The 144,179-nt window shown below is 40.3% G+C and overlaps 3 protein-coding genes across 9 annotated transcripts in view; 1 reads left to right on the top strand and 2 right to left on the bottom strand.

Moving 5' to 3' along the window:
* The window catches only part of LRBA (LPS responsive beige-like anchor protein), a 392,983-nt gene extending 378,028 nt beyond the window's left edge, over positions 1 to 14,955 (bottom strand). For 4 of the 5 annotated variants that reach the window (XM_084285540.1, XM_084285542.1, XM_084285541.1 and 1 more), the window contains exons 1-2: positions 14,831 to 14,955; positions 14,239 to 14,598 (exon numbers count right to left, since the gene is read on the bottom strand). In XM_084285540.1, coding sequence (XP_084141666.1) covers positions 14,239 to 14,457 — 219 coding nt within the window. In that variant the 5' untranslated portion in view covers positions 14,458 to 14,598; positions 14,831 to 14,955. Of the gene's footprint in view, positions 1 to 11,182; positions 11,227 to 14,238; positions 14,599 to 14,830 lie in introns of those variants that run through there. The other variant, XM_084285543.1, reaches the window with a different exon arrangement.
* Positions 14,956 to 36,249: 21,294 nt separating this feature from the next.
* On the top strand, positions 36,250 to 39,910 carry RPS3A (ribosomal protein S3A). The gene is made up of 6 exons (XM_084285918.1): positions 36,250 to 36,376; positions 36,720 to 36,823; positions 37,934 to 38,121; positions 38,294 to 38,502; positions 39,079 to 39,188; positions 39,745 to 39,910. Exons 1-6 carry the CDS (start codon positions 36,315 to 36,317, stop codon positions 39,864 to 39,866), a joined length of 795 nt encoding a protein of 264 aa, XP_084142044.1. The 5' UTR covers positions 36,250 to 36,314; the 3' UTR covers positions 39,867 to 39,910.
* A 2,890-nt stretch (positions 39,911 to 42,800) lies between these two features.
* SH3D19 (SH3 domain containing 19) lies at positions 42,801 to 121,919 on the bottom strand. Of its 3 annotated transcripts, none has more exons than XM_084285618.1 (20): positions 121,802 to 121,919; positions 103,577 to 103,616; positions 85,016 to 85,056; positions 77,800 to 77,842; positions 76,430 to 76,577; positions 75,946 to 76,147; positions 74,267 to 75,262; positions 63,249 to 63,356; positions 59,878 to 59,990; positions 57,540 to 57,598; positions 55,673 to 55,937; positions 54,294 to 54,362; positions 53,269 to 53,341; positions 52,824 to 52,954; positions 50,367 to 50,425; positions 49,064 to 49,251; positions 48,758 to 48,810; positions 48,061 to 48,247; positions 47,039 to 47,136; positions 42,801 to 45,707 (listed from the first exon to the last, which is right to left on the bottom strand). In XM_084285618.1, the coding sequence occupies exons 1-20, from the start codon at positions 121,890 to 121,892 to the stop codon at positions 45,591 to 45,593; spliced, it is 3,081 nt and encodes a 1,026-aa protein (XP_084141744.1). In that variant the 5' UTR covers positions 121,893 to 121,919; the 3' UTR covers positions 42,801 to 45,590. The 3 variants fall into 3 exon arrangements, with proteins under 3 accessions (XP_084141744.1, XP_084141742.1, XP_084141743.1); XM_084285616.1 differs by lacking the exon at positions 121,802 to 121,919 and adding an exon at positions 78,740 to 78,780 and having other exon boundaries at positions 103,577 to 103,696; XM_084285617.1 differs by lacking the exon at positions 42,801 to 45,707 and having other exon boundaries at positions 47,038 to 47,132; positions 121,802 to 121,901.
* Between the last annotated feature and the right edge of the window lie 22,260 nt (positions 121,920 to 144,179).

Raw genomic sequence — 144,179 nt, 5'->3', positions numbered from 1 at the left:
TATGTTCCATTTCTCACTGTGTTTAAACAAAAACTAATTTCAGATTTTCGAATCAGCAATGTGTTTGGAACCCAAAAATATCTGAATGAAGTCATTCAGAAAAAAACACAATGCTTCACAAGACTATCATAAATAAACTGGGATATGCACCCATTTAAGGGAGAATTTTGAAGAGTGTGGTAGGGAGACAGAAGTAACTTTCTGTGCTCATGCTTCCTGTTACTGCAAAAACTAAAACAGTTTTCATTCACACACTGCGTAAGAATGTTGCAGTTATGAAATCATCCAATTTACATATTTCAACATTTAACATACATTTAGTCCATGAATTGTCATGCTAGCATTAATTCTTTACATCAAATCCGCAAATTTTCATAAATTTAAGATCATCATACTATGGGGCAAGAGTTTTTGCTTTTTTTTCCCCCCCTCAAATATACAAGGACTAGTCTGGAGAACAGTTAAAGGAGATTTACAAATTTGGAGTAGATAGCACATAAGCTCTTGTTTCTAGCCTCAGATGGCTGCTGGCAGTAGCCATGGCTTATCACCATCTGCAGTGATAGCAGTGACAACAGCTGCACCACAGCAAAGCAAGCCAGACACTTCAAATTATAACACATCTGTTCTTCCTCGGAAATCATCTTTCCCACTTGGAGCCTGCTACGCAAAACCAGGACCTTTATGCATTTGTCTGTGATGCACCCCTGCCTCAGGTAACATATACAAACTCCAAAAGGCTTTAGGTGAAAATAATTCTACATTTCCTACTTCAGATTTGAAAACCTGTCCTTAAAGTTTTCATTTCCATCTTGAGATCTTCCTTTATGTACTGAAGAAGCTTTGCATACTTGCACAGAATTAGCAAACAATCAGAAAAGCAACTCTCACTGCCATTTTTAGGACATTACAAATAGGACCAGCTCAGTGTTTTCATTGTGACTTTTTTAGATCTTCTTTGCACTGAGAAACGATTACTGTTACAGCTCCTGCTACATGTTATTCTTCATGCTTGTTTTCCTGAAATAAGGGAAACATTGTGTATTCATGCAACTACTACTACTTGGATTCAAGCAAGCATCACACTGAAGTTCAGTATAAACTCACTTGAAGTTTTAGGATACCAGCTTCAGAGTCTTCTGTGTAGCTGCTGCGTTGTGCAGACATCAAGATAAATGTAGCCCATTTCCTGCCTTTATAGAGAAGTCACTGACTATACAACCTCTTGGGCATTAAGAACAGCTTTTGTGTTCATTTCCTCTTTCATAACGAAGTATTATATAACATAGTGGTTGACAATTAGGTCTCAACATGTAAAGATGCTACAACTTTCTCATTATTCACTCCAATTAGCAAAAGTCAATGTTGGAGAGAAAAAAATTGTTTCAGCATAACACAGAGGTTTGTCATCTTCCCAGAGGATTTACAAAAAAAAAAAAAAAAAAAAAAAAAAAAAAAGCTTTTAGAAAGTCTTTTAAAAGACTTTTTTAGAAAAAAAAAATTTTTTTTTTTTTTTTTTTTTTTTAAGAAAAAAAGTCCTTTAGAAGGGCTTAAGTGTTCACAAACTTCCTGCAGTAAGAACTGCTGTTATGAGACAGGTCCCAACCACATCAACACAAAATCAGCCTCACATTCCACCATCATAGTTCAAGTTGTAGAACAATACCACCCATGCTAAAGCTTTAAAATTTGTAATCTCATTTCAGGTTTGAGTTCATCGCTGATTCAACACTCTCTATACTTTTCCAAAGAGCTTAAATCACAGTTGTAACAGTTTACAAATATCTAAATATATATTCACACATACATATACACACACATCCAATTAATTGCATCTCTTGAAAACTAAACACAGTATGAGTGAAAGTTCAACTACTTTAGCTAACAGCAGCAAGCATATTACTAGAACCCTGGAATATATTGATAGATTATCCCATCAACAAACAGTCAGCAAGTCATGCCATACCACAGAGCTCTGACAGTTTGACCCACATCATGCAACCCAGTAGAAGTAAAGATGTTACACGGCTTACATCTGGACCAGTTCACAAGGGAAAGAAAATGGACATCAGCTTTCCAAATGTTGCTGCTTGTTTATTCATCAAGTAGTAAAAAGTTTTAAACTCCAAGGATTTTATAATGTAGTTTCAGTATTTGTTGGCGTTACATATTATGAACAAATTATACAAAACTGTGAACAGAGGGAGAACTTGTCATTGACTTCTACTGCCATTAGAACCAAGGAGCAATTGTGAAGCATCTCTTGATGAATCCACACAGAAAGCACAGCCCAGGAAGAAGGCATCTTCCATCAGCAGCAATGGTTGCAGGCAGTTGCCTTGGGGAACTTTTAGTTTGTATCACATATGGAGTGCTGTGGAATCCAGAATTATCACTAGTTTCATTTCTACCAATTCCCTGCAGTCATCTACATGAATGCTTCCAAAGCAAACAGCTCCTGAGAAGTAGTAGCATTTTTTTCCAGTCCCTTGCTACTCTATGCATCCCTATAATCTTGTAGAAAAATCTGGACCTCCATTCCTCTTCCTGGAAAACTTAAATTTAACCAAACGTGCCTCACCAGTCACGACTGCCTACTTGGTGCAAGTAGGAATTGATTCAATCTGCAGAAACTTCATCACATCCGATGGATGAAAAGAAAAAGAACACAGCTTGACTCTTAGAGGCCCTGCTACAGGCACAGAATTAGCAAATAAAAATAGCAGTTTGCTCCTTGCTTTTGTAACACCCGTATTTGCTACAGAAATCATTCAAGCAAAAAACATGGATGTATCCCAAAGAGTATGCTACTACTTCATTGTACAAGAGGTAGTAACTGTATAAATACCTTGCTTGTTCACGGCATCAGAGCACGGAACCATACCACACAGACATCACACAAAACAAAGGACTTGCCTGAAGACAAAACCATGCTCGAGTAATTAATATTCCATTAATATAATGGCCATACATAATTTCATTCCTGTGTTTTTTTGATATCACCATTCATTCAACCAGAGATAATTAACTCCCACACTGAGCTAACAACTCCTCACAGCCAAGCCATTAACTTTTTTAAAATGAAGCTGTCTTGGCCTTCAGAACTGTTGATCAAGCTTGAGGTTTGGCCATTTAATATGGGAAGCTACATCAACTCACTGCGATTGAGAGACCCTTTACTCTGCTTTGATCCCACTGTTACAGTGATCAATAGCTGTTTCAGGGATCTATATGTGCTTTCAAGCAGTTTTTTCAGCACGAGCAGGGTGGTCACAAGCAACCAAACCCATTTAGAGGTATCCTCGATATACAAAACTCCTAGACACAGCTGAGAAACAATTCTCTAGAGATGTAGTTAGAATTCCAGGAAATGCTGAAACTGACTCTTAGAAGTTGTGAAATTGAGAAACAATTTAAATAAGCATTTAAAGCTACTCATCTCTACAAATACACCCACCTTGAACAGGAAATTGAAGCATCAAGAAATCGTCTAACACAGTGCTACTGAAGTCGAAAGCACTGCCAACAGAGGCACACCGTAAGCGTATCCCATACCCATCAATATGACGTTCTTTGCTGTGTCTTTGCAGAAGAGGTGTTAGAAACATCCTTTTACAGGTCACTTAAAGCACCGTGGCTATGCACTTTTGACACAAGAACTTGAATCTCTTCCTGCTGACAGGATGCATAGTAGCTTTCATTTCCTGCACAGGTGAGACTTTACTACACCAGCAGAATTCCCAGAGCACGATAAACATTTCACTTTCAAAGATATCCTCAGAAAGGACACAAGTTCTTACTGCCAGGTCTCAGATGAGTCACGGAGTAATTATCTCCCTCAGAGGCAACACCACCGCCAATCAGCTCATCCACAGGAACTGCTGCTCACTGGTGTCCACAGCTCCCCAGCCCAGTACAGAACCCAGTAAATGCTCGGGACTCACTTCTGTGACCCAGGATGAAAGCAGCTGATGCCAGGCCACAAAAGAGCGGCAGAAAGCACAGAAAGGACAAAGCAGTGTCTTGTTGCAAGGTTAAACTGCAGATTATCAAGTATGGCACAATGTTGGCACCCTACTCTGGATGAACAAGTGGGCAAGAAAACAAGCCAGTAATTTCCTCATGGGCTTTCACTGTTTGCATAAAGATGGGAAGCTGCTGGGACAATTTCTGTGCCTGAGCAAGTGCTGTCTGAGAAGCCCTTTCACAGCACTTGACTGTTGAGATTGCTACCTCCTTGCAGTTGAGCTTAAAGCAAGGAAATCTGAAGTGCTGAGAACAGCACAGCTTCCGAAGATGACATTCTGAAGTAGAGTACAAAGCATACAATGCAAATCAAAATACCATTCCCAGCACCTCAGTACTCTCATTCTGTAACATCAGCAATATATTAAACATAAATAGCTTCCATCTCACGTTAGCTACCTTGAAACGTGTTCTTGAAACACAGTCACAGTTGCTCAGTTTCAAACTCCGCATCAGATACCCAAAAGTCAGGTATTATAACACTTAAGTTATACACTGGAACCAAATCATAGACTTGAACTAAGACACTACTTGAAGAACAAAAAAAAAAAAAAAGCTTTCAAGTTTTTTTCAGCCAAGTTCACAACCACAACTACAGACAAATCACACGCTTAGTTTCAACAAAAACATTAGCAGGAGACAGATGCTGACTGCACTGATAGTTTCCACTTGTTTATTTAACAGTCATGCACCATTACCAATATTAGTCACTTGATTCCTATTCTCCCCGCCCCCAATGGCATTGTTTTAAGGCTTATCAACAATTCTATGTCATTGACTTGTGTTCTTTTTGAGATTACATCTATGATTCTGCACAAGGAACTTTGTGTGTGTGTGTGTGTGTGTTTGTGGGTGGGGTTTTTTTGGTTTTGACTGTGTGTTTGTTTTTTAAACCACTGCTTGCTTCTTAGGGTCCTCCTAAATCTATAATCCTATAAAACACAGTTGTTCTTACAAACACAGCTTTAATCTTAGCAAGTGCATTCTGCTTAACTTAAAGACTTCTCTAATAACAGATGACTAAAGTTTAGAAGTTACAGCAACGGAGCTCACCTTCTACCAAACAGCTCACCTCCAACCCCATACCAATCATATCTGGGAAAGCAACCAGCGCAATTCCCACCCAAACCTGTGCACTGCCTGACAAATAAACCAATTAGTGAGAGGTTTATCAAGCAAACATTCATTATCCTGGACCCTATAATTACATATTTCTCAATCAGCTGCGAAATACTATTGGTTCTCTTGCTGCTCCTCTGTAAGTGAAAGGGCTCTCAAGCTGCAGCAATCATCTTACCTGCTGCTTACTGCTGCTTCCCTTTCCAGCATTCCCAGAAGACAGAATAATTAAGTTAAAGGTCATTCTGTGCATTGTTACAGTTACTGTTCTACAGGCCTAAGTCCAGTATAAAACCAGAAAGTCAGAAGGTCTAAGTGAGGCAAATAGAACAGACTTGATTTAATCCATTTCTCTTGATTTCCATCCATCCCACAGAGAACAAGTGCTGATTGCACAGAGGAGAAATGGGGGGACAAAACACATTCCCATGGAGCAGATGAGTCCTAAGTCATGACTCTGGTTTTGATTTTCAATTGCAAAGGAAAGCTAACCCAGTAGCTCTTGAAGTGTTGTTTTCTGCAGTTGCATCAACAGAAAAGAAAAGATTTTTGCCTAAGCAACTCACTTCCAGCTTAACAGTCATGCCAAAAATAATCAGAGTGATCTGAATTTTCTGTATAACGCACATGAAATTTTCCAGCTAAATGTATGTAACAAGAACACCGCCAGAACCACTCATATGCAGGCTGTTACAAAGAGACTTGCAGTTTAAGCATGCAGAGCACTTTACAGAAGGCAACAGAGCACATCCTATTCCCACTAGCTATTCTCATTTAAGTATCATCTCAAGGCAGCTATTAATGAGAAAATCATGCCTGGGACGTAGCTGTTCCCAGCCCTCCAGTCAGCGCTAGAGGAATACAGTGCAACAGAAGGCATTACGTTTTCTGCAAATTAGTTTCTATTTAGAAACTATTGATGCCTACTTGTAAAGCCTTGGAATCTAAAGCACCATAGAAATGCAAGCTCTTCATAAGTTACATTGACCTTCCAGAGTCAGCACAAGGACTGCTGCATCTACGGAAAAGGTACAATTGCAACTGCTCATGCAGCATTGTTATTAATTTGATTACAGCAGTTGTGCAAGGATGGATCTCGATTGCTATCTCCTCTAAATATGGAGCACTGAATACTGGAAACTGCAGTCTCCACTGACCACACATGGTATTAAAAAAGCAGGTGGCAATAGTATCCTGTTTTAGGCAAATTAGAGCCCTCAGATTCCTGGCAGATGGCCAGAGCTCCCAGATGGACATAGTCTGAAGGTTCCCCCAAAAGGAAAAAAAAATAAATAAATAAATAAAAGAGAAAATAAAAGAGAAAATAAAAGAAAAAAGATGACCAAACTAGTTTTTGAACATGCTTTAGCATGACACCAAGTCTAACAGAAAAATCCAGAATTGTATAAAGCAAAAGCGTAACCTAAATTAATATGTTACTAATTAGGTCAAGCTAATACCAAAAACCCATCATGAAAATGTTATGAAGAGGCCAGCAAAGGCCTCTAGGGGCTGGAGAAGAGGTTTGAATGGCAGAAAGTTAGCTAAGTGTAATTAGTGATTATGAACAAGAACTTTCTTCCAGATTGACCCACTTAAAATAAATAGGAGTTCTTTAAAAAGATATGCATAAATTTAACACACGCGAGACTGAATTTGACAGAAAAGACATTTTAGCATTTTATACACAGAAGCGCTGAAGGTGGCAAAAAGCTATTTCACATCTAATGACTAAACCGTAGAGCTTATTTAATCTGTGCAATGAATTAAAGCTACTTCAAGGCTCACAGAGAACTTCATGACTCTGTGAAGACAGAAGTTACAAGTACTTGAAGTTACTAAGTTGTCTAGTAAAAAAAAAAAAAAAAAAAGTCAGCACACCATGTCAAGCAGGACACCGTTCAGAATGACCGCAGTTTCCCCAATAGGTGGTAAAACAAATATAGAGAGTGACTGAAACCACAGAGAATGCTGATGAAAGATAAAAACAAGCAATCTGAATGCAAAAACACACATGCTGATTTTCAGAAAACTGGATTCTCAGGAAGCTTTGGCATCTGAACACACATTTGACTAACCCAAAGCCACTCAGTACCTAACACCTCACCAAACCAGCGCAGCCTTAAAGAAGAATTGAACTACTTCCTCATCCCTGATTTTCTTCAGCCCACAACATTAGTCCAGAACAGCCACCTCATAAAACTACTCCTTACCCACTCTCCTTTTGAACCTGCACGTTTGGTTCGTTCCTCCAATCTCTTTCAACGAACATGAATAATTACCTCTTTTTATCTCTCTCTGCATTGTCCAACCTTTGTACCAACCTTGACATGCCATCCACCTATTTCCCTGATGCTTTTGACTAATTTCATTCTATTCCCTAATCCGCAAATGCTGTTCCTGAGCCAGTCCATATGGCCCCTACTTTGCCGTGCTATCTGCACTACTAGGTCACACAAGGGTCCACCCACCCTAGCTTCTCTGACAGAGGTGATACAAAACACTATTTAGGGAGAGCAAAGTAACCACAACAAATAACCAGCTTTCTCTTCTTTGTTAAAAGATATCAGCTAGAGAAAACTGCCACTGAACTGACGCATCCCCCCTGAAGACAAATTTGAAAGTATGCTATGAACTCATTTTTAACAGGCTTACTTGTGAAACAGACCGATAATTAAAAACTGTCCTCATCAAATATTGCATTATTAAGGCGTGATATATGTAAACAACTGGTTCTGCTTTGCCTTTTTAGCTTTATCTTAGGTTTGTACAGAGCCTATTGATGATAGCACAGGATGCTATGTGCTTATGCACAAGCCCGTGCAAGTAGTGCACAGGCTTTCACAGACGTGAAATTTCAGGTTGGTCACGAGAAGCGATAAGAATTAGCCAGTTGGAGGAAAAAAAAGAAAAACATTTTCCTACCTGGACTTTTGTGCTCAATATTTTGACCTCCTACAGGGTGTTTTAAACTGCAATCACAGAGTTGATACCACAGCCAAAGTACAAATCAGCTCTTCTTCAAAGTTCAGACGTAGTTTTTTTTTTTTTCTAAACTCCATAGTTTCAGCATGGAGCTATAGCATATCCAGACTGCCATTACCATCTCACTCACTACATTCCATGCATTTCTTGACTGACCACAAAAGTTCCCTAAATTCCTACCCTCATCATGCAGGGTGATTTTTCCACCAACTACAAAGTGATTTCCAAGTTGCATCAACACCTAACACACACACACAAAAGAACTGACATCACATCAGTACTAAGTATACACATAACTACTCAGAATGTATTTTAATAAAATGGAAGTCTGTAATCCTTACTCTAAGTGAAGGACAAGTGACTCCCATTGCTTAACAATCTTGAGCTAGGTAAAGCCTGGTGAAAGACATCCCTTGGCCTTATTTACTCAGGTAAAGTGACCAAAATTATCCTTTTGTTACTGGATCCCCAAATTAGGTGTGTTCAAAAGCATGAAGATGACCTGGAATTAAGTAATCTAAATTCATTTACCAAACTGGGCACTAGCCTCCCATTGTGAAAGGGAAGTAACTTTGCACTTGATGAACTTTGTAAACAGCACTTTGAGACAGATTTGGAAACTAATTACAGATCTTTGGTGGAATTCCACAGATGTATCAAAAAAACAAAATCACGTAAAACTACACGTGACTAGTGAGACAGCTGACTGTCCATTTTATTTTATTATTATTTTTTTTTTAACCTACAAGCTTGACCTAGCTAAATCCACTGACTTACCTTATCATCTATACTGTAAATGGACAGAAGTGACTGAACTAGGATAACTGTAGCCAGAGGTGCACTCCCTGGGAAGCCAAGGAACACGGCATGTATTAAGAAATGCACAATATTTAGTGCTGCTCTAGGAACTCTGGTTACTCTTGCTTGTCATCAATGTGGCTAAGTTTAGAGAGCAAATAAACCCTAACACTTATTAAAATACATGCCAAGGTAGGCAAAACAACAGGCTGTTATGGAAACATTCGTGACACATTTTTGACTACTGTAATACATTTAGTTCTATCAGCATTAGCTTTGGGGATTTTCTACAAGAGAAATACATGCAAAAAGACTCTTGCTGACCAAAGATTAATAAAGGAAATTTTTAGTTCATAAAATCCGTTATGTTAAGTGTTTCAGAAGCATTTGTATCAGATTAGAAACCTGCTGTGTCAGCATGTGATACCATTAGCTTTCAGGTAAACAGACACTATAGTGCAGAAAACAGCAATGGAGAAATGACAAAGAACAGCAGAATGCACATCAGCAGAAGGCAAATAAGAGCTAGCCCCCACATCCATCTCATTTGTTCTCTAAAGCAAGCCAACTGGGCTGCAGAAGAAAATACCTTTAAAAAGAAAAATTGAAAGTAACCAGCAAGAATTTTAAAAACCTTCAAGGTAAATTTTGTTTGTGGTTTTAGTGACGTCTGGCAGACTGAGAGAGGTGACAAAATGAAGTTTATGAAGTAATTTTAGTCTTTGCTCCACAGATTCAGTTAGTTTGAAATCACCTTTGGAGGAGGAAAAAAAATCTTATTTGTACATTCTCACTGGGAGAAACTTGGTGACGACCTCGTAACACGTGAATGTAATCAGAAGCAGCAGCACGTGCTCCTCACTGAGAAGAGGGACAAAGCAGTAAAAGCAACAACCTTTGCAACACAGACTGAGGAGGAAGAAAAACAAAAAACAACCAAATCTGTATTATAGGTAACAAAACAATTAAAAGCACTAGAGCTTATTTAAGAAAAATGCTTAGTCCAAGGTATGGCATTTCCTTAAAGAGCAGAAAGCCTGGAATAGCTGATGTCCCTAGACACTAGTCAGCTTGAGACCTGAGCAAATTCTTGCATGAACTCCCCAAACTGAATTGCACTAACACCCCAGAGAAAGACACAGCCATACAGTCATCTGCTTGAAGCAAAGCAGAATTTTGCCAGAATATCTATTTCCTCCTGCAAGCTCAGTACAGTTAACCCCTGTGCACACAGCATTCCTTACGAACAGAACACTTGTCAGTCAGTCTTTTACCTACTGAAAGACAAGCATATGCGGTGACCTAAGTTTTATATATAACTAGAAACTTGCAATAACTTGGAAACAGCATAACAGCAACACATGACACAAGACAAGCCTGCTGAGAATGGAGCCGACCAGAAGCTCCATCCAGAATTTTGACCTGAGAAAGATTCTGAAGGGCCTCCTATATTTCGAGCACAGGTTGTATAGCCTGGAGAACAGACTTAGAAAAGAGTTTTCGGAACTTGAAAACCTCAGATCCTAAAAGCCTTCACTGATACCGGCACCACAGAACATTAAGTAAATAATTATTATCATAAAGTTTTACCAATTGCTGAATTATTTCTACTATTCTTTCCGAAAATTTCTTCAATAGAAGGAGGGGTCAACTTCTCTTTCTGTTTTACTATAAAAAACACAGAGTTATTTTAAGTTTGTAATAGATCTCTGTGTAAATAATTCTTTTTTCATTCTATCATCTTCTCCTTACAGGAGCCCTTTTATTTTTAAAAGCTAAGGAGGAACAAAATAAAAAAATAATAATCATGGTCAATTAAAAACATAATGCAAAAGGAACAAGCAATATATGCCCATAGTTTAGCCTAGTGTCTATCAGATAGATAGATAAATGCTTGAACAAGAATGCATTCCCAAACTATGTCATAGAAAAATAAGCTTCCTTAAGCTCAGCATTTTTCCTCCTCAGTTTGAAGAAATGCTGAAATACACAAAGCCATATCTAAGGTGAACTGGAAAACTAGGTTCTCAGAGAACACTGACCAAAACAGAGCTAGTAAGTTTCAAGAGTTACATGTCCAAAGACAATAAAATGACGCTACTATTTTTTTGATGCATGGCAGACATAAGCTCACGAAGCACTCTGTTATACTGCTGGACAGAGAAAGCGTTATAGTTGGCTCTCAGCTCCAAGATCCAACACTGCTGGACTGAACAAGTTATTTGCTCAAGTAATTGGGACAACAGGAGCTTACATTTCTTTAACAGGCAGCAAGTCAATCATTGTGCACTTCTAATTCTCGGCCTTTTGGGTCTTCTACATATAAAACATGACAATTCTGTAAAAAAAAAAAAAATCCTTCAGATGACGAACATCAAAGCAGCAGCACCTTGAGTTTGTCTGGATTCTCCATCAAACATGAAAGAATTCACCGTAGCCTGCATGTGCTCAGCAAACTTGAAGAACAGAACCAAGAGCAGCATGTTTGTTCAAGTAGTTAAAAAAAATAGGTCAGCTAACCTTATTGTGAAAAAGAAACTCTTTGTAGCAAAACCACCCTGTAAGGTAAGAAGCAAGGATGCAGTCACACCTTTCTACAGAGATTTGCCCAGCCCTTCCTTCAGTCTGGTCTGAAGACATCTCGCTTTAGCGATCAAAAAATCCCCCAAATACTGTATATCACCTCCTTTCAAAGTACAAGAAGAAAGCTAGCTGCTAACACCGCTGAGCTAGTGCAGTTATGAGTCACTGAACTGAATGAAACTCAATAGCAGGGGATATTTTGGGCTTAACCCCATTACCAATGGCAGAACACAGCATGATTTTCGTACCCCCCTGAACCTGCATACGCAAGAGTAAATTCACTTGAAAAGCCACAGGGAAACAGGTTTTCATTAAAGCCATCACCAAGAATCACTGCTTCACAGAAGAAATGGCTCGCTTGTGCATATGCACACCAAAAAGTACACCTCTGCCAACCAACGCCCCACACGCCTCGGTTTCTGATCAGTGTGATTTTGGAGGTATTAACTGACAAAACAAAGAAGTCGCAGCTAACAACTGAACAGAGGCACAACCCAATGCCAGACAGATAAGTACTGCTTTGCAGGGAGGCGCTGATGTTTCAGATTTTCATCTTCTATGCTACACTCGTAACCAAGAAAGCCAAAAAAATCAGATTAAAAGTTTTTTCTTAAATAAATAAATAAAGAACTCCAGAAAATAAATTCTTTCCTGTAACAAAATCTGTTACAAAAAATTGTTGGCTGGTTTGATTTTTTGGCATTCCAGTTACAATGAAACCACAAAATACCAAGATATTCTCTCCCTCCAAATAAGTCACCAGCAGTTAATCTGTTTACCCGAGACTCAGAAAAATCAAGGGACCTACTTTTTCTGATACTACCCCAAAAAAAATGTATTGCATTGTTATATAATGCAGGTAAAGCACCCTTACTGCCAAATTATTAGTTGCTTTATGATAGGTATCAAATGAGTGGTTTTGCTCTAACAATAAAAAGTGGTGCAGAGGCTTGAACTTTAGCCTCCCAAATCACAGGCAGGTGTGCTGGAATGGCTGGAGAATCTTCTCAGACAGAGGTCAGGCATGTTGTACCACTTGGACATCAAGTGAAAAAGACTTCATCTCAAGAATCTCCAGGGCCGGAAACTCTCCCTAGCTTCTAAACGGGATAAGAAGTTCCAGAAGAATGAAGCCTACATGTCAAATTCTCCAGTCCTCTTAAATCTAAAATCAAGGATTCTCTAAATTTTAGTTTCTCTCTTGTCCAAAACAGAGTAGAAAACGAATCCCAAAATGAACAAGCTTTTAAATTTACCGTCTTGCTGAACCTCTTCCCACTGCTGCAAAAAGTACACTTCCAGTATACCCTCTCAAAAGAGCATGCTAGAAAAAGTAAAATTAAACACGCTCATGAAAGAGTTCACCCCGCCCCTACATGTGCCCTAAATCATCAACTATTTGCCAGAATTTCCTTTTGAACCTCTCGTTCACGTATCTGAGCACTGGGTTTTGTTAAAAACAATTGTCAAGTGCACTCTAAGCAACTTCAATCACCTGCTCCTATGCGAGGCATCCACATGTCTACCCTCCTTCATATTTGTTAGTACTACAATTCCACTGTGTTTCGACTTTCAGACAAACAAATTACAGGATTATACTTTGTTACCATGTAAATATTTTTTTAAAAACATACTTATCATAAACCAAGAAGATAACGTTAAAAAACAGAGAATGTCGTACATGTAAGTATTAAATGACCACTAAAACCTACATGTAAGTTACAGAACACTACTAAAAAAAGTATTCTTTAAAAAAGTAACAGAAAATCCAACTGCATTTAAAAAACAACGTGCCTTTTGTATCAACTTTCCTTCTACCACACTTCGCACTATTACATGGTCTCACTTCCTGGTTCGTCAGAAGCCATGCTATTTTAAAGTCAAAGGTGCTCACTAAAAACAAGGAGGAGGAACAATGATCATTTTTAAGAGATTTTTTGAGACTTCTGATAACAGCAAAGTGCCTTTGTAAACATAAAGACGGTTTCTCCTAATGTTTGGTGTCCTTCAGTAAGCAATCTTTAACAAGTAGCCGAATAGTTTTAAATGCAGCCCAAGGACTTTAACAGCATATATTACGTTTGTAGCTTAGACATAAGTAGGTAGTACCCTCAATTTTTAGTGAGATCTGAAGTATTAAAGACATTTCTACTGTATTAAAAAATAGTATCAAGCTATTTAAGTCATTAAAAAAGAGGGCACTGAAATCAAGCCCTACTCTTCCCAATAAACAAAGTCAGTAAAGCATGTAAACGAATTTCTTCCTGCCCCACTTCCCTGTGGGCAGAACATCCAAGTTCAAAGCAAACAGAAAGCAAAAAGGGGCATCAGCGTCTTCATGGGAAAAGTTGTTTTGGCTGAACACAACAACATGTGTTCTGATGACAGCTTGAGTTACTACATCAACATTTAACTTGCTTGTTGAGTATACCTGTTGAATGTTTAAACATCACAATACACTTACCAACTCTAGCTAGAGCAACAATTTCTCTGAGGCAAATTAAGCCCGATGTTAAAGTTACTTCAAGTTTAAATAGGGATATAGAGGCTCGTATGCTATTTCTTCAGTTTTTGTAGTTCTTAAGTGAGAAGAACCCAGCTGAAATGTAGTAAGGTGAAAGCATAAGCACGCAGATGGATATTTAAAGACAGAAAAATCACGTCAAAAGAGCAAGGGATTCTTCTGCATGTGTATTTCTGCCACGGTCGAAACAGCAGGCGACTCACCAGATTAAACGTCGTTTCGAGTATGTCCCTGTTGGACACCTCGCCGACTTCCACCAGCCCCGTCAGCACGGCGAATTTCATCCGGATGCCTCGGATGGGGACTCCTGGGTTGAGCGGCTGCAGCACACTTCCCCCTTCAGCGCCGTTTCCTTCTCTCCCCGCTCCTCCTCCTCCACCATCACCTGTTGGCCGCACAACTTGCTTCTCTCCGCTCGCCATGGCTCCTGAGGCGGCTCCAGACGCCGGCGGGGGCTCGGCGAGGAAGGCAGGAGGGACGGGGACCCCTGCGGGGAGGTCCGGGGGCAGGTGGCGCCTCACAGGAGGCTGCCCCTCACAGGAGGCGCCTGCGGGCGGCCGGCCCTGCGGGACGAGCCGAGTTATTCCCCACCACTCACTCTCTCCCCGCGCCGTGACAGCCGCCGAGGAGGGCTCTCCCCCTGCCTTTTGATTTTATTTTATTTAATATTTTATTTAACATTTTATTTAACATTTTATTTCCCTACGCGCACACACACCCCCCCCCCCTCCACACCCGCCCTCTCCCCTCAGCCGCCGCCCGGGGCAGGTGCAGCCGCCCCCCGCCCGCACTCACCCAGCTGGGGCTGCCCCGGCGCCCTGCTCCGGCTCCGCAGAGAAGCGCCTGAGCCTCCCCCGGGCGGCACCAGCAGCGGCGGCTGAGCTCGGGCTGCCAGCGGCCAGCCCCCGCCGCCGGCTCCTCGCCGCTCGCCGCCTCACCTCAGCCGCTCCCGCTCAGCGCCGCGGCTTCCTGCCGCCCCGCGCCGCCATGACAGCGCGCGGCCCCCGCAGCGCTGCCGGCCCACGGGGCCCTGCGCCTGCGCGGCCGGGTGCGGGCGGGGCGACACCGCTGGGGCGTGTGGGGGGGGGGGGGCGGGTGCGCGGCTCGGTCGGGGGCGCGCACAGGTGCGGGCAGGTGAGCGGCGGGAGCGCGCGCGGCGGCCGTTAGGCGGGAGGGTGGGCTGAGGGGGGAGCCCCGCGCTGAGGGGGGGGTTCTGTCAACAGGCGGCTGGGAGGATGGCCCCGTAAATAAAGGTGTTTCTGTGAGAGGCAGCACGGTGTGTGGCGGAAAGTTACTGCCAGGGGCTGCTGCAAACTGCGCCTTCAGGTGGCCCTGAGCTCAGCACGGCAACGGGACTGCTGGTCTGAGCGGGGCCACGGCTGCTGTTTCGTCATTCCCACCGAAATTACATTCAGTTATGGGTTAAAGCGTTGGGATTACGGTTTCTTAATAATTAATAACACGAGTCTGTGGTTCTGTAGTGACCTGAGAGTTAGCCACCTGTCTTTTCCCAGTGCTGGTTTTTATAGTCGTGTTTTTGCAGCAGAAAGAAGATTTGCTTCTCGCAGTAATTCTGTTAGCTCACAGGCTGTCCCTCTGATCTGCTTCAGGGATAATTCTGCTGTCCGTTCCTCTTCTATTGCAGCATCTTTTGTATAAAACTGAACAGTTTATACAGTCTTAAGTGGACTTTGTGGAATAACTATCGGCTCCTTTTTGAGTTAGTCCTGAGATGGTTGTCTTAAAGCGTTTGTACGCATTTTTTTGCTTGAGCAGCTTAAAAGGTCTTTTTGTTTTCTTCAGATACTCACTGTGTTGTATACAAAAATTGTCATTCTTCTACGTAAAGAGTAAAGTTTTGTAGGTGAACCTGGATTCACTTCATCTGACCTAGAAATAGCAATAAAATTAAAGCAAAATATTTTAGTAGAGAAAACAACAACGACAACAACAGCAAAACTTGGCAGCACACTAAAGTACAGTACATTTCCTTTTTTTTTCTTTGATTCTTCTAAGGAAAAAAAAATTCATTCAACTGTGTTAGTATTCTTATGCTTTTTATGTTACTTTGTTATTTCACATGCGTAACAATACAAGTACGATAATACACCTGTATACACTTGTAATTAACTTTGGTTGCCAAGAAGTTGCTTTATTACTCTTATTCAAGCATTGCCAGTCCCAATACTTAGGTGGAATAAAGACATACACAGCCCACAGTGATTATAGAAAACAGTAGTACTAACCTAAGCTAGTAGTCACTGATAATGTCACTCATCATATCGGATTTAAGCAACAACGGTCCCCATGTAAGGTGTTAGAAAAGTCTTACTCTAAAGTAATCTTGCAAATGCTTATTTCTAATTTTGTTTTGCTGATAAAACAAACACTGCTAGCCTATGAAAATTGCCAGATACTCATCTTCTAATTAGCATTATGTCTCTGTTAACTACTGCTTTCATTTGAAAAATACCAAGGGGAGATATATATATATATATATTCAGCTCTTTTGATAAAAGTTTTTCTTTTTTTTTCATGTGTTTGTTCATTTCTAATATGGATATGAATATTTTGGAGAAAAATCTGTGTCTTTGTGTGATTTTAATGTGATTCTTACAAAAATAATTGTAATTACTTAATTATACTTAATAAATTATTTTGGTTTTATGTGACATAGTTGGTATAATGTGTGCTTCTCAAAGTCTGTTACACTGCAACATCTTTAAGCAAGTTGCAGTTTGCACACTTCCAAGTCCTAGTGTGCTATAATCCAGTACCGGTGGTACAACATTTGGCTTTCAGTTGTGCTGACTGTAAGAATGTGTGGTATTCCTCCATGTGCCCAGCCACACTTTCTGATCAAGCCCATCTGTGTAAAGGTGGTATCTGGGCAAATATGGCAGAGACAGCATAGGAAGGAAAGCAAATGTCCAGCTATTTTAGAAGTCAAAATGCTGATAAGCAAAACACTTTAATTTGTGAAGATTTCAAAGCCATTTCTATAAATTTATTGATTTATTTTTTATTAATTTTAGGACTCAATCTTCATCTTACTGAAGTGAATTCAAGAGCTCCAGTGACTACAGTTCTTCTTGAGGTCTGTATGGAAATACATGTAATCTGAAAAATGTGAATAACGTCAGGAAAAAGCTGACAAGTTAACATTTTTTAAGTTCTTTTTAAAGCTGTCTATTTGGACAGCTGCCTGAGTGCCCCAGTAAAATGTAGCTAAACTCACTTCTAATGCACAGACATGAGTTGAGCATTTTTAAGATCATTGTAACATCTCTCTCAACTTTTTCTCTGTCTACTCAACACTGACTATGCAGCTGCTGTGTTCAGATTGCAATTTATGATACTGTTTATAATCATGTTATTATTACCTCATGCTTCCCAATATAAGTTGTTTTTTGTTGTTGTTGTTTGTTTTTTTATTATCTTTTTCTAAATTCACCTGTTGCTGTAAGCTCTTTGAGAGAAAAATGTCCCTTTGTTATGTGTGCATACGGTGGATTACACCGAGGCCTTGATAACCACTATGGCAACACTGTTGTGTAAATAATAATGCCCTTTGTCAGAAGAGCAATATATATATACAACTGCTGTTTGTTTATAAATTTGGTTTGGGTTTGTTTTGTTTTGCTTTTTTACAGTTGGCCACTAACAAAATCTTTATAGATGTATTTCTGTATTTCTCCTTGAAATTTTTTTCTTTGTTGCATGATGATTCACCTTATGGTTGCTTGGATCCTTTCTTTTCTTCTACATTACTTTGAGCTTTAGTTGTACACATTGTTTAAGTGGTATTTTGAACTTTTACTAGCTAAACAAATTACAAACCGGGCAGCCACTTTCAAGTAAGTGTATGTATGCACCTACGTGGGATATATTATTGTACAGGCTGCATATGTCAGATCTCTTCCCCCCAAAATGCAAATTTAATAGTAATTTCATGGGGGAAATGTAAAAACTACTTATAACTCACTTGCCCCTGTCCCTGTTCTCATTGGCAGTATTAAGGAAGTTATGCTGACTCTATCCTGGCAATGGACAGCCTGACAACAAACTGTCTGCAAAGATATAAGCAGGATGTGACTTGCTAAAATGCTAAATAGACAATAGCTTCTTCATCTTCCAAACAGATATGGCTAAATATACATTTCTGGTAAAATTACACTAGTTACTAGATTGCATTGTTTCCTCTCTCCATATCCGTTCTGCCCACAACAAACCCTGGATATGCCTTTGTGACATACGTTACATTCCAGCCAGAATCACATTCACTAGTACCTTTTCTAGAATGCAGTAAGCACTGATTGCAGTCCTGAACTGGGAGGGAAATAACCATCAAATGTTTATTTTCTTAGTGTGACTGCCAGCACCTTTCCTTAAGAAACTCTTTAAGCAAAGTTGAAATGTGCTTTGCATGCTAGTCCTCCCAAAGAAAAATAAATCTGTTGTAGCTCTGGCTGGTACCAGAGATACTTATAAATACTGTGTATTTTTTGCTTTCTAATTTGATTTGATTTTTATTCATGCCACAGAACATGACAGCATCAAAGGTTTCCAAAGGCAGGATCATTTCAGAGTTGTAGGCATAACTTGCAGATAGACAGATAGATATGGAAATATGTGTGTGTGTCATTTGTTTCATTCTATGGAGGGAAAAGGAGTAAATCTTCAAATTGGCAGAAATTTTTGTGTTTTGAGTTCTGACTCTAATGAAACTCCAAAGAGGCCAATACTGTTTTGTCTGGGAAATAAAAATTGCTCCTTATTCTTGATATTACACCACGTTTGGGAAAGAATAGTTTGAATATACGTCTCCCTGACTGTGCGTACACAAAAAAAAAAGTACAAAGAAAATTGACCCACAATTCTTCTGGAAAATGGCTTTCTAAAGTGATGTGCAATGTTCCTAAAACATACCAAAGAAGACTGTGATTAATAAATATTAGTTATTATTCTAACTGGGTATGTTATCGTTTAATAATATCTGGATTGGTCTGTGGCTTGATGTAGAAATGCCTTACTTTGTGTGTGTTGGTATTAAATTTCCAGTGGTTTAGTGGCAAAAAAAAAAGAAAAAAAAGATACACTGGAATTTGTTCTGTTATAATGCTTCTTCAGTTCCCTTTCTATATAATTTTATTATATGGTTACATTTATCCATATAACATATGTTAAGATGACAGTATTCCATAGCTGCTCTCCCGTTTGAAATTCCAAGTATTAACAAAGGAGCAATCTCCTTTGTTTTTCCCTTTCTTTCCCCGTCTCCCTTAGTTACATACATATATTATTAGGAAGAGATGATAATATCTAACTTGGGTTGCAAACATCTGCAGTTTCTTCCTCAGAATCTGCACAGATAAACTCAGAAGTGTTTATAATCGTAATGCCGACACTTTCAGTCCATATTAAGCTACAGTGAGCTTGTGCAGTTATACACGTGCTATATATTCTTGACATTTTAATCTTAGAATTCCTCGATGCCTCCTTTTCTGGTTTCCCAGTTGTGTAGTTTCTGAAAGTATTGCCTTGCCTTTGATAAGTAGATAAGTATGTTATAATTTTTATTTATGTTATAATTTTTATTTTTATTTTAAATTGGCTAAGGACACATTTTCACATGCTAATTTTACTTACTCATTTTTAAGTATCCTCCTATCTTTAAGCTCTTCATCAGGCCATCTATTACCAGGCAAAAGCAGAAATGAAAGAACATGTAAAATTGTTTGGAGAATCAATTCTATTTATTGCTTTTCCTGTTATCTGTGTAGAATGCAACATTTGTTGTTAATCTTTTTCTGCTTTCTTTTTCTGTTTTAAAGTCACTTTAGAAAAAAAAAAAAAAAAAGAAAAGAAAATGAATTGGTAAAATCTATCTTAATGGATTTCAGATGTTTTTGTCCAAACTGCATACACCAATAGCCAGCAAATCCAGTTTGCCAATGAGGACAACAAGTGTCATGTTGAATCCTGTCAGATCTTACTATATTTTTGTGCAGATAAATAAATACTGCTTGACTGGCCTTGATTGTTAAAGGCAGTGGGGTATGTGCATCAGTCAAGGCAGGTAAAGTTCAGCTCGTTGCCAGTTTAGGGTTCCAAATACAATTGTTTTGATTAGATTTTTTTCATCCAGATAAAACAATGATAAATCTTTAGGTGATCTGTTCTCCATTTGGGCCGGTTCAAACTACCAGGGTAGTTGTCAAAAGCCCTCCACCCAGGATTTAGAGAAATAGGCTACATTAGGTAAAACTAATTGAAAGTATATCTGAGAAATATTTAAAGAATACCTCCCAACAAAACTGGGACTAAACCCTGTCTTAATCCTTCTCCCTAGGCTTCACAAGTATGGTTACAAGTCTAAAATCTTAAAATCTTAAAATGCTTGTTCTACCTTTCACAATCAAATTTGAAGTGTCGAGCTAAGGAAATTAAAAAATGATATAAAGGTTTCTCTAACCCTGACAACCTCAAAAGAAAATCACAAAGCATGGATTAAAAATGAATTTAAACCACAGACTGGGAATGAACTCGGTAAGATTTTATGGAAAGTACCACTAAACTGTCTAAACTTAAGAAAAATATCCTTCCTGTAAAATGTTTAAATCACACCTGAAAGTACTATCACGTGTAATGGTTTCAAAGCTCTGTTCAAAGCTTCTGAACCCTCTGTTCAGCACTGATCAGACCACACCTAGGATGTCGCATCCCATCCTGGGCTCCACGGCGTGAGAGAGGCATGGACATACAGGAGTGGGGCCTGCGATGTGCTGCAAGGACGATGGCAGGACTGGAGCACCTGACGTACCAGGAGAGGCTGAGAGAGCTGGAACCATTCCACCCAGAGAAGAGAAGGCTCGTAGGGGATCTTTTCAGTGTGCAGAAATACCTAACATGGGAAATTAAACATAGCAGCTAAGAACTGGACCCGCTGCCAGCTTTGCTGCATCTGTAGCAAGAGTAACTTTTGGCAGCTAGAGTATGCTGGAATAAAATACTCTGCCTTTAAGCAAAAAGAAGGAGAAGAAAAAATGCTTCATTTTATAACTTTTTATGACAAAACGCTTCTTGATCTTAAGCATTAAGAACTGCTTTAAAAATCCTTGGCTAGAAATAAAAATCCAAATAAAAAAGCTGCTTATAAATCCCGTTGACCTTAAATGAGAGGTCCTCTCTGTTTTTACAGAGAACATAATACTTCAAGAGTGCAATGTAATCCCAAAATAAAGATTAGCCTTGCCAAAAGAGGAAGTTTTCTTTTGGTTAGGTGTGAAGTTTTTTTGCAGTATGCGTTAAGCATTTTGTTTTTATTTTAGTGTAGTTTTTATAATGTAGAATTTTACATTTTTTAGTGTAATTTTTTAAATGGTGAATTTTATTCACTTTTGTTTAGACACTTTATTAGTATATCTTCACTTTTATTGATTGGTGGATTGCTGCTATCGTTGTTTTTAAATAGCACTGAATTAATGAATGAATTCTTAATGTCTCATCTAGTAGTATTAGAAAAAAAATCTGTTTTCTCAGGAAATTATGCTGATGCTGAGCTAAAGAAGCTGCTTTAGCTTATTTCTCTTTCCTTTAGCTTGGAAAGGATCTTCAGAATGTCAGTGTAATTCCTTACAATATCCAAGCTGTGTCGGGAAATACCTCATCTCCATCAAAGGAAATGCGAACTTTTACCAGAGTAAATTCTAGAGAAACTTACAAAACAACTCATTGTATACTTGTGTATTGTACTCTTAATGAGTACTCCTTACTTTTCCTTTTGAGTTATGCACCCTTACTGTTTTTTTTTTACTCCCTACCCATTTGTGCTAAAAGATGTATTTGTTGTTGTGAAAGAACCCGATCTCTGGCAGTATTGTAGATGTTTACGTTGTCTTCTGCCGTGGTGGTAGACCCTACACGCTATTAGTTTGAGCAAAACTAATACACCCATGTAAAACAGTAGCATACAGAGAGTACTACAAGCTGTTTTTCTTTGCTAAGGCCATACACACTGAAACTTGAGTGTATATGGCACATTTATCAGAACAGATAGCTGTATGCTTGAGTGGTGTGCCAGAGGGAGACAGCCTTGAGCCTGTGCTTGTTGAGCCTGTGCTTGCTGCCTTGCTGTGCTGTTCCATGAGCCTGGGGGGCAGCTGCTCCCAGCCCAGCAGGAGCCGTGCCCACCCACCCATTTAGTTGCACCTGGCTCGCACTGCAGAGTCACCTCTCTTGGGCGTTCAAACTCTCCAGCTAAACCCAGTCTTGCTGCTTAAAAGGCAAGAGTCAAACACGGAGCCCAAATGAAACAAAAGACCTAGAAATAGCTCTATGTTACAGTTTTGAGGGGGATTATGAGAGGTTTTCTGTGTAAAACTCCAATGTGATCTCAGAGGATGTTTTGAAATCCCCTACAAATCACTTCTCACAGGAGCTGGATTAAGATTTGTGAGGTGAATGCAGTTACAGGCCTGTGACACATCACAGAAGGGGATAAAACACAAAATTAAACTTGAAACATCATGATTATTATGGAAACAGCTCACTATTGGTATGTGGTGTGATGCTTCAGTCATTTGGCTCTATTGTAGCATTACAACAACAAAGATTAGAGATGTTCCTGTGATGAACACATAAGCTATATAATCTCCCTCTGGCTTTTAGTATTTCTGTGGATAGCAACACTCTGAGGTAAAAAACAAGGGAACAGACAAGCCTGAGGATTTCTGCTAAGTCATTGTTTCTCAGAGACAGCACAACAACTGGTGGATAACAAAAAAAAAAAAAAAAAAAAAAAAAAAAAGGGGGGGGGGCTACTCTCTGAGAGTTTGTGCTCTCTTTGTTTTAATTCTTTTTAAATAATTTTAATATATTTTGGATGTTATGTTAGCTTTGGCTCATGTTGAACATTTACATTATAACTACTTTTATTTTTTTATCATCTCATTTTCTTTTTAACATAGCTCCCTCTGAAGAGATGCATGTGTAGGATTCATAAGGAGGAGGCTCTGTTGGAGGGAGAAAACTTCATAGTGGTGTATGTAGGAGGATAAGCAGGAAAACAAAGAGGAGGCAGTCTTCATGTTTTGGAAAGGAGAGGAACTGTTTCAAAATAGTGAGGCAAATTAAACAGAGGACAGCAGAAAGCAAAAGGAATGCAGACTAAGAGATTGTTGCATTAGAAGCAGGGATCAATGGCAAGGGGAAGGTGTACAGGGAGACAGTCGATACAGAGCAGTAAAGAATCAAGGGAATCAGTGAGTTTTAGGAATGGAATGCAAGCAGAAAGAAGATTTTTTTTTAAACTGTAGCATTTACCAGGCTCTCCCAAAATGCAGTCTCTTTCATTAGCATGTTGTAATAGCCATGTACTGAGGAAAATTCTTCTATGTATTTACTTAATGAAATCACTGTAAGCTAAAGTGATCGAGGATTGTCTGAATAGATTAGCCATGGTATTTTGCCTTTAAAGGCACTTAAACAGACCACCTTGCAAAGCAGCCAGGTTCTGAAAAACAGTTGCTTATTGTTAAGCATCAGGCAGTGTGGAAGTCCCTGTCTTTCCTGAAGATACAAATCTTTCACATAATCCTTTCTATATTAGTCCCATTCATTCTATCCTCGCTACATTTATGAAACCAGAGATCCACTGCTGATGCAGTTATCACCATCTACAGCCTTAAAAATTGTGTCCCTAATGCAAAATGCTGTGAGCATTGAGCTAACTCTGGGGAAAATAGGAGCTCTGGAGAAAATCTGGAATCTAGCTGCAGGGGTTGGCTATGGTATTAGTACATGGTTAAATTTTGTTTGAACTTAAGAAATTAATTGAGCGAGGGTAGATCTAAACAATCTCCACTTCATTATGTCCATTTTGGCTTGGTAACACTTGACCAGATGGTAACACATTGATAAGTGATTTTACTGACGTTATTGCAATTAGCCTGTTGGAAATGCCAATGCAGTACACAAAGCCAGTCACGGCTATTACCTAGATGAATACCGTGTGTGAAATTTGTTTTCTCTATGTTAATAAGGGGTGAGCTGTGGGACAAGTTGATTGAGTTGCATAGTGACTTAAATATGTTGTAAAATTATCACTCCAACCTGTTTATTATAATGTTACTAGTGAAAGGTAAAACAATATATCTGCAGCTGCCAGCCACCTAATCACAAACCTAAAAGATAAGCTGATCCATTTCTGTTAATGAGGATTAGCCACCAGTATGGAAACTATTGATTTGCATCCGTACAGATAAGTGAAATTAAATCTGTGATATGCTAGCACTCAGAAAACTCACAAAAATTCTGAGCCAGACTCTCTGATATGCTGCAGCCACATTGTCCTGACTATGTCAACTTGTCTTCCATTAGTGTCAGCTGCAGAATTCTGCAGAGGTTCAGAGAGAGAAACTGCAGAGTTTCACATATGTACGTATAGATAGTTTCACTGCACTAGCATTACAGTCCTGGGAAATTAAAAAAGACCCTGAAGATTCAGAGTGTTTTTCAAAATTTAGTTTAGTGCTTGTCATAAATCTTAAATTCACACAGAAATCTACAGAAAACATTTTCTACAGAAAACATTCCTCACAGACCTTGTGCTTTTTTTTTTTTTTTTCAAATTCATGTCTGGAGGCTAGAGAGATATTCAATAGGATTGTTTTAATCAAGGGTCTGCATCAGATGAAGGAGCTGCAGAACACTGACAAATGCCAAAGGAGATAGTGGTACAATCAAAGCCTGAAAGAGAAGGAAAAAAAAAAAGAAAAAAAAAGGGAAAAAAAAAAGAGTAGGGGCTTAGCAGTGCGTATCCTATTTTCTTTATTTCTGCTCCATTTAGGAATGGTCATTTCTCATGTGAGAGAAGAGGAGAAGTGGGAGAATGTTGCAGAAATAATCATGTAGCTTTGATTATCTAACAGCTGAGTAGGCACGGGAAATCTTTAGATCAGAGCTTCACGAGCTGTCACACATGCCAGCAGTGGCACAAGGACCATCACTGAGTGCCCTAACGCCCAGAAAAGAGCCAGGAGCTGCTGCTGCAATGGTGGCTTTCAAGAATTACTTCAGGCACCACAGTTCTCCTTAGACCTGGCCAGGGTCCCCACAGCACTCTACCAGAGGTCTTATAAGCCCCCCTTCAGTTAACTCTGGTATCTGGATCCACTTCCAGATACCTCATATGTCTGAAAGGAGATGAACAATGTAGGCTAGCCCAAATTCTAAAACTTAGGTAGTTCTGAGGCAAAATCATTATGTCCAAGGTGGATTTTTTTTTCCAAGTGTAGCTAATGCGGCACTGGTAATACTTTTAATTATTCTTAATTAAGACTCTTGTCTTTTTAACTTCTAATTTTTTAATTACTCTGTCAAATTCATCACTAATGGGTTTCCTTTATCATAAAAAAGTTAACTTTCTTCTTCATGTTCCCATTTCTTTCTTATGTTCTTATGAGCTTGCAAATCTGTAAGCACTTTTTGCCATTTGCAACCCAATGTGGGGAGGTCAGGATGTTTATAAGGACCTGGAATTCCATAAAATTCATTTTGTATTTTAGTTTTGATTATTGCCACTTAAGCGTGGTTACAACATCCATCCAGTTAAAAGTTCAGTTTCACTGGAAATTGCTTTTTTTTCAGTGAACCATTGCTAATCAAAAATGTATGAGCAATGCTTTCATAAGTAAAAAGAAAAAAAATAGTAAAATACTCTCATAAGTAAAATAAAATAAAAAATGGAGAGTGAACAACTTTCTGTTCTAACATGGCCATCTGTCATTTATAAAGACATCACCCCATTAACCTGTCTAATCAACTCCATTCTTTTTTCAAAGTTGGTTGAGTAAGTTTATGAGGAGACGTAGATGTTCTCTTGATTAAATCTGTTGTAAAACGGCCTCCCTGGTGTTCTGCTTTGTGTGCATTTACACATATAAAGGTAATTACAAGTACATATCACTACTGTAAATTCCATGCCTGTCATATTACAGTACATGACATTTTCATTTCCTCCTGGTGAAAATGAAATCTGATATTTTCTGTTCAAGCAATAACGACCAATTAGAATTCGTTATTATTAATGTTTGTCCTAAAATGCTCCAAGGCATGAGGTGGTTTCCTCCTAGGCAGCTGAATTTATAATGTGAAAAAAAAGGGCTTTGACATGTTGTAACACCACCTTTGACCATTCACTCTCAAGCCTGGTTATTCCTTCAAAAAAACTGGGAGATCTCCATGGAAAACCCGCAATGTAGACAAGAACATTACTCAGTTCAAGTTTAAAGTGGAGAGTTGAAATAACTGATTCTCCTCAGCAGAAATGTCTGAAACGTATCTCTGATCTTTCCTCCCTGACATTTTGCTTTTATCTCAGGGATCAGAGCTTACTTCCCTTGCAAGTGAATGTAGCTCTGCAGAAGTCAGAGTCAGTTAAGCTGCATCAGTTTCTGACACGATTTGGCCAGCTATCTTCATCAGGGTATCTTCAGTGGCTTCAGATTCTACCAGAAATGGAGAAACTCTTGGAAACTCACCCTTTGAAGAACCGCCCAGGGAATGCATGCAGATATCCGTGCTATATCGGGGAACCAGGTTAGGAAAGCTTTTCTAACATGCAGTCAATGTTTCTGTAAGTAGCTGAAATACTGAGTATGTTTTAAAAGCTTTACCAGTCACTTAGATAAGTTTCAAATAAGTGATATTTGACAAAATGCCTATTTTATCTTTGCCAATTTCAGCCAGGTACATTTGTTTATTGCCTGATTCTCCTTTTATTTAAAATAAAATGTATCCTCAAATCCAGAGATGAGTAGAGTTGTGCATACGGAGAAATTTTTGTAAGGACCCTTCAAGGGTGACACACCCTAATTTTTAGAGGAGTACTGTTGGGGATTATTATAACTCAGTGAGTGGGTCAGAGCACATCTCTTGGCAGATATCAGGGTGGTAGAAATCCATAGGCAGGTTAAAAGCATTCAGACAAAAACAAGCACCCGTAATCTTGTCTCAAGAAGAACCAAGAATTTCTTTCTGGCTCTGGAGGGCCACTTCTTTGCCAGTTCATAAGCACATGTGGCACAGTCACACATAAAAATGTCAAATGATTCATCATCTTTTTCTTTTCTTGAAACAAACCAACACTTTGAAAAATAAGGAAGAAGCTTATGCCACCTTTACAATCTGAAAGCAAATGGATGTAGTCTCATGTGGCAGCTAGGAGAAGCAGCAGAGAGAAGCAGCAGCAATGGCAGAGTAAAATCTCTGAACTCCAGCTTGTTCAGAGAGCTAGCAGGCAGCATCTCATGGGAGGGTGCCCTGCAGGGGCCACACGGAGCTCATCAGTCTTCAAGGCCAGCCTCCTGAAAGCACAGGCACAGGAAAGTGGGTGGACAAAGCAGGAGGACAGTTTGGCTGAATGGGAAACTCCAACCTGGGTTCAAATGAGAAAAAGGAAGTGTACGGAGGTCAAAGTGGGGGTGAGCTGCACAGTAGATACAGAAGTGTTGTGGGTATGCAGGGATGGAGTTAGATGGTTAGGAACTGGAAGGAACACACTGCCCAGAAGGGTCATGGAGTCGCTGTCCTGAGGTCCTTTCCAACCTAACTTACCCAGTGACTTCACAGAATCAGTCATACACGCCAGCCTCAGGGCCCTCTCCATCTGAGACCAGAAACTCTACGTGCAGTTTTTATGTACACATAGGAATTGAACATAATTTAAACTTAGTTGTTGCATTTCTGTTGGCCTCTCTTTTCAAGCAGTTGTATGAAATTTATGTACTACTGTGTGTGCGTGTTTTCTCGGAGAGGATGTCAGTTTTCAAAGCAGAACCTACACTGTCATGAGTATTTTAAAGATGGAATCGATTGAGATTTTTCTAAAGAAAAACAGACCAGAGGCTACCTTTTAGGGCTGTGGTTTTTTTTTGTTGTTGTTTTTTTCTTGTTGTTGTTGGTAGTTTTTAAACGTGTATAGGTAGTTTATAAAGGTATAATGTAATATTCCGAAATTAGGGGTATTTTAATCTGTTATTAAAAGTTTTCTCATTGTGAAAACTGGCAGATATATAAAAAAAAGAGGTTTACAAATATTTTCAGGTACCCATTCACATCATAGGAAAAAAATCCCTTTGTTTTAATGGAAAATGCATAATAAGAGAGTGGCAGGCATTTTCTACACCATTCATTGCATTCTTTGTTCAACAAGTTACATGGATGTGACTAAAAATATTTATAGTGGGGAAGTGGACTAGATGACTTCTTGATGCCACTTCCTGTACAATATTTCTGTAATTTCTTTGCCAGGATATCACATTATTACTGACCATAGTCTAGGGTTGAGAAGTCTTTCCGCATAAGCCTGTGCCTCTTGAAAAACACTGAGTTATCTTTAGTTAGAACATGCTATTTTGCTGAAAGAGATCGAAAAAAGGACTAGACTCAGAAGTAAAAGTTCACATTTGCTGGAAGCGTAGCTAGATGGATTTAGATGACAATGCCGTATTTATGTAGTTATTGAATATAGTTCCACATAAGGGTATAGAATGAGCGCTTTTGTATAAGAGTACAGAATTTCAAGTGTAATTATCCATTTCAGAACAATCTCTGTAAATTTAAGATTGTATCATAAAAAGATACAAAATTAAAATACGTGCTATTATTTAGTTGTATGTAATCTCACTATTTGAATATTACAATTTGGAGTCTTGTTTAAGGATATGAGGAAAAATGAATAAAGGACTTGGGATTCAGCTGCAGAAAATAACCATAAGAATCCACATACTCATACAGGCTTGAATCCCAGTGCTACAAGAGTGTGAACGTTGCTGGGAACTGGATATGGTATTATTCTAGTGCTAAGTCTATTTTCTGCTTTGTGAAAAAGAATTTTCCACTAAGCCTATGACTGCCAGATTTCCTACGCCGTTTTCTACCCTCAAATATTTTACAGGTTCCTCTCTCCTCAACACAAGCTGTAAAAGGGATGGTTTGGCTCTGGAAACGTGTATGCACCATGTGTATTACTCTGACACTTCAGACAGCTGCTAGTCTGAAGATCACAATTTGGAAAGCCTAATTTGAGCAAACAACCCTGTTCTCTGCTTACTGAATTCATTTAGCTAGCCACATTGTAAAGATCTTTGAGGTGAAATGTTACTCTTTAAATAATGCTTTATACTGAAATATTTATTCCTTCAAGGAAAATAAAAGTATTTATGTGATTTTTTTTTTTTAAATCTTTGTTACCTGATCTCTAATATTTTTAAAATGCCCAGCTAGCACAACTGGTGATTAGATAAGTAGACATTCAGCTTTGTGCCTTTTAGACAAAAACTTTTAATGTCACATTTTATTTTCTTAATTTGAAATGGATGATGGATAAAATGCATGAGAAAAGTCAGATTTTTCTGCCAAATACAGCATAGTAGAAACCTTCTCGTATAATGAAGTGTTAACTAAGTCATGCTTTTGCAGAGTGATTTAAAGTGTGACTCCACCACCAAGAGATTGTAAAAAAAAGCAGGGCTCCATGGTGTCTCAGTAATTTCAGCAAAGATATGCTGAGTTTGCAAGGAAAAAAGATGGCAATGTTTGGTTTGGGAATTTTTCCCTCCTAATTTCCACTCCCACAGACTCCTCCTTTGGGCTTTTTTGCATCTCATGCATCATTAGATGGAATAAATTATCATCAGACTAAATTGCATGATTAACGATAGCTGAGTTGGCAGTCAAGGGAGAAAGACTTTAACCTGCAGCATAGGCAAATTTGATAGGGAATAACTGATAAAGAAAATATTCACTCACTTCACCAGTACGCTTTGAAAAAAAAAAATACTCTTTCAGAGAAAAATCAGAGCTTTTAGAAAAGCATAATAATGAGATTAAAAAAAAAAAAAGAGAATTTGTATAAAAAAGATGCCCGATAGTACAGTTTCAGGAAAAGTCAATAAGTCAATACAGGCAGAAAATTACCAGTATTATGGGTAAATATCAAACTCTTCTAGAAAATACCCACAAAATCAGAAATTATAGAAACAAATAGATAAATCTTGATAATAAATTATTTACATATACTTGCTTAGCCAAAACTGGGAGGAAAGGAGGGATTTTTTTTCTCAATGCAAATTGCAAAGATTGTTTTTTCTCAATGCAAATACTTCACATGTAAATGTCCTCAAAGAAGTAAGCCCGAGTAGTCCACTGAAGTGGAATCTAAAAGAGCAGAAAATTATAAAGCACGGGAATTATTTGGCCCCCATCCTGCTTCATTTCCATAAGTAAAAATTAAGAGGTAGCATACAACCATTCCTTAAAGACCCAAATTAATATACGTGGTTTTAAACTGTACTTAAAAACCAATCAAAGCTAACAAATAAAATAAGTACCTGCAAGGAAACAATGTTTTGCAATTAAACCATGCAACTAATGCAGCCACACAAAAACACACCAGCTATAGCAGCAGAACAAGCAGGCAAAATAGAATACTTAAAATAATCTGAAATAATAAAACAAGTACCACTACATAGAATGCCCTTTTCAGAATCACTTACTTCATGATACAAATAATTATCACACCTTTTTTTGAGCCAAATCACAGCTCTCATGGCCTTATAAAACTGGCACAATGGTTGTATGTACCTGTCTTAGGAACTTGCTCAGCCCCCATTCCCAGCTTTATCTCTGTACATTTTGGTAACTGACAAAAGCAGGGTCAATACAAAAATACCCCCATGCTACCATCTCTTCCCCACCCTATGGTGTGGGATCACCACCCTAAAGCAGCTGCAGAAGGCCTGATTTTCAAGGGGAGAGCAGATAAGGCCTGGGTGGTGGAGCAGAGGGAGAGAAGAGCAGAAGGTTGCTGCTGCAGTGAGTACAACACTAGGGTAAGAGGGGCTGGAAGCACAGCGTGCTGCCCTGTTGTTAGTAATGCTGGAGGGGAGCTGTGCAAGCAGTAGTTTTTTTCTCAGTAATTTATGTGTTATGCCACAGTGTTTTGCTACAGTGGGATTCAAAATATTTAAAGTATTTTTAATTAATGAGGGCCTGCAAAGGAAGAAAGCTGTATTCATGCAAAGGAATTGGGAAAACACAGAGGTTCTGGTGTGACCACCACGATTCCAAGGAGCTAAGGAAAATATTGTCAAATGAGGCATACGGCTGTTTGCAACCAGACTTAGGCACTGGTATAAATACTTATAGCTAGCTAAATAAATGTAATTGAAGCAAAAACATAGGCAGAACATAAAATAAGCTATAGCAGTGCTACAAAAATATATACTTTCACCAAGAATAAACATTGATGGCAAAGCGTTCAGTACATGCTATATTCTGCCTAAATTACACCTGAACTGATAACTATTACAGCTAAGCAGATGAAATTTAGGCTTGATGAATCTATTCGTGAATAACTGCTTGTTGTAGACAAAAGTAAAAAGAGCTATACAGAGCAAACCCTAATGCTTTTCCTACACTGGAGGGTTTTATGTATATTAATCTAAGTGAATTTGCCATGGAAGCAAGACCTCAGGTTCTATCACAGCTCTGCAGAGATGCAGAGTTGTTTCTGCTTTTTTATAGTATTTTATTTTAATTAATATTATTATTGCTATGCCAGTTATGCTTATCTTGTCAATGAAACTCGCCAACCTGGAAGTGCCAGAACAATTGTATGAGTTATCTGAGAATGGGAGAGGGGAATTTAAAACAAACAGCTTGCGCTTTGTGCTGCTAGTCAGGCAGAAGCAAAGGGAAATCTGGGAACAGTGTGTATTATGTGTGCTTCACAACAACTAAAATAAAAGGGAAGATTGCCTTTTTACATCTAGTCAGAATAATCTTCCTGGTTTCGATACTAAGTAAAATGCTGGTAATTGCTTCCTCGATCATGAGTACATAAATAAGTTATGTAAGAATACTTTGTTATGCAGTATATTCATAAATATTACATCTTAGAAAAAAATCTCAGTTACAGAAAGCAACAAAATCTAGCTAGGTCTCTGGAGTTTTCCCTTTATTAAACTAAAACAGGCATTTGCTTGGATTCTTAAAAAGAATTTCTGTTCTGAAGTTGAACATGTTTAAGTAGGTTGGCTGCATAGGTCAGAAAGAAGGGCCCAACACTACAGTTAGATTTTTAGAGTAGGTCTTTGGGTTTTAACCTGGTGAGTTAAAATACGTATATTTAAAAAAAAAAAGGCATGGTTTCTGTTGATTACTTAATAACCATATGTATGGTCTATACATATATAAAGCAGGATTGTATAGAAGGGTCTGGCTTTGCTGAATTTTTTTTTGGTGGTGGTGTTTTGTTTTGTTTAAGAGGCACTGGAAGATGAAACTCCTTTGGAATATATTTCTAAAAAAATTTTTGCATCTATCAAGAAGAAAGTGTTATAAAAAGGATGATCACTTGAACAGGATTAATAGAATTCCATTATGTTCAGACTGGACACCTGGAAGGACAATAGTGAACAGGACTTGCATGTCCGTTTTTTTAAGAAAGTCATATCCTGAAGCGTTAACTGAGCTGTGTGCTATTAGCTCACTTTAAAGGTGCCCTTTATTTCATCTGCATGGTGTGACAGGGATAGCAACTTCTTTCTTCTAATCTGTGTATTTCTTCTAACCTTCTAATGCTTGGGATTGATTTAGTTTAGAGAAGCTGAGAACAGGCAAGTTTCTGATAATTAAATACCTCTAAAACTAGAAGGAAAGGGTACAACAGAATCCCTTCATGTTGAGGAATGTGATTGCAAAGGCTAGTAATAAAGGGTGGCAGATACGAAATCCCAAACCTGTTAAGCAGTTTCAAGGGAAATAGAGAAAGCTGGAGGAGAAGACAGGAAATGTTGATTCCTCTGGGTTTCCAAAGATTTATAGGGAGCAACGTAAAATGTCCCCGCTTCTGAATTATGAAAGTGCATCTACCCCTAGGTGGGGGTTGCAGTCCCTTATGCTAGGAGGCAAATGCTCCCTTTGGCCACAAAGCCCTCCTGTTACAAGTAGACCTCTGTCATTAAAGCCAGAGCTGCTCTTCACGTTACAGGCTGGCAGCAGCAAGTTTCCTGAAGAAAGCAACTTCCTCGTGGTGCTACCCATAAAATAATTTACAGTAAAAGACTGCAAACAATTTTGAATCTGACTTGCCTAGTGTTTTCTTACAGGTAATCTATACTGCTGTCTGCAATTTAGTCAAAATAAATTGTTTCCCTTTTTTGTTGCTGTTTGTTTAACCTGTAGAGTTATCAAACTGTTTCAGCAGAAAGGATGCCATTTTCTTCAGCTTATGTTTGCCTTTTTTCCCCCGTTCTTCCACTTTTATGTCTGAGCTCTTAATTGCAGCCTGATCAGAGAATAGAAATGTTACTTGATATTTCCTAGAACTTATATTTGGAGAAATAATTTTCTTGCTCTGATTTAAAAAAGAAAAAAAAAAAAGGAAAAAAAAACACCTTTGGAGCATTGCTTAACTACAAATGTACATAGGGGCTTGTGGGATGCTAGGTTGTATTTGTGTAGCCAGCTATAGCTGTAAAAAAAAAATGAGGGGAAAATGCTACTTAAAGCAAAGAGAACTCTGCAAAACAATGTGTGGGGTTATTTAAAAATAAAATAAAATAAATTCCCTAAGGACAAAGGATTTCACAAGGGGAAATCTTGTAGAGCTTGACTGATTTGTTGTTGTTGTGTCGTGTGTGGTGCTTGTTTTTTTTTTTTTCCTGTTACCTAGAGCAACACGATAGCAACAGAGTAAAGAGTGGCCCTCTGCCTTGACTACTTCAGTTGTGAAGGATGCTTAAAGGGGAAAAAAGAAGTCTCTTAACGACAAGGCTTGATTTAATGAACTGTTCTCTGATATCTATATTTAGAAATCTTTGCCCTTTTTAAGAACTAGAGCAAGCCAACCCCATTGAATTGAATTATCACAGCCAACAGGGAAGTGACTGTAAAAGAAATAAAACCAGCCGGTCCTTCATCTCAGCTACAGAACTGCAGGTGAAGTTGTACAGCTCGGTGCAAGTTAAGAAGGAAACAGAGAAAGGGAAATTCCCTTTTCATTGTGAAAGAAGGTGGGAAAGGAGGGTGAAAATGCTTCTTGATGACATAGTTTGGAGTTGATAGATAATCTGTTCCATTTTGGAACTGCCTGAAATTGTGTTGAGGCATAAAATCAAGGGCCAAAAGAAGCTTCCTGTTTGGCACAGTCTAGAGTCACAGAAGGAGTTAGGATGCAAGGGGCTTTGGAGGCCTTCTAGCCTGATCCCTGCTCAAAACAGGGCTAGTTTCCAAGTTGGATCAAGGTTAAATGGTCACTTCCTCCTAAAGAAAATGTGTAAAGAGAGAAGAAAAGAACTGTAAACATTTCAGCTGCTCTGACTGCTAGAGGCTTTTGAAGTATTTGCTTACCTTTTCAATTGTCTGTTTGAAATACTGGGCAAAAGCATCAGGCTGAAGTGCCAGGGCAATTGACCTGATCCAGTGTGACCTTCTTTCTAGTGGGCTTCCTACCCTGTTTGTTAGGCTCCACTGATTTTGCTTTTTTTGTTGTTGTTTCTGCCTCACGGATCACCTCTCCTTTACAGCTGATTCCAAACTCACTTAGGAGGGAAGTACCAAGGAATAAAATTGCTGATCTTTTTGTGTATGGGAGTCTCTGAGTGGAGAAAGCCTTCAGCTGCTGGGCAGGGCAAAACAAGGGCAAGTCAAGTACTGACAGGTGAACAGATTATCGGTGGTATCTCACTGCGAAACGTCTAGGAAAACCTCAAAAGCTGTCCTCTGGAGATGCACAATTTCCAGAACTAGAAGAGGTGTTTTATTTGTGCAGGTGAGATTTTGCAGTTAAGTCAATCTGCAGCAGGGAATCCTAATTAACAATGTGCCGACAACGCAGGAAAATAGGAAAGAGTCTCTTGCAGTCCTACAGCTTGGAGAAGGAGGCTTCATCTTCTCATGTTGGGGGTCTTTTTCCCTGACATTCAGGAGAAAAACCTGAAGTGTTCTGTTGTTGTTTTTTCATTTTTCTCTTTTATTTTTTTTTCCTTGAAGCCTGATTACAGAAGAGGTAGTAAGCAGGAGGTCTGCTTTCGTCTGATTAAGCTCTCTGTCTGATAGTGTGAGCTGCTGATGGAATCCAGTTGCTGTAGGCATGCAGATGAAATTCCAGGCTAGCGTGAAAGAAATTGATGAAGTAATCAGAACTGTGCCTGCTGCTCTGGTTTCATTTGTAAAACATAACAGATGGCTTTTGTGTGGCTGACAACTACCCCTTCGCAAGCGCAGGATTTTTATTACCCTGGACATGTTGTAACTCACGACTCCGAACAGATTCAGAAGCCCCAGCCTCAGAGCCCTGCTGCCGGCGAGCAGCTGTAGCGCTGCAGAGGGACGGAGCTGGGATCCTCCACCACAGGCAAGGCAGGGCTCCTGCTGCTGTCTGGGGGTAGCAGTTGCCTGAGAGCCGGGTGGTTTGATCCCTGATCTGCTGAGCACCTGTGCCCCATGTGCAGGCACCTGGTGTGGGACCGAGCCCACGCTGCAGCTGAAGCTACCACACGGGCACCCTGCTGGAAGGAGGGCTCCCCACCACGTAGCAGGGTGTGCTTCCCGTGTCCTCAGCGTGTGGCTCTGGTTGATGAGTGGAAGAATGTGAAAGCAGGAAGAGGGAAGTCAAGGAATTAGTGAGCTGCGCTCACAGGGCTTTAAGCTGGTCCTCAGACATCTCTCGTGTAATGCGAACTACTGAGAAACCAGCCAGAGCAGCTCGTAGTATTAATTACTGTGCTTGCAGCGTGACTGCCAGAGCCTGGGGGGCTGGGATCACACGCTGTGTGTGCTTCCTTAGCTTCTAGGTTGGGTTTTTATGGGTTTTGCTAGACTTATGAAAAGTAAGTGCCTCTGGATGGAGTGCGTGGAATACACACGGCAGTACGTGCCCTCTGTGAGGCACGGCACCGTGCCCTGCAGTGCACGAGGGGCAATGGGAGCTGACTATTCATGACGAAGCTGGGAGCTGCTGCGATTATGCGCCGTGACCTGCTAACTCACACAGCAGGCTGCTCCGAGGCAGCTGCAGCCGACCCACAGCCCGCTGAGGGGGCAGCGCCCACCGCACCCAGGGGCGCTGCGGGGCGGCCGGGAGGTCCCGCCCCGGCCCCGGCCCCGTTCTCGCGAGGGCGGGCGCGGCCGCCGCGGGTCTCGCGCGAGGCGCGCTCTCGTAAAGTCTCGCGCGAGCGGCGGGCGGCCTTTCGGCGGGCGGGCCGGCACGATGGCGGTCGGCAAGAACAAGCGGCTCACCAAGGGCGGCAAGAAGGGCGCCAAGAAGAAAGTGTAAGGGCAAGGGGGGGGGTGCAGGGGGCACGGCCGGGGCGGGACGAGGGCCGAGGGGCGGCGGGGGACCGCGGATGGCGACGGATGGCGACGGATGGTGACGGATGGGGGTGGATGGCGGCGGATGGCGGCTGCTGTCATGGCGGGCCCGGGCCTGGGCCTCACCTGTGGCGTGTGCTCGGCTGGGCCCGGGCCCGAGGCCGGGGCTGGGGCTCGGCGGCCCCTCGGGTGTCTGCGGGGTTTGTGCCTCCTCTGGCCGGCCGTAAGGGAGAGGGGAGCTTGTGCCGGCCGGGTCTGATCAAGGAAGGAGAGTGAGTGCTGCCTCTGCTCTGTCCCAACGAAGGGTGGACCCGTTCTCCAAAAAGGACTGGTACGATGTCAAGGCGCCGGCCATGTTCAACATCAGAAACATCGGGAAGACGCTTGTCACCAGGACTCAAGGAACCAGTGAGTACCGCGGCTTTGCTTGGAAGAGCACATGCATTGCGTGCTCCATGTGGGACATGCAAATGGGACTCCGTCAGAGAGCTGCTGACAAGCAGTTTTTGCTTGTTGCAATTATGAACTTGGAATTAAAAAAGAAAAAAAGGGGGGGACGGTGAGGGAGTTAGCTGTAAGTCACAGCCCTTGTTTCTGTAAGAGTACCAAACTGCGGATGTGCTACAGAAAGACAAGGCTGAAGTTTCTGATGGGCTGCTGCTGTGACCAGGTGAATTTGACAAAAGTTAAGTGATCCTTTTGAATGTCAGAAGGCGAGATGTGGAGACAGTGTTGCACGGCACCCTGCTTGTAACAGGGTCATAGGAGGGGTTGAAATTCAAAGCCTTTACTTAAGAGATCTTTGTTGAGAGCTGGAGTTTCAAACTTAACAGCAGCATATGTAGAATGGGTAAAGTTTTGTTTGTTTGTTACTTCTAATCTGGTCTACACACCTGAGGAATAGGGAGCCTCTGTTAGGAATGCAGAGAGCTCTGGATAGAAATAACAGTGTTTTTGGAAGGTTAGCTGTGTAGAATGGCAGCTAAAAAGTTATTTTATGATCTCCTGCTTGCACTGAGTTATGAAGGTAATCATTATTTCAAGATGTGTAATGTGAAATAGTAAAATTAGGGTTACTGTAAACTAAGAATGAGTCTGCTGACGTTAAAATAGCTAATTGTTAGAGGCAGGGGTGTGAAACAACCTGACTGTGCTCAATACCTGTTACTGTTTCATCTCTCATAAGTACACGTGGCTTTTTTTTCATTATTGTATTTTAAAATACTTCGTAGCCTCTCCCGCTTGAAAAAAAAAAAAAATACACACATACTGGAATTTATAGTATAGCAGTGTTTGTGCTCAGCATCTGGTGTAACTTACCTAAAGATTGCTCAGTTTAACAAGTGACAGTACTTGGTTGAGTTGATCTGGTCTTACTCAAGATGCATTTAAACTTGAAAACAACGAAGCTGGAGGCATCACCTGCTACTAGAAAAGATCAGATGGAAGTTGAGTGTCTGACTTGAGCAATACTTCTCTAATATTAATAAAAGGTGTATTGTTTTGTTCCCTAATCAGAAATTGCCTCTGATGGACTGAAGGGTCGTGTATTTGAAGTGAGTCTGGCTGATCTGCAGAACGACGAGGTTGCCTTCCGTAAATTTAAACTGATAACTGAGGACGTGCAGGGCAAGAACTGTCTGACCAACTTCCATGGAATGGACCTCACCCGGGATAAAATGTGTTCCATGGTCAAAAAGTGGCAGGTGCGTGAGGAACGAGCTCTGCGGGGTTGCTGTCCTCTTTAGGAAGAGGAGGCAGCTACCGGTGGGTTTTAAAGCAGTCATGGAAATGGTACCAGCAGGTGTAAATGAACCTGTTGGGGTGATGGTGCTTGACTCCTTTTTTTTTTTTTTTTTTTTTCCCCCTCCTCTCCAGACAATGATCGAAGCCCATGTTGACGTCAAAACTACCGATGGTTACCTGCTGCGCCTCTTTTGCGTGGGTTTCACGAAGAAGCGCAATAACCAAATCCGCAAGACCTCTTACGCCCAGCACCAGCAGGTCAGGCAGATTCGCAAGAAGATGATGGAAATCATGACCCGAGAGGTCCAAACCAACGACCTGAAAGAAGTTGTCAACAAGCTGTAAGCTCTGATGGTTTTCCTCCCTTGGCTGCAGTACCGATAGTTGTTTGGTAGTTACTGAGCGCTAACTGGGGGCCGGTGCTTCCCTGACTGACCAGCAGGGATCGGGCGAGGTGTGTCTCTGGCACCGAAGAGCTGAGGTGCCATTTGCTTTGAACACTCTCTGCATCATTTCTGTCAGCCTGCATCATTTCACGTTAGTGTAAATGTAAAATCAGGCCCTCCAGAGATCTTGGATTCATGTTTCTAAAGACCAAAGTGGTAATTCTGATCACTTCAGGTTGTGAATGTTCTGGTTTCTTCCTGTGACATCTTCCAAAATACTGTTTGCTGCCTGAAGTTAGATCGCAGGCTTGGTCTCTTCGTGGCCATGCTTGCTCTATATTCCTGCTAACATTGCAAGGAAGATAACATCTTATAATCAAAGCATGCTTACCCAAATTGCCAGAGAGTGAAGGTAGTACAGATGCAAGATCCTGTCGAATGTTATGTGTTCTAAGGAATTACTTACTGTGCATGTTGCTGATGAGGAAGCAGGCAGAGTTTTAACATTGTATCACTGCTCTGACTGTTCAGGATCCCAGACAGCATTGGCAAAGACATAGAGAAGGCCTGCCAGTCCATCTACCCGCTTCACGATGTCTATGTCCGCAAAGTCAAGATGCTGAAGAAGCCCAAGTTTGAATGTAAGTCGATTACTAATCACGTCCCAAGTTTTAAGAGGGGGGGGGTGGCAAAACACTTGAATATGCATTTGCTTTGGGAAAAATACACGAAAGCAGCATCAAAAGATTATGTAGGTGTAGTAGTGAAGGCTTGCCCTTCTAGTCAGACATCTAGCTTTCAGGCCTGGAAGCCAAGCAGTGGTTAGTTTGGAGCTTTTTAAAGTTCTTGCCTGAAACTGGGTGCTTAAAGGCTTTGGCTTGGGAATGAATGATGACAAAATGTTTCGGTCCCAGATGACACGGGATGATTTTAATTTCCCCATTTTCTGACATTCCCATGAAATGTAGTAGGTTCTTAGAACCGTAAGAACGTACGTGGCTGTACCTTACTCCACTGCTGGCTTCTGTTTTTGTCTGACTGTCAGTTAATTCAGCATCATTTCCTTGCACGCACTTGCTGGAATGGAGCTGATCCTATGTTCAGTGTTCTGGTGGTTTAATTTGTATGCAGTGAGCAGTTGGGTAACTTCAAACTGCTTTAAACAGGGGTGTATCTCACTGTTGTATCTCCTTGCAGTGGGCAAGCTGATGGAACTGCATGGTGAAGGTGGTGGTGCCGGGAAGCCTTCTGGGGATGAGGCAGGTGCTAAAGTAGAACGAGCTGATGGATATGAGCCGCCTGTGCAAGAGTCCGTCTAAAACTACAAATTGACCAAAAATAAAAGTTTTATTATACGGAATAAGTGTTTGGTTGCCTGTATTGCTGCTAGACAATATTGGTACTGGACGCGGATTGTTTTTTTAATGCAGTAAACGTCTACTGCCTTGGTTTAAAAAGGAAGAAGTGATTGTTTTGGAGATCAGTTTTTCAAGACTGGTGTTGCAAGGTAAGTGGAAGAAGGCGGTTTGTCCTTTTTGAAAGGTGCTATTTGAAAATAAAATGCTAACGTTTCTACGCATTTTTTTCCCAGTAATTTTGGTCCTCACAAAAGAAATTCTTGTGGATGTGTCTAGAAGTGTTGACTTCTGTAAGTGTAACTTTTGTTTCAGAATATCATAAGGGAGTCTTCTGGGTTTACTAGTCAACGTCAGAATTATATATGTGTTTAAACATATTGGTGATAACTTATTTGATATGATCTCTCATGAGGTAGATAACTTTTATGATACCAAAAGTGATCATCTTTTTAAATGAAAGTTGACATTTTGATTATGGAAGTAGTGTTAGAGCTGTAAGCAGTGTAGACATGAAAAATATGCTTGAGAGTAGGGTTGCGTGTAATTCACCTGCAGTCAGAACTGGGGTTACTAATCACATTTGAGAAACCTGTGGAACTTGGAGACGGGGGTGTTTCTACTGTAAAAAGGCAATGATCTGTTTTTTTTTTTTTTCTTAAATAAAGCACCTAAATTACTCAGCAGATCATTTAAGAGTACTTGCACTGATTTTTGTATTCTTGAAATGCAGGTGAGTGCTTAAGTTTGATACTCTCATAGGTCTGAGTACAAGCTTGTGACAGGAAGAATTAGGCCTTTTATTTCCCATCTTCTGTTTAAAAGTATGTGAATGGGGCACTTGGGATGTTTTATTGTGAGGTACATGGCTTTAAACAAGGCAGGGATTTTTTTTTTACTAATGGTAGAAAACCTCAGGTTGCAATTAGAAAGCTTTCAGTAAACAGAAGGCTTGCTGATTCACAGTCTTTCAAGGACTGGTGTGATTCAGTGTGGTGATGATGTGGGGCTTCCTGCTTAGGTCTAAGATGCACTTGTCAGGGATAAAGCACTCTAAATGCTGTCACAGAAAGGCTCCCAGCCCAGAATTGGGTAGGCAGTAAACATACACAGGCTCTGAGTGGATTTTTGTTTTCCTGACTGGAACTCATGTAGACTGCTGCAGAGGTGCCCAGTTTAAGCCAGTAAGTACAAGAAAACGCTTTTTAGCTTTTTACTAAAGATTATGAAAGGAAGTTAAAATAGTTTGCCTTGACTCAAAGGTAGGTGTGGGAGACACTCGGAATATGATGCGATTCTTCAAAGCTTAATGGGCGTACAGATCTTTGGTTGAAAGGGATGTGATAGGGTGCTCACTTCTGCCTCCCTTTCCTCTGTTCCTACTCCTGTGAGTTCCCAGCTGTACACCATGCCAAGTACCCGGCATTGCCACCTGTAGATTTACTAAGTGGGGAACTCAGGTCTGAGGAATTTTACTGGAAGTAGTAATGTAAATAAAGCACTAGAGCATCCGCAATATTTGCGTATTTATACACAAAATCTTAATAATGAGAGGGATTACAGTCTGTGACCTAATACTTGAGTAACTTACCTTTCTTGGTTGGCCAATACAGGCATCCTTGTTCTTTTTCCAGTTTGGTAGCAGAAGGGTAGTGAGTACGCAAAGCTGACACTGAAACAGGACTAAGGGGGAGTGCTGCTTTTGATCTTTCCTCTGTTTTGCTTTTCTGTGCTGTTGAAAATGCATCTTAAATAGTGCTTACTGGCAGCTGCTGAGTTTTGTAAGGTTTGGTGTAGTGCTTCAGGAGGCAGTTGTAGTTCTCCAAGAGTCCTAGGTAGGGACTGATACTGTGAAGCCATAGATTGGAACCAATTCCTCTTCACTTCTCCAGCAAAACTAAAAACTCACTGGAGTGAAAAACAAACCAGGGTTTGGAGTAGATGTTGCAAGGCTGAAAAACTGAACCTTGAACCTACAATTGTTTTAGTGCAGATGTGTACATGTATATGCGTATAGTCAAGTCCTGCATTAGGGCAAAGATCTGTCAGAGCTTTCCAATAAAAAAAATTGTTAGTATTTCCTCTGCTTAGCAGTAATTCCACCAAACAAATCCTCTGTGACTGAACTGGCCTGTACTCATCTATAATAGGAGACTTAGAAAGCCTGGATACTGTTTCTGCTTGTGAAAAACGCCTTTTATCATGTTACATTGTCCTTTAGCTGTTGCAGGAGGGCTACTGCAAGAGCATCTTAGGAAAGAACAAAAACTTGCTTTTCCAGTTTTTCAAAAAGCAGTGCTTTGTGTGTATGTTTTTTTTTTCGTTTTTTGTAGCATTAACATATAGTGTGAATGTATGCTTTGAAATAACTTTAAACGTACAAAAGTAAGCAGAAAGGGAACTCTTGTGCACCTACTGTATTCTTCGTACAAAATTTCAGCTGAAAAGTCCTGGTGTATGAATACCAAGTGCACACACAATTGCTGACGGCTGAGGCTCAGCCTCTGTCATTGTCACGAGGTCTTGTCACGGAGCATGGCTGTCTTGTGCCATACCCCGTGAGGCCGGCTGGTTGCTGCAGGTAGCAGCGCCAGGCGTTCTGCAGGTGAGAAGTGGGAAATGTACCTGAGTCCAAAGGCTTGACTCAACTGGAACCGCCCTCAGGGTTCTCTGATGGCCTTGAACTGCTCCTGTAGGTATACAATTTTGCAATTTTTATTGCTTTTTTTTTTTTTTTTTTTTTTGCTGGTGGGTGGGTTAAATGTATGAGCAAGAGTAGCATCTGTAAAACTCATCTCAAGTGGAGAGTCAGCTCTGTGCAACATAACGTGATAAAATTGCAGTCACGACTTAATTATAAAAATTTATTGGTTAAATACATTTTTAATTTACAGAGGTACCATAACAAACTTACCGGACTTAACAAAGATTTATTTACCACACGGTTAATTGTACACAGAACAGTCTCCTTCCTGAAGATAGTTCCAGAGGGTGGGGCAAACAATAAAAGCCTTGTTTATCAAAACGTTTTCTATTAGACTAACACATGGGGCTCTGGCTGAATTCCAAGGTTACAGCTGAAATTTGCTACTACACTGCAGGTAAGATGTGTGCTCAACCTCATTCTTGCTTTTCTGCAAATTATGTACTGTACACCTTAGGAATTGTATTATCTGTATGCAGTTTCACGGTGATAGCAGGCATCAAGTCTTAAGAAAATCCCTTCCTGTAGAAGCCAACCATCTTTATCTGACTTTTAATAGCTTGTGTTTGCAATAATGTAAACAGCCTTTAGGTGGCACTCCTTGCACTGAATGTAAGGCTTTGCTGCTCTTCCCTGCGTCACTCGGAGGAGATAGGAAAGAAGAGCAGTCTGACATACTGGGAGGCACTGACTTTAAACATTCCATGGAAGTTAGAAAACAAAAATGGTCTATATCACAGTTATAGAAACGAGGGTGAGGAAACTGAAAAAAATATAAAAGAAATCCGTTCTAATTTGAGACTTGTATCAAAATCTTAGAAAACTGCCAGACAAACAGCAAGCAAGCATCATCCGCTTTGGACTCATCCACCATCGCTAGGATTAAATGTGTTTTCTGAGGACTGCTATTCTGCTTCTGGGGGTGGCTTTGTTGCTGTTCTCCCCGTGCTCTGCTTGCAAGAGGTTCAGGAGTTGTCTGGGCACAGGCCATGGTGCAAGAAGCCTGTTTAATAGGGTGGTCCCCTGAAAGTTCATGGTTGAAAAGTCAGGAATCTCTCATATTCATTTAATCGGAGACCTATAAAGAAAAGGCTGCTCTATCTGAATAAACAAGAACCTTTAGCACCTGGTAGGAGAGCTTGGAGAGTGGGATGAGTTGTTCTCAGAGGTGGACTTAGGTTGAAGTTGAATTCCACAGATCTGGATAGGCTCGTTGGGATGTTAAAAATCAATAACAGCTGTAGAAACAATCACATTTCCATTCTTCTGAAACAGTGCATGATTTACAATTATTGTTACAATGTTAACCCCTTTAATGAAAGTAAAAATCCAGTTCTCAGCTCTCAAAAGCTTTGTGATCTTCATCCTCTAGCTGCGTGACGGTGACAAGTTTAACTACACACCACATTTGTGAAGCTTCTAGAGAAAAAACGCTGGAGTGCTAAAGCCTGCGTCCAGACTTGCGAGTACTGCAGCATCACAGTGAAATCTGCAGAGCAAACGAGTGCTGGGGTCCTTGTGTCGGTGCTTTGCTGCGTGCTCGCTGCGTGCTCCCTGCGTGTTCACTTCAGGCAAGCCCTGGCCAGTTGCCCTGACAGGGTGCACCCGCTCCCTGCTGTCTGCCTGCTGCAATGGGAACCAAGGTGCAGTGAGCGGGGAGGAGAGCTGCCCCCTCCGGCTGGCTTCAACACTTTATTTTTCCTGTTCCAGGCAGAGGTTAGTGGCTTATCAAGGCGTGCGTGTTTAACTACTTTGTCAGAAGGCAAGTGTCACAAAAAGGAATTTACTGCCAGCCGGCTCAGCTCCTGCAGTCACGTCTGTCTCAGTTTCTGTTGTTCAAGTCGCACCGCTGCTTTTTACTAAATGATTTTGTTCAAGCTTCTTGATGTACCAGTTTGCCAGACATTTTTTCCTTAAGGCCTCGACAGACCATTTATAATGGTGCTCAGTATAGCTGGTACGTGGTAACAAACTGAAAACTAATCCCGCGTCTGCTGAAAGCTAAAACCAAGGCTGTATAATATCCTTCATGTTAAGGAGAGGAATAGTGTTACTGAAGTATGTTCCAGTGCTTGAGTGACAAATGAAATGCAGACTGAGTGAAGACTGGCTTTCCACTTACATGAAAGGGGTGGAGGGGCAAATAGTTGAAATAGAGCAGCTACTGCACGAGGGGGGCTGAGAAAGCTGAGTAAATGCTGTCCATCACGGCTAACTGCTGCTGGGACAGAAGGGCAGGGTGGCACTTAAAGAAGAACGGGGTAGTCGAACAACTAAAGCTCTATCTAGAAAAGATTTAGGGTAAGGGAGAAGAGGTTTAAGATAGTTCATACCAATTTAAATACTATTAGTTAAGAGGCAAAATACCTGTGTTTTGTGATCTTCCCATATGAGCAGCTTTAGGGGAACAGTTAACAAAGATTTGCTTGAGTTTTCCCTCTTACCAGTTCTAGATTTGATATTTTTCTACTATGAGATAAGTTACATTTCTTGTCCTCTAAGTCATAAAAACAAGTGGATTCTACTGCTAATGTGGAAGTCAAGCAGTAAAGAAACCTGAATATCAAACTTTATCTACATACTGAGTGCTGTAGTTATATATTAAAAACAACTCTTTAAACAGTTTTAAAAGAAGCCCACGGAAGCTTACTTTATGCAGACGTTGTGCATGACAAATGTAATACCAGATAGTAAACATAGCAGAATGCTGTTTAAGTTAAAATGGTGCTGCACCACAGTATTTCCCTAGCTGGAAACCACTAAAAATCGTGCTTGCATTTGCTCTCAGAGCATTCATGAAGCATGGCTAAACACACAGTCACAAAAGACTAAAATTGTCTCGTTTAACTTCAAGATACTCGTATGACTGTCTAGAAAAAGTAGTGCAAAACATTGATAGTCAAAATACGTCGATGTTTTTGCTGTGCCTTCAGGCTAGAGAACATTCTCTCCCGCTTATAGGGAGTACAAAGACAGGCAACACTTCATGGTGTTCTTAAAATTTGAACAAAGTTCCTGGGAAATATCCCAGCTTTTCCTTGCAGCTCTCCACTCATCCAGTCCTCGTCTACGGATTCCAGCTCTGCTATGATATCACCTGCCTGTAAGAGAAGGAGTAACGTGAGCCGGGACAGCTTACCAGGTAACAGCAATGCATGCATAGTTCACGTTATTCAGAAGCAGTTACAATCAAGCCAAAAGGCAGTAGGAGATGGCCTCTCTTCTCCTGTTACATTTCTTTGAAACTATGTTTGCTGAACTTTCTCTGAGGGTAAATACTGGTCCTGTTTTGAAAAATCACCGCTTCCTGGAAGGAGAAAGTAGCACTGCTGGATAACTTCCTGTGCTGCTGCAGGTCTAAAGGTGGGTAGGTATGCCAGCGAGATGGCCTACAGGCTGCTGCCTCATTCATTGTGTGTGCTCCTGCTCTGTGATTGGTTTATTTCCTTCAAACGCTTCAAAGATTTTTCTTTCAATTCAGTCCCAGTGATTCCCAGCACTTGGAAACTTTTCTCTTTCCTTTGGAAACTTCCCAAAAGGGCTGCAATCATCAAAGTGGCTCAGCATGGCCTTTAAAATAAACTCCATCTTCTGCGTTTGATCCTTGTTCCTATTTTCATCATCCTGCCCTACGTCCACAGTATTGTCGTAAGTCTAGCCTTTCTGCCAGTACCTCAGTTCTCTTCTGCTTTAAAGACTCATCTGTCCTTTCAGTATGGCAAGCTGTTAATGCAGAAACTAATTACTTTGCCAACTTTAAAAATAATGTGTTCCAGCTGATAAATGCAATTTTGGACCTGCTGTGAAAGTCTGTTGTTTCTCAGAAACTTGCTTTTGAGGACAGTTACCTAAATATCATGGGTTTTAATCTACAAGGGCATGCTGTTTCATGTTCGTGCTTTTTCATATTATCTGGGCTTGCAGCAAGTATTTCATTTTCCTCTTGCTCCCATGGCAACTATGTATTGTGCTACCAAACTTTCAGATTTTGCTGTACTAGGTGTCCCCTACAGACATCACTGCTCTAACACCAGCACTCTTACTATTATCACATCATCTTCTTGCCATTTTTCCAGACAAAAAAATAGTCTCCCTTGGCCTTAACAAATGATGAAGAACCAAATATACCACAAAAAAAGGTGTTGGTATCGTCATATTTACTGGATTAGATAAGTCAGAGGAAGACTTCAATTCCTGACCTCTTCTCAGTGTCGTCTTCTGTGAAGATTTTGCCAGTATGAAGCAAGTTGTGGTAAGGACAAAAAATGTTTTGAGCAGGTCTTTCATCAAATGTGCTAATAGCTATGCCTTTTTCTGGAGTTTGATTCGTTGCTATTCCAAGCCTGTTTTCACTATGGATAAATCCTATTTTAGCATTTTTTTATGACCACAAAATCTTCTGAAAAATTGGGCTAACAAAAGAGGCACTTACCTTGAAGGAAAGCTCATCTTCATTTTCGCCATGAAAATCATAAAGAGCTTTGGCTTTTCTTTTCTTCCCTCCTAGAGACTGTGACATCTCTACTCTGGCTGCAGAACATGGAGAAGACAGGTTATTTGGATTCAAGTCAAATACATCATTGTTTCCAGTGACACTTCCTGGTATTCTTGTGTGTTTTTGTTTTTTTTTTTCCCCCCTATGAGTGTGCTGCAGGGTGCCCAACTGTTATTACTACTGATAGTGGGCAAATTTCATTGTTCCTAGTGGAATAGAAATCTCTACTGCCACTAGTTCATCTTACAACACCAACGTATTCTTGTGGTTTCCTTCTAAAAGGGCTAAAAGTAAAATCCATTTACTCAAACTTTCCAGTGTAGAAACTTAATGAAAGTTGTCTTTTCTTCTGTGTAGCGGGAGATGCAGCAGTGTTGTGTAACTGCACTCACTGTGTGCTACTGGTCAGACAGGTGATATTTATTTCCTGTCAAGTTTAACTCATGGCTTTAGTTGCCAGCTATGAGGGGGAAAAAAAAAGTGATTCTTTTGTGTCCTCTGTTAAGGTTTTGACTGTATTGGTTGTAGGATTAAGCAGAAGCTTGAGGAGAGCAAGCAGAGGTCATTTCTTGATTCCCTAAGAGAATTATAGTAGTTATTTACAGCTATACCAAATCTTTGGTTGTACTGCGGTATTTCCCTTTAGCTGCAGGAGAAGCTGCCTCCCTTTTTATACACCTGAATTCCTGGTAAAGACAGCTAAATTAGTTAATAAATAATTTGGGAAGCAATACAGATTCTGAAATGGTTGAAAGTACAGTTTAGGTGCAGATAGAATATGACTAGAGTAATATACTGCCATTATTTCAGACTGTGGTTCAACACTTAGTTTAGCTTTAGGATGTTAAAGACTGTAGCGGCATATGGTTTTTAAGGCAATGGAAGAGTTGGGTTCTCCCAGAAATCGTTACCATCAGAGCCTAAGGAATAATGAGTTGTCATATAGTAGAGCACTGTACCTGAGCAGATCTGAACAAACACTGCTGGGAAAATCCCTTCCTTGTCATTCAGCCTTCCTCTGTACCACTCCGAATCTACTTGTTCCAGTATCTGGATGTAGTCTCCTTTTCTGAAGGATAAGTCGTCTTTGGTTTCTGCTGTGAAATCATGAAGTGCTTCACACCACTCCACTGAGTGTCTGTTGTTCTGTTCAAGTGAAAAGAAATGCATTAATTTCAGCAGCATGAATAGAAGCAACAGCACTAAGCTCCTGAACGCTGGTGTACAAGATGTGGGTATGCACACTTTCTCTCATACTATTCAGCTGTTGGTGAAGGTGTAGGCTAGAACAGCATAGCAGCAATTACTACATAATTTCCTCTAAGCTTACAGGCATTCCTTTTTATCACTGGTGGCAGAGGCTAGGATTAGTAAATTCAAAATTAGCCCACTGCAACACTACTCAAAACAGAACTAACAACTTGCTTAAGCACAAAGGATAAAAAAGTTGCAAATTTTAACTTGTCAAAAGCTACACATTGAATTAAGAGCAACCGTCAGACTTCTAGATGTGACCACGCATCGTTATGTGCTGTGGGAGTTGTACTGCATTCAAGTTTAAAGATGTGCAGCTAATATGACACTGTAATAGAAATTCTATGTAAATCTATGGAAACTTTACGTAAATTCTGGCCCCTGCCTGTGAAGCTGTATTACCTGAGGAAGGGAAGAAGAAACCTCCACCTTGTTCTTCAGTGCGGCTCCTGTACCTATGTAGCAAAGGACAGGTTAGAACAGTAGCAATGACTACTCAAAATGTACTAATGAGAGCAGATGTAGACATTCAAAATGATTATTAAGAATAACTTCTTAAGAAGTCCTAGTATTTCTTTTGATTGTTCTCATCTCCCTTTCCACTTCTTTTCCACATGCGTTGTCCTGTTGGACTCTATCCTTCTATACCACCTATGTATGTACAGTACAAAGCCACGTTCTTGAAGATTTTTGCTAACATAGTCATACCTGTTCCAGGCAGATCTTCAATTACTTCCACAAAGTTCAAGGGGAAAATTCCAGACGCGCCTCTAAGCTCTCCTTTGGCCCACTCTTCATTTACATATTCTTTAAGGATAATAGTTTCACCTTCTGAAAAACTGAGTTCATCTCTCTGGTCTCCAATATACTCAAATCGTGCTATGCATCTTGGCCCTCTGCACAAACAAGAAAGGAACTTACTTTGTATATTTCCTATTAGTCGCCACATCCCAAACAACACCACCACAATCACTTTGATGCTGGGCTACCTCTTGCATTTTTACACTTTTGTTCATATCTAAGCCAGTGTTCAGATATACTTCTGTTAAGAGTTTAATGTTTTTTTGAACCAGTATCCAATTCAGGTACAGTAAAACAAGGATGAGCTGGGGGGTGGAAGGGCAATGTATTTGTCCCAAATCCCAAATACAATGTGCGTGTGTGTGTGTGTGCGCTAGTTTTAATTTACTTTGACAAACTGTATTCTGTAAAATTCATCCCAGGGTGGGGCAATAAATTATTTAGGAAAGAACCATCAATGTATCTGATAAAGTTTATGCAATTTGGTATAACACTGAAAAACTAATTCATCTTTTTCCTCAATTTAATAATTTCATACATTTATTAACTGCTCAAGCAAAGATGTTGCAACCAAGCAACATCTATGGTTTCTCAGAAAGGTCATGCTGTGAAGAAAAAAAAAAGTGAAGCTAGGCTTAGTTCTTTCCATAGTATAGTTTAAAACAATTTATAAGTTTGATTCGCATCCCCATTCTTATCTTCCTAAAAACCTTAGGGTGGCGGCAGCATTTTCTGCTGTATTTGCTTAGTTGCAGAAGCAGCATTTAAATAAACAAAGGTTCAGCTAGGACAAGCTATTTCTATCTCCAGAACAAACTCAACACTCCTTTCATACTGTGTTCCTACCTCTGAATGTGCTTTATTGCTGCAATAAATAGTTATGAAAGCCAACAAACCGCCACTTAGTTACAGCAAGTTGTTCAAGGGGGCTCTATCTACATAAATGCTTGTTATGAAGTGATATACCAGTTTTTGAACACATGAAGTAAGTTTTTAGTCTTTTTTACCTGAATATGAACCTTAGTAAAATGTCATAAACTTTCATTCTTGAGAACTTAATTTGTAGAATAGCTATATAATAGATGGAGAAACTGCTAACTATATCAACCTCATCACAGTTAACACCTGCTTCAAAGGTATCCTTTTTTTTTTTTTTTTTTTTTACTTACTAGTAAATCAAGATAAGAAAGAAAGTATTTATTTGACTCACTTAATAGATGGTGATGAGCAGGGTATTTTTTTCCTTTTGCTTTCTTCTGGAACATCAATCTAATAAGACAGCAAAATCAGTACAAATATTCCATTTTAAGCTTATGGCAACACAACTACCATAAACTTTCAACTTGTTAAAATCACCCCTGATTTTAAATAAAGCACAGATCCTGTTATGGGCTCCATGTGATGCTATATAATCACTAACATGCTCTGATATTTTACCATAGTAATGTAGATTTTGGTTTCGTATGTCTGATTTCTCCTTTTCCAATCTTATACAAATAAGGAACACTAAATGTTTTTTGCTATTAGCCTTTCTCAATATTCCTACTTGCAGCACAGCTGATTGACAGAAAATGAGACCAGGCGGTACTACAGCTTGTTGCATGTAGCTCCAACCTTCCAATTGATAATTCCTCTCTATCATTTACTTGCACAACATATCACAATAGACAAGATTAGTGTTTACATATATTTTTCTGGGCTCTGGTAGCCAGCTGTACTCAAAACAAAAGCTTATGATAAATCTCACTTGTAGGGGCAGCATCTAAAGAAAGGTTAGTTTAGAGAAAACAAACTAATTGTTCCTAACTCAGCTGTAGATAACTACTATGTGCTAATTAAAGGAAGGGGAGAAATATAATTTAGAAAATCAGCACGTGGATATACCAACCCATTATCCCAAGAAGACTAACTGTATTTTTGGTATGATATCAAGGGAGCTTTAGTATGAAACTGCAAGCCTAGGGAACCTGGCTAGGAGCTTTGGGTCTCAGCTCACTATCACATAAGCCAGTTCCCATCCACACCAATAAAAATGTTTCATTGCTGCTGTGATGTGCTGGAAGAAATCATGCTGACTTTTAGGGCAAATAATCTCTGCAGTACTCTTGCTAGAGAAGCTCATAGCAGTGGAGCCCTGAAAGGTCCATGGGAAGCAATAACTATGTATTACTGTTCGGTGTCCAGACACCAAGCTAGTATGCAGCTCAATATTGTAGAACACAGTAATGTACTGATGGAGGCCTTGGATCAACACCCAAGCTGACATGAATACATAGGAGAATTCACTCAGTGCATTAGCCACATTTACTGTCCTTTTTTTTTTTTTTTAATTTTGCTCAAAGGCTATTTTTGCACTCAAAAGGGTAAACAGCCATTAAAACTCAAATAGGTGTTTGAAAAGCATCTTCCCTAGCTTCTATGAAGCCTTATCTCTCTGTGGCAATGATGAATTTGATGTCAAATCTTCATTCCACTACTTTAACATAAAATCCTTTCCTTATCAGCTCTCAGTTGTAACAAGAACATTGATGATTTAAATTGTTGGCTTGTGTAGAGGCTCAATGTAGCTAACAAATCTTTCTTGTGAAAGCAAATATGATTACTAACCACAGGTCTATTTTTGATTCTTCAGCACTTCCCAAATTTTAAAATTCTTTTCCAGTAACACCATTACAAGCCAAACAGACACCCTCTGTAACACACTGTGAATTACCAAACACTTGGTATTTTTCCACAGAGCAGCAGTTCTCAGCTCTTTCTGTCAGCTGCCCTGTTCAGTACAGACCCTTAATGTCTTTAATGCCCAGCCATACACCTTCACTGCATCCCGGTGCCAGTTCAGCATTCGTGCATGTCCATCTGGCTGGGGTGGATAGTCCCATGGCCCTTTCTACTGACACAAAATGGACTTCAATCTCTAAGTCAAGCTTACAACAGATGACTCAGCTTTCAAGGTAGTGAACTCTATTGTATCTTCTTTAAACCTGAGCTGCTCAATCCATTTCCACTGGGCTCCAAAACAACACCCGGCTCTTGCCCACAGTTTAATGGCAAGTGTCACATTCAGTAACAGGCTTGCTTTAAGCTCCTCATTTGCAATAGCACAATCTCCTTGCGACGTGCCAGCACACTCATTTGTGTTGTCGCTTAGGGGAACACATCCAGCTGGAAGAAAAAAAATCTAGGAAGGAAGAAAAATGTTTGCTTGGGCTCAGCTGCTGCCCTGACCCTGTACAGCCCTACCTGGCTGCAAAAGTGGTGATTCCAGCACAGTTCAAGGGGACAAGAATACCAGAGAAGCTGACATGGAAGCACAAAGCAATCATCTTACTGCGTGTTGATTTTTACATGTTGCTGTGAAAAATAATCTGCTCTGTAGACCCAGAGAAACTACCCCAGTTAACAAAGAGAATCTGGTAAGGGCCATGATTTTCTCACTTGGCTTGAAACTAATAGGAAAATAATCCCCATAACACAAATTGGTTCTGCCAAATCAAGCATCTTCGTAATACCATGCAAACAAGTTGGTATGTCTTCTGCACTGCCAGAGGGAAAAGAGATTATCTAAACAGTGAATGGAATTAAACACACAGGAGCTTCAGTAACATAGAACAAGAAAACCAATGCAGTAGGATTGTGTGTAGTACTGTATACAAAGCCTACATACAACTACTTTCACAAAGCTGGCAGGAAATATCCCTGTGCGATTCCCACATTTTCCTCTGTACCACTCAGCATCGATTTTCTCCAAAAGACAAACTGTATCTCCAGAACGAAGGTCCAAGTCATCAGCATGCTCTGCAAGACAGCATCATTTCAGTTAATGGTAGTTATCACACTCACTGATTTTCTTTGAGTAAAACCTTCTTAATACAAATATTACGGGCAAGAGCAGAATGAGTTTTTGTAAAACCTTAGTCACACATGCTAAACAAATTAGCTTTAACTAGAAGACTGGCACAACTATAGCTAGATCCATGGATTTGAACAATTCTATGTGCAGACCTTGCACAATGAGCTTCCTGATTATTTTTAAGATCCAAGTCCTAAGAAAATCCCCATTTGAAAGTCTTGGAGAAAAACAAGCTTCGAAAATATTCACATTTACTTACCTGCAGAAAAATCATGCAGGACTACAGCATGAGGTGCACTTGTGTCAGCAACTTTTGGAGGGTTGTTTGAATCCTGACAACAACAAATACATCCAAGTAGTTTATAAATCATGGAAGATAGTAACACTGATTCTCTGTCACATACTCTGAGAGTCACTTTCTGACTTTGGACGCAACGTTGTTGTGGTACCAGAGAACCACCACTGGAGGCACAAGTGCTGGTCACTGGCCTGTATTCTGTATGCCTTTGGCCAGTGTAAACCAGAAGGCATTTCACCAAAATCTACTTCTGATCCAGCAAAAGGAAAGGGAGGGCGTGAAACTTTTCCCAGTATAGACAAAGCCTCAGTATAGACAAAACCACTGTGCCCGAATTGCTTTCAAGCAAGGTAATTCATTGTGGGGAAAAAAAGGAAAACAAAACCAACAACCAAAAAAGCCCAGCGTGGACAAAGGTAAGGACAGAATAATATGAATTACAACAGATAACAACAGATTGCACAGAAACCTATTTCAGCCATGTAGGTTTTGCTTATCAAAAAGGCTGCTCAGAGCTAGCATCTACACCAGCTGTTTGATAATAATACAGTCATGCCCTAAAACAGGTTAAGTTCTGTATAAGCACAGAACAAGGGAAATTCTTTGAAGTCCCTATGTCAATCACTGACACATCACATACAGCACTTTGTAAAACTGAGCGCTCATCTTTTCCCTGCTTTTCAGATACTCAGCCAGGGAGTGATTACCTTCAGAGGAGACAGAGAAACTTTTACAGTTTCCTCTCCCTTCTGGCACTCCAAGTAATCACTGTTGCTCTCATAAGCAGAATGTCCTGGTGCTATGAGGCAAATCACCATTATTGGGGTTTGTTTTGGTGGTTGTTTTGTTTTTATGAAAGAAACACAAGGATTTAATAACCACTATTGCATTTCTCAGTACAACCTTTAAAGCCTAAAGCAGTTGATACTTTAACATAACTGGAGTCTTACCCATTAAACATTTATGAACAGAAGAAAACGTCTTACCTTACAGGATGGTTCCCCATGGTTCCTGGGAAGGCAATCTTCCTTGGCAATTCCATGAGACAAAGGTAGCTTGAATAGAGGCAAATGGGAATAGCTTGTTTCAATTTTAAGCACCTGAAGTTTCCACTGCATGTGAAAACAGGCGATGGAAGTATTCATACAGGTAGCTAATTTAGGAATCTAGTGGGAGATGACAAGCTTCTTTGGAAAGCATTCAGAGCAGGATTGCAGGTGATATGACCTGCCATTTCGAGAAACCCAAGTCTCGCCATCGGCTTTAAAATTTTCTTAGCCACCTAACTTTTCTTATCCCATATGGCACGTGATGTTCAGCAACACTCTAATACAGAAATGTATTCAGCTGTCATGGAGGGCACTGGAAAAATGAGCCGGGAGGACAATTTCATAGACAGTAACATGCAAGGTCAAGAAATTACTGGCGATCTGCTACTGAAAAAAAAAATCTCATTTCCAAGATATGTCACATGTTTTTCTATGAAAACAGGAATGGCTGTGCCACAGAAGAAGCATGATGCTTCCTTTATGTCAGACCTGTTCCTACTATCACTTAGATGCACCTTTCTCTCTCTTACTCCTCTGTTCCACCAAGAACCTAAACACAAGAGTGAGGACCAGAGAGAAGGCAACAGAATGCTTCTAGTCTGTGCTGCATGTTGATGTTGTCATTCATGCTGTGGTTCTGTGGGCACTTTTTTTTTTTTTTTTAATGGCAATAGCACTGGTTCAAGCTGTCACCAGTTCGGATCACTGACCAGTTTTAAGTATCTGCGGAAAAACTCCCTCCTGTAACACTGATCTGTGTTATCCCCTAACACCACATGCAGTACTAAAAAATAAATATATATAAAAGTATAAAATTTATAATGAAAACGGTTGGAATCTGTACAATGAAAACCAAAGATAAGTAATGTTACATTCCTCGCTCTTTGCAGGCTTGATTAAGCAAGGTAAGCTACTTTTTATGTTTTGATGCTCTTCCAATTTTGTTAAGTGTTTTGATATACACAAGGTATAGCTCTATACAGATGCAATATTTAGCATCATTTTATGCACTCAAATAGAATTCAGAACTGATGACTGTGGAAAAGACCCCAACAAATCAAAAGCTATAGAGATATATAAAAAATAATATAAAAAAATTACATGTATACATACATCTATACATCACATTTATATATTGCTTTCTCTAGTACTACCTCACACTGCTTATTACTCTTTATTTATCAGTATTTTCTAGGGAAGGTTATGCTGATAGATGCACTAATCGTATCACAGTAACCTATCTCAATAGTTTTCTCACTACCATTTCCACCAGCATGCTTTTATAAACACCAGTGTCAGAATATCTCAGCTCTCACCATGTATTTATTGTAGAGGGGATGACCTGGTTTAGGTCTTGGAGGTAAAGCTGGATCTTGATTTTTTAATACTTGGCTCTTTGTTCTCTTGGGTCCCAATTTGAACTTGCTTGGTTTTTTATCAGAAGCAATGTCAGAAGTGGATCGGGAAAGAGCATCCTTCTGGGAGGAGGTCTTGATTGCAGAGAGTTTTGGTGGAGGTGGCCTTCCAGGAACTCCTTTAGGTGGGGGAGGTCGAGCTGGTACAATTTTTCCATTCGCAGGCCTAAAAATTGGGTAAGCCATCTGAGAAATATGCATATTAAGAAGCCTGCCACCCCCCAACCTCCACCACAGCCCTAGCAATAGAGCATGCTATAAGGAAACATGACTCATGGCTGTAGAGCTTGAAATATCTGAAGTTCTCAAGGAATCCACGAAACCTTCAAATAATGGGATTGGATGATCAAGTCCTTTTACAGATCCTTTGACTTCACATTTCCAAGTCTGCCCACCACTTTTATTAACAGCTTGCCAGTGTTCTCAAAAGCCCTCTTCATAAGCAGGATTTTTTTTAGCAATCCACTTTTAAAAAGAGCTTTGACTGAAAATGCCTTAGCAAGGAGTTCTAGTGGAGAGCCTGAGGGGAAGCCCTGAGAAGCTCTGCTGATCCAGCTGGTTTTCAGGAATCAGACTAGCTCATACTCTAGGATTTCACTCACCTGAAGTCACATTTGGGCAGTGGCAATGCTCAAGCTTTCTGGTAATACCAGAGGTACCACACTCTCATTAGTGTACCAGTAGTTTAGAAAATAAAATCAAAAAGTCTAATAACTGACAGTGGTAATTTAAAAGAAAAAAAAAATAAAATTCCTCCTTACTAAGTGCTGACAAAAAATACCAAAGTTTTCAGAATCAAAGAGAGTGAACAATAATTTGCTAATAAAAAAAAAATCACCTCTGTTTTAAACAAGCATTGTGCCCATAAAACTTTGGCTTCACGTTATTAAGAAACCTGGCACTGCAACGATTCCAAAAATACAGGTTTGTTTAATTTTTATTGGGAAGTCTTCCGTGAGTAACTGCACTTTTCTCCTACAATTTTATCTCTCATATATATATTTTACGTATATATATATACACACACACACATATATATGTATATTAGCATAATTATTTGCTAGCATGAATTCCTCAAGGATCAGTAAAAATTATCAACCTCAACAAATGTGCATTAGTGGAACTTCCAGAGAATCTGACATGTTTTGTGAATGTCATCTACCACTTGAGAAGATATTGGTGATTTACTAATGCCCCTGATAAGAGTTCCCTACTCCTATTTGAATAGGAATTATTTTTTTCAATTTCAAAAAATTTTTCCACTTCTGTTCAACTTATAATTAGTTCTGATGGTTCACTGGGGTTTTAGGCCTGAAGTGAACGCTAGACACTGGGAAGGTCCAGCATCTGCCCTTTCGAGGGTGGCAGCATCTGCCACCTCTATTCCTCCACCACTCCAAGCCAGCCACAAGTGCAAGTGCTGTTGATCAAAAGGTCAGCAACATGCAGGAGGGGATGTTCTCTGTTCAGCTGTGGGTAAAAAGGTTAAAGATGCAGAAAGGAATGCCTGTCAGCAGCCACTGCACATTAGCTGAGGAGCCAAACAGCTGTCCTTCTGTAATCTCCCTGCTCATACCGATGTCGTACAAACAAGTATGAACCCACTAGCAGCTTGGATCTGCCTATTTATTACTGAGTACATTAAAAGCAAAACCTGCCCAAGCCCTTTGAGTTAGGATCAGAGTTGGTGGTGTCTACACTGAGACTAACTACACATACTCACATAAAAGAGATGTTTCTGAGTTAATCACTGAAAAATTGCGCTTACCTTGGAGGTAGTGCAGGTTCTAGCTGAGGTGCTCCAGCATGTTCTGAATGATCCAAGTCCTACGAAGATTAAAAAGAAAAAGGCATTTCATTAAACCTAAGAAACAGAAAGGATCTTGTTTAAATGATGCATTTCTTATTTTAAATTACAGACAAGAAAAACAAGAGTTTCTGGCACTTTGGGACTAAAGTAATAAATATCATGGTGTGTTCTAGCATATTGTTGTACGTAGAGGGAGATGTAAATAACTTTGGCTGACTCACCTGAATCACAGCCTAAATTGTATATTAGATATGACCCAGCCCTCTTTATCCTATCACGTGGGAATCAGGCAAGAGACAAACTCAGGAGAATCATACAAACGCACAATTTCACTGCCCATAGGATTCCAACTTGTCTGCAGTTACGTTATTGGCTTTGATTTAACTTTGACAAATGAAACACTTTGAATAGGCTTAGAGCAGAAAATATGACATTGATGTAACTCACACAGGAGAGAGTCTCTTGCAAATAACATTAGCTCTCGTTCAAGAAGGCATCTAAGGATGTTTCCTAGAGATCTAACACACAAATCCTGCTGAATCTTGCTTTGGCAGATCAAGGCTTTGCTGCTCCCAGCTGCCCATCCCAACCCTGCCAGAGATTGCTACCCTGTGGCAGAGTCAACAGAGGGGAACACATGACATATCTGAAGGGCTTGGACCACAGTAATGGATTAACAAGTTACCATCCTTCTGCCTCCTGCTCTTCATTTTCATCCCAGTGCCAGAGAGTACCGCCAGCTCAGCTGACCAAGCACAGCTGTCTGCAACAGCACAGCAAATCAGCGTGCTAAATCTACGATCAAAAGTAACCTTCCTGAACCAGTAACTTTTAAAAGGGCTCAATGCTCTTGCTTACGTGTCTTGTCGACATGTGCTTGAAACTGGTAAACAATTTCTGTGATTTTTCTCCACCTAGAAAATACCTAGATGTATTTTGTGACTTTGCCTCTTGACTAAGTCCCCAGATGACTGCTCCTGATTAAATACTTCTGATTAAAAAGAAAACGGCCTGACACTTTCAGATGGGACTGGTATCCTAACATCAAAAGTTCTCCTCTTCTGCATGAAACCTGAGCCAATTGCTGCTTATGGTCAACAGCTTCTGTTGTTGCTTCTACAGATGAACACTGCTAGTTTCAGAAGCACTGGTTTGTGTAATACTTTATTATGAATCCATTCTCAATATTCTCCACTTGGCAATGGAAAAAGGTTGAAATGAGCATATACAATCTTGAACTTCAGTTTAGAGGAGGAGATCTCAAAATATGTAACAGATTATTCAAAGATTACTGTATGAAGTGATCCTCTGTGTGCCTCTCACAGTAATCTGAGGGATATTGTAAATGTTCTTGGATTGTATTGTGTAAAACGTTATTTAATGTATTGTATTGGAAATTATTTTTACAGCATTATCTAGAAAAGATAGGACCTCTATGAATAGCCTCTTCAGCCACGATGTTTAAAACCCCCTTTATCCTATTAACAAAAGTAGCCACAAATACATTTGTTGGCAGCTGTCCACCTAGTCAGGGCTTTTGATTTGATTTGATCTTTTTACTGCCTATGGTTTCCACAAGATTCTCTGCCTTTCTTGCCATCACAGCTCTCAATATTTGGAAAATCTATTTTCATTTTCTAGTTTATTTTAATTCTCTTCAGTAAATTTGTTTCAAAGTGAATATAGGATACAGCTATAAATGAAGCTACAGCTTCAGCTACAATGTCTACCATTATTATTTGCTCAGGACTGAAGAGCAGAGCCTTACTTTTCAGAAAGATGGTTCTACTCAGGGTCTGACAAGGGCCAGTAGAAAACAACTGGAAGAAAAGAGCTGAAGAAAGCAAGCTTCATTCATCTACAGAACAGCTTCTCTGCCTGGACATTAGCTCAGACACAGAGAAGTACTGTGTATATGAAGGTAAAAAAGTATGTATTTCTAAAGGACTTTGGCAGTATTTGACCATAAAAGTCTTATTACAGTTTGAGCTGCTTTGCAGTGCTTTGGAAACTAAATTGTAGCGTGTCCTTGATTCCAGCTGCAAAATACAGAAAATTGAAGATAAATGTGATCAAAGTTTAGTAAAATCAACAAAGTGTTTTTCAGAACTGACAGCAGTCTAAATTACCTAATTAAATTAGAGGACGCAATTAAAAGAAGAAAACCTTATATTTTTGAGTAGTCCCTTTCATCCTTTGGTCCCTCAAATAACTTGCTTTAAAAAGGATTGAGAGTGACAAGAGATCTGTTACCCAAAGCAGACAAAGTTGTAATGCAGGAAAAGTTTTAACTTACCAATTTTTTTACTAGGTCACCACTGTTGGGTTTGCCTGCTGTGATGTCAGAGGTGTTGCCAATAGGCTTTTCAGCAGGGAGTGGTGGAGGGCTATGAGGGATGTCATTTAAAGCTGTAAAAAAAAAAAATCCCAAATGAAAATCTAATGAATAGCTTCTTTACACAGACCAAACATAGATAAGAAAATCCACCTTGTTTTGGTGCATCTTTCTGTGAACACAACTTCCTTCCTCATAGCCAGAGCAGCCAATGGGCAGGCCCACCTAAAGACTAGCGAAGGGAACATTGTACCTCTTACGTTGACTGTAGGAGTGCTTCCCATTCTGCATAATGAATCTTCACTTTACTCTCAGGACACCAGCAAGTTATTCTAGGATTTCAGCTGCAATACTTGTTGATATAATATTAGACGAGCAGCAGAGTTTCTACCCTTGGGAATGTTGGACTCATTACTGGATACTCTGAAACACCATCACCATCTCTCAGCCACATTTCTAAACTGGCTCACTTTTTTCAGCTGTCAGCTCCTGGAATATCCTTCAAGCTGGAAAACAGCTGAGGGTTATTTCAAGTAACCCTGAAAGATCAGGAGACTAGGATGGAAGAATCTCCGGAAAGGTAAAGGCAAGCAAAGAAACTCTTGCCTTCTAGAAAAGTCACGGTGATAGAACAAAAAGAAAGATGGGAGCTCCCTCGTAGTCTCTAAGGAGCTAAGCAAATTTAGGACATAGAAGAGGAAACAGTAAAGTTCTTACTATGGAAGAGTGATGATCTCAGTCTCAACAAAGATACAAAAACCTGAGATACATGAGATTTGTTATAAACATCTCTGCCATCCAATTCTGGGAATGACTTGGTCAAGTTTTATCAGCATATTCACCAATATTTTTGTCTTTATATACTGAAATGTTGTCACCTATTTTACAATGCATTTGCATACCAAGAAAATTCCCTTCATGCCACAAACTTCAGACACTCTTCTGATTTCCAGACTGTCCTGGAGTTACATAAAAAGATGTACAGACAGCATGGGCTTTCATAGACTAATGACAAAAATGAGGACAGATTCTACAGAAAGGACAACTTTAAGTTGCTCATTTCATGAAAAGTACTCTTAACAAAGGAAGAGCACCTAGGAAGGAGAGGTGGTGTTTTTAACACTTCTGTTGTACTACTATGATCTAGAAGACTGGTGTTGATGTTTAGAAGTGGATTATTTCAAGGATAAATACATTATAACACTCAGGAGCAGGTAATAGTCACTGTGTTGGCAGGGACTGAGAACAGGGAATAGAAGTTAATGAAGTTCATCCACTCTTCTAAGGTAATACGATGAGAAGTAAAAACAATACCTGCTCGTAATTGCAAGGGATATCTTCTCTTCAACATACCTTACTGATATACAAAGAACATGAGAGATTTATTTATTGACGCCATTTCAAATCTTGATATATGCACAGATGGTCTAACTTCTCTGCCTTTGCTGTTTATAAACTAAAATTAAAGGAAAGAGAGGAAGAAAAAAAAAAACCTCCAACAACTAGAAAGCAGGTGCTACTTTCAGTGATTTCTAAGTGTAAAAACTGAAGTGGAAGTTTAATGCTTCCTTTCTAATCATAGCTCAACAAAAATGCTAATGAGGAACTTCTAAAGCACTGGAGATCAAATTCTTAAACATACAGCTCTGCCCTCTTTTTGGTAGTGCTGTATTTTTTTGTTTTTGTTTTTCTCCAGTTTATTGGTTTTTTTCTTTTTGTTTTGCACTGGTTCCTAACAGACAAAGGATGGCAAAAGACCCCTTGTATCGAGACCATGTAGCTCTCTTACAAGGTGAATGTTACTATATCCTTGTCACTCCTTGGCCCAATTGCACTTGGGATTTTTAGCTTTTAACAGCTTACATTTCTACAGCAGTTCCTATCTGCCAAAAGGTTACTCTGTTTATTTGGAACCTGCTTCTGTTCCCCCACATCCCATTAATCTTCCAGCCACAGCCTCTTATAAAGCAGTCCTTCACACCCCTCTAAAAATTGTAATTAAGTACACTCTGACTGGCAGTCTCTGTAGGAAGTTCAATTGCCACTAGAGAGCAGCAAGGGACTGGTTATCTACAAGTTCAAAAGACTCCAGATAAGAAAAAAGTCTTTTTTCTTAAAGGAAAGATCTCCTTTATGGAGATTAATTATGTTGGGTTTCTTCCATTAGTTTGTAAACATATTCTTCTAACTGAAAAAAGCTTTTATATATGATCATGTATTAGCAGAATGTCTTTTCCTAATTGCTTTATCTTCATTCTTTTCTGCATTTTTCATCACTTCCACTGCATTTCACGCATACACAGAGGAAAAGAAAACCGGAGGGGTTAGGTGGAGAGAGAAGGGATCTCAGGGAATAGTGAAAGTCTTAGTAGCAATGCCACCAGGATATCTTTGGCTCTATACCTACACAATTTAGTACAACTTGAGTCTGAAATATCGGTTTCAAGAGCTATTTTCTGATCCCTCTTCGTAAGTTTTGAGGATAAAACATAAGGCTAAACTTCAGCAGCTATGTACTCAAGGACTAAAAGATCAACACAAAGACCTTGTGGCTCTCTGACAAATTTCCACTCTGAGATACTGTCAGTGTAATTTGTAAAGTTGTAAAGGATTAGAGATGGAAGGCATTAGGGATAAGATAACTATCAGAAAACTACAGACAGGAGGACCTTGCCACAAAATAGAACAAATCAGTTCTTTGCAATCGAATGCTCGCATGCCTTTTTTATTCCCTCAATTACTACCAAAACACTACAGTTTAAATGACCACAGATTTTGATGGAAGCTGTAAAAACTATGTTTACAACCTGACTAAGCTCCTGAAGCAAAATTTAATACACTAATGTGGTTCCTTTGACAAGTGCAGGCCCTGCTCCCAGGAAGCTTGGGAGCAGCATTAAAATATCCTCAGCTGATGTCTGCACATAAGTCAATTTGACCAAAGGTACAGCTCAGCAGTATGGGTTAGCTGACTGAGCAAGTTTGCTTCTGCTGCAAGGGTCTCCTCCAGCTCTTCTCTGCCAGCATTTAGATCTCTCCCCGCCACCATTTCCCCCCTGATACGCATTAGCTCCATAAGGTTTGAGGAGAATCAAGCTTAGTGCAAAGGAGGGCACCAGACAAGGTAGATGGGAGACAGGGAGAGAGGAACATGACTGCCAGCCACTGCTGCCTCCCACCACTGCTGGCCATCTGTCGTGTTCAACTGCACTGCGGGATTCCTTTGACAGCTAATACAGCAAGCTAACAGCAACTCGATTTGGAAATAGTAAGTCCCAATTAAAATTATTTCCTGGTAAAGATTTTTCAGACAATTTGGGAGAAGAACTTACATTTCCCGGGTTTAGCTGGAATTCGGATAACAGTGGGTTTCCGTGCTAACGCTGGTTGAGCTGCCTGTTCCTTCACCGGTTCACTTTTGGAGAGGAACTGGAATGGATCTAGAAGGAGAAAAAAAACACAATGTATTTAATATGCATTTGCTGAACACAAATCTTACCAGTTATAGCATTCATTTTTAAGCACATTAATATTTCACACCCAAGGAAGTCATAAAAATATATATAAATCTGTTTCCAGGGACAAACATTGGGCTGATGCAAATAGAGTAGTCAGCTCTTTGTAAATAACATATCTTTTAGGTACATCCACTATCATAGTCGAGTTAACACAAACATGTTACAGATGCCTTCTGGAATTACAAAGGCCACTGAAGAGCAACCGCATTGCTTGATAATAAGGACCCAAAATCAGGATGGCTTTGGGGAAATGTATTTTCATCACAGTTCCTCTCATGTGCTGTGAACACATTCACCACTAAGTTTTAATCAGCAAAATCTTGCCAAAGCTAAATGGTCAGCTCTACAGAAGTTTTATCTTTATGCCTACAGAAAGAAACAAACAAAAAAGCAGAAAGCACCTAACCATTACTGATTACAATATGTCTTTGCTGTAGAATAACTAATCCCCTTGGAGATTCTGCGTCATTTTGCTGATTATAACCCTGAAGTCATGGAGAGACTGGTTCACACCAAGGACTCGGAGTCGTCCCTGAGCTCTGTGTGTCCCTGCCTAGATCACTCATTCCTCTACAAGCCTGTCCAGTCATTCCATCGGTAAGACAGGAGCAATGTTTTCTATGATTAATAAACTTAAGCACTGGTCTCGTATTAATAGGCATGGGAACATATGTGCATGTAGAAGGCAGCTGTAAAAATACTCGTACATAAATAAAATCCAAATCAAAGGGTTCTTCCTCACGTACACCATGTCAAAGAGCAATACTTCGTTTCTACTTGTTCTATGCTGTTAACAGATGCTACCTTTTTCTCTGGCATTACTAAAAACTGCAGTAAAATGGCAATGCTTAACTGCATCAGAAACGTGTAAGGTAGAAACTGGAGAAGCATTCTGGCCAATAAATTCTCCATGACATGCATTCACAGCCCCAACAACTGAGTTTGATCTCCTCTGGTGGCCTTTTTAGATGCGTAGCTCAATGAGATGTTATTTATGGAGTGTCAGAGTCTCAGAGAGGAAGCATGCTGGGCATCTCTTTACATTCTTTGGGGCTTTTTAAAAAAAACTTATCTCTTCCCAAAACCACCACCACGCTTTCTGACAAAGCTGAAAAGACTGTATTTGATAAAACTCTATCTTCATGTTCAACAACAAGCAAACAGAAGTTATGCAGTGTGAAGTCATGATTTCCTATCGATAATTTGGAACAATACAACCCAACGCAGTTTATCAGTACACTTGCAATCTGTGTCTGGGAGTGTAAATCAGATTTTAAAATATCCAGAAATACAGTACTTATGAACTTCATTACAAAGCTTTTAGCCCTTCAATTTAAAAAGCCTTGGCATTTTTCGAGAGGGAAAGATCAACCACATTAAGCTCTTTTTTATTATTTTTACACTAGGAATAGGCCCCAAACAGCTTCAGGCAGGCTCTAGCACCAGCAAGGACAGCATGCTGCATGGCCCAGGCATGCTCCGATGCTCATCTCCCGCTAGCCCCTGGCCCAAGGCTCTTTGTAGGTGTATCTGTCAGACAGAGGCGCAGGGCTTGTGTCACAGTCTGTCCCAAAGTCAGGACATCCAGCTACTTACAGCCTCCCCAGATCTGGCCAGGTACCTTCATGTTGCATTGCAGCCGTGAATCAAAGTGCACCGATTCCTTCTGCCAGACTGCTTGTAAACAGCTTCGGGCATAGACATCAGGTACATTTTAGAAGGTAAGTGTGAACCTGCCAGCCTGGTTAAGTTACTGTTAGCACTAGTCAGTAAAAGGTTTAGGTCCCCTCAGTGAAAGCTGCACCAGAGCAAGAGATGTGCTAGAGGACTGGAAAACACAGACCACACCAGGGGTGCGAGCAGTCTGGCAGTACGGTAGTTGCAACAAACATAAAACCCCACTCTCAGAGCAAGCCTGCAGTTAGCATTTTCCTTCCTTTCTTTACACCTACATCTGCCAGCTACACTGCTAGAATTTGAATTGCATTCAAAAAGATTTACCTAGTCGTAACTGCATGATGGTGTTCAGAATGATTTCAGTGCCACTGAAAAAAGAAAGCCCAAGGTAGGGTTTCCTCCGCTCTCAGTCAATTACCTGGTGACCGTAGCACAGGTACACCCATAGGGGCAGCAGGGCCCCTGGGGAAGTTTGAGGCCAAGGGTACCCATGGGAAGGTAAGCAGGGCTGGTAGCGGGCTCCTGGACACAGCAGGGCCGTAGGGAACCTCCCAGGCTAACCTTCTGCAGAGGGGAAGGAAGCTCTGCATGGATGGTGAGGGAATAATTGTCCAAAGCCTCCATCTCATAGAAGTACAGACAGAATAACACCAAATGGGAATACCCTGAACACCTCAAACAACCACAGGTCTGTATTCTTTCAAATTGGGAGATTTACAAGTGCACAAAAGTACTGGTTGTCATCTGGTAACCATTTCTGTGCAAGGCTTTGCACAAGCAAGATGGCTTTCCTGACCATTCAGCAGTTGGCTGAAGTCTCTAAATCACTAGATTTGGGCCAAGTTATTTTTAACTCTCAGTTTCCGTCATTCTCAACCTGAGGCTGAGAAAACCGTTCTACAAACCTTAGTTTTCCACTCATTATCTTATGTTCAATTACACTGTTGTCACCTCATAATTAGCTTAAAACTCATTACCTTGTTTGTGTCATTCCATTCCCCAGTGCTGGGTTTGCAGCAGAAATTGGCTGAGTAAACGGCTGCGCTGCTTTGTGCAATGGGACTGACAGCATATCAAATTTTTATGTTGTTTAACAACAATTGGGCATCGTTTGAGCATAATTCATGGAAGTGTGAAAACAGAATTGTTAACATACTCATTTAAAGCTTCTCAGCTCAAGGAAATTAGTCTGCAAGGCATTTTTCATAACACATATCAACAGACTTCAATTGATCTTTTTTATTAAACTTTTACAATGATGCTTAAAGCCTGTGTTTCTCTGGGTCTCACTTTTCTGGAGCTTCTGTTTCAAAGGCTTATTTGATAACATATATTACTGTGCTGCTTTGTTGGTAAGGCAAATGAAAGTCATGTATCCAAATACACCATGTACCATCTCTTTCTTTTACCAGTTTAGGAGAGAACCTTTTTGCCCACTTCCATATATCATCCTTTTTTAAAATCAGAAATCAGCAGGTTACAGAACAAGCATTCGCTTTCGTCCCTGTGAACAGGAAAATGGATAGCTTTCTGAAGCACGTATTGGTGGTCTTTAAGATAGTGAGATGGTAACAGATATCTCAGCAGCAATAAGGGGGCTCTCCAGACAAATCAGATGTGATATGCTGGAAGCACAGAATAATATCATCTACTGTGAAGAACTTCAGTCCTGCAAGAATTACTCTCAGTACGCAAAAACAGCAGAGTGTAAAATGTGTTGATGCTGACATTACAACACTTGTCACTACAGAAGTAGTATGCAACTGTGTCTACTTTCAATGTTTAATTAAAATAAAATAAAAAAAAGCTACTGCAGGCAAAGCTCACACATTCTCTTCACATGGAACATAATTATCATTGGGGTCACCAGGGGCTCCCAGGAGAAGAAGACAGGCCAACCCCCACCAACAACTGCTTTATTAAAACCCAGCCTGGCAAAACCACTGTTGGCTTTGTGGAAGCAGATTTAGTTCACACTTGGGGAAGATTTTCAATAACAGACCTCTCTTAGTAATATACCTGGAGATCCACTGCAGGTCTGACAGATAGCATCCCAAACAGGAATGGGGTCCATGCTTAAGAAACACTGGGAAATACCAAAAGTCTGACCTCTCCTGAAAATTCTGAATTTCAACCTATCTGCAAACGTAACTAGTCAGATCAGACCGTGTATTCTACTGAATGCCGGCATCAGCCATTTTCCCAACCTCAGTTTTTCCCAGTTCTTTTCATCAGGGAAATTACCAGCTCACTATTCTTCGAAATGGTATTTCTGACCCAGAGAGAATTACAGAGTCTGTGCTGCCTTTCTCAAAATATGCAATCTTCAGGTCCCTCTGCATAGAAAATTGCCATGGTCTGATCACATCCATGTCTTGCAGCAGACTGGGAAATTAAAAAATAATAATGAAAAAAAGAGACAATAAGATTTAGGCTCATTGTGATGTCAACTGTGCCTAACACAAATATAAGCTCAGGTGCAACTCAGGCTCTTTGGATTTCTTGTAGGAGAGGAGGCTGGGTCATGCAAATAGAAGGAACGCAGCATTCAGGAGTAGACCTTATATTGCTTCAGAAATCATTTCAAAATTAAAAATGGATTAAAAATGGAGCAGAGACAAGCAAACCTGCTATCATAACGTTCTAGGATTTCTTTCTCCCCAGCCTACACAGTCACTTTTCATGACTAGCTCAGTTACTTCAGTAGCTGCTATGAGCAGACTGCATAGTTCTGCTTCATTCACAGATTTACACTGCATCGGGCCCGGGAGATTTGATGTACCTGATAGGCACAATTAGTCCAGCAGGTATTTGAGCGGGCTCAAAACCTCTTACACATAACAAGCTTTACATCTAAGTAGTATCTCTAACATTCTTGCCAAGGCATTAGCTTTATTTCTGCATCTACTTATGCTGTACCAAAAGCACACACCACCAGAGCAAGTAGGCAATGATTGTAGAAGTTTCTTCTTGAGGATTCTTTCCTCCCAGAAAAAGAAAGACAGTCCAGATGCCCAACAGAAATTTCCAACTTCTCACACATTAGTGAAATCAAAAAAAATGTTGTGCAAAGACTTACGGATGGCAAGAATTTCTCTGGCAAAATTTATTGCTACTCAGAGCAGAGGAAATATAGAGAACCACTTGCACAGGTACTAGGCATTGCTCTCTGTTCCCTGCTCTCTGTTCACTGCTGACATCTGACATCTGATGAAAGGTAAGGCAACTCAAAGCCAGCAATCATTACTTTGGAGGAATGAGTCCAATCCAAAAAGTGAATGATGTCTATAAGATATACACAGATTGTGCAGAAGGAGCCATCAGCACAACAAAATGCATGAAGTCACAGAATTATGCAGAGTTTAATGTTGTCCAAAAGGTATCATTAAAATTTGGTAAAAGATCCAATAGAAGATCTAGTATTAAGTCTTGTTAAAAACACAAGATGTCTTTAATACAACAATGGAATACCTCATCCAGACATTAGAAAGCTGAAAAAAAAATGAAATCCACTAGTAGAACAGCAACATTTCTTGGGCTATTGTAAGACTTAACGGCAATACCAGCATTTATAGGGTGTAAAACTACAGCACTATATAGTGCACAAAGACAGTTATAAACAGACCTTTTCCAAGCTTTGGCTATCATCAGGTTTGTGGCATTTCTCTCTGAAACTGCGTGAATGCCCACACTTACTACCTGTGTGCTTCAAAAAAGCACAACAGTTTAATGTGGGCAAGCTAGCAGTGAACCACTCGAGGTGACGGTAATTGCACTGCCTTTGGCACAAAAGGCCCGCTAACACCAGCACCAGTTACAACATAAGAGTGTGGGGACTATTGAATCTATTTCGGTAGGGTAAGAAGAGGGTAGGTGAAGTTGCAAGAGCCTTCAGGAGGTCTCTAATCCAACCTCCTGCCTGGAAGAGGTCAGCTATGAGGTGACGTTGCTAAAATTGGCTGCACAACCTGGTCTAACTTCAAAAATCTGATGCTGGAGGGCATTTGGTCATACAGTGGGCGACAAAACCAAAACCCAAGATTACCCCCAGAGGTTAAGAAACACAGCTTCACCCGTTCTTGCCTAACAATAGTAATGCTCGCTCATTGGTAAGAGACTCAAGTGCCCCAAAACAAGCAAGCTGGAAATCTCCAGAGCAGAGGATCCATAGTGGAAGAAAGTAGGGCATACAAAATCTTTTTAATGAAAATTTGGAGGACAAAGGAATGTATGATGTTGTTTAAAATATTTGTCTAGCCTCTCAGAATAATTTTGCATGCTTTCAGTGAAGGAAAAAAATACTGTGTTGTTTATAAATGCTTCTTTTAAGTAAGCATTTTGTTGTTTTTTGACAACCTTCCTGATCAAAAGATGTCTGCATTTTAAGTGTTATAAAATAAACATTTAATCATTAAAGAAGGTTATCATTAAGAACATTATTACTTGCAAGTTACCACTTAACATGTATCGACATGGAACTCAAAAGTGAATTTGTTCGAGTTTTACAACCCAAAGGGTTCATCACCTATTAGGAGGCTATGATTTAAAATTTGTACTGGTTTCCTGAATTGGCTATAAGGCCATCTCCTGCGGTAAGAGCGGAGCCACCTACAAGCTCCTTGGGGGTCCAGCTTAAGTTCACTACGCAAACATCTGCAGGGCCCGAAGAGGCAATGGATGCTTGCTACCACTTGTGTTGGAGATGGCCAACGCCGCAGCAAAACTAAGAGGGCACAGCACAGGCCTCCAGCTACTCCAGCCCCCAGAAGAACGCCTTCAGGTAAACCTCGTTTTGTCAGGGGCTCAAGCCAAATGGAAATGGATGAGGCAGCTCACTCTGCTCTGGGGATGGTACCTTGGGCAGCAAGTCCAAAACGAGACAGGTAATTTAAAATAACCACAACAAGAGTCACAGAATCACAGAATTTCTAGGTTGGAAGAGACCTCAAGGTCATCGAGTCCAACCTCCAACCTAACGCTAACAGCCCTCCACTAAACCATATCCCTAAGCTCTACATCTAAACGTCTTTTGAAGACTTCCAGGGATGGTGACTCCACCACTTCCCTGGGCAGCCTGTTCCAATGTCTAACAACCCTTTCAGTGAAGAAGTTCTTCCTAACATCTAACCTAAAACTCCCCTGGCTCAACTTAAGCCCATTCCCCCTCGTCCTGTCACCAGGCATGTGGGAGAACAGGCCAACCCCCACCTCGCTACAGCCTCCCTTGAGGTACCTAAAAAGAGTCATCAGGAGTAACAGCAGAATACTGAGAAAAACTGCATTATTTTGAAGATAGGTCTGGAGTAATCTACCAGTTATAAACATTTTAGGTCTTTTTTTTTTTTTTTTTTCCTGTTCCTTCCTGAGGAAGCAATTAAAAACAAGCAGCTGGGCAATATCCCCACAGAAGACAAAGTTGGAGTTACTCAAGCAGCAGTTTTTCTGAATCGGCCACAATATCACACAGATGCCACCATTCATGCCACAAGAAGGAACAACATATATAAATAGACAGTAATCACTGGTTTGGTCATTTTTCTGCCCATACAGGCAGAATTGAACTTTTATACTGTGAGGAAGTAAGTAACTAAATAAAAGAAATAAGAAATGCATCCGTTGCATTACTGTTAGAATTGAAGTACATTAATATGAGGAAAATAAAACAGAAAACTGCCTCCTCGTAAGGACAGACACTCTCTGAATTACTTTTCAAAATAGTTGGTTTAAATTAAATTCTGGTACATCAGGAATAGAGCGATCAGTGAACTATATGATGTCTTGGAGAAAGAAGGCAAGGGGAAAAGAAGAACTCCCTACACACAAGAAAGAATTAAAATATTGTAGCAAAATCACCTCCAGGTTTTAATTTAAATATGTGCTTTAAATGCACGTATTTTGAATGTTACCTTATTTTCCATCTCAGGACTTGAACAAGCAGGCCCACTACATGCTTTAACACGGCAACTGATGGGAGTTACAGGTGAAATCATGGATCCACTGAAGCCACAGAACTTCTACCCAGCTCAGCTCACACTAGGATTTCATTTCTTAGCCTTTTTAAATATGGAATACCCAGAAACGATTCCTCCTGACACATTAGTGAAACTCATAACCTTATGGAACCACACAAATCCCAGTTACCGGCTATAACTGAAGTGTAAAAATATCCTTTATGATTCAAAATATCACAACTGTCATCAAAGCATTAACATGTCAAGATTTATGGTCCCAAGTAGACGCCTTCACATTCTAAGTGACTGGCTTGAGCAGGAGCAATTTCATTAGGATACAAAAGCCTTTGAACATTATCTCTAGCCTTTGAGTGCAAAATTATGCGGGCACTTAAAACTGGCATCAATTCTGGCTATTGATGAAAGGAACTGTTCCACAGATTTGTCATTCTTGACTGTTTCTTCCTGCCACTTCCCTTGGGCCAGCAGCATGAGCTGGATGCAAGGTTCTGCCATGGTTTACCTCTGAATCTCCTAGCTGTCAAGCCTCCGTCAGACTTCAACTGCCACAGCAGATGCTGAAAGCTTTGAAAGTGATCTTGATACAGGTACCCTGTATCTCAATGCGCACTAGAAGAACCATTTGGTTTTGCTTGTGTTTCACCTTTTCATCCAGATGTTCCCCTCAACTTCTGCACCTTTCACAACATCAACAGAATGCTTCACCTTCTTCCTTTCAAATCTCTGTCCAAATCTATTTACATTAGTCTAAGTCCCAGATGCATTTGTGCTGTATCAGAAAAAAAAAAAAAAATGAACATTCTAATCTGTGATGCAAAACTGCTCTTTGACAAAAATCTGTTGGTGCTTAGTTTCAACCACCGCTGCATAAAAGCCTTTCTCCTTTTCTGGGGTTGCCATAACAACAAGGAGAGCGCTGTCATTTTGCTAAGTAATGACAATGACAAATATGTAAGAAATACAAAGGTCTGGGGAACTGGGAGCAGGATTACAGCTTCTCTTCCTGCCTTTACAAAACATTTTACTGTGGATTCATCTTGCAAATCCTAAGCTGTTCCTATGGGAACATGAGAAATAGCTAGTGTTAGTGCTCTGCGTTGCCTCATTTTTCAGAAAGCCAGTGTTGTTCTTGTAGATGCTTTGTCAAGACTTAGCATGGCATTAGTAATCAAGGGTATAGCGTATGATCTTCAGCTCACAAATGCCTGCAAAAATCTGGAAGGATTCCTAATTTTACAGAGTAATAAAGTGATAATGCTGTCAGGCCTTTTTTTCTTATCTACATATGAAGGTGTTGCAGTGAAAATGCCATTTTATTAAATGAATAAAATCATAGACTCCAGAAATCAGTAACCTTTCTGGAATCCTAGGTGTTATTCTTGATTAAATTAAGAAGAAAATACTTTCCATTCTTATGGTTAACAGAAGTGTTATTCAGATGATAGTTTCAACATGAAAGCTGATTTTTTCTTTCTTTGGGATGACTGAACTTTTGATTTAACAGAATTATCATTATATATTTTTTCAGGGTGGGGGAAAGGCAGACTCTTAGGGCACACAGCCAAAACATCACTTTCCTTTTTATTCACTTTCAAAACGTAAGAATTCTCTTTCATCGCTGCCTTCTAGTTGGAAGTTACATTTTCCCTTTGTTTATTGCATCTAATCATCAAAAGGCTGAAACTACAAGTTTTCCCTCAAATGCACAGAAACCAAGAATCATCGCTCCTGCTTCTAACTTTCTTCTAAAACCACCACATGCACAGTGGCTGTTGTACAATTGCAGTCTCCAGACCTGATGATCTGAACTCTGTTCCCAGCTAGGTACTGTCAGTCACACACTTCAAAACTCCTCTCCACTTACCTGGTACTTTTTCTTCCTTCTAGATTTGCTACGGTCTCTGCAGTGCTCCTGGAGCCCATCAGTCCAAGAAAAAAGAAGAAGCGGATCCCTGTAGAGTTAATCACCTCTCCTGCAGGACCTTCTGTTGCTTTATTTCACTGCTTTCATAAGCTGTTTTGAGGTTTGTATGTCTGTACATGTTGACCTGAACAGTTTACAGCTTTAAGGGACTTCCTACATCTGCCTTGGGCTTTTTATGCCAACGTAAAATGGAAGTGGTAACAAGTCAGAACTCCAGCTAACAATATAATCCACTACCTGTAAAGAAATCACACTTGCTAACAATCATTAATATTGATTTACTCTGACAACTACACTATTTGGGTGTCTCTTTGCAGAGTGATGAGATGTTTAATGATAAATGAGGTTTAAAAAAAAAGGGGGGAGGGTGGGATTTAAAAATCATAGTTTTTGAAACATGCATTTTGTATGACACGCCATCTGTTTTAAAGCAGAGCTCTCCCTGGATTGCAAAGAGGTTGGTGGGCTAAATTTGATATACTCAAATACTAGGAGGGAAAACCCCATTGCTGTTAAATTTAGTGACAGCTGAACACCCACTTGTGTCTTAAGCTACCTAAATCATAGTTTTATAAAATGGCCTTAGCTGGCCTCTTGTTTGATGGAATCAAACTAAGTTTATGAGAGAGATGTAGTTGTAGTAATTAATCCACCTGTATGAAATAACTTTTTTAATTTTTCAGAAAAATCTGAAGTTGCATAACAAGTATATAGTTGCGTGACAACACAATAGACAAAGATAGGAGAGAGAAAATAAATAGCCACTGGTGAAACAGAGTATTCCAGTGTGTTTGATCACCATTCTCCCTAAATAATAAACATTGCTGCTTCTCTAGATGACCTAATGGAACAATACCTACAAACATCCTATGCTCAGGAGAATTCCACTGCAGAGCTTCAGGCATTCTAATAAATTAGGCAGATTAGATGGCAAGAGATAAGATGTCCCAAGTTTCTGAGAGAGAATTGTGATACATTCTGGAGGGAACATCTGGTGTGTAACATGAAGTCTTTTATCATTATTTTAGTAATTGTGTAATAAATCCAGCAGGCAACCTCTGAGATTTATACAGCCCGAAAACCTTCCAAGTCCCAAAACTCATGTAATTTCATAGTGTTCTTGACATAATGGAAAACAAAGAATTTCATGCACATATAGACCCTGTCAAGGCAGGCAGAATAGGTAAGGCACAATTCACACAGGAACAGACACCTGCAAACAGTAACCACAGGGACAGTTTAAAACTTTTTCTTCTTACCTGCTGCTGCTTCACAACTGATGCTATCTTTAACGACACAAGGTGGACTCAAGGGCAAAACGTCATCATCAAAACTGATCAGATCTCCTTCCACATCTAGTTTACTTTGCAAAGTGGGTGCTGAGGAATTGGCTGCAGGTGACAATTCCCCCAGAGACTTGGAAACTTTTTCTTGGGCAGATACAGGAGCCCGTGGGGGTGCAGCAATTGGTTTTAGCGTGGCCAAAGAAAAGGCAGGATTTTCTGCACTAGGTGACTTTTTAGGAATGAGAGGCCTTGGAGCAGGAACAGGATATTTCTTTTGTCCGTTGTTGTTCTCTGCAACCGATCCACTCTTTGTATCAAGAAAATCACTACTACTACTTTTTACAAGGCCCGGTTTTGGTTTCTTTGGCAGTTCAGGTTTGGTTGCAACACTGTTCCCAACTGCTTCAGGTTGAAGCTGCAATTCCTTGGAAGAAGGTGTTGATTTGCTTTCTGTCCATGCATCCCAATCTCCCGAAACTCTGCTTAGCCCTGGCTTTGGAGCAACTACTGGCTTCTTTGCAGGTACAGGTCTTGGGGCGAATGAACGAGGCGCAATTTCTGGTTTCTTTGCTAATCCTGAGGTATCATTAGTTCCTTGGGTTTCAAAAACTTTGATCCTTGAAACAATACTATTTTGGCTCTTCCCTGTACTCATGCTGTCCACTGCCAAATGATTGTCTAGTAAGCTATCATCTAACACAGACGACTGCTCAGCTGAAGGTTGCTGTCTCTTTGTGTTAGACTGGTTCACTTCTTCCCCATTGTCTCTTATCTGACTTTCAGTATTTTTGACCACAGGTCTGAGATTGGTTCTTGATCTTGGCTTTGGCACAGGACATATCACAGCATTGGGATTTTCTTGGTGCTTCTGACCTTCAGAAGCATCAAAACCTATTAAGGAAGTCTCATTTTCTGAAGACCTATTCAGAAGAGATGCAGAAGGCCTAGGAGGTTTCAGAGGACTTTGCCCTACAAAAAGAAAAGAAAAGGTTTCAGTTATCTATTCTAGAACACTTGATTTATATTAGTTTTTATCATCATTAGGGTGTGAAACAATGATTTTTGTTCAGAACTTAGTGCTGTGTGTGAAACTGCAATTCTCTTTCTAAAAAAAAAAAAAAAAACAAATTAAAAAAATATATGAACTCCAGGAAGAAGCTGAAGATTGCTAAAACATACGGCATCTGCATGCTATGAGTTCAAAACCTCTTAGCTTGCAGCAGGAAGGGTATGCAAGCAACATTTTGACCAAGGAATAGCACAGTGATTTCCTCATCTGAGCATTGCACATTCAGCCAGTTACTTTTCAGCCTGAATGTGTAACTGCTGTTACTCCAATTGGACATCTGAGCTCTACTAGCCCCAAAGCAATTGCCCTTATGGCTGAATTGAGGAAAACATTAAAGGTTTTTATTGTAAAGTCATAAAGACATATGATACTACTCATCTTCCTTGCAGAAGAAGTTTTAATTGTAGTCTAAACGTGAATGCAATAGTACTTCAGAAGAGAGCAGCTTTGCAGGAATTTGCAGCATCAATCACTCCCAGAAAAGTAACTGTTATTCATGTTAACTGCTGCACAGATCAATAACGAAGAACATCTTCAAGAAACAGCCTAAGATTTTTATGAATGAGAAATCCAAAAATCTCACCTGGATAGCTTGCAGATTCCCAGTGTGCAGGCACACTGTTTTTTACATTACTTGCTGGCAAACGGCTGATTAGTTCCTCTGGAAAGTCAGTTTGCGTTGCAGAAGTAGTGGTATGTCTAGAAGCAGCAGCATTATTGTTATTTGTTGTATTGACTTGCACTTGATTAATTTCTTTTATCACCTGCTCATAAGACGGTGGAAGCTACAAGACAAAGAGAGAGAAATAGTAATGTATGTCCAGATGTGATCCTTAAAAAACAAAAAGCAAAAAAAAAAAAAATATATATATATATAAAAATATACATGTAATTTTAAAAATACTAAATTAATATATGCAGAAGAAAAGATCACTATCTTTTATTATTCACTGTCATGAAAGCCTAAGCAAGTAAAAACTCCTAGTGATAATACTGTTTCTCTCTTCTTACCTTTTTTTTCATTTACCTTTATAATTCAAACACACCTCATGTAAATCCATGCTCACCTCAGCTGGAATAAGCTCATTTGTCCTCCACTGAGCATGAGACGAAGAAGAAGGGAATCCTAATCCCTGAGGAGCAACAGGGCTTGCACCTGGAAACCAGGAGGACGGCCGGAGGGGTTCAGCAGCAACTATTGTAATTTCAGGACGCCTAGAGACGAAGGCAAATGAGAATAATTATCTAAAATGTTTTAGAATAGTTTCTTTAAATGTAAAAGACCAAGGTTTTCTCAGCATGGAAAATCAAAACAGTTCAAGTCTTTTTGATTTAACCAAAGATATCTTTCTGCGATTTCGAAGCAACTTACCTGACCTTTCTAACAAGCACTTAGGCTTCCATTCAAAGCACCTAATTAAATGACTAAGCCAAAAAGTAGGTTTATTGGCTTCAGTGAAATAATTTACATGCTTAAAGTACTTAAATACAAGTGTAACTCAATTAGATGGAAGTAGTCCTAGTCTTCACAGGATAATGAGAACTAGTCATGCATGTGCCTTTAGCCTGCTGCAATGCGAAAACAGTGGGATAGTCAAATCTGCTTCTGGCTGGCTACCTGAAAGATTGTCTGCCCCAAAGACTTCTGGAGAAGCCTCCCACTGTGCTACAGGAAAGCCAGAGCCCACTTCATAAGGCCTTTGGGACAGGGCCTATTTGCTTAGAGCATCTAGCATAACAGGGATTGCCATGGGTTTTAGGACCTCTAGGTACTGCCGCTGTTTTATTACTGTACCAACTGCTTTAGAGGATAAGCTGCAGCGAGAGCCTCTGTTTCCCAGCTACAGCCCCCAAGCCACTGCTGATTAATCTAGAATCCTGCATAAGATGCATTTTGAGAAGTGAGTTTTGTGAGTAGATGAAGCATCTGCTACAGAAGCCTCGGTCTGCTATCAGAAAAACTGCAGAAACATAACTTTTAAAATGATTGTAAAAAATTTAAACGGGGGGATGCAGTTCCTTCACACCTGAAGTAACAGCAGACTCGGTTCACCAGCTATTCAGGTTGGTGACCTCCTTTCTCAAATCTTTTGAGAAAATGGAATGAGACCTGAAAGTGTGCTTATTTTCATTGTGAAGTGATCCTGTAAATAGATGTCAGCAAAGTGAAACAGTTCTACACAGGTTTGTTGGCTGGTTGCATTCCTTTTCTGAGGACACAAACAGCACTCGACCAGAAATCGCAAACTCTTAGTCCACCCTGTGCTTAAGTATCACAGTATTTTTATTTTACTCCAAGTATAATTTATTTTTAAACACAAAAAGGATGAGGGGAAAAAAAAAAAGAAAAAAAAAAGAACGATGTAGAAAGTAATAAGACACAATCGAACAAGTTTTAGAGAAACATCTAAATGCAAAATAAATAACTGCATCTTACCTTCTATCCCTCTGCTGTTCACTATGGCTAGAAGTCCGAGAAGCTATTTAAACAAAAGAAACAGAAGTTTTGAAGAAGTTAAAATGTACCACCACAGCAGTAAGATGAGGGTAACAGCATAGCCCATACCAAGCCACCACAAATGAGACAGAGAGCACACAGCATCCGATCATATATTCCAGATTTTAAGACTGGCCAAGGTTTTGAAAAAGATTATTTGTATTAAATACGAGGGGAAGGTTTTAAAAAGGTTTAGGACACGGTTTCATCATCAGTTTAAGTCATTCTGTGTTCTAGCTACCATCAAGAGAGACCATCCTTCTTCCTTGCCTATGTTCCTGCCTCCTGCATTGCAACCCTAGAGCTGAAATTTGTTTTTCTTTAGCTTAAACAATCCATGAATAAAACAGAGAAGTGTTAAGCATATCTGGCTTTGTTTTTGATGGCTCATTTCTGAGATGTGTTCTTCTATCTCTTTTATTAAATTATTTTTTGTTAGTTTTAAAGAAGGAAGAATACTAAGGCACAAAATCTAAGAAAGTATTTCACCCTCCTTTATATAAAAGGAAAAAAAAAAAAGTTTCCTAAAGTTTAATCTCTTGTGCATTAAAGGTTAGCAACATTAAAAAAAAAAAAAAGTGCTTTAAGTTAGGCAAAATAAGTGAATCCTGACCCCTTAGTTTTTCTTTTTGCCATATTTATATTCAAATGATTTTTTCAATGGCCACATTATGTTTTCCTTTTGATCTCTTCTAAGGGCAAAGAAAATTATCTGAGGGACAGATTTTGGCATAGCAAGGACAATTTAGGAAACGGTAGAGACTTATTGTGCAGAAGCTGACGATTGTGCTGTTCCTGTGCCAAAGGCTCAGAGCTGGAATCTCTGAAATCAGCAAAGCGCACTTGATTTAAGAATTGCAGAGTTGTGTGTCAGACATACCTCTTCCACGGGGCATTTTTGATGTGCACTATTCATGAGTGCTAGAGGAAAAAAAGAAGGGGTTACAGAAGAGGAAGAGGGGGTGAAGGAGAAAAAAACAAGGCTCCAGAGTGCCAGAAACCACGATCAAATGGGTTAGTCACACAAGGACAGCGCACGTGCCAAAGATTTAAAAGGACAACTGTAACGTCTATTCACCATACAGTGTCTTAAAAAAACGAAATAAATCAGATTTTATTTCTAGTTCCACACTGATTTTAACAATGGGTGTTCAGATGTTTTCCCTGCCATAAATTAACCATGAAGAATATAACTGAGTATGGAAAATTCCACTGTATTGCTCAACAAAGTGCCACTGTAGGAACATGGGGAGGGGAAGTCCAATCTATTTTGAATGCTTTATTTGGCTTTAAATCAGGGTTTATTTGGGTCCGTGCTTTTTCCTCTCCAAAAATACTGGGTGACATTGAGGAGCTGATCCAGCCGGCAAGAAGCTGGGATCCCACAATACAAACTCCAACAAAGAGGTACAGTCAGGCATGCTGACCAAGGTAAGAGGCACACCTCAAAGTTTCAGCCATAACTGCACATCTCCTAACCCAGTTCTGTAAAAACCAGAAATCCCCGATATAACTGACACTTCACCTTCACTTTGCTGTTCACAGATCTTAACACAGCGTTCATCCTACCCACACATTAAAGGGAAGACTATTAAACAAGCAAAAACAACCCCAAACAACCAAACCAACCTATTCCAAGTTTAGATTTACAAAGAGGATGGAAGAAGCATTCATTTGGTAAATGTATTTAATAACTGTTCAGGGTACACCCAAATGGTAAAGGCTATTAAAAGAAATGGTAAAGAAATTAAAGCTAATTAATGAAGGATGTAAAACTAAACTGATAAACCTGTCAATTTCTTCGATCTTTCTCCTTTTCCTGATAAAGACTACATACTATTTTCTCCCATGAGACTCTAGACATAATTATATTTATTAAATTATTAGAACAAATAAAAATAAATATCTGTAAGACCTTTTTACTTTCTAAAGAAAAGCTAAAAAATCTACAGTGGGGCATACAAATCTACATAACCCATCAAATATTTTTGTACAAAAATTTCAACTAAACAAGTAAACTCACTTCAAAGCACCACGTTAACATTACTTATATAAAAATAACTTCACTAGTAGATACAAACACTTCCTTTCAAAAAGGAGTAACACCTACACCATTATTTATGTTTTCAAAATGTGTCCATTCTGCTGCTTGAAACAAAAAGTCCTGAACGCTCACGGAATCATCTGCACAAGCATTTAAGATAAGCATTTCTTAGGGACCTCAACAAAATTCATCCCTCCTTCCATCACTTGCTCCCCTTTTTTTGCTTCCCTATTTTTGTTAGAACCACACTCCTCCAGCATTTTACTTTGTGAGCTCTTAAATCCACAGGAGGAGCAGAGGTGAAACCTACTGCATCTTCTGCTCTCACGCATTCATTGGAGTTCCAAGGCAGGAGTGGTCTTTGGATGCTGTGAGTCTGTTCTTCGTTCCATTTGCGGACTGCCTTGAAAAAGTGTGCTATTAATTTTTCCTTCAGATTTCAAATTATGACAGCTTTAAGATTTAAAAAAAAACAAACACATTTCCTCCATTAGGGGAGTCAATACAAAATTATTTCAGTGTGGACTTGCATACTGACAAATAGAAACCTCCACTTCTACACTAAGAAAAGCTCTGGGTGAGAAGTGCTAATATTTTCAGGAGCCTATATTTAGTGGTTTTTAAGTAAAAAGTAAGCAAAGTGGTTAAAGAAGGGGTGGGACAGGAAAACCCAGCACATAAAATCCACACATTTTCTTCTTATAACTTTATTGGTCTCAAGGGAAAGAAAGAATGTCAAATCGCCCCATAATATTGTCACTAGAGATATTTATTTCCATGAGTGTCAATGAGGCATCCAAATGTTTTTCCACAGAAAAACAAACAAACAGTTTTTAACCTATTATAGCAGTTTTCAAGTGAGTAAAGGATTAATGGTAATACTGTAAGCAGGGAACAGATGAGTGACTTACAGATTCATTCTGTACACAAATCAGTGGGTAAAGCTGGTTAAATAGTTTTGGCTGCGCAGGGTAGTGCCTGTGCTGGATGCTTACGTTTGAGAATGTTTTTCCTCTACAGTTCCTTCTCTGGGCTGTATTTTTCAAGCGAACTTGTCAATTCATTTCTGTTTGAAACACACGCCGATTATGGGGCTGGAGGCACTTCAAGCTCTGAGATCAAGATGCCCGTATAAGCACACTTTCTAACAGCCATTACACCACAAACCCGTAAATTGCAATGATACAGATGAGCTGGTGGCAACTGAAGTCTGGCGTGCACTTTTGAGTCTTTTGAAAAGAGCTGGGCTAGAATTTACAGTCTTTCAGGCAACTTTTTTAGGCAATATAGAGGAAACTATGAAGTTCATTCAAGGATCTGCTCAGAGATAGCCTCCTGCTGTGCGCACTGAGTGCTTCCACAAAAGAAACACTGCATAATAATATCTGTATATTTCCATTAGCAAATCTGTATGAAATACTGAACAGCTTTGTCACTGCAGACTGCTTTAAAAAAGCAAGTTCCATTTTCCATTACAGATTGGAACCATAGCCTCAAATAGCCCAAACCTTGCGTGAAATGAAGCTTCAAATTTTTCTGATGATTTTTATTTATTATCCCTTCCCACAGCTGTCAGTAAACAGCTGGTGGGTAATAGTGGTGGCTGGGGGGCAGTGAGACCTGATACCTTTGAGGTCTTTTCCAACCTTAATGATTTTACGATCCTTCCGATTTTCCTTCATATTAACTGTTATCAATGGATTTTAAAGTAATAATGTTACTTTCTCCAACAAGCAAATGTGCTAATATTTAAAAATACAGCTTCCCTCAATGCTTTTCCAACACCAGGCTAGAAATTTCTACCACCAATACTACAAAGTAAGCAGACCATTAGACTGAGAAGTTATTCTTCTCCCTGAATAGCTGCCTGGGGATAAAAGTTATTCCTTACGGTCTCAGAGAGAGCCACAATTGCGAGCAAACACTCCTTCCCCTACCTGCTAAGTAATACACCAACAAAGCTGACAGCCTGCTTCTATGCAAGAGGCCACACTTAGGGCCTTTGCAATAGTGAGGGTGCTGCATGCATGCAGAGATGCACTCTTCAAGGGGTGCTAAAATGATGAGGTAATCCTCAAGCCTAAACCAGAAAAGCCTAATGTCATCCAAGATCTGATAACACTAGTTATGTAGAAGCAGAGTTTCAAACTACTGGGAAATTTTCACACATCCCTGAAATAACAGGCTTGAGGCTTTTCTCCTGAACATATTTCTTGGCACAAGGGGGAGGTCTTGCTCCTTTTCTTCTAGTTCTGTTTCCAGGCACCTCAGAGAAATGTCAGGCTGCCTGACCTTAGAGCTACGCTGATTTAATGCTTGAATGTAGCTAAAAGAGATGCTGCCCAATTCCTCTTCAAAAGAGAGACTTTTGTTCCCTCTCTTGAACCAACATTAGCACTTATATGACCCCGCAGTGAGTGAGTTCAGAATGGTAAATATATGTAAAACTAAGCACTTTCTCTACGGTTTTTGTCCATTTTATCTCCCTGCCCCTGCTCACCTTGGGCTCAGACCACTGGCAGCACAGGGGAAGGAGCGTGCCCCCCTAGCAGAGGTCTGTTCTCTGCCTCTCCTTCCTGGCTCCAGTTCTTCTTTGGACAACTTCAGTGAGGGAACTGGTCAAAAATTATCTGGGGCGGAGGTGGGGTGGGGGGCAACATGATGGGGATTCCTCTCCCCACCCACAGTGAGATCAAATACCTTCCCACAGCTGACCGAACTGCTGGGCACCAGAGAGGCTGGCATTGTTGCTGAATAAAATCTGTGTTAAGTACACCCTTTGGGAAAGCCTGCAGTTTCACTCAAATTTGACAGCAGCGATTTATGAAGACACTTCACTCCTTCCCTTCCCACACCTTTCCTCGGGCTGTATGTTCCTGCCTCTGCACCAGTCCCTGCATTATGCCAGCCCAAATGTTTGTGCAGATGGGGAGAGAATGAGGTCATGGAATTGATCTGGTTAGGAAAAAATGGGAGCCAAAAGAACCTAGGAAGCCCCCAAGCAAAACAAAACAAAAATGAAAACAAACAAAATGCACAGCCAAAAGCGGCTGCAAACCTGCCAAATGACAAGCCACAGCCTCGAAGTGCATACAAGCTGTTACACATCCTTCATTCAGCCACATATTTGCTTAGGACAGAATGAGGAACAAGTTTACAGGTTCTTCCAATATTTTATGGCAGCAGACTTGCCTCTGCAGCCCGTTCCTTAATGCCCCCCTGTTCTGGAAGAGCTGAGAAGCGAGCAAAAGCCCCATTCCCCTTTGTATCACTATTGCAGCACTTAGCTTGCTCCTTTTTGTTTTCTTTGGCATGTGGCTGTCTCGGGTGTCCGTGAAAATCATTCCCCTGATTTCATTGTGAGCTGGCTTTAGAGGTGTGTTCTCAGCTGAGATCATCATTAAAAACCCAGGGGTAACTCCTGAAGAGTTCAGATGAAAAATGACTGCTGAGAACATCTCGTTTTCACGTGCTTGCTTTCTTCAAGCATCTTGCGCTCACTTTTCTGGACTCTACTGAGCTATCAAACAACAGAAGAAAAACAACACCATCTTCTTATACAGAGTTGCAGTCAGGGTGGCCAAAAGGAAAATAAGCCCTCTTCCTCTTTGGCCACAAAACAGGAAGAGACCTAGCAGTATAAAGTAAGCTTAAGCATTGTCCATAGGTTGGAAAGTTGAAACCCTGCAGATACCTGTTGTGTTTCTCGAAAATTAGGTGTGAACAGCATACCAAAGCTCTGATTAAGAAAAAAAATTCTAGCACTGTTGGGAAAAATATTTTTCCAGAGAATACCATACTTTTTCCAGATTAATGGCAAGCAGAGTTAGGAATTATTCAGGGTCCATTTTTAAGTTAGATCCATCTTCAGGTGTGGCTACTGGCATATATATATGTGTATATATATATATATAAAACCATAGTTTCATGTACAATGCTATAATATGTGCATGGAGATTTTTTTCTAGCTTATCATCTGTAGAATTCACATACTATTCATATTTTATCATGGTTATTCACATATTAATATTATTAAGTATAATTATATATAGCATATGTGTCAGGGCTTCTTGACTAGAATTTTTGAACTTAGTTTTTTTTTTTTATCTAAGCCTCAAAAGAAGGTATCTCTTGCTACTGTATTTTCAGAACCATACATCTATCAACTGCTTAATGATCTTTTACACAGTTTATCAGTTAGACGAGGGTCTGGAGCTTAGGCAGTCTGAATCAATTCCTGACTCCATGACAAAGGCCCTCTGTGATCTGGTGCTCTCTGTTTTCCAGTATCCTATTTGTGGCAGCAATAGCACAGATGAAGTGCTGCATTTTAACTACAGCATCATGTAGACTTGCTCTGAATAAAGCTTTCATGATCCTCTTTGACTACCTCCAACCTAATCCATACTAATGAGTCCCTTACTAATAGATCGAGGGAAACAAATCAGTAGAAACAAATCATACACACTAATGTATTTCCTCCCTGTGGCAGAATCCTCAAGGTTGTTTTGAGAGTACCAAACTGAAATCATGGACAGAAATGAAATAAAAATGAAAAAGGGAGAAAAAGAAACAGTATAAAGTACTTCAGAGAATGCAGCTGAAGAAATTCTCTATCTGGAAACATCATGAGCAGGGAAAGAGAAAGAGGAGTTAAAAAAATCAGGGACAAAAAGACTGTATTTTCATACAAGATTACAAACTATTCATTTATTTTTGAAATGAGTCATGTGCATGCAACAAATCCCGTCCCAAATGGAAAGGTGCTACGGATTTCTCCTGAAATCATTCTCCTGAAATGAATTGAACTTCTGTTTTGTCAATGGAGAAAAACTGGGTATATATAAGCCATGTTCTTCAGAGATGGATCAATCATATCTGCACACGAATGCTCTAGTGTACAAGTAAGAAAATGTTAGTAACTGTCAAGAAAGAACAGACCACCAGCAAAGCAAAAAGATGGTCTAACACGAGGAGGAAAAAAAAAAAAAAAACACGACAGACATTGCTAGCAGCTTTCTTTTCACATAAAAAGTTAACCAGTTAATAAAAATCAAGATGTAGCAATCTTACAATATTATGACTCTCAAAAAGTAAGAAAAATAGACTTACATCTCTTGATTGCTGCTCTTATGGATGACAAGGGTCCTTGGCTTAGTGAAGAAAGAACAAATGATTACAAAGTGGTTAACATCTCAAAGAGGAAACAACTATGTAACGTCAATCTGAGGTTCCCTATACGTTGTACTGGGCTTGCCAAATTGGTTTATCCCCAAGGTTGCTATCTTAACAGAAACTTGTCCAAAACTCTCAGATTATACAACTACACCCAACCCCTTCTAATGAAAACCAGGTTGCAGCTTAGCTTAAAGACTCTGAAAAGACAGAAAGCCAATTTTGTAAAGCATTTGTTCTCTCGATTGTGTGTTCAAGTTCACATTCTGTCTCATTTGACTGGAAAACTTGGAGAAGAGCCCATGTGGGTGTGTATACTCTCAGATTATTAGCATTTAATGACAACATTCCTGTAAATAATGAAAATTTACACAGCCAAGAAAACACCTACAGCCCCTCTGTTAAATATTTTTAACAATTTCTTATCAGTTGATCTTCACTTTCATTTGGAGTTGCATTTTTTAGTAATAGCTCAGGGGTGGGGTTAGACAGGAAGACGTGACTACAAAATCGTTGGTACACAAGGACAGAAAAATGTTTCCTTTTGCCAACTCATCTGTTTTCTTGGTAAGATTAAGGTTTCTGTTGTCTCTCTCCCAAACATCTTATTTAACAGATATAGCAGCCTTTACTATTTCTGCAGGTACACATTAGAAGTAACCTGAGATTACCATTTTTATGCAGTGTTGCTAAATTGATGAACATATAAATAAACCTGCCATGTGTACAAAGTTAGAGAGGAGATTAAAAAACAAACAAACCACAAACGTAAACCTACTTCAGAAAAAGGTTTTTTCTTTCTTTCTTAGATACGATATGTAAAGAATACTTGGAGATGCCTTTAAAAGAATATTGAGCACTTCTAAGAGGCTGAAAATATGTGGTTCAAATTAACACGGTATCTTAATTACAGCAGAAAGACATGCTAATCAAGTGTTTTCCAGAAACCCTGCATCAGAGCCTTCAGCAGTAGCTGAAGTAGGAGCAGGAAGGTTGGTGCAGGGAGGGCACGAGCATCCTGCGACCGCAGGGCAGGCACGCAGCGCACAGCCACGGGCAGCGCTCAGCCTGGCGCCGCCTGCACTTCCCCTGCGATTGCTGCTGGCTGCAGCTCCGCCAGTGGGATGAAGAAAAGGAGGGGCTGGAGGAGAGAAGAAAGAGACACTTACAAAGAACTTGGATGAAAAATGTCCTCCCTCTACATTCGCTCAGAAAACTAATTAAGACTAGAAATGAATGTTGCCCTGACTGAACTGTCTTCTGAAATCCTTTGGCTAGTCTAGGATAAACAATGCCTATTTGTCTGGTTTCAGAAACAGTTCAACTGTGGCTTGGCCCCTCTCCACACAGCTAGCAAAGCCGCATTAGAAAACATTTCTATCAGTCATATTTTATTGCACATTCTCAGCAGAAGAGGATTCTTGCTTTCCTTCAAACTATTCCATCACAATACAGCCTTATCTTCAAGGAACACTTTCAGTTTTATGTCCCTCCCTGATGCACCCGATTTGTCTTTTTTTCTTCCTTCTAACTAAACTCTTCCTTTTGAATGTTCACATTTGAAACTATTCTTTTGCCTTCAGTGCTGTGAATAACTGCAATATTCAAGGTTTTAATTATATTTAGTACTGGTAGAAAGGAGACTAAAGTCTGGCAACATGAATCTGAAGTCTTCTGGAGGAACAAATACCTTCATACTCACAATTCAACATTTTCTTAAATTCTATTGCAGGAAATTAGGAAACCTACAAGTTATACATACTCAAGTATCAGTAAGACCCAAATGGAGCAGGTTAAGTTCTTTCTTCATCTGGCAAGAGCACTTGGAACCAGTTCAATTTGCCCCAGAATTTGATGAGCACTTTTAGATGTGAGCACATATTTTTGGCTAGAACTCATAGGAGTCATCATATATGCAAAAATTCATGTTTTCTGTGCATTAAACTGACCAAAAGAGTATAGAAAAGACCTTAAAATCAAAGTGCAAAGACCTTTCATGAAACTAACCTGGTGAAACAGAAGTATGAATGTATCATCAGCAAGGCAGTTCAAGCACGCAACAACCCGTATAATTCAGAACCCAAGATAACACGGTTCTGTTTGAAAATTTATGAACTCACCAGCAAAAGCAAACTGTTATCAGATAGTTTTTCTTTCCCCCTTTCCATTAACAGGTCACCATCAACACCCTTCCTCTCTTCTAGCAAAGCACTGTATTTGCTATCCCCAGGAGAGTTTGATTCACATTTAACTTACAATTATTTAAGCCCTTTAAAAGCCAAGAAATGGGAGTGGATTTAAAATTTCTTCTTCTTTTTATTTTCTTTCCCACAAAACCCTGTAAGGGGACTGCAAATTCCTTAACTTTGTTACATACAGAACCCCAGTAATTTAAGGAAGATGCTGTTCTTAGGGCAGCCTGTGATTTTTTGCCCACACCTCCTGCTGAGCTCACCCCACCCTGTTACGTAGGCAACAATTCCTGGTGTCCCATCCCAGCTTGCAAAATGAGGAGCGATGAGGTTGCTATTGTCCTCCTCTGCCCCCCAGTTAATGACCACATTTTCTCTCAAGGAATCCAAAAAAGTTAGCATAACCAAAGCAAATTTAGTTCTGCTATTTGATGTGGTAGGAGCTGCAGCAAGGACTCTGCTGAATGGAGTCCCTGCCTCTTCCCACCTCCTCCTCCTGTCTGTAAAGCAGAGCAGTGAACCAGAGCGCACACACAAACAAATAAACAAATCATCAATGCTCATGTCAAGGACAAGATCGCCCTAGAGATTTTTCCGGTGAGAAAAAAATGAAAAAGGACAATCACTTGTTCTAAAAAACAAATACGCTGAAGCATCTGCTCCAAACACTTATCCTTCACATCGTGTTACATAGGATTTTTCTTAAGATATCCATCCTCGGTTGACACACCTGCGTAAAAGGCATTTAACACATTTCAGTTGTGATAATTATTGACTCTTTACACAGGCACTTCAAAAAGTTAAAACATTGCTATTTTTAATATCTTGTGACTTATTGGAACATCAGCCAAGAGTTTTTCAATAGCTGATGTTTAAATCACTGTGAGGTAAAACACTAGGATAATGAAAGGCATGATGTGTTCCTCTCAGCTCTCCTAGAAATCACACTAACTTCCTAACAGCCAACGTACCACGAAGTAATCTTTTTAAAGCTTATTAGGAAGCTGTTAATATTATTTAGAAAACATTATTCCCATCAATATATTCAAAATACAATGATTTCACTGCAGACTGAGCTCCGGAAAGACGTTAGTATTTCTAAAGAAAAATTAAGGCTGGTGCAAAAGATTGAGTTTACCACCACGCAGATGGCAGGCCAAGGACAGAGCTGTTAGTTTACGTGACGCATGGACCTGAGGTTCAGATTCTCACTTGGTATAAGGCAAACAGAGAGTGCACAGCCAGCATAGGCTCTCCATTTTCACCAATCCTCCTGGGCTGGTGCTGACATGGCTGCATGTCTGCCAGATCCACCACGTGATTCTGCTAATAACAAACACCCCAATTAGTTCTCAGGCAGACAGGCTGACTGCTCCAGCTGGCTGCAGCGCCCCACAAGCACCAGGGTGATGCAAGAGGTGGTGGGAAGGGGCAGCCAGGGAGGCCAGCGGCTGTCCTTGTGGGAAGCAGCTCAGCCTCCATGCACAAAACCCGACCTTTAGCCCGTGACTCACTTCCAGCACGCAGCAAATCACCAAACGCTGGCTCTGCCTCGGGTCAGCTGTTCTTCTCGCCCTTCAGCATCAGCTGATTCACTGCTGTGGTTTGGCTTTCTGCTCGTGCTGGTTGCCCAGGCTGGCTCGCTGGGAGATCAGATGAGCACCAGCAGCAAGCAGCTGGCAGCAGCCTGGCACCACCCTGGCTGCTCTGGAACATGAAGACGCACCCTCACCTTCCCTGCTAGCTAATGGGGTATCACAGAATCACAGAATTTTCTAGGTTGGAAGAGACCTCAAGATCATCAAGTCCAACCTCTGACCTAACGCTAACAGTCCCCACTAAACCATTTCCCTAAGCTCTACATCTAAACGTCTTTTGAAGACTTCCAGGGACTAATAAAGATCCAGTCACCTAAGAAATCAAGTGCTCAATACTACAGATTTAGGAAATCAGACTCACCCTGGTACCACTTTACCTCTCTTGGGCCTGGCCCCACAAGCAAGCAACCCCAAAGCAGTAATAAAGCCCAGTTACAATTCAATCCTCATCACTATGCTGAAGATGTCTGCTTCTGCATCACTAAATGAACAGAGCAACTGCGACTTCCCACTGCCTGGATAAGCGAGGACGTAGTTAAGAAGCAGCTAAAACCCAGCTGCTCGGCTAATTAGAACAGCTCGCATTGATCAGCGTAGGGAGATGGTTTCAGAAATGGCTTTCTAGCTATTGCTTCAGCCACGTATTCCATATTCATGTGCTTGTCACTGTCATACTTGGGGATGGTATTTCAGCCACTGAACCTTCAATTTCATGGCAGGACACTGGAAGGAAGTCAAAGCAGATCAAGGCAGCAAATGATACCATTTCACCCACTGATCCTTGCAGCTAACTGCAGCCATCAGGCCGCAACAGCTTCCCCACTTAACGATGTCCAGCTTAGATCTTGAAGCTAAAACACCCCAAATTTTAGTGCGAATCCGAATCACTCAGTTCATGTGTATCCCAAATTAACACTTTCCTGATCCAGAGCTACAGACACTCTAGACAGAATTCCGCTTTTCACTTTGCATTTTCCTTCAGACAACCCGAGCTGCAAATTGTCAGGGCATTATTCAAGTTTTCTCAGTCTTCACTGTCTGTTCATGGATTTCGTCTCCCATCAAAATGTGTATGACAAGAATGGAGGGCCCTGCTTATTGAAGAGTTTGGCCCCTCTGTAACAGCTAAGAATCTACAGTCTAACCTATCTAGCAACAATTTGTACTCACTTTTGTGATACCTCTGCAAATACATCTTGATGGAAATTTAGAAATAATACTGCAAATGCTTTAATGACAATTTAATCTTGGTAGTAAATAGAATAAGGGTGAACAATGTATGAAGAAGCCTCTATCAGATAAAAAGACTTAACTGTAAGCTGCAACTTTTTCAGATATAAGTTCTTTACCATCGAAGTCCACAAAGTTTGTGCATTTACAAATGGTGTGAGATGACAGTGCCCTACTTCTGCAGGTAAGCAGAATGAAATGAAGCTTCCTTCTCAAGAATGGCTCTTTGATTCAACTATTTGCAGTGGCATTTCAGTCAGCAAACCAAAGCCCTCAGTGGCCACTGACAGGTCATCCTGCTTGCCTCACACATCTCTGTACATCACAACACAATCTGGTGGCTGAGTGAGCTCCAGAACCTTTGTAATTGACCTCACAGATGAGCAAAACCTGTTTTAATAATGAAGGATGAGCAGGACAAAGGCATAGGGAAAACCTGTTGATCCAGATCCACAGGATTCAAGGTATCTTTACAGGTCTTAAACTATTATAAAGTATGGATATTAGATTTTCCTCAATAGTCTGTGTACTTCATAGAGAATGTAATTATAGTGGCAAGGTTATCTTTAAGCTTAAAGGTTTGTAAAAGGGGAAAAGTGGTATGTGAATATCCTCATATTAGGATTAGAAGTATTAATAATGATATACTAACAAAACAGGGAACATTGTGCTTTACAACAAAGCAATATCTTCACTGTATGTAAAAGAAAGGGAGTATCTTCAGCCCCTACTAAAACCAACTGCCTCCAGATCAACAAAGAGAAAAAATGAGGCTGGGGGGTGAGGAATCACCCAAAGCAGTCACTTCTGCTGGCCTGCTGTAAACAAAGGCTGTGAAGCTTAGGAGCAGAAACACACCAGAGCATGTCTTCAGAGGAGAACGAGCAGGAACTAAGGGTGCTGCCTGCAGGAATGAGCTGTGAGTGAGGAATCCAGAGGAGAAAGCTCAGGTACTTGAAAGTCTTCAGACTTCAAAGACTCCAGAGCTGTAATCACACGGAGGGAGCAAGGCATAGGTGTTACTTATTTTGCCTCAATCTGTTTCCTGTGCAAACATAGTTGGGAAAACACAGGTCCGTTTGTTTCAGTTACTGTGCATCCTTCAAGGAAGATGCTGGCATATCTGTGAGGAAGGAGTTCCAGGGGAATCTCGAGGCATCTTAAGGCCTCCAGCAGGTTGATAATTGAGCGTCACTTCCAAGGGACACTACCAAATAGCTTTTACACTCAGCAGTTAAGATACTATCTGCATCCTGCCTAGTCAGAGATTAACAGCACACAATTCCAGTTCTGTAATATAAAAGCCAGCTGTTTGAGAAGCATCCAAAACGTAAAGTTCAACCGCAGCCACAGAAGTGGGCTCACGGAGAAGCGTTCAATGCCGGCATGACCTCGGTTCCAAAAAATCAGCTGAGCACCTCTGAGAATTTCTAAGTGTGTCGGCCAACGCTGAGCCCTCTGACATGTAGGACTGTCACGCTCCTTTTGCCTAATTCTACTTCTTTGTAATCCGTCTGAGCCAAATAAGCGGCATGAAATGTGCTGGAGTTTAAGCTTTAACTGAGTGAGGAAACAAAAGGAATTTTCTCATTATTTTCATTGCAGGCATATGTTGAGAGGAAAGACATTTGTTGCGGAGAGGTGGCCTATAAAACAGATTTATCAACACATATGCATAGAATAGACTGAAGTCTATTAACTCACAACCAAAAAGAAGCCCAACAAAGCATAAACCCTTCTACACTGTAAATGTGAAGCAGCAGCCAAAAATTTGTGTAAGAATTTTACAAGGTCATCCATATACAGATGTACTGGCTTCAAACTGATCATTTATTAAATACATAAAATAAATAAATGATTATTTAAATATTCATTTATGAGCAGCAGAAACTCATTTTGAGCCCTCCCATGTTAAAGCATCACAAAAGTTAAAACTATGCTCATGTGCGATCACATCTTGTTCCAGGGGACTGTTGACTCACCCAGTTACACCCTACAAGACATTAGGTCCATGAACTCGCAACAGTGGCCCTTACAGAAAGCACAGAGCACAGAAATTGTAAATTAAAATCTCATAACCACACCCTTCACTCAACCTGTCTTTCCAGAAAGTGCCCTGCATGCAGCTCAGAGAAACAGCATGTTTGCCTATACGCTCTTCCCCTGCCCTGCCTCCAAAAACACCGAAACGCTTCCTTTTCTTCAAAACCACAAATATTGGCAGAGATTTTGGTTACAAATACAGACAATGACTCCTTAGAAATCTGCACTGTTTAACAACAAACCATACACTCATACATCTGCAGGTCTACAATGCCTATCTCTTAAGTTTAAATATTATCTTAAACTGCAGTGGCTTTTTATTCATTTGCAAAGATTCAGCAACTCTGAGATTATGGTCAACCATTCTCAAAAGACACACTTCACAGATTATTTTTCAGGTAATAGCAGCCTTGTTATTCTGAGTGTGCAAGTATGTAGACAAGGTATAGCGTACTGGTAAAGCTGGTATCTTTCTTAGCCCAAGGTGGGGGAAAAGATTCAAGATTTTAGATACCCAAATTCTTTTCTAAGTGAAACAGAGGCATCAGCCATCAAAGCTTAAAATCACACCTACACCTACAAAACCTGCATCTATGCCAAACACACTACAAAACCCCCAAAGGCAGGCAATGATGTTGCTTTAAGAGCACACAAAATACCTACCTCACCAATCGGGAGAAGGTCTTTACCCACTGGGGACGCTTCCCCTGTAAAGCAGATCCCATCTTCGAGCAGGTCACCGTGAAAATGCCCTGCACGACAAAATGAACTTCCTCCACCCTCAGTCATATACCCTGGCTGCCTTAAACATCTGGGACCTCAAATTACATTGCAAAATAATAAATACTGCAGCCTCTAATGGATGGTTACAGCTCGGAAGACATAATCACTATCATCACCTTTCGCCACTCAACCAAATTTAGCCTCACGAGCAAACACCTTGTAAAACAGACTGCACCGGACCTTCCTGGAGCAGCAGCTGTAAGGAACACCTTGCCAGGACATTTCAGAGCCACAAACATCAGTGCTCCTCCCTACCCTGTCAAAATCCCCAAAACACATCGCCTTCCCCATGCTTATCCCTGCACTTGGATCAATGCACCACTTGCCTGCCATCAGCCAGGTAGGCAGAGGAAATTCAGGAAGTACTAAGTAGCAGATTCAGCTTCTTTGGGCAACAAAAAGGACAGAACAACCACCTACCAGTGGGGTTACCCTTGTAACCAGTCTCTGATCTCTGATCCTTGAGCTCAAATCAAATCATTAAGATTTTTTTTTTTATTGTTTTTATTTTTTTTAAATCTCCAGTGCAATTTAAGGGCTCTGGATCCAGACAACGAAGCAGGTAATTTCACTGACCTCGACTCTCAGCAATACCTGTAACTCCAAAGACAGGAAATTGTCCCTAATCTTTTTCATGTCAGCCAACAACTTTACCTCCCTCTCCCCTTTTAACACTCCTCTGGGCCTCCAGGAGTAATGGTGATTTTTTCCTTCCAACCGCCTAACTGATGAACACAACCTAGGCAAACCCAGAAGAACTGCATGATAATTTCCTCAAGTAGCAAAGCCACAGGAGCTGCACTCCGTGGACCTTGTGGGTCCCTTCCAAGGGCAGATATCCTACGGTTCTGCAGGGAATGGCAGCTCAGCCTCTTACACTACACGACGTGGAAAGCTTTATACAAAAGTAGCTGGCACCAAATTCAAAAGAGCCAAAAAGACTTCTCTGCATACAACACAAGGTTAAGCTATGGCACTTCTCGCTGCACAACACTGTGAATGCTAAAAGCCTCTATGCATTCAAAAAAATAATAATTAAAGAAAACCCATTGAGGGATATTAAACACAAAGCAACATCTCTCTCAGGAGACCCCTGAGTCACGTAAATCTGGATGCTGAAAGAATACATGGATGCCTTCCAATACATGCTTGGTTTTTTCCTCATCTTCTTCCCTACGCCTCTGCTTTGGACATAAGCAAGACAGAGTAAGAACATTAGAACAGACGGACCTTTTGTCTGCTCCAGAAAGGCCACTTTTACAGATCCTTAGATGTCTTTCAGGATGGAAGGAGGTTGCCTGTCTAAAACCTTGGGCATTTCTTCCAGTTACTTCAGCTGCTCTAATTAAAAGGTAAATAATGTGGTGTTGTTTACCTTTTGATGACATTTCAAAATCTTATTTTTTATTTTTTCCTGTGAAAACATTCTTGGCAATTTATAATTAAGCTCCAAGAACATTAATGATTTTGGTTTTTATTGTAGTTCAACTACATCTGTATTATGCAAAGCAAAATACCTGCTTAGCACCTGCAGCAAGGCAGTTACTGCACTAAGGAGCATTTTTGTCAATCCAAATACTAACAGACGTCATTTTTAAAAAAAAAAAAAAAAACAAACACAGAAGATAGTATGGGAACAGTAATTACATGAATTACTAAGTCATCATTTCAGATGTGTTCTATACTGAAAAAAAAAAATTAACTGCTGTTATTAACAGAGAGCATTAGAAGTCTGTTCACAGAGTACAACGTTCATTTAACAGAACACGTTTCCCTGTTATGCCTCAGAAGAAAAAAGACAGATGGGGCAGCAATGAAAATGATCTTCTGTCCCATACAGCAGTAGTGTGGCCGGAAAGCCTCTCCTATCCCTGTCACTGCTGTCCTTGTCTCAGGACACTGCTCTTCCTTCCAAGATGTCAAACCTACACCTTTTAGGAGCAGCAGTAGCTTTTAGCTAATCATGGGCAGAGTGTTTTAGAAGAGGCAGTGGAAAGAAGCTAATAAAAAAAAACAGTGGTCTTCAAAGCGGGTGCCCATAAGAAGCTGTGTTCCCAGGAGAGGAGGGAAACCTCCTGAAGTGGTCCAATCCCAAAATGCTATCAGAATTGTCTGAGCCAGTACTGTACTGATACTAAACATCAGTGTGTGAGGAGCCGGGGAAGCAGAAGTCCATGTTAAATGGAATAGGACTGTAATAAAGAAAACAAAGTTATTTCTTCCCACCAAGCATTTATTCCAGGCAAGAACATTGCTTAGTGTGATGTGAGATCACTCATGTACTTCTTTTGCTGGAACTACTAAGTATTATATTGTGGATCAACAGAGAGATTCAACTAAGTAACCATTATTTGTGGTTTGAATGATGTAATTAGATTTGGATCCTCTCTTTAACTAAAAATCAGCCTTTGCCTCATGCTTTAGGAGACTGGGAATGTTCACTGTATAGAGAAGAGAAGACAAACCTCTTGTAACAACTGCCAAAATTAAGATGTGACTATACGTACTTATAAGGCCCTTACCTTCAAAAATACTTTCCACAGTTAGAGCTGTGTGATCTAACTTCAGTCCTCTGTAGCAAGGGACCTACCTGTGACCACACTGGTTGTGGCCTGCAAGGGAAGAGGTGATGTCTCTTTGCACTGCTGAATCTTAACTCACTTCCTGCAGCCGAGGCCGTTGGGAACAGACACAAAAGCAGCTCATCCCTGGTGCCCTCGCAGCCCTACTAAGGGTTAGTACTTGGTCAGGCGAGCCTGTGGTTTGTTGCAGCTGGCCAAAACTAGGACAAACAGGGACTACGTTCAGAACAGGGATTACATTCAAATTGCGATACCTGCACTGAGCAAAATGCCTTTGAAAGGAGAAATCTTGTAGCAAAATCAGAAATGCAACCTGTCTCACAAATGACAGAACCAGAGACTAATACACAGCTGTGCAAAACGCACATCAAGTACCAGATACATACAGTAAGATGGAAGAAGCTCTCCATATGACAGACCTCACTAGGAATAGCTCTCTACCACGAGACAGTCAGGATGCAACTGTATCATGCTTTTCAGGAGTATGTAATCAATTGCTTCTATGTTCAACCTGCCAAAATCAGATGCTACTTAAAGTAACCAATTATCTGTACTGAAATGATCTGCAGACATCAAAGAATAAGTTAAAATAAAATGACAAAGTAGGTAAGCACTACATAAAAAAGAGAAAAAAGGGAAAAAGCAATGATCTCCTGCCTCTTGTGCACATCAGAGAAAGAGGCCATGGAAACCAACAACGCAAACTGAACTCTCCCACTCAAATTCCAGAGGTGAAGGAAAATGTAGATACTGACCTGAGTCCAACAAGAAACCTACACAGATCCTCGGGGAAATGAACCAAAGCCCATGTATCAGCTCCAGCACTCTTAAAATACCAATACGCGATTTTTTTCGGGGAGAACCTGAGCCACTGCTTCTTCTGAGCTGGATGTTTACAACCAGGCAAGTCTGCCTCCTCGGCCCGGACACATATCCCATGGGCTTCCCCTAGCAGCTCCTCCTCCTTCTAGAAAAATTACTGTGTTTTTTCTTTGAGACGATTACAAATACCTTTGGAAAGAATTCTCTTCCAGCCCTCTCTCCCATCCACCGGCTGAATTTCATGTGCTATTTGTCATTTAAACGTCTTTGGAACGAACGAATAATCATACAGGAGAATTAAAACCATGCCTGATTAATTTGGCTCCTCACATGTTACTTATAAACAGAGAATTCCAGTTCTCCCCATAGCTTCCATCCACCCTAGAGCTTGTGTATTTTCTGCGGGGTTTAAAGAGAAAACCATCTGGTTGTTTTAAAGAGAATTATTGCTGTCTTATAGGGAAAAAGTGAAATTGCCCAAAACTTCTTTTAAAAGGAAAGCACGATAATTAGAATAGGTAATTGTGTGCTTCCTGAAACTACCCTTGTAGAACTAAGGTGTGCCACGGTGGCTTACACTCCAGGTAATTATCCCAATCCACACAGAGAGCAGCCTGGTGCCCGGGTGGTTCTCAGTACCTTCCACTGGAACCTGCTCAGAAAGGTGATGAACAGCAAAACTGGCTCGTGTTCACAGGGCTCCCAAAGGAGCACTGAAACTCTCTGAATGAAGGAGGAGGGTGAACCCTTCTCTCTTTATTTCTTCAACAACCATCTCATTCTCAGCATTATTTTCCATTATGAATTAGCATTAGCACTGGAGAGCAGCCCACACAACGGAAGGGGTTGTTCAGGGCACCAAAGCAGCCAGTCCTTCAAATTCCCTTTGCAGAAACCAGGAACAGAGTGCTCTTTTATTAAAACAAATCCCTCTTCTCTGCTTAGAGTTAAGGAATCTGGAACTTTGGCTAGGATGCTCCCTCCACAACAACTCTTCACTGCTATCTGGGAGAGGAATAGCCAAAAATCCCCAGCACAACAGTGAAGAATTGGTGGCATTAAAACAAACATCTGTAGCAATAGACTCTAGACATCCACAAGATCCCTAATTGCCAACAACTAAGCCTAACCCATCTGCTATTAATTCCTCTGCTTTACCTGTGATATTTTATTTCTCATTTAGAGACGTGTATAAACTGAGCAGGGAAAATTAACATTGCAAAGAAGAAATCAAACATAATGATTTACTGGGGCAAGGCAGCTATCAAAGAAATCTGCTGCACAAAATTGCTCCAGCTTATGCTTCTCCAGGGAGGCACATCCCTGACGTGCACAGCATGTGCTGCTTCCCAGAAAAACACGATAAACAGAAGAAAGACACATAAGCAGATTCCAGGCTGAAGTTACACCAGTTTGAACCCACATTTAACCAATGGGATTACACCATGCTCCAAGTGACCGAATGTAAAACGCAGGTCTCAGAAGGAGAAAAAAAAAGAAAAAAAAAAAAAGAAGAGCCACATGATCCTACTTTTTAGATGTCAACAACAAGAGTCATGTTATCAGGACCCTGTCTTCCAGCTCTACCTTTGATTTATTGTCTGGCTCTGCTTCCCTCTGCTGAACCCACTTCATCTGTAAAATGGAGACGCAGCTCTTTTTCTCCTTGGAGATGAGCCTTCTGATCCAACTAACCACATGAGCACTGATAACAGCCCAAAGGAGGGAACGGTCGCTCCTTCTGGAGCAGCACAGGCTTAGCTCAGCTCGTGGCAATTGTGAAACTGTATCCTCAGGGCCCGGGAAGGAAACGAGCTTTCTGGACAAACACTTCTTCATACATCAATCTCTGACCTACTGGGAACACACAAACATAAGATCTTCATTTTTTCCACACCCTAGAAGTATGCTTAGAGTAAGAGTAACTTGCTACACTTCAGCCTTAAAAATTCGGAAGGCTTATTATGAAGAATAAGAATGCAGCAGTAAAACAAGCATCATCCCCAACATTTGTTCATTCTTCTAAGCACAACCCAGAGGTGTCCTGAAGGCTTTTACCCTCGCTTTGTCACGCATCCACACCTTTCCCCTCCCTTTCACATCAAGTGTCAGCAAGGTTCCAAGTCTCAAACTTCGGATTTGCATTACAGCCTGAAACACTGGCTAGAAAGGGTGAAAGACTGAAATGTTCCTCTGGGTAAACAGCTGCATTGACAACGTATTGCAAACTTCTCCAGGGGATAATGCACAGCTTTTGAATTACAACAGTGAAAAACAAGGTATCAGGATGCTTGTAGGAATGAATGTGGTCCCCCTGGATAAAGCAACCCAACGTTTGAACTAAAGAATTAGATTTTGACTGGTTCTTTTAACACTGACTCCCACGGCATTATCATTTGGAAGTCGAGTTAGTATGAGACAGGCAAGCAGGCTATCAGTGTGCTGAAAATTAGCTGGATCACCAGGCTCAATCTCTCTCTCTCCTGGGGAGGATTTCAAGACTCGACTAGAAAAAGACATTACCTGATCTAGCAGTAGCATCAGAAGTCTGTCCACATTGCACTGTTAACTAAAATACAACAAAGAACCTAGAGGCCAACAAAGGGTTACAGGAGTACCTCTCACTCTTTACAATGCCCATTTCCAGTACACTAACCTTGAACTGAAATTTACCTAAGATGTGCAAAATCTGTTAAATGGCCTACAAAATTAATAGGCCATTAATAAAAATGGCCTACAAAATTACTCCTGATGACAAAACACCTCTCCTTGTTAAACACACAGCTGTTAGCAGCAATTTGTGAAAGGCTTCAATCTAGAAACACAAACTTCCGTATCTGGGAGCTAGCAACATTTGTAGGGTGAAAGAAAGGTCACTCATATTCTCCTTCAGATATACAAAGCTGGAATTATTAAACGACTTACTGCAGACTGACTGTAATGGTTGCAACACAGAAAATCCTTCTATTGTCTGTTTTCTCAAGATGTCAAAAGCGTATTGATTTATACCCATCGTACAAATTGTACAAGTGTATCAATTTAACTGGAAAGTGAGTAGAGCTCCACTATATTGTCTGAACTGTGCCTTAAGACTCGCTACCTGCCCTGCTAAAGGCATGAGATCCTAATTAAAAGGTGTTTTCAGGTGATGCTTCAACAAATGGCCTGACAAAACACATTTTTAAGCTACAGTTAAAACATCACTGAAATATTTATTAAACACAATTTCATAAAATCAACATTAAATAGCAGAGGAAAGAGAAATGCAGAGAATCATTCGCTAATGGAATTTTGCTACACAAAAACCTAAAACCAAAGTCATATACAAAATACCATTCATAGAAATGACAGCTTGGTTTACCAGAAGCTCACCAAAAGAATCTGCAGCCCCTTTGATCAGCTACTTAGAGTGCTTCTTTATAAAGGAACAAAAGAAATGCTGTGTCTGTTTGTATTGTTGACTTGACATATTTTAAATGAAAACAGACCAATTTTGTTCAATCAAATGAAGATGACAAGCTGGAAAAGAGCTTTAGTACATTACAAATAGACAGGATATACACTATACAACAATGTAGACAGAATGTATACTACACAGCAGTAAAACCTAGAATCTGCTGTAGGAATGAGCTAGTTCCCCCCCACACTCTCCATTTTGAGGACAAACTTTCACAGTAGTCTCCCAGATTTAAAAATCAAGATCCCTTATTTGACTTCAAGCGATTGATACGCTACTAAACCCGTCAATAAATTGTTGCAGTCTTCAGTTACCTTCACCCTCTCATCTCCAAGGTCGAGGCAACTACAATGAATTAGATCACATTACACAGCTGTGTTTCTGGATTTCGTGATCTGTAATCCTTATCCCACATGGAAAAAAAAAAGCACAGTCTAGTTAATCCAGTTCCTTCTATGAGATTTACTCATGTTCAGGATTAGCTGTGAACATGTGGATGCCTGAAGTCTTCTATTAACTTACTGTCATGTAATTTGCAGTGTGAAAACATTTAGAGGCGTAAGGCTAAAGTGTCTACTTCTTTTGACCTAATTGACCCATGTTACAGCAGTGCATGACATGAAGCTATCAGAGCCAACAGTGCATGACCTCACAGTAAAATCAAGAAATAATGATAATTACAGATCATTGTTGCCAGCATCGACACATTTTTAATACTGTCAGGAATTTAATAATTGGAGGATGGGTAATATCAGGTCTTGAAATTAAATGTCTCCAGATAACAACCTAACATAGCAATAGGTGTTATTTAGATTAATGGGACATCTGTTTCAATCTTACTTATGTGCTAATATTTAACGCAAAAAATCCATGCAGAGTGGTACACGAAGATATCCACAGGCTCTTTTCTGCTACTCCTCACTTGATCCAATCTCTCCTGCAAGGTGGACAGTTGCTAATTGTCAAGAGAGGTAAGTGTATCAAAAGCACTTTTTGTAAGCAATATCAAGGGTATGTTTCCCTCCTTTAAAACCATTTCCTATCATCTTCGGTTCATCCAACCCCCAGACTTACCAGCCTTACTCTAGGTCCCACTCCAGGCCTCCACAATCACAAGAAATATTGTCATATGATCTTTTTACTAAGCTGATCATGCTCTGGACTAAAACTTAGCCTTTCAGAGCCTCAGGAGAATTTGGGGTGTGGTGATGTTTGGGCTTTTTTTTTTTCCTCCTTTTTTTTTGGTCTCTATTTCATACAAAGCCCTGGTGTGATCTTGTATCATGAGCGTGGAACACTGGGATAAAGGACTACCTCTCCAACCATCTCTTGGCCACATTTATACCCACTGTTTCATCTTCAGATATCTGCTTTTCTTAAGACTCATTGCATCTCTCTTCATGTGGTCAACTAGCATCCCCATGCCCACCTCAATTTTTTCGTACTAATTCTAGTGCAGAAATTCTCGTTAATAGGCCTTGCATTCAAGTACAATGATGTGCACGGTCATTTTGTTCAACTTTAGATCATGAGAAGGAGGTTATGCTGCACTTTTGAGATCCATCCCACATCATGCAGCTTAAGGAAAAAAATAGAAAAGATGCCTTTAGGTCATTTTGTTTTGTCTTCCTTTGTCATGAGCTGCCTCCAGAGAGGAGGTCATGGATGCAGTAGCCCATCAAAAATTGGCATAAGCCATGAAATGGTCCTTGATGTAACTCACACAGCTCTGAAATGTTGCCCATGTTCTAAGAGCAGTGTTGCACTGCACTTCAAGTCTTGGATGCTTCACTATTTAGTTTTCCCTCAGTTTTTACTGCAAGGAATGCTGGTCTTCCTGTGGCTGCAGCTCTCTTCCCAAAGATGGTATGAACAGACTAGGGATAAGAAGAACGTCACCCAGCAATTTGTTACCATAGGATTAGGCTTCCACGATAACACAAGATAAACCATGGAGTGCAGCAGTATCAATTAGCAGAGTACGTCACGTAATTAAGGTTGGCTCTGGTCACCTCTGGCCTAGAAAGAGCAGCGGGACATGCACAAAACCATGCTATCCTTTTCACAGCCATTTTTCTTCCACACAGCTCATCCTATAAAGCAGAACTAACATGACACCAATGGCCAGTGAAACTGAGAAGGTGATAGAAGATACCTAGATGTTTAACAGGTTAGAAACTAAGTGCACTACTGACAAGAATGAAATACTGGGAAGCTGCATTTTCTTCAACACGATGAGCAACTTGCATGAGCCTGTTAATTTCTCTGTGCTTTCCATGGGAGAATTTGCAATCTGTAACCCAGACAATTTAGGGCAGTATTTTATTGTCAGGGTTGGTCCATGTTTGTAATTGCAATTCTTTGCAATTGTTAAGGGGGGGGGGGTGTTGATACTAAAAACCTTTTCTTTTGGTTACAAATTAGAACTTCTAAAATACACTGCAGAGCGAAACGGTACTGGTGGGAAGGACCAGCCACATGAAGTGGGAACAGACTGAACCTGTTTCAACCTTGTATTAAACATTTTGATAAAATTAGATTTCCTTTTGATAATTATTTGAATACATTTGAATTTATTGTACTATAATCTAATAAAAGTTTAAGCATGTAGACAACAACTGCATCTTTTAAAGAAAAAATAATGAGCATTTTTAATTATAAAATACCAGTCTCTATTTCCTTTCAAGCAGATACAAGTAATCAAAGACAATATTCCACTGCAATTGCAGAAGCACACAGCTGGAAACAGCTACAGTGCTGTTGGGGATTTGGGAGGGACAGGATAGGCACCCTCTCTTCCATTGCAATGCGTAGTAGATACAGCATATCAACTGTGCTAAAAGTTCCTTCTTACAGCTCCCTCTGTTCTTCTAACTATGAAAACTACCCCAGTGTACTGTAAAAACATAGTAACAACAACAACAAAAAAATAGCCTAAAATAAAATGAAAAGGTCATGCCATATTATGTCAGAAGGCTGGGCACCAGCAGTGTCCTTTGGAAAGGCATTTCACAAGGGTGAACCACTGCTAGCTAGCCTGCTCAATCACCGAACTTCATTAAAATCCCATTATCCACCAAGGGATATGGAGGAGATCTTATTCTGTGGAGAAGAACTGATTGAAGAGTTTGGAAATAAGACAAAAGGGAAAGAGATGGTTTGTTGTTGTTGTTTGTTTTGTTTTCCTCAAATGAGAGGATATAAGGAGGAGAACTAGAGAATTTTCAGAAGCTTAAGAGAAAATGCGGCCTTACAAATCAATAGCTTTCGAAGTCTATGACAATTCCTGATGGAAATTCTGGATAAAAATAAAATGTGCACACGTGTGTTTTGCTCAATACCTGTTTGTTTTACCCAATTTTGAAACCTTAGGTATGATAGGATCAGAGTTAAGTGTTGCTATTCTTGACTGAGACAAGAATTATTTTCCCTGCTACAAAAGCAAATGCTCCAAAAACACAGAAGCAAAAGTCGTAAGTGCTTCTTGTCTTAAATCACAGTTTTACAAAACAACCCTGTACATGATACATAAACAAGCCTTTCAGACTTTGAGTGCACAGAATTACAGTGTAGTGAACCCTGTTAATTCCTTGAAAAATTAGGGAATATTACACAATTATTTTTATCACAAAGTTATTTGGATATTTCCTTACTGTTACCAAAACAGAGGAGCTGAAGAAAGGCATTTTTATTTTTTGGCTAATTTCCTAATTGACCCCATAAAAGGAAAGTAAAGGAAAAAAAAAAAAAGGAAAAGAAGGGAAGAATAAACACGGGAATATGGTTCTTACCCTGAAGAGCGGCAGTCTGGCTTATTTCTTTCAGAGCGATCTGTGAGAAAGGAGGCATAGTATCAGCACAAAACTTGGATGTTCTTTAGCAATACTAGCACAAAAGTCTTAAAAGAACTGTCACACCACAGGACTAGCAAAAACAAAAGCTGATTCTGCCATAAAACTGTTTTTCTACACTGCACTATTCTGCCTGAGAAAAAGTAATATGACTGCAAGCTTAATATTTATTAAAATTCCTCTATTCCAAACAGTGTGTATTTCATGTTTTGTTTTAATGCTTTAGAAGCTTCCCCTCCCTTTAGCTAAAATGAATAAGACTTTAGTTTAGGGTAAAAATAAGAGGGAGGGAAGAGGAAAAAAGCAAAACCACAGATTACTCAGCGCAAAAAAATCATTCCATGAATCATGGCTGGCAGAGTTCCCTGACAGGATGGGAGAAAAATCAGCAGTTGGTTGCAGCAACATCTGCAAATACACTGAATCCAGTGCAGGCCCGTCATTAACTCTTCGACTTCGGGGTGTTCTAGATACAGAATCTTTCTGTGCTTTCACAAAGGGTTTTGTTTATTCAATGACTATGTCAAGCAGCTTATCTGCACTAATGACATTGACCAGCAACTAATATCTACACAGTACAATCACATGACCTCAGATAAACTGCTTTTGCTGACTAATTTATTAGTTCCTACAACCATCCCCAGATATGTTTCTGCATCTCAAGATGCAGAATTGATTGATTTCTGAAAGCTCTGATACAAAAAGAAAGTAGAAAACACTTCTAAGAGCAAGATTCAACAAACAAGCATCATAAAACAGGTTATTATGTTATTAGAATCTACACACTCAGTTACACTGTAAGTCCAGAACATCTCTTACCGCAAAATTTTTGAAATGATTGAAAAAAAGTGAGACTTGTGTCCTCCTAAAATACATATTTTCTTAAATTAGAGGGTTTAAAATTATTTATAACAAAAAGATCTACTATGCAATTAGAAGGGTGTTCTTACACCTATATATAATCAACTCTGACCATTGTGATTTTGCTTCTGATTCCATCTGTGAGTCTAGACAAGAGAAAGCTATTTTCCCTGTTAGTAACAGTTTACTGAAAAGCTTCCCTACCTTGATGAGTAAGAGTCCTCTTAAAAAAAAAAAATCATACTTACAGACTGTATTTTGAACCCTAAGCTCCACACTTGAGCTAAAATTTCTTCTTCTTTTATTAGCACGTTTGTTCGTATAGTTTTATCTCATGTACAGAAGAAATATTCTCTTCTCCCAAGTTTTATATGCTCATTTGATTACATTTTGATAAAGCGGTAAAAAAGATCGTGTCAACAGTGCCCAAAGGAATACTAATGCTTTTTCCATCCACAGGTGCTCCTATTGAGCTGTCATAGCCACAGAGCATATAATTTACTGTTTCTGACTCACAGCAATCTCCATTTCATCACACCGCATGCAACTCTGTTTGCTAGAAACAGCACGAGATAGCTCAAACCAGAGTTACAGCAGCCGTTGTTCAAAGACACGCAGAAAAAGCTCCTTCCATCTTTATCACTTGTTCAATTTACCTATGAGTATGCAAAAAAAACAACACAAACAAAGCAGGCAGTGCCTCCTACTGAAATCTGCTTGCCATCTGTTGCTTGCTGCCAGTGTCCCCGGTTATTTACACAGCCACCACCTAGCAGCAGTCAGATACAACCTTCCCACCGATAGCACGGCAGTGTGGATGTACCAGTGAGACAAAGAAAAGAGTCACAGAAGATGTAAACACAGCGTATGTGGGCTCTCCTCTCAGCCCACGTCCAACTGGCAGATCCACCACAGCCTGGCCATGCCACTGAAACCTGCTCACTCAGGAGATCAGTGCATTTCCTTCTCTCCTTCATTTTATTGAAAAAACAAAACATTCCTGTTGTTCTTACACATTTCGTTTACTGCTAAATACAGAGAAGGAACATCATCCGCCTATACTCTGGTCTTACCAAAAAGAACAGCAGGAAACATAATCCTACAAGCATGCAGTTAGTTTTTTTTAAGAGTACATGCTTATTGCTATTATGAATTTAATGTTCTAAATTCGTTTAGTATCAAGTGTAATTAGAGACTCAGAGAGTTGACTCTTTCTATTTAGCACCTTAATTTTGCGATTCTGGATGCTGTTTCGGTATTATGTACAAGCAACTAACGTCACACATCTCTAAAGCATGAGCACACAGGCAAATCTTAATGTATATTGCACGTTTCATGCATACACATACAGGTACATACTAAATATAAATGCATATCCAAATCCCAGCTGAATGCCCACAGCTGGCTCTTTTACTCTGCATGCTACTTCGACAACCGAGATCTTTTTGCAACCTTTTCTAGGAGAAACAAGCAAGAAGACAGCATAGAGGCAAAGATCTGAAAATCAAATCTTGCATTACAGATTTTCCCTCACATCAAAGAAATAAATTCCCAGAAAACACTATGGGACACGATGTGTTCCCAGTATGATACCGTATGTCCTTCAATACTAAACTCTGGAAGGCAAAACAGCACGTCAGATTAGAGCACTGGACTAGCATGCACGATGAGGAAGGCAGTCCACACGCAGACACAGGAAATTTGCAGGCAAGAATTATGCTTCCACTGACAGATTCTACCTTCAAGAAACAAGCTTCCACAGATGAGATACTTGGACTACTTTCACCATCTCTGCACTACCCGAGCAATACAATTTCTTACTGCGTGTGCAGTTACCATCAAATACAGTACAAATTCCTAAACCTTTGCTGCCCTTTAACCAATACAGCCTGCGTGGATGAGTAGATTATCCTTGTTCAGCAGCAGGATACAGCGCAAGAAGTCAAGGAGCTGGCAGGTGGAGCAGATGAGGCGGAAGAAGTCAGAGACTTCTGGCTGAGGTCGGGAAGACCGCTGCCAAGTTTTAAACACTGTAGAAGAATCAAGGAAAACACCAGGACACAAAGATCTGCTGTTCATACCACAACTGTTTGGCAAATCTGGTGTTTATTTAGAAAATCATACTGTGTGCATTTCATCAGTAGCATGGACATGCTACGCCTTCTTTCAGCATTCAAAACTGAGCAGCAGACATATATGTCATATTCCAGTTGCTTTTAGAAAGGGTCAGGTTTCTTTAACTGGCGACTTTCTTAGCCTTCAAGCATGGGAAAATTATCTTGTTTGTTTGCTTTTATTTTGACAGAACAGTTTTTCTTCTCAAGGAAAGTATAAACATAACCATCAGGAGAAAAATAACTGACACGACTTTATTTCAGTCGTTCCACAAACCCAAAATAGCTGAAGTTTTTGCCAAAAACGACCACCAAAGCAGAAAACAATAGCTTTTAAGTCATTCCCTCTCGTCTTTGGAAGACAAGCAAAGAAAAGGGAAAAAGGCAGCCTGCACCAAAGAGAGCCGTTGTTTTTCTCTGTTTATTTTGCAATATTCTCCAAAGCATCTTGTTGCTAAGAGTGACTTCTACTGAAAAGCCTGCTCTCACTAGAAAAAAATTTAAGAGTAAACACAAAACGCTGTTGAAAAAGGAGCGGAAAGTTAAGAGACATTCTGCTGCTTTCAACCTGCAAAGAGAGCGGGGAGCTTCCAACGCAGTTACCTCTGGACACAGATCCAACTTCCTACCCTTAATCCCAGCCCTCAGCTTGAGCTCTTGTAAAAGCTGAATTGGCCGAAGAGGACAAAGGGAAGCATGCACTATGTCCACTTTGGGAAATACTGCGTTTTCATCCTAACTATGGCTCTTGAATGGAGCAGCCGCCAGAGGGGGCAGGACATCCCGACGCTCTCCAGGAGGACACTTTATTACAAAAAACCTGTCCGTCTCAATTGCTTTTAGCCCACCATGGCACTGCAGTGGTTTGGTAAAGAAAAGTAGTAGGAGATGCTTGTAACAATACTTCTGCAGCAATGGCAAGCCTCTGTAAGAGAACAGGCAACAGAAACGGTGGGCTTTTAAGCAGTACTGTTGCCAGTAGTGCTGGCAACCCCAAATACAAAAACTACAGAGAAGTCACCTTCTCAGAATAGGCAATTGTTGAAAATGACTAAACAAATTGCTCCAACCCACATGCCCCAGTCCCCAAGGAGCATACTTCTGTAAGCTTCTAGGCCCTAAATCTGATGCAGCAACCTTAACAAGACATCATGCAGAAATACGATGGCTACTACCATTACATTAACAACTTTGTTTTTGTAATCTTGACCAGCTGACCATGTTGCAACAGTTCCTGTTAGCCAGCTGCCCCAGATCAAAGAGCCCCAAATTTCCCCTTCAAGTTATCAGTATACATAGGGCCCAATGTCAAACAAAACTGCACGTTCCCTGGGCAAAAGATCTGCAGCTGTGCGGGATTTTCAGTGCTCGTTTTATTTGCACTGAGATAAGCTATAGCGGCCTGTGGTGTTGCCGTATTTCTGCCTTCCACTTCGTTCAGGCAGGACGCGGCTCTCAGAGACTCCTGCTTCTTTATAGCACTCCTCTTGGGTGAGGAGTCGTAACAATGCAAATCAATTCCAGGGTACGCAATCTACTATAAATTTCATTCAGTTTGATTAGGAACTGCTATACAATAAAAACTGCAAGACCGAACATTTATCTATATATTTCAGTATTGTAGCAGCAGAGTCCCTTATCAGTTGTTTAAAAGGCAGAAAGCATGAGGAGAGATTAATGAGAGGCTTTGAAGAAGTTTTTCTCATTTAGTTTAACGTATAGTTATCCCTGCTCTCCAAAAGGCCACAAAACCAGGACACACACCAAGTTTACAACCGTAAGGGCAGACGGTTTTTATACCTTCTTTAAATTCTGCAGAATGCTGCTAAATTTCAGAGCAGTAAATTGGGGAAAAGAATGGATTACACAGCCCGCTGCCCCCCAAATGAAATGTCACTGGCCTGTCCATTTCAATACCAACAGTAACTGAGTCTTGCAGGCACACAGCATTCTTGCAGTGTTTTAGTCTTGGAAGTAATGCTTTCTTCACTCCTAAGCACGACCGATATATGGCCATGGGAAAACAAAAAGAAAGAACAAACATGTAAATATGTACAGAAGAATTCATTGAACCTCTGGGTGAGTATTTAACCTTGAGACCTACTGACCACCATACAGCTTCTAATTATCCAAAGGCCATATTTTTCAATTGCTAAAGAGATTAACAGTGAACTATAGTCACCTTTAAAGCCTTCTGTGTACTTGTGTGCTATATAAATGAAAAAAAGAATTTACTGGACAACAGGGGCCACATCTACCAGTGCTACGTTTGCTGCCAATTTGTTTTTGTGGCTGTGAATTTCTAGCCTCTCGTTCTTGCTCCTGTGTTACTCCTGCAACGCAACAGCAAAATTGTGTGGGCATTAGTGTAAGCACACATGCCAGCCATAAGAGAGGGGCTGATGCAGAAAGATGAGAGAAAGGAAGGACCGTGTAAGCTCTCTGCTCCTCAAAACGGTCCATGTTGGAATAACTTCGACCAAGCTCAGCACTGGTTCCCTGTTCTGAGACCATGAACAATAAACAAAGTATGTGAGCAATCAAACATACACAGCATATCCATATGTTAAAACACTTGTACCTTCTAAAATTTAAGCAGGAAATTCAACATACATTTGTTTATAGAGGTGTATTTTTTTCAGGAAACAAACAACTTCTGAAGGTGGAAATCAGCACATCTTTAGACAAGACATTGCAGCTGGTCAGTGCAATGTCCTTCTTAGATGATGTACTTCAGGCACATAGGACTAAAGCAGGCAGAGCTCCCAGAATCACAGTGGGAGCTAAGAGGAACCCTACTACTTAATTTTCTTGATAATTTCATAGAGTGAAGTACCAATTAACTTGACTCATCTTTTTGATAGACTGAAGATATATAACCACAAAATACCTCCCTCTCCAGGTATTTCAGAAATGTTAAAATTTACATTTCTGAAAAGCATTTCAGACATTGCCAGCATTACCAATAAAAGGAAATTATCTTTCAAGAGCATGGTACTGCCACTTCCTTCCCAGAGACATAGCTTGCCTGTATAGGCTCTGCTTATTCCTCAGTAACACAACAGGGCTCAGTCTGACACTAGGTCTCTTTGCCATAGAGTGATGATTCACAACAATAAATGATATAAAAAAAATAATATAAGAAGAACCGTTTTAAGTTTTCTGTCAGGCTTGCCTTATTCTTCCCTTCCTGTTGAACAACAGTTTCCTAAAGTTGTGCATTCCTGGCCACAGGCAGGGATAATTTCAGGCTGAGTGCAGGGGATATCACTTCCACCATTTAAGCAATTTCCTTTGACCTACACGGTACAAACTAATGCGTTGCAGAAACAGCCTTTGTTATGTGCATTTCAGATAATCATGCACAATTTTTGTGAATTCACAACCTATTTTGTAACTTGCAAAAAATGTAATCTCTATTTGTGAAGTACTAATATTATATAGCAAGAAGATCATTTTTGGACACCAAATATTTTGCAAATCTCACTATGCTTTTCCCTCCAACAATCCTCCACCAACCCCACCCCGATCCAGGGGCAATTAAAAGGCTTTGGAATTTGCATATCCAAAACAGCACCCTTCTATTTTTGAGATGGCAAAAATCAACACCAGTCTGCAGGGTAATCTTACACATTACACGCTTGGAAGTCAAGTCTCATGTAACGCGTGTGAGACATGAATTCACAATAAGGTGCTGAATGGGAGTATCAGCTACAGACATTTCCACTTCCGTAGCACAGGAAACTAATTCAGCTTTAAAATAAACTAACAAGAAAAAAAATATTCTTAATTACTACATCCTGTGAACCCACTGACAGCAATGCCGACAGCACAGCTTCTATACCTCCACATATTAATCTGGAATCTAGGTATTGTTGCTAGTGCAAGCAAATGCATAGGTCTGTAGTTTGGGGGGAATTTGGAGAATAGGGGGATGAAGAGATACAGAAAGAAAAACGCTTATTGTAATAACCGATTGAAACACACTCAATCATAAAAGAACAACCTCTATACAAAGAGAATAAATGTACAAGGCAAATAATATTTATTTCTCTTCAGATACCACTGAAATAGTCAATAGATTGTTAATGGAATATTTTTTGGTCCCATGTCAGCATTTATGCTGATTTTATTCTCCAAATTATCCCCAATTATCCCCAAATTGTTTACCCAGTCCAAATAAAGACAGCTAACATGAGAACATTCTTAAACCTCAATTGTTCTGTAGCAAGTACTGATTTTACAGAAAAGTGCATTTGAAATTAGCCTATTAACAAAAGATTTTCCTCAAGTGACATTGATAATTCTGCCCAATAGCCACACAAAAATAAAAAATTCTAGGAAAGCAAATAGAGCAACTGCTTCTCACATGCACTGGATTTTCTGTAAAATCTACAACATGGATTATCCTCCAGAAGGTCTCTTGCTCTTCACACTAAAATCACAATCACAGAATTGTCTAGCTTGGAAGAGACCTCAAGATTATCGAGTCCAACCTCTGACCTACCACTAACAAGTCCTCCACTAAACCATATCGCTAAGTTCAAAATAAAGATTACAGGGTTCAGAAACATCATTAAAAGGAGTTGTCTGAAGATCTGAAAAATGGAATTGTTTAATATTGTCAGCATATACCAATAAACTGTTGGAACCTAAGGTAACCCTGATCCATTGACACTGAATACACGTTTAAAAGTTGTGCATGTTATATGATAGTGATCAGCATCCAAAGCTCATTTTTTAAGACATGAGTCACCTGGCATTTTGAAAGCATTTTACTGAGGTGTGACATGAGTTCATCCACATCCCACCCTGAGGCAAACGTTAAACATCTACCAAATCTTCTTCAAGGTGCCTTTGTTATGGTGTAACACGTGCATGTAATATGAACATTTATGTCCTTTGGTCCTTGAGGACCATCCTGACCAGAAGTCAGGATACAGAAAAATGTTTTATAAAGGGGGAAGATAGGAGAGAATAAAAGAGGGGGGACAACAAGGAAACAGCAGGTAACAAAAGACCAACACCATCCACTGGGAGAGGCGTGGCAGGCAACGCTTGTGGAGCACGAGGCTTTTACACCACTTCGTAAGAACCTCAAAAGCACGCTCAACAAACACGAGCACAGTTCACAACGCACAGGTTGGTGTGTTATGGTTTAGGTAGAACTTGAAAGCTATGGATGACTTCAACACAGCTTACAAAACACAACCATATACAAATCATAATAAAAATACCAGGTCTCTTTGTGAACAAAACGAAAGCTGTCACAACTCTAAGAAATGCTTTAAAAATGACCATTGATATTACAAACACACACCTTTCATTCTTCTCATCTGCCCCCCCTGTTTTAGGGAACAGCTGACTGTGCCCATCTTTGGGCTCCTAATTACAGTATTTCTCAAAATCCTCTCATCTGTTTTTCTGAACATTCAGCAAGTGTACTTCCTCATCCTTTCAGGCTCTCAGAGAACACACAGCTACTATAAAAGTAATATTTAGCAGCTTCTAGCTTTGACATCAGGTTAGTGCATCCAGTCCTCAGTCTCATAAACACCAATGTGTCTCTCATTCAGTTGCTCCTCAAGGAAGCAGTTCCTCTCTACTGTCCAAGGAGAGACTTCAAAGGCCAGCAGCTTTAAACAAATGGCAAGAAGATGGCAAAGCCACAAGCATCCTGAAAAGCTGAAAACAAGGGATCCCCTGATTACCACAGAAAAAACATGGGTTCCTGGGCACCGTGGTAATGCTGTCCATTATTGGAATGACCATTCCAATTCCTCAGCACCCTGGAGAAACAGCTCTCCCTCCCATGTGCACCCAGACCTCTCCTTTTCCCCACCCCACTCCTGTGCATATGCCAAAGAGGCGCCAGAGGATCCATCACAGGCATCCAACTTCTGTAAACACATTAATAAGTACCTCCGCTTTGCTAGGGTGCCAGGAGCATAATGACACCCCTCAATTAAATAGTTCTTGGTGATGGATCCACCAACCCCAAAGCAGTGGACAGGAACTGGAGAAATGAAGCGTCCCCAGAGTCACAGTGGCAGATAGCACGCATTTCCCAGAGCGGATGCTGGTGCTCTGTAGGAAGTTATGCCTGTTACTGCTGGATACATGAGGTGGGCAGCACCCTCCCATCTCGTCAGTCACTGATGCCTGTCCCACTCTGGTAGGGACACTGCTCCAAGCACTGTCCAGACCTGCTTAAACAGAGGAGGCGGTGGACTACAGCAGGCGCCCCACACTCTCAGGTACCCTATTCTCAGGTGAGCTTCATCATTCCAGTTCAGTGCTTACTGTGTGTTTCTTCAGATGTACTCAGAATCACCTAGACCTTCAAGGAAGTCCTAAAAAGGTCTTGAAAAGACCTCCCAGACCACCAAGTCCAACCATCAACCTGAAAGGCTGACAGCCTTACGGCGAGTGACAAAGCCTGCAGTATTTGCCATCAGATCAACTGTGGCATCCGACCATGACATTTTCAAAGCCCTAGGTAAGAGGAGAGATTTTTCCAAAGCTCTACCTTTGATCCCAAGTTCCACATTTCTATTAGTTTCTGCACTGTAAATTTGCAGTGCAGACAATCATAAAATGAACGCTGAGGGAACAATTTATCATACGAAAGTTATCAAAATGCTGAGCTTGTTTCCAGGTATTTATATCCCATCACTCTAACAGGAAGAGCAAACAGTATTTTAATAATAAATAACATCACAGCACTCTGTTCACTCAAAAATTCTTGTAAATGATTTAACACAGATGTGCACAACCTGAATCAATTTTCACATGTAGATCTGCGATATTGACTGCTTGGGTTTTAATGCAAGACAGACTGCATGATGAATATAAATTTATCACCTTAAGAAAACAATTTACATTAATTTTAGCTTGCCTCATGTAAATAGAAACAAAATGTTATTGCTGAAGAAAATAATCAAATAGCTTATTTTATGCATACAACATTCTGCCTAGGAGAATGCAGCAGAACCACCTTTGTAGGAAACACAGTGCTTGAAATTTACCTACAGCTTTTAGAATGTGAATCACCATGTTCAAAGCCACACTAAAAAAGCAAAATATTTATGGGAAATTCATCATCATAATTCAAGAATTAGTGAATATCCAGCAAAAATACCAACCAGCATATAACAGGTAGTAATTGATTATGTACAGTGAAGAAGTAAATTGCCTTCCTTGCTATGATGTAAGATTTGAAGATCAAAAGTGTAAGTGGTGTCAAAAAGGAACCGAAGCCATAAAAGATAAAGCACTGGGTAACTATTTAACAGAAACTTTCATATCAGCCTCCAAGAGGTTTCTAAGGTGTTGGCTGCAGAGGATAAGCAATCCTTTTTAGAATTAAAAATTAAAACTTCGTAGAGGTTTCTTGCATACTTCTCTGAAGGCACTTGTAGGCAACTGTAAGAACCAGGTTACTGAACAAGATGATCCTTTTGTCTGATCCAGCATAACTTGCCCATGGGCATGAAAATTATTAACTTCTTGTCCTGTATTTTTCAGTTTTTCAATGGGGCACAGATAAGCCAGTATCATGGCTCTGAAAGTCTGAGGCAGTACACGCTTTTAGTTACAGGAGTGACTGTATCACCCATTCAACATCTGCAGGTTCTGATCCAATCACATTTTCTACAAAAACCTCAACAAGCTGACTGAGGTGGTGATTCATGTACAAAATCAATGCAACAGCCCCTTAAAAACCTTAGAATAAAAATAAATAAATAAATATAAGCAGTAGGAAAGAAAATGAGCAGTGAGATTTGTTGCATTCAGCTTCTAATATTACAGTGTGAAATCTTCAGCTTGACTTTTGTTGAGCCTTTCAGGTTGGCCTCAAATGCAGCTGCTTATAGCTATGTTCCTCTGGTATCAATATGGCAGCTATAGGTTTGTTCTGTCATATTTAAAAAAAAAATCACAGACCAGCTAAGTTCATCTTCAAAGCATCTTATTTCGAATTCCATTATATCTTGATAAAAGATCCTTAATTCTCAAGTCAGAATGTCGAATTGATGTTTTTAGAGTAACACGCCCAGTCCACACAGAACTGCTGATTTCCAACACCTGAAGCAGTTAGCGTAACACAGCGCTACGCCAGATGATCAACTTAACACTGATATCCATAGAAGCCTGGGTCTTTCAAAATTCATAAAGCACTGGAGGAAAAAAATTAAGTTTTTTTTGCTCTGTGTCATCATCTACTAAATCTAGGCTTCCCCCCAAAACTTAAGTTTGTCTTTCACTGAGGGGAAGGATGGCTGCCAAGCATAAAGCACGGATCAGCAGATGATACATTGTCTTCTCAAGTCTGCAGTTGGAATGCTTCAGTAACTGTGCACGCTGTTTTTCACGGTAAGAGTAAAAATCTTGGCTAGAAATTCAGCTGATGCTTCTACTCCAGTTGAAAAACTGAGTATGTGAGGCAGAACTGCCCAATGATAAGGTTGAAGGGTCCAGGCTTTTTTAGATGAGCAAACAGGAGGCAAACAAGCTATCTACACAGCTGCCTGAAGGCCAGTGAATTCCTTCACTGGGAGGTAATGCAGGGCTGGAACAGGTTGCACGCAGAGGCTGTAAATCCTTCACTTTTGGAAGACTACTTATGACATGACTAGAGGAAGCCTTGGTGGATGGATCTAGTCTTGGCAGGAGTCCTGCTTCAAGCTAGAGGCTGGGCTAGGTGAGCCCCAGAACTCGCTTCCAGCCAACACTGCCACACTTCTGAGCCACAAGATCACCAGAGCAAGGACAGTGTACAATGCCCTATGCAAAGCACTGTATTTAACTAGGGATGATAAGCATCAGCGGAAGATATTTACTTCAAATGGCTTTAAGCACTACCAAAATAAAAATTCACGCTGCACGTATCGTATGAAATACTTATTGAAATGCATGCTCTGAAGTACATTAACTTTTCACAGAAAGAGGGTTAATACCACCTCTCTCTTGTTTCCAGACCTTAAGTCAAGGCTATACAGTCAAGAGTAACTATTTACAACTTTATTTACAAATACTAAACGTGTTTCATCTGAGAACAACAGCCGCTGTGGTAAAAACTTCTTCGAATCACACAATGGCTTTTGTTGGAAGGGACCTTAAGGGTCCCAGGTTCCAACCCCCGGCCGCGGGCAGAGCCCAGGTTGCTTGCTCAAGGTTCTTGTGATGACGTTCTGACTCACGCTGCCCTGTGCTGTCCATCCCCTGTATTTATGCAACAGCCCTGAGTTATTACTTGTTACCTTGACAGGAAGCGATTGATTGCGACACCCAGTTAACAGCATGGTTTTGGACCATCATCACTCCCTGGGTTCTGCTCTTTGGCTATCATCTCCCCACTCCTTATGCAACGATTCATTTTTGTGCCTTGCTCTGGCTATAAACTAAGTGAAGAAGATCTATTTCATCACATTAGTCTTTTATTATTAGTCCTTCTACAGTCTCTTGGCTAGGAAAAGACTACTCCCTGTTGGCTATCACAGATTATTCAGCTATTTTCCTTAGAGCAGCTTTTATTTTTAGAAGGCTTGTTTCTTCCGAAGACACAACATTCTTTGTGGTGCAGTCTGTGCTCTTTCCCAAGGAACTGCAAGAAGTTTTTTTCTTGCCACAGACAGCACACTTCAATTTCCAGAAAGGATGGTGAATTTCCACATACGGGTTATGTTATTATATTCCACAAAAATTCTAGTTAGCTTCTTATATTTACCTCAAGCAAGCTAGATTCAAAGACTAGGAAATTTAGTGGAAACATGTAAAACAACTTCAGTGGGTTATGGGGAAGGCCTAACCAGGTAATTTTTTAATACCTACATGATACAACATATTAGCACTACTTTGAGATTACTTAATAAGAACTGCATTATTTGTGCTCTTTAAATTTTAAGTCTTTTACTGTGGTGGGGCCTCAAATAATTATCAGGACTTTAGCCCTTTAGCCCGCATTGAGACTGCAAAAACCATGAGACCAAATCCCAAAAGAAACAGGTAAGAGATGTCCAGCCAGCAATTAACCCTACCACACCTGAACTTGTGCTCTGACTGATTAAATAAATAACCAACACCACATCTCTTCCTCAAACTTTTTGTGAGTGCTTCTTGTTTGCATATGGACAGACTGGCAGATCATAACTATACCTTATGCATTTATTCAAGACAGGTGATCTGTTTTGTCATGTTTATCTTTCTTCCTAACAGGCAAATAATGGTTAACATATACCATTACAAACAACAGGTAAGTGATTACTTTTGCCACAGATGAGCAGAACAATTTCCAGATCAGAGCTGAAAGACAGAGACATGCAGATGATGGAAGTTCCCTGTTGAACAATGCTGATTTCTATTCCATAAGAAGAAGCGCTTTCCACATCTTAAATATAAGGTTTATTTAAGATTATAGGAACACAGCACCTAACTCTTTCAGCCACCTTTTTCCTCACCACATTTTCTCACTACCCAGGGTCACAGGCTGCTATGTTCAAGATGTTTATGTCATGATCTAGTGACCCCTAAAGGAGTTCAGCACTTCATCAGTGCTGAATTCATGAAGAATCTCACATCACCTTATTCTTTTCTTCTCAAGGCCAAACACACAATTTGCATTAACTTTGGAACAACTGCTGCGCATTCTTGTATCAAATTCTTATCTGAAAAAAATCCACGATGCCTGCAAATTACCATTCACTAAGTTTCATCAGCCACACTACGCAAACGTACCCCAGTAAATCTCAGCATGTTGAGCAGGGAGATATTTAACCTTAATGTGTTAGACTGGATACAGCTCATAGTTCTCAGCTTCGAAAACAAGTCAGCACCAGTTTGATGTGGGAGTGCAAAGTGTTGATCCAACTGTGAACTAGGTCTTGTTTTGGCTAAAAACCAAAGCATTCAGTCAATCAACCAACCAAAAATTGATAATCGCATCCATAATCTAAAATTGCCCACTAGAGCTGAAGAAGTTCCAGAAAACACTTGAAATACTGTAGAGAAGCAGATACAAAACACAACCAGAGATGTCAGCATAGAAAAAGTTGTGTGCAAAATTCACAGCCACTACATAGGAACAAGCCACAGACAAGTATTTATGATAAAAACGAGCAATATTGAATTAAATCAGAGCCTTTCCTTCTATTAATGACCATCTATACTTTTAAATACACACACAGTATAAATCACAAGAGCTCTTCATTATGAACTCAAATTTTGTTACTGACTTCTATATCTGGCTTTCTTTTTTTAATTTAAAGTAAGGAAACATCTGCTACATCCATAACAACTACTCTTTCTCTAGGAACACTGACCAGAATTCAAAGTGAAATAACATAGATATTAAGCATATTTAAAATTGCGTGTGCACTTTCAGTAACACCAGAATACTGAGATTCTCTCTCACTCCTAATGCGGCAAGCCTTTTGTGCTTAGACACACAATTAACCAAAGCATTTCACAACTAACATTTACTATACTCACTTACTCACTATAAAGCTTCCTTATTTGAGTCTGTACTCATAAAATAAAAAGCTCACTGAAACAGAAAAGTACACCAGATTAAGGTCCAAAGTTAGACTGGACAGAGCATGCAAGTATATAGGAAAGACGATCTTAGGTTGGTTGTTTTGTTTTCTTTTTCATCATTCACTTCATTAAAAACAAGCTAAACAAAAAAAATATAATCATAAATTTAAAAAGAAAAATATCCAGTAAAAATCCAGTGTTCTCTATGACTTCCCTGAGTAAGAACCTATATGGCAGGCATATGCAACATGAGGGTATAATCTATCACGTTATTTTAAGATGAAATCTATCATGTTATTTTACTTACTTATATAAAAGGTTTCCTGCAAGACTGGCTTCCTTTCCCACAGCAGGTGGCTAGGAGATTCAGTTTAATGAACCTATGTAGCTAATTTTATTCTTCCCAATTTTTAAAGATTATATCCTATTCTTCCTTCCTACCACTTAAAGAAATAATATAAAAAAAATTAAATCAATCCTCATTTTCTCAAAGGGAAAATCATTTCATTAGGAGATTCTCAAATTGCTCTACTTGTTACCTTCTCCCAGTTTCCCAGAACGAGCTAATCAAAAGGCTTTCTTGAATTCAGAGAAAACTCATCCCACTGGCGTACGGTGGGGTAAACAGGCAGTCAAACAAAATAGTTAAGCTACCTAAGATGTCTGCCACGGACAAGGATAGTTCTGTTCCCACCTCATCTGGTCATACCTCCAAGTTGCCATTCCCTGCTTTTAACATCAGTTCTGGCATTTTTCTACTGCTTCAGCAGGCCTCTAAAGCTCATTGAACCAGACAACAACAACAAAACACACACACGAATCTAGACACAATAGAAAAAAAAAAAAAAAAAAAGAAAAGGAAAGAAAAATTACACCAAAACAACAGGCAAGTAGATTTCTTAACAGCTCAGCCTACAGTTTCACGGCAACCTAAGCCAAACTAACTCCTGGCTGGCACAGTGCCTTACCTCCCTCCGGCTGCATGTTCCCACTCTCTTTTTTATGCCAGCTTCAACACCATCAGAACCTGTAGAAAACTTTGCCAGCAAGCTGAATCAGCAGAATTGCATCCACCAAAGAGAACAAGAAAAATAGCTTCCTGCTGGGCCAGTGCACCAGAACAGGTTGGTGCAGGTCCTAGTAAGCACAAGAACTCCAAGAGAGGCCCCAGCAGCCAGCAGGGAGATCAGCCCAGGCTGCCACACAGCCACAGCTTCAGTGACTTTGCTCACCAGCAGGTCGGACGAGCGGTGGAGCTGACACACGGGAAGAGCAGAAGCACAGGTCCAAGGAAGGGATCACCCTTCTTGCTGCAGCAAGCTGTTAGATGAGCTTAACCTGCTTCATCCTCTTGTATCTGTGGTAGCGCAACCAGGACTAGCTCCCAGGAAAAATACTGCTTCTTCGTTCAGTGACGTCCTGTGTTTTCGTTCCTCAATAAAACAGCGCTAATTATACCTGAGTGTTTATTAAGTCAGAAGCATTTCTGAACTTTCACCCTTCAACTACCTCTCGCTTTGCCAACGCAAGTCCTGTACGTGCGGGACAAAGGTGAGCAACTGCCCTTACTTCCATGTATATAAGCTAAACAGATCAGAAATTTAATATACTCATATTTGCAATTAGCTTAACACACTGAAATGCTTAAACTGGCAGCTGGCTAAGACGCTTTTTTTAAACTTGGAAATATACCCAGTAAGTTATTTAACACTTACTTATGTTACCATTTTGTCAGTGTAACTTCACATAATACACAAAAATGCACTTATTGGTTTAGTGGAGGGCTGTTAGCGTTAGGTTAGAGGTTGGACTCGATGACCTTGAGGTCTCTTCCAACCTAGAAAAATTCTGTGATTCTGTGATTCTATTTTCAACAGGCTTGTATATTAATGTATAAGGGAATTATCAAATAAAGGAAGGGCAGCACACTCACCCACTTGAAATGATACGCTTCATGGATGAGTTAAAAAACACTCTGGGAGTGTTTGTGCCCTGCTTTCCACTGTGCAGTCTTTCAAACAGATGGAAGGAAGGAGAGACAGCCAAAGCAGAATGCTAGTCATCCACACCTACTTTACACTAGTAAGGTAAACAGTGCCAGGCCCATTTTGGAGGGGGCTTGTCAGGACATAATAACAAAAAGTTTTATAAAAGGAAGAGAAGGGCCCTTTATTTCTGATTAGTAGCATTTCAACCAAGATAAACTCTGGGAACAGAGTTGGTTTCCAGAGTTTATAAAACATTTTGCTTCACAACATGAAAGCAATGATTATATACGTACATACACGAACATAGAACCAAATAGATGTTCTCCACCAATAAATATCTCCAGAAGAAACAGCTTTAAAAAACAAGTATCAGAACTAGCAGCTCACATGTTTGGCTACTGAGGAAATGGTTCGGGAACCAACACTGGTTTTCCCTCCTGCCCTCGACGAGGCGAAATCCTGCACACGTGCCAAGCCACGCTGGCTCCTGCTAATCCTGCACCTGCCCAGGAATGCACTGACATAACCAGGGTTGTGGGAAGCCACAGGGCCTGTGTGTTGCAAACTCTGCTCTGCATTGGGAGCCCTCAAATTGCTGTTTTTCTCATCTGCGAAAGAATACTCCTGTTGCTCAAATGGATACAAAACCACATGAATTGTAAAAGTGATTAGAGCATTATGGTTTTATCATAATTAGTAGTTGCCAGAATATTTGGAATTAAACTTTAAATATGCAGTGTAGCTGATATTTTCCCTGGAAACAGACTTTAAGAAAACAGTTTGTTCTGGAAGGATTTTTACAGCGAGAGAAGAGGAAAATGCTGCATTTACCAACTTAGTAAAGATAGAGAATGTGATATAAGCATTGCTTGTCAATTTAATGACAATCAAATTAATGAAACTACTTCAACTGCTGCCAAGATCCACTGGATGTCATTTTATCAAACAAAAGCTTACTGCAACCTCCAAGTCTGTGTATGAAGCCATATCAACCTGTTTGCTCCCAAGCTCCTGTCTCCATGCCTTCCTGTACACAACAGCTCTCACCTCCCGTTTGCCAAGGCCTGCAGTCCTTACCTGCACGGAAACCATTATATGCAATTTTATATATAACTTTTATACCTAGATGTTCCATCAATCTTGACATTTACACGAAGCATCAGTAACGTATTTAGTTTCCTGGTAAGGAGTGTATGTATGTTTCCTGGTAGAGCCATCTGGATGCGTCTCTGGTGGACAACGCGTGCCTACCTCAGCGCTAGCCTGGAGGAGCAGGCTTTCGGAGCCAGCTTCCTGATCGCCCTCCGAGAGCACGCTTTCGGCTCACGCTGGGCAGCTGTACAGGTGCACCTGCCCTGAACTAACTCCAGCCCAACTGACTGGGATGAAATGCTCCAGCAGCGCTGCTGACGTGACCCAGCCCCACAGAGAAACCCAGTCCCACCAACCAGGCTGGTCCCAAGTCAAGGCGCGCTGTGGGGTCACCGGGTCCTTGGTGCCAGCTTTCCCACCCCACACGCCCATGCCGGTCAGGATGGGCTCCACAGACCACACGGTGACCCCGGGTCCTCCTGTGGTGGCCCGGGGCCTCCTGACGGTGCCCTTCGCCCTGCCGCCCCCCCCACGAGCACCTGCAGCCTCGCCGCCCCGCGCCCCCGGCCCCTCACCTGCCGCCGAGCCCAGGGCCCCCCTGCGGTGCCTCCTGCCCAGCTCCCGCAGCTCCTCCTCGTCCTCCTCCAGCCTCCAGGCTTCGGCCATGGGCGAGGGGCCCGCGGGCGGCGGCGCTCAGCGAGCAGCGGGGGCTGCCATGGCCGGGGGGCGGCGGCTGAGGCCGGCGCCTTCCCCTCAGCGCCGCCCGGGCCTGCCCCGCGCTGCTGGGGGGGGGGGAGCCGAGGAGGAGGAGGAGGAGGCGGAGGAGGAAGAAGAGGAGGAAAAGGAGAAGGGCAGCGGGGGCCGGCCGCCCGTCCTGCCCATCCGCGGCTGGCCGCCGTCAGCAGGAAGCCCCGCGGCCGCCTGGCAGCGCCGCCGAAGGGGGCGGAGGAGGCGGCGGGGGGAGGTACCTGGCGGCCGCCGCCGGGGGCACCGCCACCTCGGCCGCCCCTTGGAGAAAGAGAAAAGTTGAACGAGGCGATAAAGGGCTGCTGACGGCGAGGGGGGGCCGGGGGGCGCAGGCATGCAGCCCGCCCGCAGCCTGGGGGCTCCCTGGGCGAGGGGAGGCGCTCAGGTGATGGCCAGCCCTACCTCGAGGCTTGCAGGCTGTGGGGTTTGGCTTGGCCTTCAGACTGCTTACAGATAAGCCTTCTCAGGGATGCACTTGCAACCCGTAGGTACACACTTGAAGCACAGAAGTGATCTGCACAGTCTGGCCGTGCTTCAAGTTGGACGCTTTAAACACAAGCTGTAGTCTAAGTTTTTTTTGCCCCCCTTTTTTTTTTCCTCCTTTCCTGGGCCTCACTTGCCCATAACTAGAATTGCAATAAGATTGCTTCTTTGTGTAACGTTATTGTAAAACCAAGTCATAAATGTTTGCACAGGTGAGTCCACACTGGGCATTGCTGAAAGAAAGCGCACGAGGAAGTAAAATTCAGCTTCAAAGCAGGTGAAAAGTGGACGCTAAATAAAGTATGTTACCACAAATTAGGCCAGGAAGATACAACAAAGCACTGAGTAATCCTAATGTTGAGCAATATCTGTGGTGACTCACTAAACACCATCTACTCTGCTGAAAAAAAGTACCACGCAGGAAGAAAAAAATGTATCACAATACGTAAATACAAATGAATGGCTACGCGTTTCTTTGTGTTTCTGTGCCTGACTTTACAACCATTGCTCCTTAACAGTTGTTCTGTTTTGGTTTTCCTCTTTAAGAGCTTAGTGTTCAAGGGGCTTAATAGTTACACATTAGGAGGACAAGGCTTTATGCTATAAAGGCACGTAAAGCCAGGCATAAAACTGAATGTACAGTAGGACTATATTACAAACAAGTTAAACCTGCCACTACAGGTATGTGTTCTCAAAAGCTTCATGCTTCAGATGACTTCTGCATGGGTGGATTGCATGTTAGCCAAAAGATCTCACCTCACAAATTCCAGCGCCAGATCAACACCTTGTACTTGATCTAAACTGGATAGGCATTTCCCCAGTGGGGTGCTTCTGCTGCAGATACTCTACAGGGGTGTGCCATGCAGCCTCACCTGCAACAACAACAACAACATAATACACAAAAAAAGAAGTTCAAACACAGAAAGTATGAGGAATAACACGAGAGAAGAGTAAAGTTGATGGTATGTGTGTGTAAGACAAAAATTCTCCCACATGGAACAAATGGGATGTGTTGTTTGTATTCTATTTCTTCGCAATGGAGCCCAAATGCAGCAGCTGTATTCAGCTCCTAAACACCGCTAACCACAGCATGACAAGAACCATCCATTTTCTGCTTCCTGAATATTTATTTTTATTACTATGTGGTTTATTTTTGGGGTGACGGGAGGGAGAAAGAAAGGAAGCTTACTATCATGAAAATTACCAAGGAAGGAAAAAAAATCAGGAATACATGTATATGATAGAACATTATATAAATTTGAAGAATCTGGAAAGTTTAATTAAACTTCCAAGCATATAAAACTGAAAAATACATTTGGAGAGATCTTGGGTCTAAGAGAAATACGCAGAACAGAATCATCCCAGCTGTGACTAGGGAAACATTTCCCAAAATACCAAAAAAAAAAAAAAAAAAAAAAAAAAAACAGAATATGAAAGGATCCTGGATATTTAATGTTGACAATCATCAATAGTTTGTTAGAGATCACAGAGCTAGCTTAGTTCACCAAGACTGTATCAAAGCCCAAGTTTTGCCAGCTCAGCATCATGCAGCCAAAGTAAGGTTTCTGGAGATGGAGCTCCAGACAGAAACATGGTAACAGTTGGGGCCCTAAAATTATACAGGAGGTAATTATGGACACCATGGAAAAACTGATAACAAATGTAATAAAAGCAATCCTCCACATTCTCAATATGGCTGAGATGCACTTAAAAGTGCCCAGAGAAAGCCCTATGTGCAAAGGAAAGCACAATAGCTAGGTTATACAATGTGATGAAGTCTCTGAAGCACCAGCGTGGCCATATACCAGGCTCTGCCAGCAAGAAATGCAGCTGGGACAGGGACCAAGTTTCAGAGCTAAAAGAAGTGTTCAAGAGGTGCCTTGAACTGATGGAGGATAGATTTCACCAGAAAGCAAGAGGTCAAACTGATACAATTCTGAAGTGGATACAAGATTCAGGTAGCAATAACCAGCATACTACTGGAAACTGTTGGAAACAGTTTCCAAGCAGTACTACTTGAAACAAACAAAAATTGCAGTGTTTAAACAAAATTAAAATGCAAAGTAGCATTGCATGAAATACTTGAATCAGATTTCCAAACCCTTTCTTGCAAAACCCACGCAATAACACCTCCAGCTGGAGGCTGCTTACCAGAAGGCAGAGCTCTTCGGGATATGTTATCCACAGGTACTCTGCTGTGTGCAAACGCCACAGGCATTCAAGTTTAGAAGTTTTTTTTCTGGGTGGTCTGGGCTTCAAATGCCTGTGGAACTAGTGCAGGTAGGGTAATATACAGGAATGTGCAGGCTGGTATATTCTCATCCTCTTCATTTCTCTCAACAGCAAAATCTGCTAGTATGCAAGGACTGCAAGGGCACAGAGGCAGAGGGTGGATGGCTAGATCTCCATTTCTTACAGGTAATTATTACAAGCTTGGTACATACATGGTGCTGACATCGTGCTCCTCAGCACCAGCGGCAGCTGCAGCTTAGCAGGCCCAGTGACACATCCTGACACAGCCCCGTACCTGGGCAAGCAGTTTCTAGGTGGAGAGCGCTGTGCTTTTGGGGCTTTAGAGAAGCAGCAAAGCCAGTTGTCAAAATAATCCAAACAGCCAGAGTTGCTGGCTGATCTCAAAATAGCCTAGGCCAGACAGAGTACTTTGTGATAATTTGACTCAGATTGGAACACAAAAAGAGAGTTCTGCTGGATTACCACACCCAGGGGAAGAAGGAAAAAAAGGTGGTGGAGGGTGTGTGTGTGTGACTGGACCTGATATTGTCAAGTATAGCAAAAATGAAAGCCATGCAGGAAATTCTCTCCAGAAATTCAAAGAGAAAAGCTCCTCTTTTACTTCTCAGCAAAGAGAAATTATCAAAAAGGAAGAAAAAGGGGGAGAAAAAGTAAATAAAGTTCCAAAAGTTAAAGAAAAAAAAGGGAAGAGCACTTGCTCCCTTCTCACATAGTTGAGAAAAACACATCAGCATGTGGCATATGCCACTCTGAAGCCCTGTGTGAAATACAATATACTTGTGTCTTACAAGCAGGATGAAAGAAAAAAATTGCATTCTTGTACTTCAGTGAGAATCTCTGCTGTGTACATGTGCGTAGGAATAAAAAGCCTTTGTATATTTTCATAGCTATACTTCTCCAAGAAAACAAATCTTATTGTCTCAGGAAGTCTGTAATGTAGCTGTTAGAATCTGGAAATTTCTCACCGAGACTCTGCCTCGCCACATGCATCTTTGCTGTAATGTACATACTTGGGATTTCACAACGGTAGAGCAGACGAAGGAAGCAACTGGCTAAATGGGGCTTTGTATTCTCTGCTGAGCCCTCACAATTAGTTGGCTTGGCAGTTATTATTTTTTAAGTATTTTGTTCTGATTTGCATCCCTGGAGTTGCTGCTTTGTTTGGCCCTGCAAAAAGACACTGTTTCTCAACAAAAAATATCAGCTCTATAGAACTGCTTAATTGAAGTCGCCCATGTAGCCTCAATGTCTATTCAGGTTCTGCAACACAGCTGAAGCCCGCGATGAATGTATCAGTGTTTGGCAGAGATACAGGAGCCTCAGACCACAAAAGAATGCAGACAAAAGATTTTCAAAAAATGCAAGGGATGAAAAAGAGTGTTTGCAAAAGAGAAAATGTAGCCTTTGGACATGACAACATTATTTTTGTTCTGCATAAAAATAACAAGGATCTCGTTCAATAGACGAATGACATTGGCAATATAGCCAGTATAGGAAACAGACATTGTGGAGGGCCAAGATCTGATAATTCGATCTCCATTTGTTTTCAGCTGGTCCAATGGGTTTTCGTGTAGCTGGAGAATGACATATCAGGAGCCTGCAGGCTTCCTGAAATGTCTCCAGCTAAGTGTGGGTTCCCTCACATTGTTACAGCTGCTTGTGGTTCCCATCATATCAGCAGGATGACAGACTAAAGGTAGATGGTTTTGTGATGAATGAAGATGATAAAAATAGAAGATTATTGATTTCCTTGAATAAAGACCTTCCTGACTGAAACACTGGGAAATTACCTTTACGTGAAACTAGGGATTTGAGATTGCTCTCAAAAAATGACAAGGATCTCTGCATGAAAGGATCAATCCAATAATTTCAAAAGACCTGAGACTATGGTGACATTTGCCAAAAGACTGGCAGTAAAGAGGGCAAAATGTATTCAGAGGGAGATTTTTACAGTTGTCAGTTTTTAAATTAGTTTTACTAACAATTTCAATTACTTTTGCTCTTTTCCAGACTTACTGGACTAAAAGTACCCTTTCCTCTCCTATCTCGTTATTTAGCAAACACCGCCAAACAGTATTTTTTCTCTTTTATTGCTCATTATCACTCACGGGGTAATAAATTTATTTCTACAGCCTCTGTGATTAAAGGGAATGACAAAAAGAAGTAGAAAACTGTGAGGAAGCACAGAAGGGAAAAAAACTGCTACAGAGGTAAATGTTCTTAGCAAGAGAGGCTGTCAAGGCCAAATTGATTTGTAGTTTGTGCCCCGAAGTATTAATGGTTACTCTACAACCACAGACTTACCAGCGGACAGGACAGTGCTGATGTTGTGCAAAGTGGGTTGGCAACAGCGTGATGTAAGAAGTATTATCACATTGGACACACGTGAGTCTAATACCTAAGAATATACAAAACTAGCCCCAGGATGCAAGTCCAGCTTTCTGCTGCAGTTTGCATTTCAGTGCAAAGAGCTGACAAGGGAAAAACTTAGGGAAGATAGCAAAGAGAGTCCTAAAGAACTTGCAAAAAGTGAAACGGAGTCATAAATTTGTCCATTGCGGTAAAACTAGAAGTTTCCCAGAGTACCAAAATTGGTTACAGATACAAGGAACTCTGATTCTGTTTTCTTCTGTTCTGCTGCCATGAAATGCAGGCAAACTGCCTCCCACAGGATACCAATATGACCTATTAAGTGCGTAATCTTCACAGTTTAATATAGGATTTGCAGTCTCCTGTTTTGTTTTGTTTCATTTTGTTTTTCATGGTACCACCCGTGATCAGCCAGGCATGCTATCATGTTTTGCTTGTGCTGAACACTGACACAGCTCACTCTTAGCAGAAGTGTTTGCGAAGGCACGTTAATATTCAGCAACAGGATAATTTTGCAATTAAATAATTGTATGATAATTACTAATTTGTGAGTTCAGTGCCAAGAAGTTTAATATTAATGAGGTTGTAACAGTCTAGTTACCTTAATGGTGTTTACTAATGGGAAAACATTTTTCTAATGTGGAAGTTTTGCAGAAATCCAGAACAGTCTATCCCAAATGGAACAGTGCAGGTTTCCAACTTTCACAAAATTATTTTGATCTGTTACAGTCATCTTTCAGTTGTACATTCAACAACACGCAGCTTCTTAAAACAATTTGTTTTTAATAAGAGATGAAGAATGGAAAAAACAGTTTGATAGCTTTGATTGAGTATTTGGCTAGGCCCCTTGACAGAATATTGGATGACACCTGCTCATTTTAAGCCAGCCAGCCAAACGTGGTGCAAGATGCAGCCGTGTTTTCCTCAAACATGTATTTTCCAATTAATCTGATAGGGAAGGACTTGCAAACCTCAGGAGCAATTAAGGAAAAATAAAAACACTCCTACCTGATAGTATCAGTCCTGTCTTTTTCAAATTTGTTTTATTTATTTATTTTTACCACAACCATTACTCTAAACGCTAAATGCCAATAGAAGAACAGATGATGACAAGCATCTCCATCACCACGGCCTCCATACTGGCTTTATTGAGGTTTACAGTACAGGGTTTATGTACTTCAAATTCATGCTTGCAAAAATCTATTTTGCTAGGCTACCAGGGGTAGTGCACTTCAGTTATATATACTTATTTAAATGACTGTAGTTTCTGAGCTGACAACTGCTGAGTAGCCAAGAAGATACCTGTACTTTTTAGGTGGTTGGATGAAAAAATGAGTTGTGGAACGATGCTTTCTTCTGACTACCAGAAACAGTTTTATGTTATTCATACTTTGCAACTATATAGCAATCTATTGTTTTCAGTGTCAATGACAGGCCTCTTGCTAAATCCTTTAATGCTGAAGTTTTTTTTAGCAATATAGGCCACCAACAGAGGTCCTATCCTAATTTTTCACTTCCTTGTTACTTTGTATATACATGTGCACATTCACAGCATTCAGGAGTTTTTTCCCATGTTCACCAAGTGTAATCATAGGATTGCATTATTCACTGGGAAAAGATTCCCAGTGTGATGAAGAAAAAAACAACCTCACAAGGTTAAAGTTTGCAATGTGAAGGCACAACAGTAATCAAATTTCCTTTGTTCTAGTTACATAAGTGAACACCAACTGTCTGCCAAATGTCTGGCATTCCCAGTGAGGTCTGGACTGATGAAGGTTAGCAGCATTTTTGCAAGCTACTGTTGACAAAATCTGGAGTTTCATGGACAGTTTCTCAGAGAAAACTCGCATCTTGCATCAGAGCTTTGCTGTAGCCAGGTTCTGAGGAAGATCTGTAGACAACAGATCTGTTGTTCTCAGCTGCAAACTGAATCAACTTGTATTTTCCCTAAAGAGTAATTTTCAAAATTTTTTTTTTAGACTTCCATCACATCTTCTTTTCTGAAACATTTTACTTCACCAGAGTCTCTCCTAATCTTCCACAATGCATATATACCACAACTCCTCTAGCCTGCCCCAAATCTCTGCCTTCCTCAGACTGCAGCTTCTCACACTGTTCATTCTTCATAATGTTTGTTTGACCCAGAAAAATGCTGCACTCTTTCCCCCAAGATGTACAGGCCATCCAGTCTCTATCTTGCAGGTGCTTTTTGCAACTTTATTAGCTCAAAGAAAATGTCATATTTGTCAAGGGCTGGCTGAAGCAAGAGGCTTTCAGAGTGTGGAAAGCACAAAAGGCGAAATTAGCCTATGTAAAACTTCCTAGGGGTTTTACACCTTGAGAGGAGGTATGGGCTACTCCTCTGCTCTTTGTAAAGGGCCTCACTCCAATTTACATGGATATCTATTGTTTACAAGGACATGAAGCAGCATTCAGGAATTCGTGAGGTAAAAAGGACTTGAGACACACTTACCAGTGCTTTCCATGCTTTTTCTTCTTGTTCCCATTGGCTGACTACAGTGCCTTCACGGACAAAATCTCCCAAATGCTCATCTCGAAGTAACTTTACAAGTACAGGATCTGTTTTATGGAAATTTTTTATATCTACTGTGAACTCCTTTCTTTTGATGCTGCTTAAATGCCAGAAGCTTTTTGAGGGAGCTCTACAACATTCAATTCCACATCAGTAAAAGTTCAATGGTCTGGAAAATAAGGAAGAGAGTGTCGGAATCAGTTGCTGAGATGCCTTCACAAAACTCATGTGTTCAGCAGTGTGCTGGAGCCAGGCTATCAGTCCTAAAACAGCTTTCGCAGAGAAAACTTTATTCCACATAATTGCCTAGAGCCTGGAGTACTCAAGTGGCTTCAAATATAGTATCTTCTCCCTTTAGATGTTACTGCAACTTTGGGTAGCCAACTGTTCTGGTTCTTTCTCAGAAACATTGGAAACATCTGTCTGTCCGTAAGAGAAATGGAGGGATTGCTCTGGAAGAAACCAGTGTTTTGCAGCTATAATCACAGTGAAGGTGATTAGGTAAACAGTTATCATCATAGCAAAAGCTTCTCTTATGCCTTTGCCTAAAGCTTTTGTGTCCAAGCCAGATAGTCTGGGTTACATACACTGTGAAACTGGAGGCAGAGATTCTTATGTGTGTGGGAGCAGAAGACTTAGGGACAACTTCATAGTGAGAGTTTGATGTTGCTCTACAGCAAAACATGCCTTTGCAGGTGCAACACAGCCCTTATATTCTGAAAATGTACTGATGCAGTCATGCCCAGAATTTGTATCTAGACATCAATTTCAGACTCATTTGGAAATTTAGAGAAAATGAGTGAGATGTTCTGATATAACTGAAAACAGAATTCAGAAAGGTTTTGATCTAGAGTTCAGCAATGAAATCAACAGTGCAACCCCTCTTGCTCAGACTGGAAGGGTGCACATAAAGGAGGAGGGTTTGAACTACTCTTTTCTTTGCGTTCCATCTGTGCAGCAACGTCTGGAATTTTCTACTGTTGATAGCTCTGGCATACACAATTATTATTGTCAAAGCAATGATTTAAGAGTGAGAAAGGAATGCAAAAATTTGAAAAGGGGGAATGTAAAATATACAGATAAAACCTTCATCCCATCTCACACGATTATACGAAATACAGCTTTCCAGGGGGATTAATAGGGTTTTATCATCCAGTCCCAGGGTAAGACATTTGAAAAGTTTATAGCAAAAGGAAAGCAAATATTGAGAAGTTCTGGAGTAAACTGTCTCTCATTTCACCCTGATGCTTACAATTGCTGAACGTTGATATACTGTTGCAGCACCAGGGCTGATCCCTCTTTGGATCAGCAATAAAGAAAATGCATTAGTTTGACAGTTGTAGTAAATGAGCCTTGAGCTTTTTCTTTTTTATTCATGGCTGGTTAGGTGTGCAGGTCACGTTCCAGCCTCATTAGCGAATAGTGGCAACTTAAATCTAGTTATTAATTCTCTGGCTTGCAAGTCGTTAACAGATGAAGCCCAACAATATTGACATAATGTTGGCTGAACCAGAGATTTCTGAGCGTAGCAGGACTTTTGTTTCCTGATGAAAAATGTCTTGTTGAAGAAAAAGTAACTGCTTCCAGCTAGACAGGTTCACATGGGCTAACATTACATCTGGTGTATTAGCAAGTGGAAAAGTTACATGCCTGAATGTTTCCTTTTTTTTTTTTTTTTTGGTAATTGTTCAAGACTTCTGGAGATCCACAGGCTATTTTTTTTTTTCCTCTGGAGTTTAAAAACAGATTTAATGACCTAAACACACTTCTCGTTCTCCCCAGGAAGTGATTTTTTGCCTGGGTACAATGGTTCGTGATAACTTAAAATACCAATATCTTTTATTTGAAGATGGAATCTTCATCTAGTTTACTCTTAAATGCTTCAACAGCCTCAATCTTAAAAGCATACGTATTGTATTCATTCTGCATCAGGTCAAAACTTTCTGAGGAAAAGCTATGGATGTTCATGATTTACTAATGTATGACAGAAGTTGTATTAAAAGGGAGCACGGGAAACAGAAAATCATTACTGTTATTTCTCATGTACCCATGATCACAGTACCCCAGCATGCTACTGAATTAACTGAGTTCTATTTAAATTCAGATACCTTTTTCTTCCTTCTAATTACAATAGCACAACTTCTACTTGTGTCACACATTTGCATATGTGTTTGTGTATACATGATAATTCCAGTTTCTGTCAGTAATTAAAACACAACTCATAGCAATAAGCTAAAACTGACGTCTAGCCCTTGTAATCTAATTAAAGTCCAGCACTAGATAAAGTAAAACATTATGTTGCTTGACAGGACTGCATCCATTGCCTCCTGCAATTACTAAAAAAAATGTAAAGAGAATTTATGCCATTTTCCAGTCTCTTTATTATCTTCTGAATGCCATGCATACACCTTTTCCTAAAATGTGACCTCCCCTTTTCAAAACTCCCGTAAAATTAACACCATGGCTTACCTTTCAATTTAAAATTAAATTCTTGGGAAATCCAGTGAAATGAATTTCGTGGTTACACAAGTTGCTTTTCTCACTGTGACTCTACTCGGAACTGGTGAGCTGAAGGAATATTGAAATGTCAGCATGCTGCTTGCCTATAAATAAAGAACAGGCATGTAGAGTGAGTGATGTCAAGAGGGGAATGACGAATCATGTGCACATATAACCCTACATTTCTTGTGTATATCCCCCTTACAGCTCTATCCAATATTGACATGTAATTTCTGCAGTGTAATCCAAATCACGTTCAAAGGACAGACAATTTTTATTACCATCCATCCTTGTCAGGATCACTGGAACAGCATGTGTAACTGAACTCTCCAAGAGACAATCTTTTTCTGTGAGAAATGCTATCAGAACACAGTGAGCCAGGAAGAAATAGGAAAATCAGAAGTTTGTAGCACTCCTGAGGAAGAAAACTGAACAGATTCTACTGGAACAAGTAAAAATGTTTTAAAAGGGTGTCCATTGGAGCTGATTTTTGATTTGTCTAATGTCTAATGTTTCCAGAGTCTTGTTATGTGGGTCTTTTCTGTTGAAATTATTCATTAAGAGGCCTTACAGTTCTCATACTACCCTTGTCTTCAGTCAGCCTGGCTAATACACACATGCTACTTGAAAGCTTATTTCAAGCAGTCTACCAGAAGTATCGTTATTAAGGGCTAATGAAGAATCCAGATAGAAATGGTAGAATCAGAAACCATCTAGAGGGACTATCTCGTAAGACTTTTCATTGGTGAAAGACAGAGACGTGACCGCTAATAAGGATGAGCAGTTTTAAGGAACAGAAACAGGGTGGTAGAAGCAAGAGAGCAAAATTGCTCTACACATTCTAGTTAATTTCTGGCTTCTAAACACCCCCAAACACTCCCCAGTCTTTAATAGCTTAATCAAGGAAATAAAAAGAATAAAAGGAAATGCTGAGTTGTTTGTTATTCACAGAAATTCTGGACTTACATTTGATATCACAGTTTCTATGTTTGTGCTGTCAACTGCATGTTTGATGGATTCCTCATTTTTATCTCAGTTACATTAATCTTTTGTTAGCTGCAACAAAAAGTTGTGTTTCTGTACTTATTCTCTGTATAATTTTAGCTCATTTACGATAAACTTATAGGGTCCACTTTGATCTAGAACGATCGCAAGAAAGTTTTGCATAGGTTTTGGCACAGCCTCAGGAGTTACATCTGCATTTCTCCAGTATTTCTGGGGGTGCCAGCTCAGTGGTGAACAGAATCGGTGGCAAGAGAGACGTATCAACACACCGCTTCCTGGTAAGTGAGCCTCATAGAAATTATTTTGGGCTTCTCAATAAAAGTGAAGTAGCTCTTGTGCACAGTAAATATCATCACATGTGCTCTACCCGCTTTATGCCCCTTAAGAAAGCTGGAGTGTTCTGCGGTTGGTGGAGCCCTTGCAGCCGGTGGTGTAAAAAAGAACATAAAGGCTGTTTATTCAAGGGCCTCTTGCAAAATGTGGCACATGGAAGCTGTCAGAGCCAGAACTTCAGCACCAGGCTGCTAGAGACTCCCTAGGCTTGCAGCCAGTTGCAAAGACACCCAGCATCAGAGGATTACAGGGATGGCTTAAAGTCTTGCCGATCCTCCCCTAAGGCTATGAATTCATTCATCCCGCTTCTAGACACACAGCATAAAAATTCTCTTGCAGTCTTTCAGCTGATGCATCATTTACTTAATTTGGCAGGCTCCCACTTACATCAAGACTGGGTTTCCCCATCTGAAAAGCAGCAAAACCATGAGTGCTTTCCCTGAGTTGTCATCTGGCAGTGAGGATGGAACAGAAGCTTGGCACAGGTATTTCCATATACTTATTTTATTCCATGTCAGTAGATAAGGACATATATTCCAAAGAATTACCATCAAAACAATTGAGTCTTTCTGCCAACTTCAGCTGGTTTTGGACCAGGCATGCAAGTTCTCACATTATCCACAGAACACATCCAGTGTTGAAGCAATCCAAAGGGAGAACTATGAATTTTCCAGGCTTGCAGGCTCATTTGATGAAATCACATTTATGGGGCAATAATGCCATTCCATTTCTGTCCTTTGCCTCTTCTCACAAACAACAAAGCTGCCAATTTCTGCCAATTGTGAGAAATCCTGAGATGTGAATGTTTATCCATTAGGATGTGCACAGAAAAGATTGAAGAGTGAAGTTTCAAAAGGCAGTGTTTTGAAGAGAAAGAAAGGAACACCCACATAATTTCATGGCAATTTGTTAAATATCAAGCCAAAGGGAAATCGAGCCAGCTTCCTGGAGCTGGCACTGTGAAAGTGGCTAGTTTTCAAGCCTTAAATTTAATATACTGCTCACAGAATTTATCACATCCAATTCTTTTATGACAGACAGTATAACTTGATGTTTGTCTGTGATGGAGAGCTATACCAAATTGTGGTCCTGGAGCACTGCATTGTACCAAGCGGTTTTTTTCTCTTTACACTTCAATAAATTTACTACTACTGTGTGTATAGTGTCCACAAAATATCTATTATAAAATAACAGTATTGGAGATTCACCAGTGCCTGAAGGTTGTGGTAGATTCCATGCATATTCAACACAAGACTTCTGCAGTTAAGCCAACAGGGAAAGAAATAGCTTAATAAATGTAACATGAAAAGAAATAGAGCAAACAATACAGATAATTAAACAAAGGAGGAAAATCAAGGCAGGAAATTATTTTAATGCAAAACTTGGACTGAGGTGAGAGAGGACAGAGCACTGGATAGCTGACGGGGATACTAACTACAGTATCTCTTCAGTTCTTGTTCTTAATTGGATCTGACCGTGACCTCCATCATTTTGCAAGTGTTGTAGCAGGTGCCCTGCTCCTTCTCATCTTCTCCTCCCCACTAAACCAGAATATTACTGAGAAAGAAGTGCTGTGAGGAAGCACATCTGGTAAAATCTGATAAAATGAGCTACAGTACCCAGGCTAAAGAACTTATTAGTGTGATTATAATGACACAGAGAGCTTCCAACTCAGATTGGTCCCTTTTGTGCTGGGTACCGTACAGATGCACTGATCCTGCAGGGAATTGCTTACTGGCAAAACAGATAGATAGAAAAAAAAAATCACAAAACAAAAGCAACACACACAAAAACCACCACCAAAACCACCACCACCAATAAACCAACAACCAGACAAGAGAAAGGAAGCACACTGCATATGGAAACTGTCAGGCAAGCAAAAGGACCGGGATTGCAGAAGCACGTAACTAACTCTGCCTCTCTGGGGCTCCAGCCTTGTAGGTTCAGTAACACTACTTACTCCAGGTCTTTAGTGGCAAGGGAGAAACACCAGGAAAACAACATTTGTATTCTCTAGGCACAATCGCCTGGACTCTATGATAAAATAAATACACAGAATCTGTTTGCCTGACTAATTTATAGTAAACAGAACAAGAGGAAACAAAGGTAAGGTAAAAGCAGTTATTTATATTTCCACATCTTGTCACTAAGGTTGATTTGGTTTAATGGGCCTTTTCCCCTTGTGAAAGATTCAGATGCACAAGGGAAAAAAGGTCTCTTTCTTGGGATTACGATCACTCAGCAGTGTTAAGAAATGCTTTTACATTTCCGAAATGTTCTATTGAGGGCATGTTATTTTGTTTTAAATACATGTATCAATGTCAGACACCTACTGTCTTGGAAGCAGAGACAGACCTACAGGTGAAAAGTTTTCAACTAAATATAGTCCTGTAATACAATGCCATTATAAAAACAAAGGGACAGTGACATTTTGAGAATAGTTATGTGTGGAATTCAGCAGCATAAATTACAGTCCTGTTGCAGCCCTACTGCAATACAGTGCACTGGGATTCCCAACCCTGCAGGAAGAATGTAGGGAAAAAAATGATAAATGGCAACTAAGTTATGCAAAAATTTCCAGGAAAAACGATGCAACATACTGTAAAAGAAGGGCATTTTTAATATCTCCAGGAGAAGGAAATCATTACAGCAGCTCAAAAACTGTGGTGGCTGTTACAGGATCTGATCTGATTTGCAGTTTGATTCACCATCTTCAACCAACAGCTGAACTAATTCCTGGAAACTGCAGCTAACCTAGCTCTTGTTAGCTCTGTGCCTCTGCATACATGCTTTGCTTGTGCATCTACCTGCCACAGTGCTATCCAACACAAATTGTGTTGGTATTATTTCACTCTCTCCTGCTCCAAGTCTCACACTTTAGCCTTGCTGGCAGACGGTGCTTCAGCTGTATGTGTTCAGTGCCAAAGCCTGCTGCACTGCAGCACTGCCTGGGTTTGTACACACAGCACCGGTCGGTACTCAAGGGACCCTGGTGCTTCTGCTATGACAAATAAGCAGCAGAGGAGGTTCCTGCGCTGCCTGCATCACGCCTCAAGCAGCCTCGCTTTCTTTTGCATTCCAGTCTCGAGCTATTTGGGCAGCATCCCCGTTCTTTAAAAATACTTTTCTTGTATTTCAATACTGACACTTGCAACTTCAGTGTATGGTTTTAAGCGACACCTCTTATGTTGCTCTTGCTTGCGCTGACTGCTGCAGAAATACTTGGGAAATGAGTTTGTTTTTTTTTTTTTAATTTATTTATTTCCTTCTCTACTGGTTTAGTTCCCATACCCAAGCTGTTTCTCATCCAGCTTCTTTTTGAGCTCCTGCTTTACATTGTTTTATGATCTCCCTTTCTTTCTCAACCTCCTGCTCCTAATAAATTTTACTTGTAATATTACTAAATGGGGAGATATAACCAGGGCCTTCAGAGCCTCCTAATATATATCACAGTTTGGCTTCTTAGGGCATAGGATTGTTACCTTTTTGGCAGCACTCATTAGCACTTTTAACAGTGGGTTCTGTTTAGAAATCAAAGGTGCCTTAGGGTCGAACATCCTGGGGAACATTAGTCTAAGAAGTTTTGTTCCTTGTAATAATGTTAATCTACATTAACACAAAATATTAAAATGCCATAGAGATTTTCTGGAACAATGTTACTAACATGGCCAAAGGTCAGCACTTGTTTTAGCTTAAATCAATGATGACTGTGTGATGGATTTTTATATTAGTAAGAGCAAGCTGTTTAATTTTTAACAGTCTTCCTTCCCCTCTGCCCTCCAGCACACCCAAGAGTGGATACAGGAGAATATTCAGAGGAAAATACATATGAATTTTTTTTAGCTTGCTTTCACGCTGCTGGGCTACTGTGCCAGTAAGACCTCTTTCTTCTCTCCCGAATGAGTTCCCTTTGCTCTGGACTTTTAGTTTTTCAGAATATTTTCAAATGGTAGCTATTGTTTATAGAGAAAACAGGATAATTTTGAAGCCCTGACAATATGTTATGTAGAAACTGATAGTCATTTTAAACCACTGTGTATGGCTACCCATTGGGCTCTATGTTTGAAACACACGTTGCTTCACTTCCATGACTTAATTGCTGCACAGATTCAAAACCGTTGAAACTTCACACTTATAAAGGACATCAGATGTGTTTCAGTTGATGCATCTACTTGATTTCTTCGGGAAGGTATTTTGAAAGTTTATCCCTTTGCTTACTGGCATAAAAGTCTGAATATTCACTCACTTGAAAATCCAATTTAAAATAGCATTGATTTAGGGTATCCTACTACTAACAGCCAGGGGAAGCAGCATAGTGATAAATTACATGTTGGGATACTAGAGTATGCACAGTATTAATGATCAAAAGGATAGTCTGTAACATACTTAAGATACCAGCGTGGTTGGTGCCTACAGGTAAAATGGTAGTCTATTTGTCCTCTGTAAGGTAATAATACTCTCCCTGGAGCAAAGCAAGAAATGAAAGCCTGATTTATCTATCACACTCACAAAAACTCCTGCAGTACAGCTTACTTCAGCAGAACTACAACTGTAGTTTACGCATACGGCCATGGTGCGGCAGCCTAGTAACAAAAAAAAAGGATGTGCTTGATGTTCCAAGAGGTGGGCATTTCCTAATGGCTTAAACTTTGCAACAGGGATTCTAAACACCAGAGAGAAAAATGAATGAGACATGACTGCTCCCTGCAGAAAAAAAAAAAAAAAAAGAAAAATCTGGCCTTGATAAAAGCTGAATAGTGAGGGGAGGGAGAGTCTGAAAATTAGATGGCAAAGGGGGTCAGATTACGTGCCCACATAAGCAAAACTGATCAAAGAGCAAGAAACGAAGGCTTGATTTATGTCTTAAAAATCAAATGCTTTTTCCTCCCTTTGATACAGGCAGTTCGTACTTCCATGGTCTATGGAAGCTAGTGGATTTCATTAATACAAACTGATTTCCAGTCAAGGGGTTTCACAGACTTTTCATTGATAAAAATACAGCTCAAAAGCCACTGAATATTCAACCAGTACAGTAAATCTAAAATGTCAAAGAACATTGTCTGTTTTGTTGTTTGCCACAGAGGCTTATGTGTGAAATGAGAACAATTAGGACACTCTGTTTTAAACTTTAATTTTATGTGGAATTAAGTGGGTTTAGCAGTTCCAAGCACACTTGAAACAGTATGTAAAGTAAAGCTTAGGCTGAGGCTTCTTTGCATTTATGTAAATGAAAATTGGGATTAATTCCATTAAAGCTGACGAAGTTCTACAAGCATAAAATCAGTATGAAAAAAGCATTAGCCACAGCAACTTTTTAAGAGGTTATTTCCCATGCCACTAAATTATATAGCTCATTGTGCTTAAAAAATATAATTATTTGATATGAACCATATAAAGTTACACTTCAAATAGCTGCAATTACCAAATTTAGTTATTACACAATAAATATCTTCATGCTGCAATTCCTTATTTCTGTATCTGTGATATCCACATATTGCTAATGTTTTTTGCAGACCAGAAGTAATACAAAATTAAGAAAAGTGGAGAGAGGAATGCCAACCAATTAATAATCCAATATAGGCTGCATTATACTTTCATGAGTAACTGTCACTGCAGCAAGCCTGAAAATAATATGTCAGAATAAGGTACAGTTTTAAAACTGAAAAGCACCCTCACACAAAGTTGAAGAAGCCTTTGCTAGCATGTTCATGTTCCTTCCGATTCCTACATATCCCCCTTTTCCACACACATACCCATCTGACTTACTTGGCTGCCATTCAATGCTTAAAGCAGAGAGAACTGGTAAATGTAACTCTTCCCAGAGCTCCAGCAATTACTCTAAGTAGACCATATTCCGCTCCTTTCTCTTCTGCACCTGCTGCTTACATTTAATTGATGTTTTCAAAGGATGAAAAAGAAAGTGGGAACCTCCAACCTCCTCCACTTCCTTCTAGATATCAAAACAAACTCAACATGTTCTTTCCTTCAGTATCTATCTCACTACCACTTAGCCTGTTGATGCTTTCATCTTTCTAATTTGAAAAGAGGTGGAAGTCAAGTCCTCATAAACACTCACACAGCTGGGTCTGTCCGGCCCAATGTCCCATCTTCTGCAATAGCTGACAATACACACTTAGGGGAAGAGAATGAAAACCAGGTAATTAACAGTTCAGAAGCCTTCTGAAACAGAGGTAGTACCAGGAGTACTTTTAAAAATATACATTATAATAGTGGGACTTGTTCTCCTTTTTTTAAACTCTCTTTGAACCCATTTTATTTGTTGACTTCGAAGCAGTGTGTTGCAACAACCAGCGAACTATCAAGACGTGCTGACACCTCTTCCTAGGCTTCAGCTGCTACCGCTCACGCTCCCACCACCTCCCACTTGCTCACAGCTTTAAACCTGCAATCACATCCCTTTATTGACTGCCCTCTAGTGCACGTGCTATGGGAATAACAATGCCACAGCCTCCTATTGATTAAAATTAAGGAAATAAGCATTATGTTCCTTGACAGCTGCCTCTCCTAGGAAGCCAGACATTGTACCTGGCTGTATAGTTGAGCCAAGGACGTTGTGATCAATGGTATAAAATCCAGCCAGCAGTCAGTTACCACAGTGCCTTCAGGCTGGGGTTTGTACTGTCCAACACCTTTAATAAAGGCCTGGATGATGGGATGGCTTGCAACCACAGCCAGTTTAGGAATGACACCAAACTCAGGGCGCAGCTGATATGCTGCTAATTCAGAGGGGCCACTGCACCCGGGGTAAATGGGCTGCTGGGAAGCTCATCAAGTTTAACAAGGGCAAAGGCAAAGTCCTGTGTCAAGGGTGGAACCACCTCATAAAACACTGCAGGCTGGAAGCTGACTAGGTAGAAAGCAGCTCTGTGTTTGACAACAAGCTGAATGTGAGTTAGCAGTGTGCCCCTGGCTTATTTCAAAGCTGCCCAGTAGCAGAGCAAGAGGCAACGGGCTGAAGTTAGAATAAAATAAAATAAAAATAAATAAATCCCACTAGCTATCAGGAAAAACTGTTACTGTGAGGGCAGTCAAACAGTGGAACAAGGGCCCAGAAAAGCTGTGAGATCTCCATCCTTGGATATAAGACACCCAAAGCCTACCTGGACAAGGCCCCGAGCAACTGGATTTATTTGGTCCTGCTCTCAGCAGGGATATGGCCTAGGTGCCCTCCAGAGATCCCTTCCCACACAACAGATGCTGTGTTTCTGTGGCTGCTATGGTCAGACCCAAACTGGTGTCTGTACAACAACTACAAGAAGGTGGGGAACGAGTTACCTCCCCAGAGGGGTGCAACTTCTGTCAAAGGAAGCCCTCTCCTGAGTTTCAGGCTCCATCTGAGCACAGATTAACGACCATAAACCCCTAAGTGCTCAGGACTCAGTACAGAAATAGTTTCGCAGAAACCTGATCTTGCCAACAGAAACAGCCATGCAGCACACAGCTACAGCACTCCAGCAGCACAACGATCCTCTGAAGTCCATCAACTTTTTCTTTTTAAACCTTCCGATGTAATATTTTTTAATTAGCTTGTATTTCTGCTTATGGTTGCAACCCTGGTCAGCCACTGCTGTTTGAGTTTCTGGATTCCAGTAAGGGAAGTGAACCATTCTGGTTCATGCTGCCATTTTTTTCCTATAGCTCCCCATTACATTCCCAGACAACTTTGAAGACACTGGCAAGTTACACGTCTGTCTGATTAAGAATTTATGTTACACTTAAAAAACAAACAAACAAACAAAAAAAAACATAACAGAGCATTCGTTAAATTAATAGGTAGGAATACCTATTTGTGTGATTGCTCTCCCAGGTTTGTTTATGGAGAGATGCATGGAGTTTAAATCCAGAGGCATTATTAGATCACCTAGTTTTACTGCCTGCACATCACAGCTATCCAGTACATTTATTGCTTAGTTTATCAAAACAAAACAGGGAGGTGCCTTGACTACAGCACGTAAAGTCATATGTGTATTGTCTAATCCCCCCCATGCAAATATGCAGACAGAGGATTATGTGTATATTCATATACATGTACGCACACACACACATTCATACTGTTCCTAAAGAAGAGAGAGAGGAAGGTAACCTGGAGCCAAGAATAATTTACTAAAAGAAAAAACAACAGGCTTTGCTTCTCAGCTACATAAGATACAGACTGACACCATAGGAGCTCTCGAAATGTAATACTCATATGAATAACACAGGGTAGATGCTAGAGGACTTCTGACTCTAATACTAGGTAACGTCATCATTTGGCAGGTGAGATATTTCCCACAGGTCACACGAGTCAATGTATTTATTCCTAGTGAGTCCGCTAATCTCTGCTCTGGAAAGCAGAACTCCTCCACTAGAGCTTCTCCTCCCATCTGATGCAGATAACTCCAGCAATAAGCCCCCAGTGACTGGAACAGATGTTGCTGTTTATTTAATTTATTTATTTTACTAACGCACAGCTGCCAGGGCCAACAAATGAAAAACACTGAATTCCATCAGGATTATCATTTCCAGTGGCTGCATGCTAAGACAGACTCCCTAAAAATGATTATTCTTTAAACAAAGGTGTCAAGCTTAAACTTGAACATGTAATGTCTTTTGATAAGGACTCTCAAGACAATAGTATCTGACAGCTTACATTCTGTAAATACACAAGTTCTGGGGTGTGCAAATGGTAACTGATTCTCAGAGACGAATATGTACAATGCATGTTGTACAGTTAGGCCATATTTCTGTAATTGTAAGAGACCAAGTTCAAAATGAGCAACACAGCACTATGCAATCCAACCTAGGATTACGGGGATACTAACTGTGCGTTGCTTTCTTTTGCTTAGTATAGATTGCAATTATACGCAAGTTTCCTTTAATGCAAGCAAAATATTACAGAATCTTGTTTTTAGGAGAGAAGCCTAAGGAAAAAAAGAGGAAAAGAAAAACAATTCAATAAAAATACCCTAAAAAAGGCTGCTGAAGGGCAAATTCCCGTGAATTAGAATTCAGACTATTTCAGGTTCTCTATTTTGCCTTCATCAAGACAGTACTGGCCAGATTTCCAGCAGCAGTGGCACTGCCTAGCTTCCAGATGCTAGAATGGAATTTGTAACTGAGTTACAGGTTCTACACAGAGTGCATGAGGAGAGCTAAGCCACTTAAAAAGACCATCCAAATAGCCTGCCACTGAGCAGGGAGCTCTGTCTAGAAGACAGACAGCACACAAGAGTACAACTGCAGACCTGCCCTTTCTGAAGATTCAGTGTATGAATTAGAGACTAGAAAATGGAGATTTTCATTTAGTTAACGCCCAGAGTCTAGAAACTGCTCTTAGTAAGAAGCAAAGGGACTTTTCTCTCTGCAGAAAGGCATCTGTAAAGGAGCCGCTCTTGGCCCTAGAAATAGTACACTGAGAGATCATTTGCCTACAAAATAAAAGAGTAAGGTTTAGTTTTTCCTCATCCCAAGAAATTCAAACTGACATTTCCTTCCTTGCTTCAGTATTTCTTACCCAGCAATTTACACAAAGTGGGAGTCTTTTGAAGCAGGGGTATGCTGCAAAGTGCACCAGGCTGGGAAGAGCAAGCAAGTGGAGCACGCTTATGCCACCTGGCAGCTAGGAACTCAGCTCTCGAAGGGAGAGAAGGAGACTTGGGGCCTGGTCTTTGATCCTAACACTGTTTATGCATTTCATTCAATGACTTTGAAATGTGAAGGGTTATGAGAAGTTCTCACCTGCAAGATTTCTCTCTCTTTTTATTTTTATTTTTATTTTTATTATTTTTATTTTTATTTTATTTTTTATCCCCATAGGATTTTGTTTTAAACAATTTAGCCGCCTACTGATGGTGATCCCTGATCCTACCTCTCCAAATGGCCATTGGCCTTCATTTCAGCAAATTGCTCTGGATTTCAATAAAACTTCCTACTGAATACCCTGCAGAACAGGGAGGGACCTTAAAAATATGAAGCTTTAGGACTGTGAACTTGCTGGAAATCATACTGTAGGTTCTCGTCTTGACTATTCTCTGTCTCTTTCTGTGAGTCTCTAACTGCCCTGAGAGTTTCTAGTAATTAACCTTGCACAAAGATAGGTGCCCAACTTTTCTCTTATACTATTTATTTGGTATAAATAAAATTGCTATTGGTAAAAATGAGAAAAACAAATTTTCAAAAAATAAAAACTTTTCTCAGTTTACTTTATACTTATGACTTAGCCATAAACTCTGAAAAGAAGATAAGCTATAGTATAAAACATTAAAAAAACTCAATTTCCAAGAAAAAAAAAATAAATCTGTACATCGTGTGCAAGAAACACAAAGCAGTTTTCCTCCTTTGCAAGTACCGTTTCTCTCTCTTATTTTTTCTGTAGAAAGTAGTGCCTCCTGACTTCACAAACTATCTGACAATGGTAAAGAATCACTTTATTCCAGACCTAAGGAAGGAACAAAAAAGAACATGCAGAGGAACAAAACACTACTAGGAATTACTCTCTGATTCACTATAGATTTTTTGTCTAGCAGCTGAATACCTCATCTCGTGCCTAGTACTGATTCATTCATAGAGGAAATCAGTATTCATATGCTCACATAAAAATGATACTTAATAATATTTCATTGTATTTTAAGTGGTGTAAGAGAGACGTGCGGACTTACGAGACCTTTCATTGCCTGTTTTCTTTGCATCTTCAGGCATGTAGATGGACAGAAGTACTATTCGGAGACCAG

Source organism: Netta rufina (genome assembly GCF_964035555.1).
Source record: "Netta rufina genome assembly, chromosome: 4".
Lineage (NCBI taxonomy): Eukaryota > Metazoa > Chordata > Aves > Anseriformes > Anatidae > Netta > Netta rufina.
The sequence above is the reverse complement of the archived record's forward strand: the minus strand, read 5'-3'. Positions and strand labels throughout refer to the sequence as shown.

Bases quoted from the DNA above. Each gene is read 5' to 3' on its own strand.
- RPS3A (XM_084285918.1), top strand. From the start codon at position 36,315: ATGGCGGTCGGCAAGAACAAGCGGCTCACCAAGGGCGGCAAGAAGGGC. The intron at 36,824-37,933 runs GTGAGTACCGCG...TTCCCTAATCAG, and splicing joins CACCAGGACTCAAGGAACCA to AAATTGCCTCTGATGGACTG. The intron at 39,189-39,744 runs GTAAGTCGATTA...ATCTCCTTGCAG, and splicing joins GAAGAAGCCCAAGTTTGAAT to TGGGCAAGCTGATGGAACTG.
- SH3D19 (XM_084285618.1), bottom strand. From the start codon at position 121,892: ATGGCCGAAGCCTGGAGGCTGGAGGAGGACGAGGAGGAGCTGCGGGAG. The intron at 55,938-57,539 runs GTAAGCGCAATT...CCCAATTTTTAG, and splicing joins GAACCTGCACTACCTCCAAG to GCCTGCGAATGGAAAAATTG. The intron at 48,248-48,757 runs GTAATACAGCTT...TCACTTGAACAG, and splicing joins TTTCTTCTTCCCTTCCTCAG to AACAACAGACACTCAGTGGA.